The 144,179-nt window shown below is 35.1% G+C and overlaps 5 protein-coding genes and 2 pseudogenes across 7 annotated transcripts; 4 read left to right on the top strand and 3 right to left on the bottom strand.

Annotated features, from left to right (window-relative positions):
• Positions 1 to 12,722: 12,722 nt before the first annotated feature.
• LOC137815632 (auxin efflux carrier component 1 pseudogene) lies at positions 12,723 to 14,927 on the bottom strand (annotated as a pseudogene).
• A 24,737-nt stretch (positions 14,928 to 39,664) lies between these two features.
• Positions 39,665 to 41,840, top strand: LOC137813719 (12-oxophytodienoate reductase 2). The gene is made up of 5 exons (XM_068616125.1): positions 39,665 to 39,881; positions 39,972 to 40,112; positions 40,195 to 40,325; positions 40,851 to 41,021; positions 41,112 to 41,840. The coding sequence occupies exons 1-5, from the start codon at positions 39,805 to 39,807 to the stop codon at positions 41,693 to 41,695; spliced, it is 1,104 nt and encodes a 367-aa protein (XP_068472226.1). The 5' UTR covers positions 39,665 to 39,804; the 3' UTR covers positions 41,696 to 41,840.
• Positions 41,841 to 70,158: 28,318 nt separating this feature from the next.
• LOC137813718 (ankyrin) lies at positions 70,159 to 105,755 on the bottom strand. 2 transcript variants are annotated; one of them, XM_090301012.1, is made up of 4 exons: positions 105,696 to 105,755; positions 74,087 to 74,362; positions 72,296 to 72,433; positions 70,159 to 71,855 (listed from the first exon to the last, which is right to left on the bottom strand). In XM_090301012.1, the coding sequence occupies exons 2-4, from the start codon at positions 74,273 to 74,275 to the stop codon at positions 70,308 to 70,310; spliced, it is 1,875 nt and encodes a 624-aa protein (XP_090157138.1). In that variant the 5' UTR covers positions 74,276 to 74,362; positions 105,696 to 105,755; the 3' UTR covers positions 70,159 to 70,307. The 2 variants fall into 2 exon arrangements, with proteins under 2 accessions (XP_090157138.1, XP_068472225.1); XM_068616124.1 differs by lacking the exon at positions 105,696 to 105,755 and adding an exon at positions 78,642 to 79,169.
• LOC137813717 (uncharacterized) lies at positions 101,573 to 105,769 on the bottom strand (annotated as a pseudogene). The gene is made up of 4 exons (XR_016520286.1): positions 105,696 to 105,769; positions 102,570 to 105,199; positions 102,392 to 102,488; positions 101,573 to 102,312 (listed from the first exon to the last, which is right to left on the bottom strand). The product of XR_016520286.1 is annotated as an uncharacterized LOC137813717 (transcript).
• A 1,479-nt stretch (positions 105,770 to 107,248) lies between these two features.
• Positions 107,249 to 109,087, top strand: LOC137815328 (putative protein FAR1-RELATED SEQUENCE 10). Its single transcript, XM_068618474.2, has 3 exons — positions 107,249 to 107,450; positions 107,525 to 108,613; positions 108,917 to 109,087. Exons 1-3 carry the CDS (start codon positions 107,322 to 107,324, stop codon positions 109,085 to 109,087), a joined length of 1,389 nt encoding a protein of 462 aa, XP_068474575.2. The 5' UTR covers positions 107,249 to 107,321.
• A 5,478-nt stretch (positions 109,088 to 114,565) lies between these two features.
• LOC137815629 (putative protein FAR1-RELATED SEQUENCE 10) lies at positions 114,566 to 116,651 on the top strand. Its single transcript, XM_068618744.2, has 4 exons — positions 114,566 to 114,609; positions 114,974 to 115,067; positions 115,147 to 116,085; positions 116,538 to 116,651. Exons 1-4 carry the CDS (start codon positions 114,566 to 114,568, stop codon positions 116,649 to 116,651), a joined length of 1,191 nt encoding a protein of 396 aa, XP_068474845.2.
• A 4,419-nt stretch (positions 116,652 to 121,070) lies between these two features.
• Positions 121,071 to 137,384, top strand: TPLATE (ARM repeat superfamily protein). Its single transcript, XM_068616117.1, has 7 exons — positions 121,071 to 122,794; positions 124,497 to 125,093; positions 126,373 to 126,734; positions 127,167 to 127,470; positions 128,737 to 128,859; positions 132,307 to 132,762; positions 136,618 to 137,384. The coding sequence occupies exons 1-7, from the start codon at positions 121,667 to 121,669 to the stop codon at positions 137,122 to 137,124; spliced, it is 3,477 nt and encodes a 1,158-aa protein (XP_068472218.1). The 5' UTR covers positions 121,071 to 121,666; the 3' UTR covers positions 137,125 to 137,384.
• Positions 137,385 to 144,179: the final 6,795 nt, after the last annotated feature.

Below are 144,179 nucleotides of genomic sequence, written 5' to 3'. Positions count from 1 at the left end.
TGGCACAATTTGGCAGCAATTCACTAAGTATATTAATCTTGTAAAACTAAGAGCCAAGACACTCCTTAAATAGCATTGGAGGCCAGTTTACACAAGGTGAAATGAGAGGGAAATTCAAAGCTATGCACGAGTGAATTGGCGCCTAAAATTCAGCACATGGGAAGTAAGTTCTAAAATCTAGCATGTGTAAATAGATCTAGAACTTACGCTCCACCTTGGGCTAGCTTGGGTTGGTCCTAAGTTTAATTAAGAGTTTAGGAAACTCTAATTAAACTTAGGTTAGCATTTTAGGTACCAATTTGCATTTTTAACAAAATTACAAAAGAAGTATTCTATGCTACTTTTGACAAGAAATTAAAAGCTATTCTACACTAGGAACTATGGCATCTTTGAGGATGTATAGATAGGTCTCTCTGCCATCAGTGGCAGTGTTCCAATCCTCTTCAAGCTTCCTAGCCATGGCCCTAGTAATTGGCCCAATATGACATGGTGGTGGGCTCTCAGTTGTAGTGGTGCTTAGGCCTCTTCCATCAGGGATTCTTCTTGTCTTCGTGTCTCCTCTTTGGCTCTCGGTCTCGGGTGAACACTGAATGGGGGGGTACCTGCAGAAGGCACTCCGACGCTCAAGTCAGTAAAGCGGGTGATCAACACTCGGGTAGGTGCACAGTAATAAATGATGTACCTTTCTCCTTGGAATGTGTGCTTTTTATATTATTTTAATGGGCTTACCTTATTAGGCGTAATTAGTGGAATGGATCACACTTATGGATGTATTACCTAATCCTTAATGACAGATTAGCTTCACTGACCTTGGTTTGAGCGTTAATGGATTTATATGTCGATCGGTCGGGTCGTCCGTGGTCGTTTCCCTGGTCTCGGCTAGGTTTGCCTGGTACTGGTCAGGGATACCGAATCTCGGTCTCGCCCATACCAGTACACTTGCCCCCCAGGCTCGAGGACGGCTATGTCCGATGAGTCTTTGATAATGGGTGTCGATCGGTCTCCCTGGATGTGTGGGTGTCTCGTTTCCCGAGGTGTGATGTGACCTCGGGCGGCATGACGTGACTTGCATTAATGAGGGTTTTTTCGGAAAGGAAACGTTGTGGACCGTTGGATCCAGAAGATCTAACGGTTGAGATTAATCAGACGTTTCGAATTCTAAGGTCCCTGGGCCTTATAAATAGCGGTCTCAACAGTGCCGAGACGCTGCACTTTTCCTTTGTGAGTTGTCTGATAGCCGAGCATTCTCTTGCCCATAGCTCTGAGAACCGAGTGATATCTCGCCCTCTTCCTTAGACTCAATCTCGTCTTTTTCACAAGGTTAGTTATGTCGACCTTGTCTCGGCCTACATCCTCTTCTTCTGGTCACCCTTCCTCTCCTCTCGGTCGCTCATCTCTTCCCTTGGACATTCTTCTTCCTCTTCTTCTTCATCTTCTTCTTCCTCTTCTTCTTCATCTACCACCGACTCTTTGTCGGTCGGGGTGGCCGAGGCACCACCCTAGGTAGAGGTGGTTAGGGGGGACGATCTGGCCAATGCGATTGACTGATTAGACTCTCCCCCGACGGCCATTCGTCTTGTGGATCTTAGCTGGGTGGACCCTAAGGTGGTTGAGATCTCGTCCACCTATAAGACCGAGGTGTTGTTAGAGTTAAACAGTGTCTAAGTTCAAGAGGGGAGGGGTGAATTGAGCTTATCAAATTTTCGCAAAAGAAGCTTGTTTACAGTGTAACAGAGGTGAAAAGAACAGATTGATTTTGAATGAAACAGATTGTTTTTACAAATGACTTTAGCACAACTAGAACACGATCAACACGATTTAAATCAATCAGCAGTAATACCAGAGACAAATTGATTAACTTTCACAGTTTATAAAGTTGCAGTTTGTAGCACAGAATTAATGAATTTTACTTAACACAAGGCATCTAGGGTAATATACAAATGTCACAGTTCAGTCAAGAAAAACAGTTCACCCTTTTGCCATATTATAGATTCACACAGCAGCTTGATTTATGTTTAGAAGATTGATTAACAAGTTAGAACGACAGATTCATTCAGGTCCAGAATTAACAGATTTAGATTCAAAAGAACAGATTCCTTTCTTGACAGATTATGTGAGAACTCTGAATTAAGTGCAGGGATGAGAAGAGAAACAAAAGAGAATTTTTATACTGGTTCACTCATCAAGAGCTACGTCCAGTTCACCTTACTCCAAGGTGGAATTCACTAAAAACAGATACAATCAATTACACACACACAGCAGTTCTTGAACCCTTCAAGAACTTCAACAACCAAGGCTGAAAAACACTATTCCAGCATACCTTGCACTCCAAGAAACCCTATCTAGAGTGACTAACACTTATACCTATTACAAGAATGAATAAGGAAAAGATTACACCTGAAACTGTGTTGCAAGAACATAAACCAGTTGTTCTATTTGCTCCAAGACAGTACCATCACCTTCAACCAGCACAAGGTTCTTCAAGAACAAGCTCACATGTATTTCTCTTTTGAAAAACCTTTGCAAAACCTTTCAATTCTTTTTTTCACACACGAAATGTTGTATCTCTGTCAAACTGTGATTGTTCAGCATCCCTTCACGTGAGAAGGGCATTTTATTTTATAGAGAACAGTTTCTAACCACTTTTTAAAAAACAGTTACAGAGCAGTTTAAAAAACAACAGATTGATTCTAAAAACAACAGGTTAAATGTTAAAAAACTGCCAGCTCAGCTTAACTGAAATAACAGACTGGGCTTTACCTTTGGTGCCCTAACAGAATTTCGAAAAGCCTTTAACAGAGAAGAAATAAACCGATTGCTTCTCAATAAAACAGATTTATTTTTGTACTGAATCAAACCATTTAAGAAAACTTTAAAAAGCTTTTCCAAAACCATTTAACCACATCATGAGTTTGATCTTACTACCTTGATTTGGCATCTAGGATGGGTGAAGCCTAAAATACAGAATCATCTAAGACACATAGCAACCTCCAAAGCAACCTAGCTGAAGACTACATCAAACACACCAATGCAAGGTTGAGATGAGCTTCATCCATCTCCAACAGGTGTCTGTGACCAAATTTTTGGACAAGCACCCGATTCTAAAGGCGGGCGGGCATTCTCGCTACTTTAGCGTTTTGCCTTGTGAACACACCGAGAGTGTGTGCTTGGGGCGATCGGGTACCGATCCCCCCTTCTGTTACATGTATACTTGTCTTTCCTCGGACCTACATGTCTCCCTCCCATTTGACAAATTCACAATGGGCATCCTTTGGGCGCTCAACGTGGCTCCCACCCAGGTTCATCTAAACACCTGGGCGTCCCTCCAGGCCTTTCGCCTGTTGTGTGATGTAATGCGTCTTCATCCCACTCCTTCTTGTTTTCTTTCTTATTACACCTCTCACCCCGCCACAAAGGTTTCTTGGCACTCTTTGGTTGGTCGGTCGGGGAGCGTTTTATTTGACTCCTTTGCAGTCTCTTACAAGAGGTTCAAACAGAGGTTTGTTAAAGTTATCGTTCGGCCATAGGCGACGACCTTCTTTTTTGATGAGGTTAGTCGGTCTCGGTTCCCGTTGTACTGAACTGATAAGCCTTAGGATTTTAAGGCGTGGCCGAGGCCGATGGAGACTGGCGAAGAGGTTAAGATTCTCTCCCTCTTCAACGCACTCCCGAGGAAGCTTCCGTGCAAGAGGTTGATCGGTGCTTATGCCGAGATGACGCGATGGGCGACCATTAAGGGTATGGATCTTTACATTTTGTTTTGTCGGTCGGTATTTTGTTCTCGTCCTTTAACACTTGTGGTTTTTCTTTTTGATTTTGCAGAAGTCATGGTTCAAGAGAGACCGGCCGGTACTAGCGTGCTGGACAAGTATCGACAACGGGCGACTGAGAGGAAGGGGCATCGAAGCATCAACGTCCTTCCTTCCGCAAAGGGCTCGGATGCCCATGCTGATAAGGGCTCGGTCGGCCCTTCCCACAAGTCCAAGAAGAAGCCGAGGGATGGTGATAATGTTGCCACCACCACTCGATCCCCCGACTCCCTACCGACACCGTCGCCTCGTCGGGACACAGTGGAGGTGGACTCGCCTTCGCCCAGACGCACGAAGCGGGCGACCGACCCTCCCGAGGCCAACCGAGTGGCGGGGCCCTCCTTGTTACCTCTCACCCTCCTTGGGGTGACCTTTAGTTCGTGCGAAGAGTGCGCGTGGCTCTCCCCGAGGAGACTCGGGAGGTTATCTGAGGCGTCCCCTCCTCGAATTTGCTAAGGGGCGGCCTGGAGCTGATGTGCCGCTCGGTCATCTCGGTCCAGCTGGGGATCCAAGAGCGAGAACGCCACGCCGAGGAAATCTCTCGGCTGGAGCATGAAGTGGCCGAGAGCTTCGAGCGTCTGAAGCAGGCCCTGACTGTTAACACCGATTTCTTGGAGAAGATAGCTCGGGCGGCGGCCGAGAGGGAGTTAACTTAACAAGAGGTTGGGCGCCGGCTGGAGGGGCTGAAGGGCGAGATGGCTAGAGTGGTGGCCGAGAACACCAACTTGAAGAAGATGGTTGAGGAGAGAGATGAAAAACTCTCGTTCTCGGCCGATGAGTTGGCCACCCTTCAGGCCGCCAAGGATGAGGCCGAGGCCGAGCTTTATCGCAACTTCGAGCAGATCAAGGAGTTGCTCAAGCAAAGCTTCCTTCAGGTTGTGCGCCAAGCCCACATGCTTTGTGGGGGCTGCCGGCCTTTGGTGACTTCGACCTTGATCACGAGGTTTACCATGGTCGGTTAATGCCCAGTGCCGAGGTGAGCACTTTGGCGACCCAGGAGGTCGAGCCGGCCGAGGCTGAGGAGGGCGAATGCCTTGAAGGTAATCAAGAATAGGTTTGCCTTTGGTCGGGCTGTGACCTTTTCTTGTTTTTTTATATTTTTCTCTCTCCTCTGAGGTCGGGGTGTGGCCTCCCCTTTTGCAACATTTAATCTATCGCCCCCTTTCCTTTTCATTCGGTCTAATTGATTTTGAAGAAAAAATTTCCACAAGTTAAAAATGTCAGTCTTCATTTGTTTGGGCGGTCGGCCATTAATTCGAAGACGTATTCGAACAAGTATAAGTGGTTGTCGGCCATTGCTTAATCGAACAAATTGGATGGACGGTCAGCCATTAATTGTGATTGCGTTAATGAAACAAATTGGGCGGTCGGCCATTAATTGTGATTGCATTAATCGAACAAATTGAATGGTTGGCAATGGTCGACCGAGAGGAAGGGGCGTCGAAGCATCGACGTCCTTCCTTCCGCAAAGGGCTCTTAACTTTGTGGTCGTGGGTTCGTGCCCCACAGTGGGCGCCAATTGTTCCTGCTAGGGAGATGGGACCTAAAGAACTATTGAAGTCTTCGTCTTCCTCCTTCGGTCGGGCAGGTTGTTAGGTGCTTGGCTGGGATCCTTCTCGTCTTCGTGTCTCCTCTTTGGCTCTCGGTCTCGGTTGAACACCGAATGAGGGGATACCTGCAGAAGGCACTCCGATGCTCAAGTCAGTAAAGCGGGTGATCGACACTCGGGTAGGTGCACAATAATAAATGACGTACCTTTCTCCTTGGAATGTGTGCTATTTATATTATTTTAATGGGCTTACCTTATTGGGCCTAATTAGTGGAATGGATCACACTTATGGATGTATTACCTAATCCCTAATGACAAATTAGCTTCACTGACCTTGGTTTGAGAGTTAATGGATCTATGTGTCGGTCGGTCGTGTCGTCCGTGGTAGTTTCCCTCGTCTCGGCCAGGTTTGCTTGGTATCAGTCAGGTAAACCAAATCTCGGTCTCGCCCATACCAGTACGGGTACAAATATTGAAAACACCCAATAAATTAGATAACCATTTACCTCGACACATAAACTATTTTTCACACTTGTATCACCTGATCGAGGTAATTCTTCTTCCTATTCTATTTCTTCTTATTTTACATTCTTTTCTCCTTTCCTTGTCGTATTTCATTTTCCTTCCTTAGGAAATAAGGACCATAATAATGTTACCACACAACCTACTTTGTTTGTTTTATGTTTACATAACAATCAAATTCTTTTTCATTCTACTAATGTTTACTGTCTTTTTTAGGTGGATCCACAAACCAAGTGTGATGTGATTCCACTAGCCATATAGAGAAAGGTTCTTGACCTTCTTAGGAATCACCTTGAGTTGGACATTATAGAGGCACTTTTCTTAGAGTTGGATCATTGTTCTAAGACAAGAACTCACCAAAAACTAGTACCAAATCCCAAACTCATTTGGATGAACCAATTATAGTCAAATTGAACCGAATAAGGTGGAAGAAAAAGCAATTGCACCGAACATATTACTTATGGAATGAATTGAACCGAACAAATGAGCTAGAAAAACAAAGGAACAAGATGAATGGACTGAAATATAAAACTGTCGAACCAAAACTCATAAAAAACAGCAAGAACACCAAACCAAAACTCAAGAACACAAGCTAACAAAAACAATAGAAAGAGGAGGAAGGAAGGAGAAGAGAGTGCTCATGAAGATGGAAGGATGATGGATGATCTCGCCACTAGAAGTGCGGAATGCTCCTAGATAAGAGTGATGCCGCCACTTGAGGACTCCATTGATCCATCAAGATAAGACTAGAGAAGAAGGCTCCAAAAGCTCTCCAAAGTTCACTCAAAATTTGAGTAGAGTTTTCTTAGATTAATTTCGATCTGAAATTTACAAAGAGAGCACCTCTATTTATAGCCTAAGGTGCTGAAATATAAGCTACACAAATTCAAAAACTCCCTCCTAAAAAGCTTCTAGAATTTGCGCCTAAAACAAAGCATGAGGAAGGTGTGACCTCTTCCTTCACTTTGGCACCTCCTTTTCTACTCCTACACCTATCTACTAACACACCCCCCCTAAGACTCCTAACTAAAGACTAAAAGATGCTTTAACAATAGAGGTTTCTAATGTTTCCCTCTAAGCACCTTCAAACAATATTCTTTATTATTTAAAACTTGGCCTTGCCCTTCATAGGATGGACTTGGGCTTGGGCTTGGGCCTCTCTTTATTTTATGTCTTCTTTTAATTTTGAGAAGACTAGAAGGAAGAACTTCAAGTGTGATGGTGAATTGCCTCTTCCTTCATTAATAAAAACCTCTTTTACTTGACTCTCATCAAAGTGGATCTTGACTTCACTCATTACAAATAAAGGCGGCACTTTAACTGGATATGAGAACAAATCCTTTTGAAGGGGGGAGCCCGATGGAGGACCATCCAAGCCACCATACACAAGAATAAAAGACAGACAAATTTTCTGTATAAATACTAAAATAAACATGTATAAGAACTGTGTTTTATTTTCTTTTCAAGAATACTTTGTAGATGAAGCAAAGACACTCTAGAAACCATAATTTGTCATACAAGTAAGGGTACCTACAGCATCTCAAAAGGAGCGTAGACGGCCTTCTTAAGCCACAACAACTCACATTACTTGAGTCCACTTAACTAGACTTATGGTAGCTTAAGAAGCAAGCTGCCCTCATCTATAAATACCCTAAATCAAATTCATATATTCAGATTTGCATATATTGAATGAAGAGTTCAGAAATTGAAACCTCATTCTCTCCCAATCTCCCTTGCTAGTGAGCCTAATTGGCCTAGTGAACCTAGGGAATGTTGGCCAAACCTCTTTCCCTTCATTGCACCTTCAATTTGACCAAATCCTCTCACTTTCTCTCAACATCGGTGCACCTTCTTCAACTCATTTATGCAACTTTGGTACGCCTTCTTAAACTCATTTTTGCTTCTACTCCAATCATTCCATCAACCACAAGCTTAGACTACATCACGATTCCTTTGAAACTGAAGAGAAAAGAAAGAGAAAAATTGTTGCGACTAAAGAAAGCCCTCAAGCATCTCAAGAACATATAGAGATGGTCTTATCTCAGCTGATTAATAAATAGAAGAGAACTCATCCTTCTTGAAACCCAACAAAAACAAAGAATTCACTAGCTAAAGAAACTGAGTCTGGTAGCTCCAAGAAATCCAAAGTATCTATAAAGGTAACTTTTAAACCTATATATATCTTGTTTTCTTCACTTTCACCTTTAGCTTAACTAACCTCACCCATAACCTCTTCAAACGAACTACCTAACCAAAACCTTACACCAAAGCCACAATCCAAACTATCCTCGCCTATAAACCCAACATATAAACCTATCAAACAGATCATTGTAGTTAAAACACAAGCAACCATACCTAAAACCTCTAAACCAAGTACCATAAAAACTCAAACAAATACATTATGGTACCAAAATCCCAAAAGCACATTTATTCCACATCTCCACCTTTCACTTAGCCCATGCTCTTTATTAAATAGAATAAAGGTTACAAACTTGAAGAACCTAGAAAGTACCCCTTCAAACCAGCCACTCATCATCCCAGTGATTTCGAAATAATGGAATGCCTCACATGGCCCAATTATTAATTTGACCACATTAACCAACCCAAGCTTACAAGGACCTATCAGCAAACACAATTATTGAGTTAAATCATCCAATATGGAAAAGGACAGCATATCCCTCCTCTATAGTTGAACTACCTACATCCTTCAAACCACACCCAACCACCTTTAGGGAAATCATAGAATAGCTAGTAGATAATAACATATGGCTAATGGATCTATCCATCAGAACCCTGGAAATACGGAAAGACGAAGTCTCTCTTGATCCTTCTAAGGCTGAAATTGTTTCCAAATTTATGCCAAAACCCTTTATGAAATATCATATCTTTCATGTACCTCCATCTATAAAGGTGACTAAGAGGACAACGTTCAAGATTAAGCCTGATATTATCTGTCCACGACTACCAGCCTTGAACTTCCACAACCCCAAAAAGATAATTTCCCCTCCTCCAACAAGACCCAAGGAAGTTTCAAAAACAAGACCCATGGATTGGAGTGATGTGTGTAATAGACGTAGAGGGTTCCCAAGGCATCTGGACGAAAATGAGACTATTTGAGGAAACATCAACGAAGAAGAATCTGTGACTGACTCTTCTATTCATCAACTATCCTTCATAAGACCATGCCAAACTTACTCACCAGACGGTTTAACCACTATGTTTCTTCAAGAACCTGGGTTTGAGTTTTAGCAAAAGATCCAGGAAATACCCCAAAAAACATTAGGGCACTTCTATCTCTTTGAAACTTCTTTTGAAGAAGTAAAAGCTACTCTTGAGGTAAATGTTGAAGGTATAAGGACAGTGGAAAACAGTTTCCTTAAGGAGGGTCTACTAGAAGATTCTTCAAAATTACAAGAGTCTGAGAGAGACCACTATAAAAGTTCAAAGTATGGTAGATAAATCCATTGTTGATGTAACAGTTAAGACATCTCAATGATTGAAGGAGATAAAAGAAAAGCAAGAAGAATTTTTTGCAAAAAAACACAACTTCTCTATCATCCCAAACCAAAACAAACTTTGATAAAATAATGCAAAAGCTGAAAAACCAACCCCAACCACCACAAAGATAAACACAATTTAATGTATGTTCTCGCCCGTTGACCTCAGGTTGGCTGGATGGGCAAGCTCTTCTTCTAGTTTGTCTCCTCTTGGTGCACTGGAACAACATTCGGCTGAGACAGAGGGGCCTCTACCTGTTGATCACACTCCGACGATCAAGTCAGTGAGAGCATACATAATAAGTAATCAGTTTCAGTCTAAAGTACTCAAAAATAGCATACCTTTACCAGGGGTCCCAAGCCCCTTTTATAATTATCCCTTTAACAACTTTCACCAACGAGAATATCTTAACTGAAAGCAAATATAACAGAAAGATATTCACCTTCTCTCATGGTGTTAACAACATGAGAGAATCTCGTGCACCTTTATTCACAGGTGATCGCTACTTAATTAACAACTTTATTCATTTAACTAACGACTTTATACATATATTCTAACAGCTTTCACATATATTAACATATATATTTGACTAATAACTTTATATATATTAACATATATATTCAACTCAATACTTTCTCTCCTTTAATTATTTCTCACCGTGCTTACTATTAAAACTGGGTCGAGCTCATGACCCGCCTTTTGGGCCCAAAGCCAAGCCGACCATACCCAAATGCTTGGACCGAGGTCCCAAGCACTCTTGTCCAATACAATATATATATATATATATATATATGTTTGTTTAATTTTTTGAATGATTATTTTTACAACTGTTGTTATCTGTAGAGTATACACTTTCTTATATATGTTTAGTTAATTGCTCACAATATTCTCGTGAAAAATCAGTATAATAGAAAATTTATGATCTATGATAATTGGGGGAAATCTGAGCTTAATTGAAAAATTATTAGGTCTTGTGGTAAACCCTTTCAAAGGATAGACAAGATAAATTTTTAAAATCCAACATATATCATCCCACTCTAAAACAAAAAATTTATCATATCTTTAAACATAAGCCTCTTCGGGTAATCCTAAAATACCGTATGTCTCACTTGACAAGGTCAAAACCATGATACACGAAACCAATCATTCTGAGAGAAAGGTTATGAAAGAAAGCCTCAATCACATGGAAGAAAAACATAACCAATACATTGGAAGATTAACTACAATCATATAAGATAAAATTGGAAAAGCCTTCTCTGAAATGTTAACCAAGCTCAATGCCCTTTTTCCCTCAACCATGAATTACATATTTTAGAACTTGGGAAATTAATTTGTATTATGATTGTTACATGATAACTATCTCCACTGCATCATTCTCAAAAACATTACTCTCAATCTTATCATGTTTGTGTTGATAGAGAAATCGTAGTAAATAGGTGAAAACTCGAAATCTCGAACTCCCTAACCAAATCTCTTTTTGATTATACCAACAAATGGAGAGAAGAATATAAATAGAATATGTTTTTCATGTGTTAATAAATGTTTTTTATTGATTTTATTTATGTTTGCTTAAAAATCTCAAATACAAATGTGACCAATAAATAAAACAAGAAATTATTCACTTATAGTTTTTATTTCATCATCAAAAAATGGGAGATTGTAAAGTGTTAGGAGATCTATCACCCATTAGACTGAGAGTCTAAGAGTTTTATTGATAAAAAAAATTATAAGATGTGTTATATGTATAACCGTATTCATTCATCTACAACATAATACAAATGATACATCAGTTCATTCACGAAGACTATGGAGCTATGAAGTCAAAATGACAAACGAAATAAGTGTTAAAAGAACACTTCAAAAAGCTCACATTAGACGATGATCTTAAGGGATGAAAAATACAAGACCAAACAATGACAAGAAAGACTACAGTATCAATTGGAAGCGTCCAGATGAAGCTATCAGATAAACGAAGTGCTTATTGGAAAATAACCTTAGATTGAGAGCATAAGATGATCCACGTGATAAACAAAGTCTTCACCAACACATTGTGTAAAGTAAATTACTCATGATTAGCAAGACCTACAAAACGAGTAGCAAACCGCACTAAAAGACAAGTGCTAAAGGAATAAAGAATTCGGTCAAAGTTCTTATGAGAAAAGTAGACAAAGTCTACAAAAGAACTCAATGGAAAAAGATCATAGAGCTCAAAGATAAATGCATCAGATGATGTTGCTAAATGCACAACATTGCATGCAAGAAAGCATGAGGCTTAAACAAAACAAACGATGATAAAATGAACGTGACAAATGAAGATCATGTGTTGGACGAATAAGTGTCAAAAAAGTTTCCATACTAAATCCTTTCACTTTTACATATGTTATTTAATTGTTCTAAACGTGTTTTGATTGTGCTAATACTACAAAAAATCATGTATAAAGTGGCGATTATTAATAACCGCCACAAGTTGCCGTATAATACGACATTTTAGTAACTGCCACAATTATCCTTTAGAATGTCATTTTTAATTGTCACAATTATCCTCCAGAATAAAATTCTCGCGTTTGCTTTCCCTCCCTACACCATTCCTCTTTATTCTCAACTTTTTTTTGAAAACTTGTTGGAAACTGATTTTTTTTTAAAAAACGTGTTTTCACTCTTTGGAAACCAGCGTTGCCTCCCACTCTCTTCCCCCTCTCTCTGCTAACGTGACCTTCACGAAACCCTTACGCAACCTTCACGAAACCTTTACACGACCTTCATTAACCCTTTCTCTGACCTTCACGAAATCCTAACGCTCACTCTCGCACCCTTCTCTATCCGCCATTGTCGCCTCTGCGCAAGGTTGTTTCAGGTTTGTGCTCGTGAAACACTAACTTATGTCTTGGAAATCTATTGTTCGAAATTATTATAGGTTGAAATTGTTCGAAACCTAACTTCTGATTCTTGTTCATTGATTGTGCAACACACACTCCTTACAAAATTACAAGTTTGATGTGCTTTTGCTTTTTAGAGTGAACCGAGTTCTCAAGTTTACCTTAAATTCAAGGCCTACATGTTATTACCTACAGGTTCCCAGATTCTACTCATGTGATTTGTTTGTATACTGTTTTCTAATTTAATCATTTTGTAGTCACTGTTTCTCATTTTTTTTTCTATAGTAAGTATTTCTAGTGAAATTATAGGGACATTGCTATTAGATATATCTATTTATTGGGATTAGGTTATCTTATCACAAATTTTGCTGGACTCACTTTTACGCTTGCAAACAAATAAAAGAGTAATAATATTGTGTTTGGTTCCACATCCTAGCAGTTGTAACCTGCACATGCTAAACATGATTTCTAAACATGTATCAAGTCAAGACTTATAAATCCAGAATTAGCATTAGCATTAGAATTAGACTTAGCATTAGCAGCAACAACACTTTTGGACCCATTAGACCCAGAGAACATGCGAGGGTTTGGTTCAGGGTAGTGTCTAGTTCCACCGGCATGGTAATGAAACTTTGGCTTCCCATTATATTCATCATAGTTAGAAGGCCTTGGAGTTGGCCCTCTTTAAGTTGAAAGGCCATAAACATCCGAGGCTCCAAAGTTGGAGTTCCTGCACCAACAGCCATCATTGAGTAGAAGTTGTTGAACCAAGTGGTGTTCAATGTTTTGAAGAATCCAAATCCTTTGAAGGATGATGAAGCCTCTGCTTTGCTTGATGCTGCTGTGCTGGTTTAAGCTTTGTTCTTGGGTAGTTTAATGTTGTAATCAACCCTTAGATTAAATCTCAAAGCAATTAATATCTCAATTTTTATCAAAGCAAAATGTTTTTTAAACTAAGTTGAAACAACCGATTGTTTTGTCGAAACAACCGATTGTTTACACTTAGGTGTTTTGAGAAAGTTTGAAAACTATTTTTGAATGGTGATTTTGTTAAGTAACAAAACAACCGATTGATTCGAAGAAACAATCGATTGTTTGTTTTTAAACCATAACAGAAAAACTGTTTTCTTTGACTGAGCTTTAAATGCTTTAACTGAATACGCTCCAGTCATTAAATGCTTTGACCAATCTATTTTAAATGCAATTAAGAGTTTGTTAAGATTTGATAACAAACTATATTCTTAGATATATTCTGAACAACTGTTTTTATGTTTTAAGAATCTTGAAACAAAGTTTTGATTTAAGAGTTTTTCAAAGAGTTCTGAGATTGCAAAAGTGTTGAGAGATTGATCAAGGTGCTGAATAGGATTTTACTTGTACTGATTTCAGATATTCATCTGTAACAAGTGTAATCTTTGTAAACTGCTGAACAATTCGTGTGTGTGTTTTGCTGAGATTGGTTGTGTGTTCTTGAGGTGTTCAAGATCAGCAATCTTAGTGTTGGCAAAGGAGAGTGTGTTTCTTGAGGTGTTCAAGGTCATTCTCTTGGTTGTGGTGTAAGTGATCAAGTGGTGATTGCTTAGTGGATATCCTCAGGGTTTCTGAGAAGACTGGATGTAGCTCTAGTTTGGAGTGAACCAGTATAAACAACTGTGTACAATCTCTCTATCCCTAACTCTTTAATTTCAGTTTGTTTGTTGTTTGCTGGTATAAACAACCGATTGTTTCGAAGAAACAACCGATTGTTTTTTCTAGTATTACAGTTTTGCTGGCTGTTTTGGCTAACTGAATTGCTGAATCAATTGGTTTCTGAAATAAGTTCATTCTAGCTTTGAAAAGTTTGCGAAAACCCCTTTAAACAATTCACCCCCCCTCTAGTTTAAAGCCATCTTTTCTAACCGAAGTCTGTGAGGTTGAAACTAGACCCTCTTGGTGTTGAATTCATAGAAGACTGCAAAGAGTATATCTCTGCATTTGTGAGGTTAGAAGGGCGTGGAGTGGTAGAAGAAAGACCCTGAGGCCTTCTAGAGAAGATGTCTGATCTTGAGGCATTGGATTTCCTCACAGTGACATGGAGTTTCCCATCTTCTTTGATCTTAACTTCAGTCTCAAGTGGTTGTCTTCCATCCAATGACATCAGAGTCCACATGGATGGAGACAATGGAGCCAACAGTGTCAAGAAACTGCTCAGAGATTAGCATTCTAGCACTCCTGAACTCAAACATGAACAACATCAAGGTGTACCAAATGATGCACTAAAGGACCACAATTTTCACCATCAAACTCCTAGAGAACTCCCCATACATCCCTTTGAGCAAAGGGATGCCCATAACCAAAGTGTTGGGGAGGGTGGAGAGAGAGAACAAGGTTATGGTCCACTCCAAGCACCCCTTTTTAGTGAAGTTGCTCTAGTCTGCAAGAAGGACTAGTAGTATGATCTCTGAGGGTGTCAGTAGCTAGGAACCTAAGGTTCATCTTGTAAGGGTTGTTGGAGGCTATGAAGTGGAAGGAAAGAATAGGCACTCCAAAGAGTGCTACAAAATAGTTAATGCCTGAACATTGGTCAGGGGAGAAAATCTTCCACCACTTAACTGAGCCATAGGCTAGAATCATAGCCACATAGAGTGGCACCATTGCAAACATGACATGGTAGAATTCTACTAAGGTGATCATATTGTGGGTTGTGAAGTGTGAGAAGGGTAGCAGAAGTGAGGAAAGAGAATGGAGGAATATATAAGAAAGTTGGGGTGGGAGGTTTGGGAGAGGTAGAATTGTAGTTGGATCCTACTAGGTTCACTGCTGTGTCTAGAATGTTATACCTCTCACTTGTGTGTCAATCCTACTGCAACAATAAACATGGAAAGCATGCTCTCTTCCTAGTGCAACTGTGCTTGTGTTGTGTGACAAAACGTTATTTAAATTTTGTTCTTGATAGGATAGATTATGTTGCATAGTTTTTCTGCCTTTGTATAATTAATATGGGAAAACTGAAAGTCTAGCGCTTTGATATTTTGTTCCATTTTCAGTGTTTTAGTACTAAACTATTTTATTATTTCATTTGGTCTGAATGGTTAATTTATATGGAAAATCAATTTAATATAGTCAAATATTTTCTAAGATGGACCTACTCACCTAAAGTTTAAGTTGTTAGGCAACGACTCATGAATGACTCTGTTACATCTTTTGAATGCTCCCTGATGCAAGACCCCTTTAGGCTTAAAGCATGAAATTCAACTTTATTTAGTAGAATACGCCTCAAGTTATCAAATTCTACTTATGTTGTGTGGGATTGTGAAAAAATGTTTATTGTGAAAGTAGTTGTCTTGTCCCGTCTAGTAACAAAAAATTAAGGATTCATATGTAGTTCTTCAGCCTTACAGTAGTAAAGTTGGAAATTAATTTCATGAATTAAACTAGTGAGCCATTTTAGCGTACGCATAAGAAATTTCAAATTCAAACTCATTAAAAAACTAGTAACTACTTTTTAGGATTTGCCCTCTACCTTTGTGCATGAGATATATGATGTAACTGGATAAGGAAAACTATTTTATTGTTCAGGCAAAGTGATGAGGACCAAGGAGAGAGGGCACCTACTACTCAAGCCCAACCCATGACCTCAGCACCCACCATACCTCAAAGAATTACTAGAAGCAGAACACAGACTTTGGGTGCTGAGCATTAGTTGGTTTCCCCTTTTGTAATTCCCGTAGAGTAGGTTTATATAGCATAAATAGTTGGTGAAGTTATATGATTGGGCCTATGAGAAGTCCATTAGGGAAGGAAGGAAACCCTACCTTCTAGAATGTGCATAATGGTGCGGCATTGACTAAAGTCAATACCCTAAACCGCACCATTTTTGTCTTTCCCTTCCTTCCCCCACAACTTGTTCTCCAAGGCTCCTCATTTTATAAATAGGAGGCCTCCCTCTTTGTATTTACAAGTTGAATGAAATAGAGAAAAGTTACTCTGCACATTGTTTTTTTGTGAATGATTAGTGAGGCTTGTCCTCTTAGTCTTAGTCTTATCTTGTGAGTTTTAAGAGCTCTCAAGTGGCGACATCTTTCACTTATCTTGGAGTCATTTCACCATCCAAGTGGCATGCAACCATTCTCAATTCCATTTCTCATAAGCTTCCTTTTCCTTCATTTTTTCCTTCCATTATCATTTCATTCTATTCATAAACATGTTCTTATTTTGCTTCCTTATGTCTATTTGGTTTTTACATGTTGCTCTTCTTTTCCTTATGTAATTCCACACCATATCTTGTCATCATCTTCACCATATAATTGTATTTTCCTTTTTCCTTTGTGAAATTAACCTTCACATTTACTTAACCACTTGGTTAAGTTAATGTCCATGGAGATTTTCCTTAGGTTTTCACTCTTTAATTGTCTTAAAATCTCAATCATAAATCTAAAGTGTCACCTAAATGAACCATCCTAAAATCAACTCACATCATGTGGTTATCAGAGCTTAGGTTATTATGCTTAATTTGCTTGAGTTGATTTGGCACTTTACAATTTCTTTACATTCTAGCACCTTTAGTTCTTGGTTTTAAATTCAAGTACCTTTACTTTCTTGTCTTTAAATTCAAGTACCTTTAAATTCTTGTCATTATTTTCTTGTTTTTTATTTTCCAGCACCTTATTTCTTGAAGAATTTTTTTTTGGCCATTTTTAATATTCATACCATTTTTCGTTTTGAATATGTTTCTTGTTATGTCTTTTATTGATCTTGCCTTTTACTTTGAGTCTTATGTTCATTAGTGTTGTAGGAGTCCGTTGTTTTGATTCTACTTACTTGCTTTTAATTTTGAAGTTTGCAAAGTAATTAGAAACTTGTTTTTAGTAAGGGTAGATTTAAAGTTCCAAACACATGATTTCAAGTGTTCAATTATATTTAATCCAATCAAATTTTTTTTTGTGAAATTTGAAAGTTCTTCCATAAGTCACATTTAGTATAATAAAAAAAAACAGTGACACAAAAATAGCAAAGACAATTTAAAAGGCATCTTTAGTTATCACTTCTCAAAGACAAATCATTTTCCAAACTATGGATTCAACATGATTGGCAAATTTTTTTCAACCTTGTGGAATTTTTTATCCTTTTGCTTTAGCTTTTTTCTAAAAAGAAAAGTTTCATAGTTAAAAGTTTAGTAAGTATCTTAGAGTCTTTTTGTGTGCCTTTTTTTGCTTGTCATCTTTTTCAAAGTTTTGTCTTATTCTCTTGATTCAAATTTGGTTTAGTCTTTTCTTATTTAAGCTTTTCTTGTTTGTCTTTTCTTTCTTTTCTCAAGTTTTGTGGTGATTTTACTTTGAGAAAGTGTTGAGGCTTTGACCTTTTTCACTTGAGAGTTTTTCAACCACAAGAAAGACCTTCGCTAAGGGAGGAAATCTTGTTTGTTGAGTGCTTAAAGTGCTTTTTCTTCAATTGCCGCAAGCTTTAATTTCTTACTCACTTCTTTTCTTTAATTGTTTGTTACTTGTGTTTCTTGTTTTATTTTATGGCTCATATTTCAAGTGGAGAATCTTCTAAACCCCAAACTCCCCAAAGGCATTCCTTATGGGAGAATTGGCAGTGGCCAAAAGAACTATAGCCCAAAAGGATGAAGAGAAGAGGCAATTGGAAGACAAACTCCAAAGGCTAGAATTGGCCTATGATAGACCCCAAAGAGGAAGAAGATATCATCAAAGGCATGAATCAAGAAGTTATCAAAATTATGGTGGCCATGAAGAAGAGGACGAATGGAGAGTGCATCATTTTGAAGATAGGCGCCAAAATGTGGCAAAGCCTTTTTTACCATTTGTAAAATTGCCTAGTTTTAATGGGGAAGGTGATCCCAATGTTTATTTAGGATGAAAGGCTAAGGTAGAACAAATCTTTAATGTGCATGAGGTCCAAGATGACCAAAAGGTTAAGCTAGTCTCCTTAGAATTTTTGGATTATGCCATGCAATGGTGGCACAAAACTGTAAAGGACATTGGTTTAAACAAGAGGCTAGTCGTGGTCTCTTGGGAGGATTTGAAATTATGCATGCGCGCTAGATTTGTGCCTCCACACTATAGGAAAGAGCTCTTGTTTAAGCTCCAATAGCTTTAACAAGGAACACGAAGTGTGGATGCTTATTTTAAGGAACTTGAAACAACATTAACAAAGATTGACGTGCATGAAAGTGAGGAATAAAAAATGGCTAGATTTGTAAGTGGCCTAAGAAGGGATATCCAAGATGTGGTAGAACTCTATGAGTACTGCTCTTTAGAAAAGTTGGTTCACCTTGCCATCAAGGTAGAATCCCAAATTTCAAAGAAAACCTCTTTCAAAAATTCTCATAATGATGACTTTTACCACTCTTCTTAGAAAAAAAAAACAAAACTTCTTCAAATTTTACCTCCAATTTTGTTAAAGACTCCACTTACAAACCTAGGGATTCTAAACCCTCAACTTCAACTCCTAAATCGCCTACTAAAACCTCAAGTAGAAAATGCTTTAAATGTTTAGGTTTTGGTCACATTGTTTCAAATTGTCCTTCCAAACACAATATGATGGTGCATGAAGGGGTAGTTCTAAGTTACCATAGTTCACAAATATCTAGGTCTCCCAATCCCTCTTGATCCCCAAGTGAGGAAGAGAGTGAGAGTCCATGTGAAGGCGACTTATTAGTAGTGAGACAAATGTTATGACAAGTTTTAAAGCCCTTTGATGAAAGTCAAAGAGAAAATATTTTCCACACTAGATGTCTCATTAATGATAAGTTGTGTTCTTTAATAGTGGATGAGGGGAGTTGTGCGAATGTGGCAAACACAAGAGTAGTAGATAAACTTGGATTGTCTACTATCTCTCATGCCAAGCCCTATAAGCTTCAATGGTTAAGTGAAGAGGGGAAGATCATAGTCAATAAGCAAGTCCTCATAGCCTTTTCTATTGGCAAATATAAGGATGAGGTCTTATGTGATGTTGTACCTACGGAAACTACTCATATTCTTTTAGGTAGGCCATGACAATATGATAGAAAAACTCTTCATGATGACCTTACCAACAAAATCTCTTTCAACTTCCATGGGCATAAGGTCACACTAAAATCTCTCTCACCAAAGGAATTCCATGAGGACCAACTTAAAATGAAAGAAAAGAGAGAGGAAGAAAAAGATGAAAAGAATTCTAAGAGAAGCCTTCTCATTTTCCCACAAGAGGTCAAAAAGGTAATGTTTTCGCAAAAGAATATTTCCATAGCTTTCCTAGGGTCCTTGCAAGTGAGTTGGCGTTAGATAGTCCTTTTTGTTTGGAAAATTGGGTAAAGGAATTTGAAGATGTTTTTCAAGACCCCCCAAAAGGATTACCTCCTCTAAGGGGCATTGAGCACCAAATAGATTTCATACCCGGTGCTTCTTTACCAAATAGGCCTACATATAGGACCAATCCAACCGAGGCCAAGGAAATTCAACAACAAGTAGAGGAATTAATAGCTAAGGGGTGGGTGCAAGATAGCATGAGTCCTTGTGCTATGCTTGTGATTCTTGTCCCTAAAAAGGATGAGAGTTGGATGATGTGTACGGATTGTCGTGCCATAAACAACATAACCATCAAGTATAGGCATCACATTCCTAGATTGGATGACTTGTTGGATGAATTACGTGGGTCTCAAATATTACTAAAAATTGATCTTAAGAGTGGATATAACCAAATCCGGATTAAATCGAGGGATGAATGGAAAACCTCTTCTAAGACCAAGTTTGCTTTTATATGAGTGGTTAGTCATGCCTTTTGGCTTGACCAATGCTCCAAGTACCTTCATGCGACTCATGCACCATGTTTTAAGGCCTTTCATTGGCAAGTGTGTAGTGGTCTATTTTTATGACATTCTTATTTATAGCTTGTCTTTAGAGGATCATGAGAAGCATGTTAGGAAAGTGTTAGAAACCCTTAGGAAGGAGAGTTTGTATGCTAATTTTTCTAAATGTATGTTTGCATTAGACCATATAGACTACCTAGGGTTTGTTGTGAGTTCCAAAGGGGTGCATGTAGATAAAGAAAAGGTTGCAGCAATTCAACATTGGCCAACACCCACCAATGTTAGTGAGGTACGAAGTTTTCATGCACTTGCTAGTTTTTATAGGCGGTTTGTGAAAGACTTTAGTACCATTGTCGCACCTCTAAATGCAATAGTAAAGAAGAAGGGGTGGTAATGCGGGCTGGCCCGCCCCGCATAGGCCCGCCTCGCACTTAGCCCGCAAAAAGTTGGCCGAGTTGGCCCGCCCCGCATAGAATTTGCAGGCTGATTTTTCTAACCCGCCCCACATAAGGATTGGCCCGCGGGCTAGCCCACATAAGAAATATTTATTAAAAAAATAATTTTTTAAATAAAAATTTTGAATTTTTTTATTTAGATGCATTAGGTAAATGGTCTCATAATATTATTTTCATGAAACATGCATAATCAGATGTTATTAAAAATTTTGGAATGTAAAATATGAGGCTACATGAAGAAAATATGAGGGTGTAGAAAAAAAGTTATACATTTTAAAGTTATGCGGGTAATGCGGGCCAACCCGCCCCGCCCCGCCCCGCACTTGGCCCGTGCGAACTGCGGGTTATGCGGGGCGGGCCTAAGCAGGCCAGCGGGTTGAAATAAGCAACCCGCCCCGCGTTTTTTTCAGCGGGCCGCCGGCCGGCCTGCATGGCCTGCCCCACTTTGCCACCCCTATAAAGAAGGATGTGGTGTTTAAATGGGGACACGACCAAATTGAAGCTTTTGAAACTTTGAAAGAAAAATTAACTAAGGCCCCCATTTTAGCCCTTCCTAACTTTGCTAAGACATTTGAAATAGAATGTGATGCCTCAAACATAGGCATTGGGGTTGTCCTCCTTCAAGAGGGCCACCCCATAGCTTATTTTAGTCAAAAACTCAAGGGGAGTCAACTTAACTACTCAACTTATGATAAAGAACTTTATGCTCTTGTAAGAGCCTTGCAAAATTGGCAACACTACCTTTTTCCAAAGGAGTTTGTGATAGATAGTGATCATGAATCCTTTAAATATTTGAAAGGCCAAAGCAAGCTCAATAAGAGACATGCTAAGTGGGTGGAGTTCATTAAGTAATTTCCTTATGTGATCAAACATAAGCAAGGTAAAATAAATGTGGTTGCGGATGCTCTTTCAAAACGGTATACCTTGCTAAATGTTTTGGATGTTCAATACTTAGGTTTTGATCACATAAAGGAAACCTATAAAGATGACCTTGATTTCTCTCTCATCTATCAAGAGTGTTTAAAAGGAGGGCACAAAGACTTTTTCATCCATGATGGTTTTCTTTTCAAAGGAAAAAGACTTTGTGTTCCTCAAGGGTCTTTATGACAATCTCCTGTTAGAGAGGCACATGAGGGTGGTCTTATGGGACACTTTGGGGTAGTTAAGACTTTAGATACATTGCATGAACCTTTCTTTTGGCCTCACATGCGAAAATCCGTACATAGCTTTTGTGACAAATGCACAGCATGTAGGAAGGCTAAATCTAAAGTGCAACCCCATGGTTTATATACCCCTCTTCCCATCCCAACTATGTCTTGGGTAGACATCTCCATGGATTTTATCTTAGGTCTTCCCAAGACATCAAAGCGTATGGATTCTATCTTTATGGTAGTGGACCGCTTTTCTAAAATGGATCACTTTATTCCATGCCACAAAGTAGATGATGCTTGTTTTATTGCAAATCTTTTTTTAAGGAAGTAGTTCGTTTGCATGGGCTTCCTAGAAGTATTGTATCCAACAAAGATTCAAAGTTCTTAAGTCACTTTTAGAGGACTTTGTGGGGAAAACTCGGAACTAAACTCTTGTTTTCTGCTACTTGCCATCCCCAAACTGATGGTCAGGAAGAAGTGGTTAATCGAACTTTGGATCAAATGTTAAGGTGCCTTATTTCCGGGAACCCAAGGGTGTGGAAAAATTTACTACCTCATATCAAGTTTTCTTATAATAGAGTAGTAAATTCTACTACCTCTCACACCCCTTTTGAGGTTGTCTATGGGTTCAATCCCCTCACACCTCTTGACCTCATTCCTATTCTTGTACTTGATGAGGTGTTGTGCAAAGATGGTTTTGAAAAAACTTCTTTTATTAAAGACTTGCACCACCACATCAAGCTGCAAATTCAAAAGGAAGGTAGGCAAGTATGTTGAGCATGCCAATAAAGGGCGCAAGGCATTGATCTTTGAACCCAGGGATTGGGTTTGGCTCCACTTGAGGAAGGATAGACCTACTCATAGGAAGTCCAAACTTATGCCACGTGGTGATGGTCCTTTTCAGGTCATCAAGAAGATTAATAATGACAATGCCTATGAGTTGGATCTGCCTGATACGTACTTAGATAGTCATTCTTTTAATATCAATGATTTAACTCCTTTCTCTACAGCTCTTCCAAATTCGTGGACAAATTCCCTCCCACCCGGGGAGCATGATGAGGACCAAGAAGAGAGGGCACCTACTACTCAAGCACAACCCATGACCTCAACACCCACCATACCTCAGAGGATTACTAGAAGCAGAGCACAAACTTTGGGTGTTGAGGATCAGTTGGTTTCCCTTTTTGTAATTTCCGTATAGTAGGTTTATATAGCATAAAGAGGAGGTGAAGTTATAGGATTGGGCCTATGAGAAGTCCATTAGGGAAGGAAGGAAACCCTACCTTCTAGAATGTGCATAATGGTGCGGCATTGACTAAAGTCAATACCCTAAACCGCACCATTTTTGTCTTTCCCTTCCTACCCCCACAACTTGATCTCCAAGGCTTCTCATTCTATAAATAGGAGGTCTCCCTCTTTGTATTTACAAGTTGAATAAAATAGAGAAAAGTTACTCTGCAGATTTTTTTGTGTGAATGATTAGTGAGGCTTGTCCTCTTAGTCTTAGTCTTATCTTGTGAGTTTTAAGAGCTCTCAAGTGGCGGCATCTTTCACTTATCTTGGAGTCATTTCACCATCCAAGTGGTGTGCAACCATTCTCAATTCCATTTCTCATAAGCTTCTTTTTCCTTCATCTTTTCCTTCCATTATCATTCCATTCTATTCATAAACATGTTCTTATTTTGCTTCCTTATGTCTATTTGGTTTTTACATGTTGCTCTTGTTTTCCTTATGTAATTCCGCACCATATCTTGTCATCATCTTCACCATATAATTGTATTTTCTTTTTGCCTTTGTGAAATGAACTTTTACATCTACTTAACCACTTGGTTAAGTTAATGTCCAGAGGGGATTTTCCTTAGATTTTCACTCTTTAATTGTCTTAAAATCTCAATCATAAATCTAAAGTGTCACCTAAATGAACCATCCTAAAATCAACTCACATTAGTCATTCCAAGCATGCAACATTGTCAATTAAAAAGAGTAAATTGACTTTCTGCATTAATGAAAAAAAAAACTATATTAAACACCTACATTTTCAATTACATCTATTTAAAAACTATATATAATAGTAAAATATTAAACTAAGTTATTTCATTAAAATATAAATTAAATTATTAAATAAAAATTAATAAAAGTAGTTAAGTATAAATTTTGTAGAGTGTCAAATCCGATGAAGCAGAGCTATAAGTTGGTAGCTAATGTCAGCCTTGTCCCCCCGAACCCAAAACTATAAAGCAAATAACGCTACATATACTTTGTCGTTAGGCTTTGATTTATAGTTGTAAACAGTTACAAGCACAGAAGCACACTAATTTTGTAAATTTTGAAATTATTGTAGTTTTAAGTTCTAAGTTTGTTACGGTTGAGGACAAAATGAATGATAAATGGTGTGAAATCGATGCATAAAGTAGAAACGGAAAATCTAACAGGGAATGACCTAACTTTTATGTGGCTAGCTATAGAATTATTGGTCGCTTTCACAGGTGTTGTTCCCCTAATATGTGCACTTTGCATCAACAATTATTTTCAAGGCATTGCTCTATCTTTTCAAACATTCATCGCACTAACAATTTACTTCTATGATTTGACTATTTGTGGGTAGGATTCAATTTCATATTTTTTTAAAATACTTAAATACAGCTGAAGTTTTTTTTAGTTTAGAGGGTCTCTTTTGAATTGAATTTTTTTTAAAAGGATTTATCACGAAATTATTTTATAAAATAATTATTATCTTGAAATGATTCATATTTATTTATTTATTTTTATTGATGAAAAAAATTGTTAAAAAAATTATTTTTAAAGTTTTAAATATGTTTAGCTAATTTTCTAGTTAGTCCGTAACTATTTAACTAGTTTATAAACTTTTTCAGTAATGTGTTTTTGTATTGTGAAAAATGTCTTTTAAGATTTTGTTCGTCCTGTGTATTTTATTGATTATTTTTTCATAAGCTTTTATAATCGATATATTAGGAATATTTTTCTAAGAAATTTCTTAACGTTTTAGGATTTCATATTTGGTGATTATAGATAATAAATATTATTAAATATATATTAATTTAATATAATCAACTTATTATAAAGTTAAATTTAATTTATGGGATGTTGAATCGATTAACACGAATCAAATATTACTATTCATATTAGTCTAACTTGTACTTAATTAAATGTGTTAAGATGATAGTTAGGTGAAAGATATTTTTAGAAGATCAACAAAATATATTTTAGTAAATCATAAATTATGTATATAATAATAATTTAGAATATTAATATTTTTTATTTTTAAATATTATTTTTGTTTAAAATATGAATGATTTGAAGGAGCAATGTTACCAACAATGATAGCATGAGGTCACAAGTCCTTGGCACCACTTAAGAGGAGAGACTTCTCTGATCCCAATCACTCACTTTGTGTGGTGTTTGATCTTTCTACTTTAGAGTAAAATTAATCTTATTATTTCCAATAATTGCATATAATTTGCAAGGGCTTATTTAGATCGTTAAAAACATGTTCAAATAAGGAGTTTTTAATCATTTAATTCATTCTTTATTAGATGTAATATGTAATTCTTTAATATAAATCTTAATTAAGTGTGTAAACACTATTTAACTCGTCCAATCCAACTTTCCAAACAGGGCTCAATATTTGTCTATACAATTCATATTCCTCTAAACTAAATTATGATATGCCAGAATACCAAATCATACCAAGTGTTAAAGATCAAAAAATTTATCACAACATCATGTACAAATGGGTGCTTATTAGATCCTTTTGGAACATGTTTAAAGTTATTTCTTACATTGAGATCAAATTAATACGTATTTGTTTGAGTTGTAAGCATTTTAGCAGGATTAGGAAAAATAGAACAAATATAATGTCAGAGAAATAGTAAAACATAATTGATATGCAGAGAGTCTCCCTCCCCTATTTTTAATTTGTTTAATATAGAGTTATTCTTACAATATTACTATTTGTTTATATAAATCTTGATATCTTCCCTCTCCATGTTCTCCATATTGATTGGCCTTGTACGAGCATTTTAAGAAGAAATGACATCATTCAATACTTTAGGTAAAATGGTTCTGGGAATAATATGATCACGTCACATATGACATTCTTTAGGACTTGATAAGTCTAGGGGTTTAGAGGGTTCAAATGACATGTTCCTTTTTCTAAAATGCTTAATGAAAAGGGGTTTAGTACTTATTATATTTACTGTTATCATAATATATTATACAAGTATATGTTGTTCTTTTGATTATTTTTAATTTTATCCAGGAAAAAATTGATGAACTAATGTTGACAAATCCAAAAGGTGGTTCATATATATCTCCAAAAGATCCAATTGGTATCATATTTGGTAAGGAGCATACGAGTCGAGTTAGAGGGCTATCATATGGAGCTTGTCCCAACCTTGCTTTCAAAGGATCCACAACAAGGCTAAGTGGTATGAACTATGCTTCCTCTAGTTCAACTTCATCAAATGTGGAGGACAAGGTAACTCAAATGGAAACTGAGCTTGCAATTGTGAAAAATCAAATGAACACTTTCCTTGCATATATTGCTTTAAGGAAAGATGTTCTAGAATATTTTGCTGCAATGGCAGCTAATTTGGTTCATGCATCCATCAGTGAGGTATTAATATATTTATATATTTATTGGTGTCTTTTATTATATAATTATAAATATTCAAATTCATTAACTTCAAATTATTTATTTCAGGCATCAGATAATGGAAGTGGTGCTCCATCACCTAATCAAATAATAGGATCAAGTGCTGGAAGCAAAACTGATTAGGGATGTGTGTTTTAATTTTAAACTTGATTAGGGATGTATGAACTTTTGATCAATTATGTGTTTTAATTTTAAAGTTGATTAGGGATATATGAACTTTTTATGTGTTTTAATTTTTAGTTATGTATCAACTTTTGAACAATATCATGTGTGCTTTAATTTTCAAAGAAATGAATGGATGATTATAACTTTATACATTATTTTATTTTATTATGAAAATATATTATGTTTAGGTTAATTGTACAAACCAGATTATAAAAAAGTGGTGGTTAAATTTAATTTATTCAGAATTAAAATTACGTCAGTTAAAAATGTCACATTATACCTTATATAATAACGTCATAATCTTCTTCAATGAATTAAATTGCGACAGTTATAACTAACACTACTTACATATAAAAACCGCCACTTTAAACATAGTGTTAAAATGACGGGTGTTGCGGCGGATAGCGTAAAAGCATCACATTAAACTTTGTGGTGTCCAGTTTTATGGCTATTTGGGAACCCGCCACACGCGTATATTGTGGCGGTTATAAACGCTAGTTTGTACGAAAATAACCGCCACAATATACACGTTTTTTGTAGTGTAAGTTATACAAATCATATTTAATCAAAATGCAGTGCTTGAACCTTATAATGTTTTCTAATAAGTTTCAACGAATATATCTTATGACTATTTTGTCCAAGATAGTAAAAACATTATGAGAGTAATTGATATATCTTTGTAAAATATATTTTGTGAAAACACAACTATACTTGATTACGATTTAAATCTCTATTAGAAAACATTTTTCGAAATATACTATGATAATATTCAAGAGAAACTATGAAATATTTATTCCAAAACTTGAATGTATTGATTATATGTTTTGAATTAATTTCTAAAAATGGAATGTATTGATAACTCACTTGATATTTTAAGATGTTAAGAAATTTTTATTAAGTGATATATTTGCTCTCAGAATTTGAATATATTAAATGACTAGTAATGATACAACCTAACTCGACAAGCAGATGACCAAGGAAACAACAAACACTTCACAACTAGGTCAATCATCTCAGCATACAAGACCAGACCCCACCAGGCCTCAGAAAAGCATCAGTAGAAGAAGAACCAAACATGGACCAAAATATCAGTTATTCTTCCTTCTAGTCTTTTCACAAGACAAGTTTATGTAAAATAAATTGGGATCACTTTAGGGATGCCAAATAGAAGAAGAAACTAGATTAGGGTGTACTTAGTATAATATTGGGTTTGTGCCAAACCCACCAAAAAAACCTAGCTTCTAGAAATCATTTCCAAAAATGACCTTTAACCTAATTTCCAATAGATGTAAGCTAGCATGGGTGGCACTCCACTTTGACCTACCTCCGAGAAGGTTTCTCAAATGACACCCTTACCCTTATATCTTGCTCTCCAAGACACTCTCTCCTATAAATAGAGTGTCTTGCCTCATGTATTTCACACATTGAATTTTGAAAGTAAAGAAACTCTGTCATAGTGTCTAGTGAGTTGAGTCTCTTATTTTCTTGGGTCTTATCTTGAGTGCTCTTTACTTCAAGTGGCGGCTCTACACCACTCATCTTGGAGTACCCCATCCTCCAAGTGGCGTGATAGCCTTTCATCTTCATAAGCTTTCTTCATCTGTTCACCTTTTTCCTTCTTTTTCTTTGCGCCACTTTTCTCCATTCTCTGTGTCATTGTGTTTTCTCTTTGCCTTCTAGAAGTGAACTTTCACACTTACTTAACCACTTGGTTAACTTCGTGTCCCGTGGGAATCTTCTTTGGGTTTCTCACCATAACGGTTAATCCAAAAGTCATAAAAAAAGAGTAACCTATAAATATGTGAAATCTTAAAATCAACTCACATCATGCAATCACAAAGGTTTTCTAATATGTTTTTAGGAACCATGAAGATGCATAGGAGAACAAGGACAAGTTTCCTTATCAAGCGTCCCATGAGCAAAATGAAGCTATTGCAGAGCGAGATATGTGGAATTCAATTAGATACATTCAAATTTTTGCATATAACCAGAGAAAGAGAAATATAGAAAGAGATTAAGTTGAGGAAAGAAAAAGTGAGAACGAGCATTAAAGACGCAAGTCATAACTTTCCTTATTCAGGTTTTGATATGTTAAAGAGTCAATACAACATCCGAGAATAACATATTAAAGAAAATATTTGAAAAACAAGTACATGACTATTAGAAGTTCATAATTCACGCTATGAATAATGATTCAAGAAGCATAAGATAAATCATATCAATGTTCCAAGAAGAAAAAGAAATTTAGAATATATATGATGCAATAAACAAAGCAAATGTTTCCATACTTAGGTGCAAGATAAATACACTGAAAGCATTTGTGACAAAGATATGATTGAAGATTCAAGTCACAAGCTTTAAAGGGCTAATGTTCACATCATAAGTTCATAAAGAAAACAATTCAAAATTGTTTCTTATACTCAAAGATGTCAAGAATATAATCAAAGCAAGAGTTTCCATATTCAGTGTCTAAGGAGGTTGAAGATGATGAATAGTTCACGAAATTAAGGATACCCTCATATCACATCATTAATGACTCAACATTTACATTAGGACCGAAAGAAGAAACATTTCAAATACAATTGAAATCCAAAGATGCAATTGAATCAATCAAGAGCAAAGATTTCCTAATCCATCATCCAACGGCTATGTGAACAAAGGAATGAATGAAAACTTCAATGACAACTATTTTAACCAATATATAAATACATTAAAGATGAATAACACAACACAGAAGCATGCGAGCATATTAAGATCATTACAGTCTATCTAAGATTTAATGTATTAGTGTTCTGAGAGAATATTTCATATTTGTTATTAGAGCACTCAAAGTTTGGGGAGTGATCCTTATATTGTAAATGATGGAAGAGTACCTTCATTCTTGGAGGATTGTTGGTGGAATTTGCGGAAGCTTAATGGAGGTTCATGGTCAAGGCTCTCCTTGGAGGTGCAGGTAAGGTATGAAATGAGAGTGGTGAGGTCATCTCTCTTTGGTAGAATGGAAATTGAAGATCAATAGTCTAACCTTGAGAGTTTTTTGACAAGTAGTGATATTGGCTCAAATTTGGCAGCAATTCACTATTATATTAATCTTGTAAAATCATGAGCCAAGGCACTCCTTATATAGCAATGGAGGCCGGTTTACACCAAGGTAAAAAAAGAGGGAAATTCAAAGCTATTCTAAATGAAAATTGGCGCCTAGAATTCAGCACATGGGAGGCATGTTCTAGAATCTAGAATGTGCAATTGGTTCTAGAACTTGTGCTCCTAATTGGGCTAGCTTGGACCGGTCTAAGTTTAATTAAGATTTTAGAAAATTCTAATTAAACTTAGGTTGGTATTTTAGGTACCAATTGTCATTTTTAACAAAATTACAAAAGAAATATTTTATGCTAATTTTGACAAGAATTTTAAATGCTATTCTACGCTAGAGGCTATGGCGTCTTGAGCATGTATAGGTAGGTCTCTCTGCCATCAATGGCAGTATTCCAATCCTCTTGAAGCTTCTTAGCCATGGCCCTAGTGATTGGCCCAATTTGACATGTTGATGGGCTTTTGATTGAGGTGGTGCTTGGGCCTCTTCCATCAGTAAATCCTTAACTGTGTGAAGTTTTCTCTGTGAGCTTTCATTTTTTCTCTCTTACCGAGAGTGTTTTCCTCACTTGTTAAGAGGTCTTAGTCTCAGAGGGAGATTGAGACTTGTTACCTAGAGTGGTTTAAAATACTTGTGTACCTGAAGAGATGGAGGATACTAGTGTATCTAGATAGGTGTATAATACTTAAGGCTCTTAAGCGGGGAGCTTAAGGGGACTAGGCATAGCCCTAGCGTTTGGGGTGAACCAGTATAAATCCTTGTGTATACTTTTCTCTGTCCCTTATCTCTTATAATCTTCTTTGTGTTGATAAAAAGTCAAATTAAGTTCAAGCTCCATTCAACCCCTTCCCCTTTTGGAGCCAATTGTACCTACAAAATTAAGTTCATTGAAACTGCAAAATAATTGGCTAATATATTTACCAAACCTCTAGGTAGGGATTGATCCAACTTCTAAATGTATAGATTACTAAATTTTTATCATTTGATTGAAGTACATCAAAAGGGTTACTTTTCTTAGGAGAATTAATTATTTTGCATAATAATTTGTCTAATGTAAATACTTTTACCACGAAATGTTACCCTCGGTACATTAAATTTACCATTAAAATTTTCATACTACATTGATTCTCTACCTTACGTGTCTTCTTTTGATTGCATTGTTAAAAAGTTTGTTGTTTTGGGTGTTGACTATGTTACTTTCCTTTATTATCAAGAAAGGCTAGTCAAATCTGACTAGAAGAAAATTGACCTATGTAGTTTCCCAAAAACTGCAGTTAGTTACAAATTCAATGATGGTTACCTAATCAATTAATTACATTCTTCTTAAAAAAAACCAATCTCACTCATATTCTATTAGGCATTATTTCATAACTTTGTAAGAAATGTCTTATTCACGATCACCACAAAGGAAGAGATCTAAATCCAGTAGAGAGATTTCGCAAACTAGGTTTGGGCCTCTGGAAAACTGTTTCTAGGAGATAATGAGAAAATCGTTGTCTTCTTGCATTAGATGAGTAGTAAACTCATCAACATTCCAAAAACTGCTAAGTCTCAACTGGCTTAAGAAATAACAATTACAAGATGTCAAAAAGCTTCTGAAACACCGAAAGCTTCAATGATTTCTGGAACTCAATGCTAATATATTTCCAGATCTTGTTAAAGTTTTCTATACTAATCTCACTTTTGAAGTGGATACTTTAAAGTCTCAAGTTAAAGGAGTAGACATGGTCATAAAAACTAACGTCTGGCCTTCTATCACTAGGATAAAGTTTTCTGGTGCACAAGTTGGCAAAGGAAACACAAGCATTGTTGAAGACTTCAACAAAATTCAATTTTACAAAAGTTGTTTGAGGAATTCACACTCTCAAGTTAAAGGCTTTTACATTGGGGTCTCAAGTTGAATGAACGATTGATAGCATTCATTACTACAAGGATGCTCACACCACGGGGGAGTAATCATGTCATTCTCACTGAAGAAGACTTAGTTATGATATATTGCATCATGACAAAGGTCAAGGTAAATTGGATATATGTAATAAAAGACCACATATTTAAATCCAAACGACTATCAGACTATAGGTTTCCCTATGCCATTTTGATATCTAAGTTCCTTCAATATTTTGAAATTGATCATAAAGAATAACTTTTTGAAGCTATCAAACTAAGTCATGAGATGAACAATGGCACTTTGGTCAAAATGGGTTTTATTAAGGCTAGTGACAAGTGGGTAAGTTATGATGATGTTGGTAGTTCATTTGTTCCAAGTGTCATTGAATACAATGTTAATGGTATGCATGCACTGATTCCCTATATTCCTCTTATTGATCATGGTGAACCTTTGTCTTCATTTGAAAGGATGGTGTTGAATCGTCTAGACACCATATTGGGTGATCAAAGAGACCATTATAATTTCAACAAAAACTTGCAAAATTTCAATATGGAAAGGAGGACTAGGATTTGCATTTCATCTTTATGCATTTCATGTTTAACATTTTTATCTTTCTGTTGAACATTGTTATGTTTCTATTATGTATTTTAAATTTTTTATTTGATGTTTTTTTCTATTTCTCCCTAGTATTAGTTTCCATTTGAAGAAGCCAAAGGGGGAGAAATGTGTGTATTCTTATGGTGTATTGTTGCTATATTATTTTTTGGCCTCTGTGTTTTACTTGTACCTTTTGCAACGCATCTTCATCAAAATTAGATACACAATCATTTGGTGGTTTATCTTCATCAAATAAGGGGAGTTTGTAAGACTTTAAGACTGCACTGAGATATATCTGATGTATCCAAAGATCATTTCATGAAGATGAGGATTGTAGTTGTATATTCAGTTGATTTTGTTGTATTTTGTTTATTGCTCTCCTCCCAAAACTTTTTTATCCTAAAAGAAAAACTCCAAAATATGTTTTTCAAATTGTTTTGGAACTTGTTAAGAGGATTTTAATAAGTTAATTGACATATTAGTCTGTTAAAATGTTCTTAACTAAAGTCTTTATGAAATGAAGTCAATATTTTAATTGGTTGATTTATCGAATCAATTTATCAAAACCACTTAAGTACTTTTGAAGTTCAGGAAAATGTTTTTATCAGAAGTAACCTTTTGTCTAAAACTAACAATTTGTTTGATAGAAGAATGTTGATTTTTAAACCTTGACTTCAATTCACTATTTTCATTCTTAAGTAAAATCAACATATTATTTTAAATATTTAATCTAATAAATTTAACTGTTTCAATTCCAAATCAAAACTATTTTTAAAGTTTAAATATTGTTTTCAGAAAGGTTTCAAAGACAGAAAAATAGATAGCTTTTTTCATACTTCTGAGAAAAAGAAAAGTTTTTTAACTGAACTTTTGAATCATGAAGAAAATATTTTAGCCTCCTGCTGCATAAACTCATGTGTATTCATTCTTAATTCAAAAACTCTAAGTGTGGTGGTATACAAAAGTAGATAAGGTGTCTAACTTACGTAGTATGTCTTGTGTGTGTTTGAAAAAAGTTCTTGTAGGATTCAAGAGTTGTTTTCGTGACTGTCTAGATTTGTATTAATCTTTGTTTTAGTAAATTTTTAACTGGTGTGGTTGAGGACTAGATGTAGCTCTTGAGAAATAGTGAACCAATATAACAACTCGTGTGTGATTCTCTTTCTTTTTTTCTTTCTCTTTACATTTTTGCTTTCAAATTTCATGTAGTATTTCTTGATTATCAAAAGTTCAACTGATTTATTAATTGATCTGACAAAATTTAACTAATTAAATTTTCTAGTTTCTTCTGGTTAACTACATTTTAATTTTTTTTTTCAATATTCTAATTAGTTGATTTTATAAAAATATTACTCTAACTCATCTTTTGCAAAAATCTTTGAACATTTAATTTTCCCCACTTGATCTGGCCAACGTTTATAACCCATTATTCTACCTTTCATCTTTTTTTTTCTTTACAAATACAAAATGTTTATTTTCTTAATAATTATATTACTCCTAAAAGTAGATTGTCAAGTGGTTTGTAGAATGTAAAAACATTACGGTTCCTTTCAACAATGTTAGCATAAATCTAAACAAAAAGAACGTTAATTTATTTTAAATAAAATTAAAATTAAAATGATAACTTTAAAAATATGGGAAGTTCATTTACATTGTGTTTCGTTCTGGTGATTGACTATTTATGACGATCGAAAAGTTGGATGGCTCCGCGTTTGGATCCACTGATATGTAACGAAATGAGAGCGAGGAAAAGCGAGATGACTATTGTTTAGTGGCTCGCTCGAATGCAAAGAAAGGCAACGCAAGACATGTATGCATTCCAAAAATACGATTTTAACCTCCTTTTACTTATGTATGGTAGCAAAAACATACGACATCGATTATCCAAGACATATTGAAGCAACCATAATCGATTGTGACATTTTTTAATGGATAATCAATTATTCATTTCCCATAATTGATTATGGGTCATTTTTTAGAAGATAATTGATTATATGAATTTCATAATCGATGTTGTGTGTATTTTGTGCAAGCTAATCGATTATGCTTGCAAGAGAATCGATTATGAAAGATGTTTTGTGCTCTTAACCCTAGTTACAGTTGTTTAGTTGTTTAATTGAAGGAGAATGAGAAAGGGAGGGAGAGGGAGAAGGAGAAGAAGAAGGGGAAAGAGGAGAAAGAAGAATGAGAAAAAGGAGGAGAAGAGAAGTAGAAGTAAAATGTGATATTTTATACATAAAAGTATTTTATAATACTATTAATAAAAATAAACAATAAAAACTAAAAACAATAATAATTTATAATAGTATTAATTATAATAAGATAAAAAAAAGTAATAATACAAATAAAATTAAGATTTAACATTTAATTATTTATAGTAATAAAAATAATATAATTATCTTAAATAATAATTGTAACAAATAAAATATTAAAAATTATTTCATATTTTTATTTAAATACAAAATTAAGTAATTTAGGATTTGTATTTCTTTATGATTTTGAATAATTTAGAAATTTTATTTATTTCAAACAAAATTTAAAGACTAAATTAAATCATTTAGATTTGTATTTATTTCATATTTTGAATAATTTAACATTTTTTTATTTCAAAATTTTATTTAAATAGAACATTAAATAATTTAAAATTTTATTAAAATAGAACATTAAATAATTTAAAATTTATATTTATTTAAGATTTTGAATAATTTAGAATTTTTTTTTCAAATTTCTTATTTATATAGGTGATTAAATAATTTATGATTTATATTTATTTAAGATTTTGAATAATTTATGAATTTTTTCTTTTGTATTTTTATTTAAATTGATATCTAAATAATTGGAAATTTGCATTTATTTAGGATTTTCAATAATTTAATAATTTTATTTATTTCATATTTTTAAAAATATGACATTAAAATAATTTACGTTCATATTTAATTAAGATGTTAAATAATTTAGGAATTTTATTTATGTGAACTTTATATTTAAATAGGGTAATAAATAATTTAGAGTTTGTATTTATTTAGGATTTTGAATAATTTAAGAATTTTATTTATTTCAGATTTTTTTTATGCCCCCATTTGCTTCTGCGGATGAGGTTGGAGTGAAGATTGGCGAGCGAGTACCTTGTTTGTTTCCACTGTTTTGGAGGTGTGCCTGTGTGGATGGAGGAGCGGGTAGCTAGCAAATTGTCATTTTCACACAAATGCGCGAATTTGATATGATTATACGTAGGAGCATACGTTTTTACGTTGATACCCTTACCCTAACATGTGCATGCATCACAATTTTCTCAAATTAGGCACTGTGCAAGGAATCAAAGAATTTTGGAAAAGGTAAAATCGATTTTGCATGCAATGTGTGAGAACGAAAATCGATTTTGTCATACAGAAAAATCGATTTTGGGGATTTTGTATGGGGAGAAAAATCGATTCTTGTTTAGCTTTTAGTCATGAAAATCAATTTTTGAGACTTTGTACTCATGAGAGAATCGATTCTCATGCCTTTATAAAACACCCAAAATCGATTTTGTTTTCTTTGGTGCCATTGAGAATCGATTCTCCTTGTATTTGAACTACATAGAGAATTGATTCTCTTACTGTGTTTCTTTTTTTGTTGGTTTTTTTAATTTTTAAAAATTTATATTTATATTTTCTCTTGCTTTTCAGGTTATATCTTGAGTGGTTGGAGTTGTGTAGTTGAAACCTAAAAAAGTTATTTGATAGTACTTAAAACCTAAAAAAAAAATATATCATAACTCATTATTTAAATATTTTTAATAGAAAGGGTAAATTTGTAAACTTACATTTTACACCTTTAAAAAAATTTATAAATTCCCTTCTAACTATCACATTACTCACAAATCTCAATAAACCATCCTCACAAATCTCAATAAACTATCCTCACAAATCCACCCATCATCCCTCAATCCAAACAACCTCACACATCCTCTCTAATATTCACAAATTCACTCCTTCTCATCCTCACAAATCCCTTCCCCAATCCAAACAGATCCTTAAAGTATGAAATTAAATAATTTAGATTTATATTTATTTAATATTTTGAATAATTTAAGAATTTTTTTTATGTCATATTTTTAAAAAAATTTAGGACATTAAATATTTTAGGGTTTTTATTTTTTAAAGAATTTAAATAACTTGGAAATTTATTTAATATTTTTATTCAAATACAACATTAAATATTTTATAATTTGTTTTTTAAAGAATTTAAATAATTTAAAAATTTATTTCATATTTTTTTTAAATAGGACATTAAATAATTTAGAATCTAAAATTTTTATTTAAATCAATTCTTTTTAAAATAGGAAATTAAATAATTTATATTAGTATTTATTTAAGATTTTAAATAATTATAAAAAAATATTTATTTCATATATTTAATTAAATTAGACATTAAATAATTCAAGATTTGTATTTATTTATGATTTTGAATAATTTAAAAATTTTATTTATTTCAGATTTTTATTTAAATATTTTTATTTAAATAGAACATGAAATTATTTAGATTTATATTTATTTCAGATTTTGAATAATTTAGAAACTTTATTTATTTTAAAAATTTATTTAAATAAGACAATAAATAATTTAAGATTTATATTTATTTAAAAAAATTAATAATTTAAGAATTTTATATGTGTCAAAATTTATAAAATATTTTTACATAAATTTTAATTTGTTTATATATAAAAAAATTAATTATATTTCATTTTAATTTAATTTTATAATAAATTTGTAATGTTATATTACTTATTTGTAAAATTTATTTTATGAATCACATTATTCATAATTTTCTTAAGTTTTTTTCTTTTTGATTTCTAATTATCTATTCTATAATAAAAACAAAATCATTTTCCATTCACTTTTTACCTTAAATATACCGAAATTGAGTCGTTGACGTAAATAGTGTAAAGGTGAAGGATCCTGTTTAACCTAAAACTTATGCTAAAATAAAGTTGAAAGTATTAATAGGAAGTTGGTGTTTGAATTGATCTGTAAGATTTAATTGATGAGTGATGAATGTTGGTTAAGATGAGTAAAGTCCATATAGGCGACTCTCACCAAAATTCAAACTCAAGAAAAACGTCATCCATTACGCTTTTCATGCATCGATAATCAAAACTAATAATTATATCATTATTTTATATTCTTACTTACATTTTATTAACACTTTGTTTAGGTATTATTATTATTCACCTCAACATATCTGTATTTCTTTATATCCAGTTATTTTAACCACTACGAAAAATAGAAATAAATAATTCGACTATCTTATTTTATTTTCTTATTTTTGCTGATTTATGTTTAAAATTTGTGAGTGAAGGTTATGCCGTGGTGTTTCTTATTTTCTTTTGGAGAGAAACCAAAACCACATTAACATCCATGTTGTATTTGCCATAATTTATTTTATTTTATTTTTTTATAGATAATTAATGTTGTGTTATGTTTTTTTGAATTATAATTGATGTTGACCTAGTTTTTTATTTAATATCTATATTCATTACAACCATAATCAATTTTTCTGATAATTTGAAGCATTTTAGAAATTTTATATATTTAGAATTTAAATTTTATATATTTTAAAAATTTTATGTAAAAAGTATATTAAATAATTTGATATTTATATTTATTTATAACTTAGAATATTTTGAAAATTTATATAATTTCTTATTTTTATTCAAATAAGACATTAAATATTTAAGATTTTTATTTAATTAGCAAATCAAATACTTAAGATTTGTATTTATTTAAAATTTTAAATATTTTAAATTTTTATTGAAATAAAAAATCAAATAATTTAGATTTGTATTTATTTAAGATTTTGAATATTTTAAGAATTTTATATATTTCAAACTTTTATTTAAATAGGAAGTGTATTTATTTAGGATTTTGAATATTTAAAAAATTTATATATTTAAAATTTTATTTAAATAGGACATTAAATAATTTAAGATTTGTATTTATTTAAGAATTTTAAATATTTTAAAAAATTATATCTTTCATATTTTTATCTAAATAGAACATTAATTTGTATTTATTTAAAATTTTAAATATTTTAAAAATTTTACATATTTCAAATTTTTATTTAAATAAAATATTAAATAATTTAGGATTTTTATTTACTTATAATTTTAAATATTTTAAGAATTTTAGAACATTAAATAATTTAGGATTTGTATTTACTTATAATTTTAAATATTTTAAAAAATTTATATATTTCACATTTTTATTGAAATAGAACATTAAATATTTAGAATTTGTATTTTTTTAGGATTTTAAATATTTAAAAAAAAATTATATATTTCGTATTTTTATTTAAACAGAATTTTTTTTTCTGACAATTATAAATATGCTCTGACAATCTCACATTGTATATTTTTTCTGAAATTAATTCTTGTACAGTACTGAAAATAATATTTTAATTAAAATAATTATAATTTATAAATAAATTAATGAAATTAATTTTTCAACAATTTTTAATAGAAAAGTAAATTTTAATCTTATATTTTTTACAATAAAAAAATACAATTTCAATCACATTCAAATCACTTACAAACATTCATACATTTTTCATTCTATCTATCTTAATCCAAATAATCTTATTCTCTTAACGTTTTTCCTTCAAATCTACTCTTTTAAATTCGTTTTCTAGTTCAAACAAAATCTAAATTAGGAGATGTATGAATTTCAATTTTATATTTAAGAAAATAGTTTAGAGAATTAGCATCACTGAATTGTGAATGTTTTGGTTCCAACATTATTACATATAGTTACTAGCAAAAACAAATTATTGGGATTATTGTAATAGACCAACGAATTACACTAGTTGCTTAATTATAAAGCTAAATTATACTTTTAGTTTCTAAAACCTACTGATATCAATTTTAAATATTTTAAATTTATAAAAAATTTAATTTATCCAGTTTTGTTTTAACATATATTTTTAAATGAAAGGACCAAAATCTTTTTTTTTTTAATTTAGATAATAAAATCGTAATAAATTTGAAAAATCAAAATTTTGAAATAAGAATAGAAAGGAAGCTGCAAAAGTTGTCATTTTAAATAGGTAGATAGCAGATCTGAATTCAAGCTTCCACCATTGTAGAAAGGGCAATTGCTTCCTGCACCCACCCAATTCCAGCTGAAAAGACGAAACTTTCCTTAAAAAAAATTTCCAAAATATGTATTCTGGATTTTTTTTTTCCAGAACGAAATTTTATATTACGAATTTTTTTATCCGGAATGGGTTTTTCATTTTTGTTTCCAGATTTTCATTTCTGAAACACAATAATTTCTTTTTCAGATTTTTTTTTCCGAAATGTATTATTTTTCAATTCTAGTTTTTTTGTCCGAAATAGAATTTTAATTTTTTTTCAAGATTTTTATTTCCAAAACTCAATAATCACTCCGGATTTATTTTTCCAGAATATATTATTTTCAATTCTGGATTTTTATTTTCGAAATTAAGGGTATTTTTGGAAACTAAAAAAATATGTTGGGTGCGTGTAAAAAATGATTGGGTGTAGGAAGCATTTGCCTGTAGAAAGTATTAGAAGAGTAGGGTTGTGCAGCATTGACCAGAGCGAAGGTTGTTAGTGTAAATTGGCACGCGCATAATCTAACTACCACGTTTTGGTTCTCCATCTATAAATATTTAAATACTTGGTTCTTCCTTATTCGGCAATCAATAACCACACAATCTGCAATTTGCAATCATATATGGCTGCTGAACCTGATGCCCCTGCCATTCCTCTTCTTACGCCCTACAAAATGGGTAAATTCACTCTCTCCCATAGGTATTCTCACACGCATCATACTCCAAAACACTGCTTTTAAATTCAATGTTTCATGTATCTTGTAATTTAAAAATTGGGTTATTTTTTCAGAGTTGTTTTGGCACCGCTCACGAGACAGAGATCATACAATAATGTTCCTCAGCCTCATGCCATATTGTATTACTCTCAGAGAACTTCTCCGGGAGGACTTTTGATCAGTGAAGCTACTGGTGTCTCTGACACTGCTCAAGGGTAACTTTTTTTTAAGTTACCTTTTAATTCATCAATCAAAAACAATACACCTTTTAATGTCACTTTTGTTATCCATATCAAGATTGATACACACACCAGGTATATGGACAAAAGAGCAAGTTGAAGCATGGAAACCCATTGTCAATGCTGTCCATGCCAAAGGTGGTATCTTCTTTTGTCAGATTTGGCATGTTGGAAGGATCTCAACTACAGGTATTTTTCACATCTTCATTCTATGGAGAACTTCATGAACCTATTCCCTTCAGATTTTGTGCTTTTATTTTCTTCACCACCCTTTGTCAAATTCAACATGGGAATAAATTACTCTGTGAAATTCTGTTGCCAAATATGAAATGCCCAAATTTTATAAAGGTTATGCTAGAGAGGATAATAAAAAATTTAAAATACGAGTTTCAGTCACCTTGATTATAAATGAAAAAGTTGAATGATTACTATATAATACTTACAAACTTGTTGACTTGAAGTGTTTATATATAAATTTAGCTCATGATTTAATGATTGAGTTTGGGTGATGTCTAATATTTTTAGATTTGACTTGTAGTTTTACTTCTATCAAAAGATAAAATTATATTGCACTTGGGATGATATTATGGCATACTTTGCCATTTTTATCAACAAAATACTTCAGGAGGGAAACTAGTTACACTAGTATGATTTAGAGTGAGTGGACCATCGAAAACAATGTTGCATGTGCTCAATTTTGTTAATTTGTAACAGATTTTCAACCAAATGGGCAAGCTCCGATATCTTCAACCGACAAGCCACTGAAACAACAAATGGGAAGCAAAAGCGATGGGGAAACACAATTACCAAGGAGGCTAAGGACAGATGAAATTCCTCATATTGTCAATGATTTCAGACTCGCTGCAAGGAATGCGATTGAAGCTGGTAACATAACAAAGTTTCCCACGCATGTGCTGATGTTCAAATTTTAGATAATGTTTAAGTATCTAACAATGGTACAAATCTCATGTGTAGGCTTTGATGGGGTTGAGATCCACGGTGCTCATGGCTACCTACTTGAGCAATTCATGAAAGATACAGTGAATGATCGAAGTGATGAATATGGTGGATCCCTTGAGAACCGTTGTCGATTCGCTTTGGAAGTGGTTGAGAGTGTTGTAAAAGAGATAGGGGCAGAAAGAGTTGGGGTAAGGCTATCTCCTTTTACAGAACATGGAGAGTGTGAAGATTCAGACCCCAGAGCATTGGGTGTGTACATGGCTAGTGCCCTCAGTAAATATAATATTCTGTATTGCCATATGGTGGAGCCAAGAATGAAGACTGCTCTTGAAGTAGTTGAGTCCTCTCACAGCCTTGTCCCAATGAGAAAGGCCTTCAGTGGAACTTTTATTGCTGCAGGAGGTTACAGCAGAGAAGATGGCATCAATGCTGTGGCTGAAAATAGGACAGATCTTGTTGCTTATGGTCGGTTGTTCTTGGCTAATCCGGACTTGCCAAAAAGATTTGAGCTAGATGCCCCTCTCAACAAATACAACCGTAACAAATTCTACTCTCATGACCCGGTTATTGGTTACACTGATTATCCATTTCTTGAATGAACCAAAGACTTGTGATATCTTGATATCCCAGAGAACATGTTACAATTACTGAGAGTAAAATCTTTTACTGAAAGATAAACTCAAAAAGGATGGAGAAATTTGAAAAAGTTATTAATTAATGCATCTGATAATACAGTTGGGAAAAGTAACATTTCTTAAGGAAGCAAATAAACATCCACAAGGAAACCACCATATCATATCTTCTAAAGTTTGTTTTTCCTAAAAAAAAATTGGCTATTGAATGTTTCACATTTTTCTTTACCACATTCTCCCTGAATAACTTTCTATATTCTATCTTTTATAAATTTTCAGTTGAATGAAAAACTAAATAAATAACTATATATGAACAACTTGAGATATTCATATTTGATTTTATAGTAAGTGATAAAAATTAGTAAAAAATAAATAATTACGTTGCTGTAGGATGCGAGTTGGTAATTACAAGTTAAAATACGAAATATATTTTCTTCTGTCTGGAGTGTATAACATTCTATTATTAGTTTTTCATAAAAAAAATTCGATGGATTATGTTAAAAACATAACAATCATAATATATTTTAAACCAGAATTTGTTAAGCATCCTTCACTTGTATTATTAAGAAAAATGTTTTGTTTACCACTTTTTTTATTCAATCAAATACCTAACAATTCTTTTTAATGAAAGATTATAATAATACATGAAAATAAAAGTAAAAATGAAATCTTCACATAAAATAATAACATATTTGATTGTATAGTGGTTATGTAAAATAATTAATAAGTGTGTGAACTCCCTCCTAAAGCAAAAGGTAATATGAACTTTAATAATTAATATTAAATAATAAAATTATTATTATTAATAAATAATGTTTTGAGAGAAAAGAAAAAAATATATGACTTTTTTTTGTGAAACTATAATTTTTCCTTCATGCATGTGTGTGGAGATAAATGACTTGATTAAAATATTTAAAAATGGAAATTTCTAAATTATAGCAAATAAAAAAAATAGTTTTCAGTGAATGTTGAAACCACTATTTAGAAATTAATTTCGTAGAATATTAAGATTTATTTAAGGAGTTGAATTCCTTTAATAAATATCTGTCCAAACAGAATAATGTAGAGATTAATTTTTTTTTTATCTATATGTATGTATGCATATTATTTATAATTTTATTTTTATTATCGTATTATTAAATTGCTTTTTTTAAATAAAAGTTTTCATATTAGTCCTATTATGCAACTTGACATTTCAACTCTGTTTGATATCTCAAGTAACAACAATTATTAGGCATCACATGAAAAAAAAATTATTAAAAAAAGAAAAAAGAAAAAAAAAATACAAAAATATGGGAGGATTAGACAAAAACTTATATGTTAACAAAAACGATAATATGTAGACTATATCTATTCATAAAGAATTCTAAGAAAAGCTACGAAGCTCGGGCACTTACTTCTCTTAAATGGCGTGTCGGTGTCCGATACTCGTGTCGGACACCGACACTCGTATGACACCTGTAGGACACGTATCCGTGAAGTGTCCAATTCAAAAAATATTTATTAGATTTATGATAATTCTAGTACAGTTCTAACACAATTTTAAAAAGGAAAAATACATTAATTTTCTCAAAATTCAAATTTTATTGTATAAATTTTTATTATGATTATAAAACTAAGAAACAAATCATTGTGAATCAGTCATGAAAAACATCTTTCCGCTAAAAAAAATCTGGAATATACTTGTATACATAAATCTTTATTGTCAATTTATATAATTCATAATTATATAATATATAGATTTGTGTTCCCGTGTCCTACATTTTAGAGATTTTACGTATCTCCGTATCTGTGTCGTATCAGTGTCTGTGTCAGTATCTGTGCTACATAGAAGAAAAGACTAGATGGTAGCCTATTATACCAATGAAAAGATTCTCTATGAATAAATCCTAAATGAGTCAACTTATCAGCACTCGCATTTCCCATATTAATTAAGACAAGTATTCTGTCGATTACGAAGCATTCAAAAAACATTGGTCATAGCAGTAAATGTAACACAATTGCTTTTAATTTTTTTAATTTTTTATTATATATTTGAAACCATTTTTTTCAAACTAGTCAATCATATGTTTTGATAAATTAAAAATATTTCAATATACTTTTTAATTCAAAACATATTTTAAAAAATATTATTTATTAGTATTAAGTTAAATAGATTATTTTAATATCTTATTTATGATTAATTTGTGGTGAGTATGTAAGTTCATCAAATTGGATACCTTATAAATTATAAAAATTTGACTAAAGTTCTTGAATAATTATTTATTCATATTTTTTTTCTACAATTATGTTCAATCTTAAATAATCCTTTAAATTTGGGGTTATGTTTTTCTATCCACAAATAAAATATAAATAAATAAAAAATATTTTAGTAAAAAGAATCATAATTTTTGCATAATCCAAAAAACAAACACCAACCCAATCCATCAACTATATGTGCCCCAGACAACATTATTATACCACTGGTTCTACAAAGAGCCTGTGAAGGCATGCAAACGAACAAAAAATTGAGCCATTATTCTCAAACGAAAATAAATAAAAGCATCACTAGCTAATGACAATTGCTGTGAGAGAGCTTATATTCCAAAAATTAAGGTCTCCGGTATATAAACCTGACCATGTATTATGACCCAGATTTGCAGCACTAACCAGAGAACAAGCCTATCCAAAAATTTACTCTATTGTTTATTTCTTATATTGAAAATAACCTCTTTCCCGCACCTGCAACCAACAACCGTCCTCACCCCTCAGCCAGCTCAAGAGAGTTACCTCCTCATGAAAACCAGCATTCAAAGCACACAGGTACTAGCTAAGGGTGGGCATGGATTGGATTTTCCAAAATCCAATCTAGATCCAAATTCAAATAAGTGGATTGGATTTAAAATCCATATCCACTTTAACTAGATTAAATATATTTGGATTTTTTTAAAATCCATTTAAAGTGGATTGAATCCAGATTAAATCCACTTTGTTAATTATATTAAATCCACTTTGTCAATTACATTAAATCCATTTTGATATGGATAAAGACTAACTTGGCTCGAACTGGGCCTAAGCCGACTCAACTTGAACACAGACCAACTCGGCTCTACATCGGCCCTGACCCAGACGACTCGACATCGGTCCGGGTCCGGACGACTCGACATCGGCTTGAGCCCAGAAAACTCAACAGCGGCCCCGACCCGGACAACTCGACATCGGCCTGGGCCCGAACAACTATACATTGGCTCGGCTCGAACGACTCGACATCAGCTTAGGCCCGAACAACTCGACATCAGCCTCGACCGAACGACTCGACATCAGCCCGGGCCCGTTGACATCGGCTCGGGCCCATTCGGCTCGACATCAGCTTAAGCCCGCTCGGCTCGACATCGGCCCGGGCCCGATCGGCTCAAAATCGGCCCGAGCCTGGTCGGCTCGACAGTGGCCCATGCCCGCTCGCCTCGACATCGGCCCAGGCCCACACAACTCGACATTGGCTCAGGCCCGCTCGGCTCGACAACGGCCCGGGCCCACTCAACTCGACATTGGCCCGAGTCCGGTCGGCTCGACAAAGGCCCGGGCCTGATCAACTCGACAAAGGCCGGGGCCCAGTCGACTCGACATCGGCCCGAGACCGGTCGGCTCGACAACAGCGCGGGCCCGGTCGGCTCGACATCGGCCCGGGCCCGGTTGACTCGACATCGGCCTGGGCCCGCTCGACTCGACAACGGCCCAGGCCCGCTCGACTCGACATCGGCCTGGGCCCACTCGGCTCGACATCTGTCCGGGCCCAGTTTGCTTGACATTGGCCCGGGCCTGCTCGACTCGACAATGGCCCGGGCCCGCTCGACATCTGACCGAGCCCAGTTTGCTTGACATCGGCCCGGGCACGGTCGGCTCGACATCGGCCCGGACCCGGTCGCCTCGACATCGGCCCAGGCCCAGTCGTCTCGACATCGGCCCGAGCCCACTCGCCTAGAAATCGGTCCAGTCTCGCTCGTCGCCCGCTCGAGTCGACATCGACCCGGGCCCTCTCGACTCGACTTTGGCCCAGGCCCGGTCGACTTGACATCGACCCGGGCCCAGTTGACTCGACATCGGCCCGGGCCCGCCCGACTCGAAAATGGCCCGGGCCCGCTCGACTTTACATCTGCCCGGGGCCGCTCGACTTGACATCTGCCCGGGGCCACTCTCTTTTCTCTAAAAAACACTCTTCTTCTTTTTCTCTATTGTATTTCTTTTCTGTGGTGCATCTTACAATTGAGAAAGCATCCTATTTATAGGCTTAGGAAGCTCTTCTAGAAGAGAAAATAATAAAATCTCATTATGGCCTTAAAACCCCACTAACAATATAATAAAATTTCACTCACAACTTTTGGTCTTTCATCTATCAAAACTCTCGGTCTTTTATTTTCTAGTAACTTCTAATTTTAAAACCCAAAAACTACCATTTAAAGTTTATTTAACAAAACTCCCCATTAACTTAAATGTTTCTACCATCCATCGTGCCAATCATCTTCTTGTATTCGTCGAAAAGTACTTTTGGTAGCAGTTTTATGAAGATATCTGCAACTTGATCCTGACTTGCCACATGCACCAATTCCACACTTCCTTTCTTCACATGATCACGGATAAAGTGAAAACGAATGTCAATGTGTTTGCTTCTTCTGGGTTCTTTGCCAACTCAATTGTTGATTTGTTATCAACTTGAATCACGATTGCACCTAGTTGCTTTAGCTCCATCTTGCTCAACAAGATTCTAAGCCATATCACATGACATACACACCAAGATGCTGCCACATATTCAGCTTCACAAGTCGATAGCATCACGATCGGTTGTTTCTTTGAGAGCCAAGAAAATTTTGTGTTGCCCATAAAGAATTCATATCCCGATGTACTTTTCCGATCATCTATGTCTCTGCACCAATCATTGTCAGAGTAACCAACCAACTTGTAATCTTCTGCTTTTGAGTAGAACAATCTGAGTGATACAATACCTTGAATGTACCGTAAGACTCACTTCAACGCCTTCCAATGTGAGTAAACCGGTTCTTCCATGAATCGACTCATGATGCTGACACTTAATGAAAGATTTGGCCTCGTGCATGTGAGATAACGAAGGCTTCCTACCAAACTCCAGTATCTACTTGCATCGACACGTTTTCCTCCGTCGAACTTTGAGAGTTTTGCACCTGGTTCCATTGATATTGATATTGGGTTGCAATTTTCCATCTTGTACTTCTTCAAAATCTCTTTGTATATGTCTCCTATGATACAAAAATCAACGTCTCTTTTTGCCTAACCTCCAAACCAAGGAAAAACTTCATCAATCCCAAATCTGTCATCTCAATTCTCATGTCATTGTGCCCTTAAACTCTTCTATCATCTCATCATTGTTACCAATAAAAATGAGATCATCGACATAAAGAGAAACAAATATCATGTTACCTCCACTCTTCTTTGCGTAAAGAGCATGCTCATAAGGACATTGCTTGAACTCTTTCTCCTTGAAATATGTATCGATACGAGTATTCCATGTTCGCGGTGCTTGCTTCAACCCATAAAGTGCCTTCTTCAATTTTTGCACCTTCTTCTCTTCTCCAATTTCCTTGTACCCAGGTGGTTGTTCGATGTAGACTTCTTCATCAAGCACACCATTCAAGAATGCTGACTTGAAATCCATTTGAAATATCGGCCATTTAAATTGTGCCGCTTGGGAAATGAGCAATCAAATTGTCTCCATTCTTACAACGAGAGCAAACACCTCATCATAGTTGATTCCCTCCTTTTGTTTGCATCCCTTCGCAATGAGTCACACCTTGTACCTCTCTATCTCGCCTTGAGCATTCATCTTTTTCTTGAATACCCACTTCACACCAATGGGTTGACTTCCCTTTGGAAATTATGTTAATTCCCATGTGTTCTTGCGGTCAATCGCTTTAATCTCCTCATCCATGGCAGTTTGCCACTTCTTGTCTTGCACCGCCTCTTCAAAGCTGATAATTTCTGCATCTACCAAAAGACATACAAGGTGTACCTCATTTGTCGAATCATACAAATTTGGAAAACTTCGCATTTTAGGTTGTCAGGGTTCATCTTCATCACCGGTAGTTTCAGAATTTATACTTTTCGATGCAACGATGGATGATTCTCCAACTTCAATTATAACCTCTAAAGAATTGTTCCAATCTCACTTGCTTGCTTTATTTATTCGCACGTCACGACTCACCATCACCTTCTTGCTTATCGAGTCAAGTAACTTGTACCCTTTTGTCTTCTCATCATACCCAATAAAAATATACCTTTTGCTTTTGTCTTTGAGCTTCGTTCTTCATTGATCTGGTACATGTGCATAAGCCACATGATGACATTTTACGGCAAGTGCACCGCATTTGTCAAAAGTAATAATTGTTCCTAAGGACGGATATCGATCCCACAAGGAACAGTAAATTATCGAGTACAAAATTCGCTAAATATAACAATAGAACAATAAAAATAGTTTTGAAGTGATTGTGGTGACACTGATCAATAAGAAAACGAACAAAAAATTAGTTGCTTCAATTGGAAAAATAGGGATTAGGTTTCATCTCTCTCACTCTCATGTATTTTGATTAGCATGTTAATATTGAGTTCTTTGATTGAAATTGATGGCCGTAGAAAATTCATTTATATTGATCTCTCGCATATAAAATTCTTATGAATGTTTCCTAAATATCGATCTCTCGCATACTTATAAAAACAACTTAGAAATCACAATCAGACGTTAATGGCAATTAATATTCCAAGTCTATCTTTAACACTCAAATATGTTAAGTATTGATGTTTAGGTCTGAACCCTAAAAATACCTCTCGGTCAGATTTAAGATTCTCAATTTGTCACGGGAAAGTTAAAAGTAAAACAACAATACCAATAATCAATCAATAACTAAATATTAATATATAAGATATCACCTCAATACATAAGAGTTTGAGCAGATTACTCCCAATCCAAAAGGGTAGAACTAGCCACACATACTTCTGGCACCTTTCATTCTCCCAATCGGGTTACAATTCACTTTATGGTGTTTTCCTCTCAATCTGGCACCCTAGGGTTGAGCCTCTAGCCTTTTATTTATCCTACTTTTCTAGGGTTAGGTTGCTTCCTGTGTCGCGCTAATGGGCTAAATGATAAAACATAAAAAAGGCTCAATCTTTCTTTGCATCTTTTTCCATTCGAGACCTTCCAGCTTCCTCTTTTTAGCTCAAATTATTCTCCTTTATTTCAAATCTTCAATCCTCCCTAGAAATATGCAATTAACACCAAATTTGGGAATAAAATGCTCTTATTCAAATAAAACTCATAAAAATGTAAAAAGGTATAAATTCATAAATTAGGGATTATTTTATATGTAAATTAGCAATAAATCCTCATAAGTGCCTATATTTTAATATGAAATATTACTGAAATTAGACACTTATCACCACACTACCAAATACTTTGAGATGAGAAGTTGTCAGCTTTTGTCCGCTCCATGCCTCTTGTGGTGTTTGATCATCTAACTTCACATGTGGACATCAATTTTGCACATAAATGACGCATTGCACGGCTTCTGCCCAAAATTCCTTTGGCATCTTTTTGCTCTTAAGCATTGATCAAACCATGTTGAGAATGGTCTGGTTCTTCCTCTCGGCCACACCATTTTGTTGAGGAGTGTACGGTGCAATTAGAAATCGCCTTATGCCTTACTCCCCGCAATACTCCATGAAAGTCGTCGAAGTATACTCGACACCTCTATTGGATCGTACAACTTTGATTTTTCTATCAGTTTCCTTCTCGACCATCACTTTGAACATTTTGAACACCTCGAATGCCACAATTTTTTCTATCAAAAAACAAACTCAAGTTTTTCTTGAGAAATCATCGATAAAGGTAATGAAATACATTTTACTACTGAAGGATTCTGGAGTAATTGATCCACATAAGTCGGTATGAATCAATTCGAGAGGTTGCTTAGCCCAATATTCAGCCTTCTTTGGAAACGAGGTTCTCACATGAGCGTTGAGCACACATTCTTCTCAAAATTTTCCCTCGTAGTCCATGTTGGGTAGTCCGTGAACCATATTCTTCTTCGCTAACTCTTTTAGGCCACCATGATGTAGGTGACCAAAACAAGCATGCCACAGTGATGCCTTATCTTCTATGTCGACTTGCAAACATTTTTCTCGTATGCTTCTCAAATTCAGTTTATCTTTCCATCTCGATTCGAGCAACCAAATGCCTTTGCTTGTTCTTCAAGTGTAGTAGCCGATCTTTTAAAAATATCGAGTAACCTTTTTCTGTAAGTTGCCCCATACTCAAAATGTTGGTCTTGAGGTCTAGTACATAATAAACATCTTGGAGTGACACAATTAAGCCATCTTTTTGTAAGTAGCAAACCGTACCTCGGCCTTTAACCTCCACCTTTGATGCATCTCCAAATGATAAATGATCATCTTCAATCTTTTGCATCTCTTTGAATAGGTACTCGTGACCGCATATATGGTTGCTTGCCCCCGAGTCGAGGTACCACAGAGTGTCATTGTTAATGTTGACTTCATTTTGAGCCATCAAGAGAACACCTTCATTTCTTTCGTCTTCCAAGGCTAGGTTGGTTGTCTCTTCTATCTTTATATCGGCTTGACAATATTTTTCAAAATGCCCCACTTTACCACAATTATAACATTTTTTCGGAGTTGCAATCCTTCGCATAGTGACCATATTTGCAACATTTGTAGAACTTGATGTTGGAGTAATTTGATCGGCCGCCTCTTCCTCGACCACGTCCTCTTCCACGCCAATTTGGTTGGCTCGAATGTTCCTTCTCCTTATAGTACCTTTCATGACTGTTGCCTTTACCATCGCGACCATTTCCATGACTTCCACGAACATGCCCTCTACTTTGAGAATTTTGATAATAGAGTGCCTTTTCATCTTTGATTGATGCCTTGGTTTAAAGTGCTTGTTCGATTGTTTCCTCATTCTTCTTCTTTTTCTGTTGCTTGTGTGCCTCGAGAGGACCGGCGAGCTCGTCGACTATGAGCGTCTCTAGGTCCTTTGACTCTTCTATCGCGCACACAATTGATGGAAGAGGGCCAAGCACACCCTTCCATGAATGGCAAGAGACAAGTCAAGAACGTCTAGACCCCAAGGCAAGAGCGTCTAGACCATCCAAGACCAAGCTAGGAGCGTCCAAGACCAAGCTAGAAGCATCTAAGACCAAGCTAGGAGCGTCTAGGACCAAGCTAGGAGCGTCTAGGACAAGAAGACTTGGATCAAGCTATGAATGGAAAAGGGCCTATTAATATATATTCCGTGAAGGCCCATCATGTGTAGTTTAGCTTTAATTGGGGTGTAAATAGCATAGCCATGTGGACAAGTGTTTAAATTTTCTGCACATTAGAATTAAGGAAGCATTAACCTTGATTAGCTAAAGGTTTCTAGAAGCCTTTACTAATAAAGGACCATGTGCACCCATGTGCCATGTGCACCCATGTGCTTCACTTTTTCCATTTCATTTGGCTTACATTTGTGTAGCATTTAGGTCATCAAATCTGGTCCTCTTTAGCCTATAAAAAGAGGAGCCTACACCTTGTATTGGCAGGATTAATGAGAGTAAAGTTATGCTGCCAACATTGTGCCATGCTTTGCTTCTACCTAGTTTCTAGGCTCTAATCTTCATCTTCCTCACTTACCATAGGGCTGGCGGAATCTCCCTACTTCCATACATATCATGCACCTTCAAGATCACCATAGCTCCTAGGAGGATCTTGCACATTTACATCCATGGCTTCCGCACCATCTTTCACATGATTCTAAGAAGAGCTTCATGAATTTGCCATCATTTGGTATCATGAGTTTAGGTTCTTCAAAGATGAGTAACTTTTGGTCTTTTCATTTTTAGTTCTTCTTTATTTCATGTTGTTCATCTTATTTCTATAATTGTCTTGCTGTTTTTTACATTTTAATTTGTTTTGGTGTGCTATTTGGAAGATCCAACCGGTGCACATTGTTCAATTTGATCTTGAACAATCCTTGTGCAAATTGTGATAGGATTCCATACACCTTGAGTTGCTGTTTTTCTTTTAGGAATTTGAGTCTTTATTGCACTTTTATTTGGTTCATATTATGCTTTTGAGTCTTTAATTTCTGAATTCATATATGTTTTGTCAAGTCATGTTCATCCACAATGTCATCAATTCATAGTAGTCCTTTATTTGGCTTGATTGTTTCTTGATTTTGGGTATTTACATTTGCTTTGAATCTTCTGTTCTTTGATCTTTTGGTGCCTTTTAATTTTTAGTTTGAGTTCTTATTTGTTTTTAGATCTTACACAAATTCCTCTTCTTAATTCCATTGTGTTTAAATTTTGGTCTCTTGCTGTTTTTGTTTCCAGTTTTTCCAGAATCCCCTATTTTACATTCTCTGTGCTGGCTGTTTCGTTCCAGAAAATTATTTTCACTCATAGGAAATTTTTGATTCTCTGGATTATGCAAGTTTGAAGTGTTACAGAAAAGACAAAAAAAAGAATCAGCTCAAAAGAGTCAATAGAAAAAAAAATGATAAATATTTTAAAATCAGTGTGCAAATCTGGGCGCTACAGTTGGCGTAACTGAACACTTAAATTGAAAAATTTATTAAAACAAAATGGCTCATGCGTTTGGAGTGATTCCAACGCCAGATTTTAGTTAAGATCTTGAATATCTTGCATATCAATTTTCAGAGAAAAATTCTAAAAGGACAACTCAGCATAAATTGGGGAAAAACACGTTTCTGGCCCACAACAATTTTCCAGTGGTGCTGTTTTTTTATTTTGAAATCTATTCTAGTGCTATTCTTAGGTTTCATTTTGTGTGCCTACCTTTATTTGAGTACCTTTCTTTGCTTGTCTAATATTCTTGGACCTCTTTCTAGTTGTCACAATCTAACTCCATTTGTGTGGTACTGTTTTCTTCAATTAAATTGTTTCTTGCTTTTATTCTTTGGCCTCTAAATTTGGTGCTGGAATTTATTCTCTTTTGGTGCTTAATTGAGTGGAAATTTGACTTGGGTAAGGTCTAGTCTTCTTGATAGGTGCTGGAATTGGAGAATTAAGTCCTTAATTCTAAGGGGAACAAAAGCGAAGGCAGAAACAATTACTTCTCAAAACACCACAAACACTTGGAGGGCCCAACAAGAAAAGACAACCAAGGAAGTGCCAATAACAAAAAGAGGATCAACAAAGGGAGTTTTCTTAATTTCTTTGCAACTTAACTTGTGTTAATTACTTCTTTAATTACGTGATTAGACGGTGAGTGTGTCTTCAAGGGCTCCAAGTGTCCAAGAAGCCTCACCTAGGGCCGACTAGTGTAGAGTTTTTAATTAGCAATTGTTAATTGTTTTTTTAATTACATTACTTGCTTAATTAGTTACGCTTTGCATGTGTGGTTGTCTTGTTTAAGCTTTGCTAATTCGTCTAGCTTTGTTAATTAGTTAGCTTGCATTGTTTTCTTGCATTTGATTTCTCAACTTAATTGTGTTCTAAGTGGTTTACTAAGAGAAAGCTTTGTGTGAAGACATTGGGGGATAGTTTTTGGCTAAGGCAAAGGCTTGGTATTTAAGTAGTCCTTTGTGACTCACCTCCCTTACCTGGAAAACTACCTTCTTTGACTTTCCTAAGTTTTATCAAGGTAAAATACTTGTATACACAAAGCTTTAGCCATGTCTTCTTCTTCTCATTCTACAAAGTCTATTGGAAGTGAATTAAAATCTTTAAAAATTCTTTTGAAAGAAGTTTCACAAACTGTGCAATCAATTGCATATAGACAATTGGAGAGTGAGACTAAACTTAATGTTTTGACTAAAGCAAAGGATGAGAAGTCTCACATTCTAAAAAAATTACCTTCTCATGCATATATCTCTAAAGATCATGATTCTTTTGGGGAGGGAAGTATTAGAGTAAATGATTATTATCAAGCACCCCCTAGAAGACATAGAAGAGATATTAAAGAACAAGAAAACCCAAGAGAGGTTAGGGTAGACCAACCCCATGTCCATGGAAAAGAAAATATAGAAGCTTGCCTAGATTGGGAAATAAGGGTAGAAAAATTGTTTGCTTCCCATAAAGAAAGAAAGGAAAGAAAAATACAAAAGAATAGAGGGGAAGTCAAAAGGGAAGCTAAAGAAAAAGAAGAAAAAGAAAAGCATGAGAAGACCCTTGAAGAACAAAAGGCGTGGGAGAAGAGTGTTCCTTCCCACAAGGTCATTCAACAAGACCAAAGATTTAAAAATACCTTTGAAAATATGTGTCTTGTTGAACAACCTCAAAGCCTTACCTTTTGTAAAGGAACACTTGCAAGCCTAAGTGAAAAAGAAGAGTCTTTAAAAGAAGCTTGCATAGATAAAAATGAAATAGATTATTTCTCATATGTGCTAGGATATCACCAAGTGAATGTCAAGTTTTTTATAAGCATCTACAAAAACAAATTTTTATGTGAAGTAGGGCCTAAAGAAACTTGTCATGTCTTATTGAGACAACCATTGCAAAGTGTACAAATCCTTATAAACAATGGTTGTCACAACGAGACTATCCTTACACATAAGAGAAAAAGTCTTCATGAAGGAGAACTCATGGGACAAATTAGAGTTGATAAAACTCTAGAGCTTTTAAAAGGAAAACTTTTGTCCCCCATGAGAAAAGAAGTTCAAAGACATTACCTTAGGTACAATTCTTGTTTTCAAACTACACCCAAGGCAATGTCTCATGAACTCTATACTCCTTCACCTTTTGCAAATGATCCTTGGGAAGATACAAATTTCATTTTAAAACTCCCTAGGACAACAAAAGGTTTTGATTCAATCTTCATGGTTATGGATAAACTCTTCTCTAGAGAAGTGATACATCGTCATGGTTTATCCTCAAGCATAGTGTTGAATAGAGCTCCAAATTTCGCAAACCATGATTTGAGGATTTCCTTTGGAAAACTTGCAACTAAGTTGCACACTTTAAATTCTTATCATCCTCAAACGCATGGTCAAAATACATTTGAAAATCTAGCTCTTTCTACTATGCCTAGAATAATCATGATGTGCACACACAACTCTAGAGATGAGCAAACATACCATCAAGTAGTTCACAAAACTACTTATATTTCTACTTTTAAAGTTATGTGTGTGCTAAATCATCTTTCTCCTTTTAAGTTGTTACCATCTCCTATAGGATTTATGCCTAAAGAGAAGGTAACCACAAATGAACATTTTAAAATACATAAGATGATTAGAGACCACACACAACCATTTAAAGAGAAACTTTGTCCAAGGTTGCCAAAACCAAAAGACAAACAAAAATGGCAACCTAGTAAAATTAATTTGCAAACTAACACCTATCCCTTATTTGATTATTTCTATAGGTGGACGTTTGATCTAGGAGGACAAGCTTTGGCGAAGCAAGAGGCTACTATCCGAGATCAAGCCTGAAGATCTGAGGATAGATCTTCTCAAAGAAGGAGGAGATGATGGACACCATCCAGCCACAACCATTCCCCTTGGAAGAAAAAGCATTGGATTTGAGGGCAAATCCTTTTCAAGAGGGAGGGGATGATGGAAGAGGGCCAAGCACACCCTTCCATGAATGGCAAGAGACAAGTCAAAAACGTCTAGACCCCAAGGCAAGAGCGTCTAGACCATCCAAGACCAAGCTAGGAGCGTCCAAGACCAAGCTAGAAGCATCTAAGACCAAGCTAGGAGCGTCTAGGACCAAGCTAGGAGCGTTTAGGACAAGAAGACTTGGATCAAGCTATGAATGGAAAAGGGCCTATTAATATATATTCCGTGAAGGCCCATCATGTGTAGTTTAGCTTTAATTGGGGTGTAAATAGCATAGCCATGAGGACAAGTGTTTAAATTTTCTGCACATTAGAATTAAGGAAACATTAACCTTGATTAGCTAAAGGTTTCTAGAAGCCTTTACTAATAAAGGACCATGTGCACCCATGTGCCATGTGCACCCATGTGCTTCACTTTTTCCATTTCATTTGGCTTACATTTGTGTAGCATTTAGGTCATCAAATCTGGTCCTCTTTAGCCTATAAAAAGAGGAGCCTACACCTTGTATTGGCAAGATTAATGAGAGTAAAGTTATGCTGCCAACATTGTGCCATGCTTTGCTTCTACCTAGTTTCTAGGCTCTAATCTTCATCTTCCTCACTTACCATAGGGCTGGCGGAATCTCCCTACTTCCATACATATCATGCACCTTCAAGATCACCATAGCTCCTAGGAGGATCTTGCACATTTACATCCATGGCTTCCGCACCATCTTTCACATGATTCTAAGAAGAGCTTCATGAATTTGCCATCAACAATAGTCTCAAAATTGTCAGTTAATGTTCTCAAAATCTTCTCCACAACTCGTGCATCAGTCAATGTTTCACCGTTTCGGTTGAGTTGATTCACCACAGTCTGTACACTTTTTGACTCCATCATCTTCATGCTCTCCAACTCGCCATAAAGAGTTTGTAGACGCACTTGCTTAACTCAGTCGACTCCTTTGAACACCTTTTTTAAGATGGCTCACGCTTCTTTTGAATTAGTTGCACTGACAATCTTCTCAAAGCCCGACTCATCAACGTCTTGGAACAACGTGCATAGTGTCGTCTTATCCTTTGATCGCATCTTTTTCAACGCCTTGGTTTGAGCCACCGTATAACCCGTGATATCTGTTGGTTCTTCAAAACCTTCTTCGACCACCTCACATGCATCATGAGAACCAAGAAGGGCTTTCATTTGAATGCTCTAGTTATCATATTTGGTTTCCTTTGTTAATCATGGTAGCGGCATTTGACCCGTCACATTAGCCATTGGCTTTTGATATCGAATTGTAAAAAAAACTAAAGGTCAAAGTTAACACACACTCTATTTTCTCTAAAAAAACACTCTTATTCTCTTTCTCTATTGTATTTATTTTTTGTGCATCTTACAATTGAGAGAGCATCCTATTTATAGGCTTTAGGAAACTCTTCTAGAAGAGAAAATAATAAAATCTCATTATGACCTTAAAACCCCACTAACAACATAATAAAATCTCACTCACAACTTTTGGTCTTTCATCTATCAAAACTCTCATTCTTTTATTTTCTAGTAACTTCTAATTTTAAAACCCATAAACTACCATTTAAAGTTTATTCAACATAAGGGGCATAAGAAATCAAACAGAAAATAAGGCATAACACATTGGTGCTGTAATTAACATAAACTAAACTTGTTGCTATTTGATTGTTTTAAGGCAATGTGGGCATAATAAAGAATCCGAAATAGAGAATAAAACAAAAGACATATTATATTTGATATGATTCCAATAACATGATAGAGATATGATATGAGCATATTATGGATTCAACCAGAATTGGAATATGATTAGGCACTTTTTAAGAATTGGATCAATGTTCTTAACATTCAAGAACTCACCAAAACACAAGTAACCAAGCCAAACTCACGTAGAAACCCATTTTGAACAACAAACCCATGGATAGAAACTCAAGAACACAACATATAGCATTTATACCCATGGAGGACGTGACCAAAACAGCAAGAACAACCAATTTGCACCGATTAAAATTGAATATAAGTGCAGCAAATGAAAGAGGACATCATAAGAAAGAGATTGCACCGATTGAAAGTGAAAACAAACAAGTAGAACAAAAATGGGTAATTTGGAATCAAGGGAAAATGAACTTATGTGGATGAAGCTCTTGGAATGTGCACGCCACTTGAAGGATGGTTGGCTTCAAGATGAGTGTTGTTGTCGCCACTTGAGAGTCCAAGAATTCACTCAAGATAAGACTAGAAGAGAAGAAGACACAAGTCTCTCTCAATCACTCACCAATTTGGTAGAGGTTCTTTACTCTTAAAAATCAATCTTATTATTTCAAAGACCTAAGCACCCCTTTTATAATAGAGAGGGCTGGTCACAAAGTACAAGAGAATCTTACAAGAGAAGCTCTTGAAAGGTCACCTTCTAACTCCTTCTATTCTAGCACCTAAAGGAGTGTGAAGAGACAACTTTCTAGATTTTTCCTAAAACTAGCGCCTAAAGTGCTATACAATGGAGGTGTCTTTAAGGTTTCCCTCTTTAGCACATCCTAAAGCTATTCTATATTATTTACAAATTTATACAAAAGAAACTATAAAGAGAGATATTAATTGGAGCCCATTCTTGAATGCTTGTAGTCTTCTTTTTGGCTTTAGGTTTGGTCTTCTCTTTATTTAATTCTTCTTTAATTTTTTAGAAGACTAGAAGGAAGAACCTTAAATGCTTGGGTGGATGGCCTCTTCCTTCATTAGTGAAATCCTCTCTTACTTGATCTCCATCAATATTCCAGCCACAACCAAGATTTTAAATGTGTCATATCGTTCCTCCTCATCAACCTTACCATTTCTAAACATCATTGCATTCCTATACTCCAGATTAATATGCTAACCACATTTCCAGACCTGATTTTCTTTGTGTTAAAGTGTAACAGCTGAAACTCCACATCATCCTTGAAAGCTTGTAACGCTTCAGATCATGTCATTCCAAGCAAACTCGAACCTTATGGAGCAACAAGAGATATTCCTAAAAGTGCTAATGTGAAGTTACCTTGCAATGATACTCTTATTTTCTAATTCATTACGAATATCACACTTAGTTGTAATAACTTTACAAGTTTTAATTTTCACTCAACAACACTTAGAAAAAAAATTCCATCTAACTCTTAAAACTCTAAAATATCCAGGTTATGGAAATGGATTGCAAAACTAAAAGTCACGAAATCGATAATAATTTTTATGGAAAGCGGGAGAAGCTTATGATTATTCTCATAACATATGCCATGAGGATAAGCAAAAAAATAATTGTATTAGATAATAAAATATATTATTAGATAATTTAATTTTATCTTTAATAAGGTTGTAATAACTATTTGTTGTAAAAAAAACTAACACCTCGATTGAACTGTTAAAATTATTAATTATAACTGGTGTATGTTTTTTTTATAATTTTGTAAATATTTGGTGGATTTATATTTTTAAGTTATATTCTTAAAATTGTTAAATGTGATTTATATATGTTTTATTTCTAATTCTAAAAAGTAAGTTGGTTATTTACATTGTTTTTAATAGATAATTTCGTGGTAGCATATAGAAAAAATAATATTTTGGTAAGTTAGTAAGGTGGCAAATTGTTTATGCACCTCCATAGTTTCTTCCAACACTTCAATACTTTCAAAATTATCGAAATTGTCCATTCTGAATTTGTATTCCGAATACTAAATTTTGTATTCCAAATTGTAGAATTTGGAATACAAAATTTGCATTCAGAATTATACAATTTGGAATGCAAATTTGAATTTGGATTTTCTTCATCTTTAAGTAATGTTTAGTCTTCAAGCCCATTTCTTGGGCCTCTTGGGATCTTCAAAGTTAGAGATTTGTCAGAGATTCACTCCAAGCTAAGTCCAACACTGACATTTCTTAACCATAAAGCAAATTAGTCTTCAAGGCCCTTCTGGCGAAATTGGACTTTTTTTCATGGTTCAGGATGCTCTACGCTTAACACTTCAGAAATGGCTAAACCATTTCTTCTTTGGCTTTCAATTGTTTTGGCTTCAATTCACTTAGCATATGTGGAAGTCCTCAGCGTTTTGAGTGTCTTTCATGAGGCTTGTTCTCCGTACTCAATCCAATGAGTCATTCTTTATGCGCTGGGCGGATTAACTCTTTTTTCTTCATCCTTGTTTGTTTGTTTTTCTATTTTACCATTTCTACAAGATTTTTATGCAAATTGCTTCTTTTCTTCTCTGTCTTTAGGTGCAGCTAGAGTTAGAGAGCTTTCGACATGCTTTATACTAGTTTTTACATATTTTCCACACTAGTTATATGCCTATTAATCTATGAATTTTGCTACTATTTGAAACTTATCAATGACTCTTCCTTCTTTTGGAACATGCTTCTCATGCCTTCTTCACTTTTGTTTGATTTTAATGCTCATGTCAACCAAAAATTATGAGACACAAATTGGGCTTCATAGGTTTCTTCCTTACATTTTTTCTTCCTAATGATAATATTGTTGAAATAAAAATGGCTACTTTAATTCAAAAGGGGGTGAATTGAACCTTGAAAGATTTTCGCAAAACCTTTATTTCTTGATGTAACAGTGTAAATTGAATTGGTTGTTCAACAAAAACAACAAATTCAAGTCAACAACAGAGAAGATGTTAAAAGTTAAAAATCGATTATTTCTGAAAAATAAATAATTTTAGTTATGTTCAAAAATATCACAAAGAAAATTCACTTTAAGTTCAACAACTACAAAAAAAAAAGCAATTGTTTCATATTTGTGCAAAATTATATCATCTTGTTTAAGAATTTAAACAAATTATTATAGAAAACATGTGGTTTCAGTATTGGCAGAAAGCAGTAGACAAAAGTACAACATACTCTTTTTTTTAAAACAATTTATACAAATTTTATCAATAAGTGATAAAGAAAATGTTAACTAGTCTTTTTCAAAAAATTAATTGGTTCAAAATACAAAAACAATATATATGTAACAAATTAAACTTCACAAAGATAAAAAAAAAAAGTCACAAGTATTTTTATACTAGTTCACACTTTTCAAGAGTTACTGCTTCACACCAAAGTGGTTTTTTCTAAAACAAGTGATCCTTTACGAAGAACACACAAGAAAGCAGTTCTTGAACCCTACAAGATTCGATTATACCCATGTAACACCCTGTTACAGTTTACAGCATCCAATAAACGCTATCTTGCACAATAATACAATGTAAATAATTAAAAACAAGTATAAAGAAACAAAAACACCTGATACAAAAAACAAAAAACACAACCATGTTCTAGTTTTCCAAAAACAAAATGATGATCCAAAACCTCTAAGAAAATCTGAAAATATCTTTGAAAAAGTTGTAAAAATTGTTCTAAACACACTTCAAAAACTTTTTTCTTGGATCCATCATCTTATTGAGAAAAAGATATATCACATATACAAGACAAACTAAAATAAAGACTACCTAAACTTCATTAAACTTCATCAAACACAACTTGGACCCTTGATCTCCAACAAATTCCCCCTATTTGATGAATACAAGCAACCCAACAAACTTAAACAATCTTCATATCTTGATCTTTTGTCATGCACAATGGAAGCAATGATTAATATAGCCAAACAACAGGGAAACCTTTTCATCCTGGAGACAATTTCTCATGCAGCAACATATCGATACCTATGCGTCTTATTGTGCTTTTTCCTTTTTCCCTTGGTTTTCATGAAACAGAAATAGGACAGAGAAATAAACAAAATTTCTAGTTGAATAAGTATATCAGTCCATTAAGATAGCAATAAATAGATAAATAAAAAAGTAAAAGCAGGAATAATAGTCCTACAAGAGTAACAAATAATGTTCAAGGTGCACAACACCATACAACTCAAAAAAGAATTAGAGTTTAAAATTTGTTAAGCATATAGAGAAATTAACAAACTAAAATAAGGATAAAATAAATTATGAATCATGATGATAAAGCTCTGCAAGTTGCTCCTGGACTATCTCAATCTGATTATCAAGGTGTTGAAACCTTGATTCGGTCATCTCAAAATACTCCCTCTGTTGGCAGAAATGGAATTCATCTTATACACCATAAGTCTTTCAAAGCAGGATAGAGGTTCACCATGTTCAATATGTGGCACATAGAAACCAATGCGTTAATTTCTGACCCTTAAACATTCTCACCATCATTGCTTGACCCTCGAACATAAGTAGCTTCTCCATTCTTGGTGATCCACACATTGTTAACCTTTTGAAACCCCATTTTTGTCAAGGTAGGACAGTCCACCTCACTTCCAACCTTAATGGTTTCAGTTAACTCATCCTACAAATCAACTTCAAAATGCTCTATAAATTTTGAAACCTCAACAACAAAAGGAAACCTATAGTCAACAAGTCTTTTGGACTTAATTATATGTTCCTTCATCACAAAATATCCAATTTACCTTAATCTTATTGACCAAATAGTACATCAGTATGAGATCCTCCTCAATCAGCATAACATGATTGCTCCCCCTAGGAGTCAGCTGTCATGCCACAACATAGGCTAGGAACCTTTTTGTCACCTTGAGATGTCCCACATGAAAACAACCAATAGAAATATTTTGATCCTTCAAGCAAGAGCGGTAGAACAACATCTTGTTGAACTCATTGATCTCCATAGTGTTTCCTTTTCCAACCTTCACCCTATTATACTTGAGATCAATCACAAATTTCCAAACAACTGGTGTGATCGGCATATTCACACCTTTGACACTGGTCTGCAAATTCTTTCCATCAAAAGAGAGGTTAGTGTAAAACACTTTAAAAATATCAAGATAAATATCGTATGTCAACTGCATAAATGGTTGTAGTTTCTTATGCTTAAGAAGACTCATTGCTTCATTAAGTTTTTGTTCTTTCAGCCATGAGAACAGCAACACTTTGGGAATGTTGATTTGCTTTCTGCTCATCTCATGGAGAAAGAGTGTCATTGCTTCAAAATTTCCAACAAACCAAGTCTCTAGATGACCTGATCGTGAACTAGAGGATCATCTTCTTGACCTCTTTTTCTTTTGAGGAGAGGTTTTTTATTTTTATTATATACAAGCTTGAAAAAGAAATGACAAAGAACTATGTTATGAAGGATGTGAGCATATATGTTGTGCAATTAGGTGATTTAAAGAAGAAAGAGCATTTATTGTAGAAGACATCATTTAATCATTTTTAATTGCAACGTTCCAACTAGTTTCATGGGAAAATGAGATTTTAACTAGTGTAGTTAAATTAAGTGATTTCCTTGAAATTGAAACAAATTAAAAAGATGAAAAAAAGATTTAGTCAACATCAAATCCCAAAAACTTGTAGTGAGTCAAAAACATAAGCTTGCTTCTTGCAAGTAAACTAAAGTCAAGAAGGTGAAAAGTGCCACTAGTACTTTTCCTAATAAAGTGAGTCTTCCCTCTCACAAAAGCTTCCAAATATATCTTATAAGTACAACAGTTCATAAAATGTATTTTATACCATAGACCTAATACTGAAGATTCACTCATTAGATAAACTAATTTATAAGAAGTCTCTAACTACACATATTTATTAAGAAAAACAAATACAAGGCTAAAAAGAAGCATAGATTCACTCATTAAATAAACTAATGTATAAAAAGTCTCATACTACAAATATTTTATAAAAAAAACAAATACAAGGCTTAAAAAAGCACAAAACTAAATTCAAATTATTAGAAATTAAAAAGTCTGAAATTTCAAAATATGTTGTTGATATGAACTCATCAAGTTTTTTTTATTTTTATTTTTATAAAAAACTTTCATGTTAGGCATCATCATGCTACTTGACATCTCAGTTAGGCTGACACCTTAACTAACAACAATCATTTGCCATCACACAAAAAAATTATTATTAAAAATAAATACAAAAATATGGGGGACTAGACCAAAACTCATATGTTAACAAAAATGATACATAGGTAGACTATACCTATTAATAAAGAATTCTAAGAACAGACTAGATGGAAGCCTATTATACCAATGAAAGGATTTTCTATGAATAAATCCTAAATTAGCCAACTTATCAGCACACACATTCCTTTCACGAAAAATATGAGTAACCCTAAACCTGATTTTTCCATAGTAATTAAGACAAGTATTCCATCGATTACGAAGCATCCAAGGAACATTTGTCCTAGCAGAAAATGCAACTCAAACCAAGGCAAAGTCACATTCTAGCCAGACATTAGTAAGTCCCAACTTTTGAGCTTCCTCCAAAGCATATATAACTCCATAAAATTCAGCAACCAATGCAGTCTGAACGTCAAGAAACGCAAAGAAAGCTCCAATAAACTCCCCCATACTCCCACGGAAAATACCTCCACAAGTGGCAAAACCTGGATAACCCCTAGCAGCCCCATTAGTGTTAATTTTAACCCAATCTGGTGAAGGAAACTTCCATCTAATAGGAAGAGGACGAAGAACTTTACCAATACGAGTATTAATACCAAAATACTTAATCACAATGAAATCCATCATATCATTCTTCATTGAAACTTTAGACGACTTTCCCACCAGACAAGTTAAATCTTTAATAACTGAAATAACCTTAGAAACCTCAATCTTATCCTGAAAACAAACATAATTCCCCATACGTCATAGCATCAAAATAGAAAAAGTTATCACAACAAACTTAATCAATTTAACCAAAGGACTACCATCACTCTTAATAAAAGAAGAAGATCATCCTTATTAGAGAAATGAGAAGTAGGAAAAATCTGTCGAACCCAACTCCAAATATACAAAGCATTAGGGCATTCAAAAAATAAATGATGAATAGATTCCTCATATTTTTCACAAAGTGTACACATAGAACAAATATGGAGACCTTTATTTTGAATATGCTGATTTGTACGAAACTGCCCATGAAAAAATTTCCAAAGGACAAGAGTTTTGGAAGGTGGGATATCTGAAGACCAAATAAATTTACCCCAACCACAGGGAACTCCTAGTTCCAAGAAAAAAGTCCTAGCCGATTTAAGAGTGAACCGACCAGACACATCTAGAACTTAGTTAGGAACATTCTGATCTGCCCTAACCAGTATATGAATAAAAAGATGAGGCATCTGCTGTAAAGACAACGGAATATTCCAATCACGACTTGTCAAAAACTGAGAAACTGTATCCGGAATGCTAATACCATCAGATAAACTTGCAATATGTGCTAAAGGAGTAGTAGAACACCATTTATCATTCCAGAAATTAATAAAAGAACCTGTACAAACAGTCCAAGAAGTATAATCAATTATAGTAGAATAAAACTGCTTAATTCCAGGCCAAAAATATGAGGATCTATAAGCCATTTTAAACTCGTATTTTGATTTAAGAACCCTGGCTTTCAAGAGAAAAGACCAAGACATGTTGCTATAAGCAAAGTTCCAAGCAAGCTTAAGAAGATATGCATTATTTTCATGGTGAGGGTTAATAATCTTCAAACCTCCATTCTCAAGGGGAGAACAAATCGTAGCCCAATTAACAGTAGTTATGCCTTTCTTCAGAATATCTCCAGTCCATATAAAATTTTGACACCACTGCTCAACTTGCTTAAGAAGAGAAATAGGCCATTTATACAAATTAAAGCTATATGCTAGAATTCCCTTAATCACCGTATTGACCAACTGAATCTGACCCATCATGCTAAGAGATTTACATTTCCAAGATGCTAGCTTTAATTTGACTTTATCCCCCAAGGGTTGCAGAAAACGACTCTTTGGAGCACCAACAAAGATAGGCACTCCTAAATAATTGAAAGGCAAACAATCATGGCTACGAGAAAGAATACGTTGAATTTTGGTGACAAATCTTGCAGAAATATCCATGGTGAAAAAACTACTCTTAGAATTGTTACATATTGACCCGAGAAATCACCATATGTTTTAAGAAAAGTACTCAGATTTCTAAGAGACTTATTATCCGTCCTACAGAAAACAAAAATGTCATCAACATACAAAACATGGGAGGGAGTGAGAAAACCTTGCGGACCAGCCATATGTAAAATCTTCTTATCATTCACAAGCTTAGAAAGACCTCTACTGAGATCTTCCTCTACAAGATAGAAAAGTAGAGGAGACAAAGGATCACTTTGTCTAACCCCTCTACTACAAGGAAAAAAACCCACCAGACTGCCATTTATTCTGATTGCATAGCAGACCGGACAATAGTACTAATCCAACCGACAAACGAGGGGTGAAAACCAAAGCGTGTCAAAACTAATAATAAAAACTTCCTACTCAGAGTATCAAAGGCTTTATGAATATCAACTTTGTATGCCACATTACCTCCTCAAACCATTTTAGAGAGCATGTTAATAGCCTCTGAAGCAATACCAATACAATCCTGAATTTGTCTCCCCTGCACAAACCCATACTGATTAGGAGAAGTTATTCTGGCAACCATAAGCGCAAGTCGATCTTCCAAAATCTTGGAAATAATCTTAAACTTAAAATTAGCAATGGCTATTGGCCTATAATCTTTGATGGATTTAGCACCCTGGAACTTAGGAATAAGAGATACCATATTACTATTCATTCCAGGGAGAACCCAGCTTTGCTTAAAAAACTGTTGAACAGCATTGCAAACATTTGTCCCAATAATCTCCCAACAAGAATGATAGAAAATACCACTAAAACCATCAAGACTAGGAGCACTATTACCATTAAGGTTAAAAACAACATTCTTGATTTCCAAAAAATCAGGACATTTCATCAACATCATATTCTCCTCAGAGGAAACCAGATTAGGAACATAAGTACCAATAAAATCTTCCATATTACCTGTATCCTGAGCATGAGAAATAGACTCAGCATAAAGAGTTTTATAAAAGTCCAAAATATGTTCCTCAATGATTTTAGGATCCTCAATAACCACATTATCCCACCAGAATTATTTTGCCTTTTAACCACAGCATGGAAAAAAGAAGTATTTCTATCCCCATCTTTAAAGCAAAGCATCTTAGCTCTTTCTTTCCAAAACAAATATTGACAATGAAGAGCATGATCAAGCTCCTCATTAGTTATCTTTTCTTGACAAAGAAGCCCATCAATATCAGACATACTAGCAGTCTCTAAATTTTGTTGAATACCAAGGAGGAGGCCCTGCTTAAGAATAATTGCATTGTGAACATTACCAAAAGAGTTTTTATTCCAATCACGAAGCTCAATTTTCAACATTTTTAACTTATGTTGCAAAATAAACATAGGACACCCAACAACCTTATTATTCCAAGATTCATGAATAAGCTTCAGACATGAACTGTCCTGAAGCCACATAGAAAAGAAACGAAAATTGCTAACCTTCTTCAAAGAATTATTGACAAAACTAGCAAGAATAGGGGAATGATCAGAACAATTCCTAACAAGAACCTGATAAGAACATGAATCCCATTCATCCATACATACTTCATTACATAAAGCCCTATCCAGTCTTCTATGAATTTTATGCAACCCTCTTCTTCCATTACACCAAGTATAACCAGATCCAGTAAAAGGCCTACAAGCAAGATCATTAGTATTAATCCAATCAAGGAAATCATTACAAGAAACCTGATTAGGAGCCACCCCCCTTTATATTCATCCGTCGATAGCACAACATTAAAATCTCCCAAAATACACCAAGTCCCTATGAAGGAACCAAGATCCCTCCACAAAAACCGTCTAGTCAAGTATGTGTTAGCACCATAAACTTCTATAAAGCTAAAACATTTATCATGCAGATGGAAAGATACATAAATAAACTGGTCATTTACCAAGAAATTTTAGGCTAGATTAGGGACCGACAAACACCAAAGCTTTGCAGACTTATTAACAATAGGAGACGTAGCCACCAAATGCATATTAACATATTTGAAAAGGACTTCAAAAGCATCAGTGTACGACACCATTGGTTCAGCAAGAAAAACCATAAAGGGTTTATGTAGTTTAAGTAAAGTAAGCAACATCTCCACAGTTTTGTGGTTTTCCAATCCTCTAACATTCCAGAAAAAAAGAAGAGACTTTCATTGCGACGTTATGGTGAGAACTATCTTAGCAGTTTTTCTAGCTTTACCAGTCCCCTTAGGTGGTCTCCCGAGTTTTCTTTTAGTACGAACTATCTCCTCCCCAGTATCACTGGCATCCTCCTCCATCTCATTAGGATCAATCCAAAATTTTGATCCAATATGATTTTCAACAGTGATATGGTCATAATTAAATTCAACAATGGCAGTAGACGTACTAATATAAGGATCACCTCCCACATCTGTAGTTTCCAAACCCTCGAGAGAGGAAAATTGATTTTGTAGGACTAATGAAGGGGATGGTACAATCATAATTGCAGACATGTGATGACCATTCATATGAGTAGTGAATGGTGTTGTAGAAACTACAGGTGAAGTAGTTCTCTGAAGAGATGGATCCCCCACAGGAGGTGAAACCTCCACATGAAGATCCCCAATAGGAGCATGAGACTCTGAGCCCTTTCCTTGCATAACAACAGGTAGCATTCCTTGTTCTGGAAAATCCAAAGTATGAGTGGATAACCCTTTCCTGGATTTATGATCTGAAGCATCCTCAAGAGGAGGCATATCAGCAAAATCATCCTCCAGTCCTCGTGGTTTGTCAAAAGCAAGGTGACCCAAGGGTGACCCTGCATTAGCCTCAACAGGAACAACAAAGTTTGAATTATCTGTGGGGCCTTCCACGAGGTTCGGTTGCGGATCTTTCTTCCGATATTCTTGACGTTGTTTAGGAACCACAATCTTCCCCTTATCCGGTTCATCAGAAACTATCTTCTGAGAAGATTTTTTTTGAAGCTTAGGAACACGACCTTGATCATGTATGACCCCACACTGAGCAAGCTCATGCCCTATCATCTTACAATGAGAGAAAAAATGAGGTAACCATTCATATTCCACACCCACCACAAAACTGTAGTTGAACGTTCAACCAAGAGGTGATCGGGAATAGGGGACAACATATCAATATCCATCAACACTCTAGCAAACATACCCCTCTTTTTTCTCATAGTATTCTCATCCAAAGACAAAAGAGTATCAAGACCTTTGATGATTGAAAAAATCGCCCTTGATCTCTAATACTCCAAAGGCAACCTATATAGTCGAACCCAGGCCTGAGTTTTGGTACTTTTCATAGTAGCTGAAACAAAGTCTTTTGTCCAGGCAAACAGTCTCAAGAAACCCGGAGATAACTTCAAGGAACCCATCTTGAGGGCCCATCGCATGTCTTCTAAGGAAGCGAACTCAAACTCATAGAAACCCTTCCCGTGAGGAATTGCTTTCCACGGTCCAAGAGCCTTCCACCGGCTGTAATTTTTTTAGTTAAATCAAGTGTGTAAGGGGTTTATCTCCCTTAGAAAGAATAACTCGACCATTAAGATGGGTCTTGCAATCCTCAAGTCCAGCCAAAATATGCCTCAACTATTCGGACCACAATCATGTCTCCCTTAATACAAGGAGTGGGTAATTCGGACAAAGGAATATCACATGTAATTCCCAAAGCCTGAGCAAAAGTTTTCCTTTGGCCAGGCTTATCATATACCGTCTTCGCAAGAGATATTTCACAATCCTTCAAACAAGTCAATGGGATAAGGAAACCCTTAGAACCCTCCGTCATTCCAAAAGTCACTACTCACCACACCACCCGTGTACAACTGTACCACCACAACACCAAATCTTGAGTATACCACAAATTTTGATAAAAGTCTTGACTTTACCACAAATTTTAATAAAAATCTTGACTTTACCACAAACTTTTATAAAAATCTTGACTTTACCAAAAATTAGAAGTGGCTACATGAAAAAGGTGGGATACTTTTTGTGTACAATAGAAGTTCCAAGAAGAAACACCTTTATAAAGAAAAATATTTAAGAAAAGAAACCTTGTATGCAAACGTAGACAGTCATCGCGCTACCACCAGCGTCTTGGCAGACTATCGCACCGCCGCCGACCAGCATCCACAACCCCTACACCACCACCAAGTTGGAGAATGAACAGTTACTCACACAAACCCTAGCCACACCAAATCTCTTCAAAAGAGAGAGAACAAAGCAAAAATCTTCAAAGGTTCAAATTGAGACCCCAATAATGTTATTATTTTCAAAAGGCATGAGTTTTTCTTGGGTGAACCTTTGAACATATGAAGTTTTAGTTATAAAGTGAATCAAAACTAAGTACGTGTTTAGATTTAATAAAAACACTTAAAAGAAAAAAAAAAGATATAATAACTTTTTTTCTATAAATTAAAATGCTTATAAATATTTTCTATAAATATCTAATTTGGTTAGTAAATGATGATCTACTTATTGTAAATATGAACTTGTTCCTTGAAAAATTATCTACTTACATATAATTGTTGTATGGATATTTCATCCATAAAAAAATTATGTTCAATATAAAAAGTCTTATATGCAAGTAGATGATTTTTTTTAATCATCCATTTATATAAAGTTTTAATAAGGGACTCGTAAAACAATCCACTTATCTTTCCTAGACCAATTTTATTATTTACTCAAACTGGTTTTATAAAAAAAAAAAAAAAAAAACGTGTTAGTTTTTCTAAAAGTTTTCATTTTCTGGTGTTCTTCTCTGTAAATCTTTATCAAAAAACAAAACCAAAAGTGGAATAAGACATTTTGCTATCAATGTGAGAGTAACCATATATTGATAATCTTATTTAATCATATAACTAAATGGTAAAATCATTTAACTGATGAATTATTCATTTATATTATTATATTATTCATTTATTTATTATACTATTATAATTGTTAAGAGTGAGTATTATTTGGTTTTTGTGAAAATGAAGTGCTTGCCATGGAACTAGACGCAACTGGGCTTCCTTTAAAAAAAGAGGATGTACAAGCGTTGAGATCAAAATCTTTACAATAAAAAGCAGCTAAAGTGGTCATGAAGTACTACTCCAAAACACCTCTACATCCTACCATATGGACACTAAATACTCTCCTCTACTTACACTGATTTCTGCTTGTGAAGATTAGCCTCTTTGGTTACAAGTTTAATACCCCTCACCCAAAGCTCAGCGCCTTCTAACCCTCCATCACATACAAAATGCACTTCCCTGTTCTTGTCAGTAAGGATCCTAAACATTCCAGCTTCATCTGCATCACCTTTCTTGTACCTATTTCTACGTAATGTTGAGCTTCCTCCTAACTCTGCCTCACAGCAAATCACATTTCTCCGGCTTGATTTTCCCCAACACAGCACACCACCAGATCCCAACATCCGCATTTGTTTCCCATGGGGAGAACCCTTCCCACTTTTGGTATGCTTCAGAACACAGGAACCACCTAATACCAATTTACGAGCAAGTTCATCGAGTATAACATCCTCTGCATCGTTTTTACCTCCTGCGAATTTCCTTGCTATAGAAAGTGCAGTTTCCCCTCGAGCATTTTTAGCATTACAATGAGCACCACATGAGATTAGAAGCTCGCAAATGGACGCATGGCCTTCCCTTGCTGATAGCATGAGTGGACTAAAGTGCTCCCCATCGGGGGCATTGACATCATAACCTTTGCTGGTGAGCAATATGACGGCATCCAAGTCACCGCGACGAGCTGCGCGATGTAATGCGTAGAATCCAGAAGCATTGATATTGCCCTTTTCAAGCTCATATTCAAGCATGACCTTTTCGATTAGATCACAATTCTGATTCATTTCAGATAGGGCTATTGCTGTTTCACCAGATTTATTGCACAATTTCACATCAGATCCAGCATATACCAGCAATCGAAAAGAATCTACGTCCCCCTTTGAAGCAGCGTGCATAACTGCAGAGAAACCACTATCATCTTGATAGTCAAGATCAAATTCTCCAGATTCAACTACAATTTTCAATGCTTCAGTATCTCCAGCTTGAGCTACAAATATTAAAGGTGAGAAAGTGGAAGTATTGCTCGATTTAGGTATCTTGCTGCTTTTGATTGTATCCAACACTGCTTGTTGAAAACCAAGTGACCACTTGTTTGACTCGGCGATTGAACTTGCAGATTGACCAGCAATATTCACCAAGCCAAAATCAGCACCAGCCCTTGTTAGTACTTTGAGACACTCATCTTGCTTATATTTTGCACAGATCATCAAAGCTGTGTCACCAGAGTCTGTTCTGGAGCTCAAATCACAACCAAAATCAATAAGACATTGAATAGCTGTGGGTAAGCCTAGACGGGACGCCATGTGTATAGGAAGGAACTGAGTCTTGCTGGTTGTTTTAACAGGGGATTCGACATCTGCACCACATTCTAAGAGCACCTTAACAGCCTCAACATTGCCACAGAGTATGGCATGGTGTAGAAGGGTTCTTCCACAATGAGGTTCGGAGGAAACATGCTGCAGGAGCTTCCGTAGTATAGAACCACTTCTTTCAAAATACTCAACTGCACACCAGGTGATTCCATAAGGTTCTCCTAGGCCAGCACCCACACGAAGCTCCTCACCAGAGGAAGTGTCCCATGACCATGCTCCAAGTCTCACTTTGAGGTCTATCCTAGCACCATTCTGTATTGTAAGAATCCTAGTGAGGCTCATTTCATTAACAATAAAATCTTGAAAGTGAAAAGAAAAGTCCAATTATGTCACGATCACCAGGATAAACCAATCAAATACTAAAAAGTTTAACCATAACAACCTTATTTACTTTGAAAGAGGCTGCTACCTTTGCACGAGTTATGAACATAATCTACAGTGTTAACAAATGAGGTATGTCGTGCCATAAAGTCACATGGCTTCTTAATTCATATACATTCATGGAAATTATTTTGGATAAAATGTAAGTTAATAGAAAGTAACAGACAATAGTTCTTCACAAAAGGCAAATCTCAGAAACAAGGGAATATTGATTGCAACAAGAAGTAGGACTTAGCATATATATGAATATTCTCACGCACCAAACCAAATTGTAGCAATAACCAAAGTTTTTAAAGGGGCAATATGATTACCTGCAGTAGCAAATCAACTACAGGGACCTGTCTATGAATTACAGCTGCAACGAGCGCTGTACAATCCACATTTGTGTGCAGAGAAGGCTTAAGTGACTGTAAAAGTACCCGGTCTGTTGCACTCACATCCACACCACACTGCCATTGGAAAAGAAAAGAAAAATCCCAAGTTTAGCATATTCATAAACTACAAGTAAAAAATACAAGTAAAAAATTGAGTATAAACATAAGTCTAATAAGACTCCCTTGAGACTAGCAGCTAAGTGCTAAGATGACACTTGATCCGGAATATTCAGTGGGAATCAAGTAAGATGAACTCCAGGAAGAAAATTCATACTAGAAGTTTCGTCTTTCCAAAGGAAAAGACAAGTGAAAAATGTTTAACGAAGTTTTAAGAAAAACTAACAAACATGACATGAAAATTTTCTTAATGTAGAGAGAGCAGGAGAGAGAAACATTATCAGATTGTAGCAAATAACATCCAAATTATGTACTAGTTCCATGGACTACCGGATACAGGTTTCATATTTTCAAAAAAATTAGTGTACAGGTAAACATAATATTTTTATAAACATATAAATATATATTTACATATATACTTCTATACTCTCTTTTGTAACCACTTTCTCTGTCTACACAAAATTCACCTCTAACTTTAATTAATTTTTTCTTTTAAACTCAATTAACTACTCATGATAAAAAGATTACTCGCAATAATATTATTAAAAATAAAAATAAAAAATTTATTGTTATAATATTTTTATGTACACATTTTTTATTAATATAAATTTTAATAATACTTTATTTAATAATTATTATAATACTTTTTTCATTATCATAAGAAAACAAGTTGGACACATGGAGAGCACAATATAAATATGATTAAGTGTTCTAAATGATAAAAGCATAAAGAAACATAATTTAAATTTAAATTACATTCTTTAACATAATAAAAGAATATCTCATGATAAAAAAAAAGTAGAATATATATATATATATTAACAAAAAGTATTATACATATTTTTTAACAAAAAGTATTATATATATTTTTTAACAAAAAGTATTATAAGACCTAAACATAACTATAATGTGAGGCTCTACGACTTAAACATGAATATGATCTCACACTTTTAACAATTTCAATCTCCATTTCTTTTTGTTAGTTAAGATAAAAAATAATAACTTCAATTCAACTCAATCTCATTCATCTTTTATAACATCCCAAATATTTTGTACTCTCTTCATCACTTAATGGGAGGACAATTATTTGTGCGTATAAGAACTAAATCTTGAACTTTTTAAGATTAAGGCTACTCTCTGAATAGAAAGAATAAATGAACATGTATTCTAATTTTCACAAATTGGTCAAGTTTTTCTCTACCACTTTCAAACTTTTATTTATAGATTTGGGTGTCCAACCCGTTTCCAAAGAAGTACTCATGCATATGTACTCAATTAAGTATTAGATTCCTTTTGTAAAATATTTTTGTTATGTATCCCAAGTACCCGGTGAGTCTAGGATACTGATACATACTCGATACAGATATGGAATGACTTGGGAGTACCATGCTTAAGAGTTTACCAGCAATCATACTTGACAACTAATGTCCTTGATAAAAGTCAAGGACCTTTCAGTTTAAGAGAACCTCATGGCTGGGGCTACAAATGTAGCTCCACATGTCCTATCTCAATGCTTTGTATAGTACCTGATCAAATTATTGCAAATGCTATATAGGACTAAGCTATATCTATATTCTCTAAAACTATGTTGCAGCAGAGTATAGCGCGCACCTTTATGAGCGTCTCAACCACGTCTACAAAACCCCTGCAGCTTGCGGTCACAAGAGCATGTATAGCAACCTGAGGGCGGATCAAATCAGAGCTCATAAGCAATTCTACACACCCTGCGTGGCCATGGAAACTTGCCTCTATAAGAGCTTCTTCACATGCTGGTTGCGATGCCCCTGCTTTAAGTATCATCTCAAGAATTTTACAGTGACCTTCCCTCACCGCTGCAGTAGTTGCAAAGCCTCTGAAGAGTTTCTGATTTACATCAGCTCCCACACTCTGTCATTGAAGAAAAACAAATCAACCTTTTCGTGTATGTTTGATTATATAATTGTTTAAATTTCAAAAAATTATAAAAATGAATTATTTCTTTGATAATATAATCCTCGACAACTCTACAAATATTTCTTTCAACACTTCTATTCAATGGGTAGGAAAATAATATCAGGAATTTCAAACACAACTCCAACAGTATTGTCATGTGCAATTTAGAATTAATGACTCAGTAAGATGGAAAGATGTCACTAGATCCAAAATGGAATTTTATGCACCCAAAAAGATTTGTAAGAATACAGTTTGTATTCAACCTTTAGCAAACTAGTAGAAAATGCTTAATCTTGTAAACGTCGAAAGCCGCAACCCCTCTCTAATGAGAGAAACTTGTAGTCTATTGATCATAAAGACATTTTTCTTTTGTTTTAAGCCAAGAATACTCGTGTTAAAGCAAGAGTAGCTTGTTGTTGAAATATACTCGGGATTTTTAGCTAGGAGTGGCTAAGTGTCAAAGAATACTTTACGAGTTAACCAGGAGTGGCTACGTTCTGAAATAATACTTGTATGGGGTTAGCCAAGAGTGGCTATGATCTGAAAGAATACTCATTTGTACTTCACGGTAGTAGTCTGCCTAGTGGAACTTGACTACTTGGTCAAGAACTAGACATAGTCCGCGGTATCACACAAACTAGTATAAAAATATTGAGTAATCTTTCCTCCTCTAATTTGTTACATTGCATGTTATTTTTTATGTGTTAATTAAAGGAGAGCATCTGCGAAAAAGAATTTCAAAAACTCACTAACAGATCGTCTATCATATAAACCATCATCTGACTACCTTGTATCAGACAATACTTTATGCAAAAGTTTTAAATATATTTTGAAACACAATTCAACCTTCCCTTCTTGTGTTTCTCCTGTATTCCACACTCAATTATGTGGGTTTCTAGGTCTTACGGGCTACTGTGAATAGTTTGTTCGTCATTATGCATCCACGGTTGCTCCCTTAACGCAACTTTTGCAAAAAGATGTGTTTCATTGAACTTTTGAAGCTTTCGTTGCCTTAAAAGTAGCCATTACTCAAGCTTCAGTCCTTGCCTCCCAGATTTTACGAAACCTTTTATTATAGAAATATACAGTTTGGGGTTGGGGATTAGAGCGATCCTCAGCCAATTTGGTCATGCGATTGCTTTTTTCTCTCAAAAATTATCTACACATGCAAGCTCAATCTACATAAGCTCGTGAGCTTTATGCTATCGTAGAGGTTGTGGCTAAGTTTTGCCATTACTTGTTGGGTCACTCATTTATCATTCAATCAAATCAGCAAAGCCTTAAGCACCTTACTGACCAAGTTGTGCAAACCCCAAACCAACAAGCATAGTTTCCAAAACTAATAGATTATCGTTGCACCATTGAATATCATTTAGGTACGACTAATCATGTAGCGAATTCCCTTTCTCGCTCTTGTTATCTGGCCTTCTCAATGCCTCGGTCTTCATTTGTAGATGTCATTATTTCCCAAGTGAAAGATATATTAAATCTTTTGTTCAGAGTTGTTCCATTTGTCAGCATGCTAAAACGTTTCAACTGCTTAGTTCTTTGCTTATTCCTACTGCCATTTGAGAAGATGTTGCAATGGACTTCCTTATCGTTCTTCCCCTTGCACATCGCTTCTCTGATATTATGGCGGTTGTTGAGCGCCTTTCTAAGTTTGCTCATTTTACTCCATTGAAGGCTAATTATAGAAGTATGATAGTTTTGAAGCTTTTGTGCATACGATGGTCAAGTTGCAAGGTATTCCTAAAGTGACCGTGATCGTGTTTTTACTAGCTCTTTTTGGCAGCACTTGTTCTCAGGGCACTTCTTTGCAGATGTATTCAACTTATCACCCCTAAAGTGATGGTGAATCTGAGGTGCTTGATAGATGTCTTGAGATGTATCTTCAATGTTTTGTTCAAGACTCTCCAAAGCTTTGGGTTCAGTTCTTACACATGACTCCCTTCAAAATTGTGTATGTTCATGATCCACCCTCTATTATTTCATATTCATGACCTACCGACACTCCTTTGGATGTAGCAGAACATCTTCTTCGTCATGATTCCATCCTAGCTTAACTAAGCATCCACCTTTCTCAGGCCAAGCACACATGAAGCACCTTACATATTGCAATTGCACAAAAGTGGATTGCGTCAATGATTAGGTTTTTGTTAAGTTACAACAATATTATCAGCACTTTGTTCATCTTAAGAAGAATGGGAACTTGGGATGTGTTATTTTGGTCCTTTTCGCATTGTTCAGCACATTGGCATTGTTGCTTATAAGCTTTTGTTACCTAATGATGCATGCATTCATCCTATGTTCCATGTTTCACTCTTAAAGAGGTGTATTGGTTCTCTTTGCCTCAGTATGTTCCCTTTCCATGTTGGATTCTAACAACCATTCAATGATCACTCCTCTTTCCATCTTGGATGAAAGTAAGGTGGAACTTTGTGACTCTTTGGAAGTTCAAGTCCTTATACAATGGACTGGTTCTGATCAACATACTTAGGAATCTTTTTTTAGGAGGTCTATCCTGCATTTGACCTTGGGGACAAGGTCACTCTTGATGGGGAAGGTAATGTCATGCAATTCAGAATTAGTGACTCGGTAAGATGGAAAAATGTCATTAGATCCGAATGATAAGGAAAATGAGGTAAAGAATGCAGCCTATTTTGCTAAGGAAGAGTAATCATATCAAAAGGAAATCGTTAATGTAGACAGCATCTTCCACTCCTTGTCCCTCTTCTCTTTCTAAGAACTTCTCTTTCCCTTTGTTAGACTTCTTTGTTCCGTCAAGTCAGAATATTGATTGTATTGCTACTGCACTTGTCTTAATACAATCCTCGTCTGCCGTTAAATTTTGTAAGTTCATTACAAGTGTCTTCTATACACTTTTTGTAGTAACTGACTAATCCTATTTTGAATTATTAGCTCAAAAGATTAAATCTACACAGAAACATAAACGAAGAACAAAAGATAATGCGACACAGCTTGTCAACTCAGAGTGGAAAAGAAGATAAATGTGAACAAAATCAATCAAATGAAAAAAAAGGGAAGGCAACAAAAAATATTTTCTATTTGTGGGCTTCAAGAAGGAGGGAAGTATCATACGTAAATTGCAATTTCACACAAGGGTGCAAGACAAGTTTTCTACCCAAAAAAATTTGAAAATAAATATGTCCTCGTCTAACACTCTCAATTTGCTATGTCGTCATAATTAGATGGAAAATATTTTATAAAAAAAAAAGTTATATCGTCATAATTAGATGGAAAATATTTTATAAAAAAAGTAGGGGATCGTCAATATTTTGTAACAGTAAATTTTTCTTAACCACGGAAAAATGATTGACCGAGTGAGATATTTTTCTCCGGATGAAATTGAAACGTGTTACTTCATCTCAAGCTTAAAATGTTTCGAAAGCCTCCTTTGGATCGCTATATTCATATTTGCATTGTCGTTTCAGAAACCCCAAAACTCTTAATCGTTTTGAAACTCAGGTATTTCCCTGTCTCTCTCTAGATTTAGAAAGAATGAAAAGGGGAAAATGATAGAAATAGATGTGTATACAGCGACAACGACGGAGAAAAGTGAAGTGGGGACCAACCACGAAATTTCGTCAACATAAGGGCGAAAGGGTTTCAAAATTCAAAATCAACGTCACTTTATTAATACTACTTTTTCTTCTCCCCCGAGATGAAATTCATTATCGTTTTAAAAAACCAAAAGATGAACAGCGTCAGGACCAGTTACCTATTTTTCGAAAAAAGTAGTTAGTAATTAGAATAACATAGGGAAAGATGTTTGGTTTTTTATTTTTGAACTCGAAAATCAATTTTGTGTAAGTTGAAACAATAAGACATCCCCAATAACAACGTCACTCTCAGTAATCAATCTCTAAGTTAAAATTAACGGTTGAATGAAAACAGCCGTTCGCAGCTTCTGTACTCAAATTAAACAGTTCAAAACCAACGAGACTGAATCTTTTTGTCCTAAACATTTAGGACAACGAGCGATTATTCGAAACATTGAAGAAAATGACAACAGTTCAAAATTAACGAATCTGCACGTTTTTTCTTCAAAAATTAGGAGTGTCTAAAGCTTTAAAAAATCGAAGAACAGAATAATAATAGAAGCACTCGGAATCAGACAAGAGCAGAAAAAGAAAATCGATAAAACAGTTGAAACAGAAAGACAGATGAGAAAACAGGATCTCAGAGCGCGCGGAATGAGCGTAATGTTCATTACCAGTAACTTCCTGACGAGGTCGGTCTTGGCAGCGTGGACAGCGAGGAAGAGCGGCGTGACGTCCGAGACGAATTCCTGGAAGTCGAGGCGGACTTGGCTGGGGGATTCCGGGAGGAGGAGGAGGTTGGTGACGGAGGTCTTCAACGTGACGGCGCCGGCGAAGTTGACGTCGACGGAGGGATCGGCGATGTAGTGAAAGGCGAGGGGGAGATCGCCAGAGTGCGAGGCATGGAGGAGACGCTGCGACACTTCGGCCTCGTAGTCCAGTGGGAACACCTGCTTGGCGGAGAATACCGTCATTACACGGCGGCGAAGTTGGAGGTTCCGAGTTTCAACTTGGGTAGTTAAGGTGAAAAAGAGGAGTGTGCGTTACGCCTGAAATTCTCTCTCTCTCTCTCTCTCTCAAACCGCGAGACTCGAGTGAAGTAAGTTGAAAGTAACGAGCGCTAAGAGGGAACTCAGAAACCAGGGATACACGTCTAAAGTAAAAGCAACTAGGCAGCATACTCTCTTCTTTGAAGAGGAATTACAATGATATATATTGTCAAATAATTGGTTTGATTATCAATATTATTTCCTTCTAGGAAAGATATTATATTGTCTCTTTAAGTAGTAAATATGTATTTTAATAACTTGGTTAATTTGTAATCATTTTCTTTATGCTATCTTTACACTTATTTTTAACGTAATTTAAATTTTTTATTATTTTATTTTATACTAAAATATTTAATCTTTCTTTAGTGTCACAAGATTGAGAGTCGATATACTCACTCAATGTATCGCACATCTTGGCGTATCACAATCCTAACAATAAATAAAAATAAAAATAATAATAATAATAATATTAAATACTTAGATTGAGAGGGAAAGATAATCACTGAAGTAGAGATTGCACATAGATGTTGGAATTGGAATAATCTTGTGAATCTTTTTTATTATTATTATTTATAAATGCAATGTTTTATTCAAGATTCATGTTCCTATTTTAGCCAAATCAAGTCGATTCCTCGCGTAAGGTTATTTAAGGTTGTCCATTTTTTCCCTTTTCTCATCCTACCCCTCTTACTTGTTTTCCAAGGCTCCTTCACCTATAAATTGGAGGCCTACCCATTGTATTTTAGATGTTGAATTTGAAGAGAAAAGTTACTCTGCACAAATTGTGTGAGGTGTTAGTGAGGCTTATGTCCTCTTAGCATTTAGGTCTCATCTTGAGTGTTTGAGAGCTCTCTAGTGGCGACCATAAATACTTATCTTGGAGGAAAACCACACTCCAAGTGGCGTGATTCACCTCTTTTCTATTTAGGCGTGGCAAAGCGGGCCAGCCCGCCCCGCGCTTGGCCCGCAAAAATGCGGGTCGGGTTGGCCCGCCCTGCAAAATTATTGCGGGCTAGAATTCTCAATCTGCCCCGCATAAGAGCTGGCCCGCGGGTTTGCGTGCCAGCCCGCATTCTTTTTTTTTAAAATAAAATAAAATAAAATATATTTTTTTTTATATTTTGTTCTTAAAAAATTGTCAAATTAAATCTATATATTTGTTACTATCAAACCTAAATTCTTTTTCTTCCTTTTCAAACATAGTCAAACATCAAAACATTAAACATTTAAGATAAATATCAAATATCACTATTCTTCCACTTCCAAAACATTAAAAATACCTAATTCCAAAACATTAAACATAAACATAAACATTAATTCAAAAACATTAAACATAAACATTATCGACGCGATTGTGTAGTGTTTCTTTCTTTGAAATTTTGTGAAAACTTAATTGCGTTGTCTTGCCACTGCTAAGTGTCAATTTTTTTTTTCTTGCGGGTTAGCGAGTCAGCCCGCCCCGCCCCGCTGTTGGCCCGCGCGGGTTGCGGGCTAATGCGGGGCGAGCTAATGCGGGTTAGCGGGTTGAAAAGGTCAGTCCGCCCCACGTTTTTTACCAGCGGACCGACCCGCATGGCCCGCCCCACTTTGCCATCCCTACTTCTATCACATAAGCTTTTCATTTCCTTCATCTCTTCCATTCTTTACATTATTCCATTAATCTTTGTGTTCTTATGTTCTTGTTTTCATCCTTAGTCAATTTGGTTTTCATTATGTTCTTGTTTTTCCTCCCATGCTCTTTTACATTTCACCCTTCATCATCAATCACCATATTCTTGTATTTTTCCTTTGCCCTTTAGAAGTGAACATTCACACTTACTTAACCACTTGGTTAAGTTCGTGTCCAGTGGGGATCTTCTTTAGGTTCTCACCTCATAATTGCTAAAAAATTCTCAATCTAAGTAAAGTGTCACATCTAAAATGAAGCAATCTAAAATCAACTCAGATCAAAGTCTTAGTAAGTTTTTGTGACTCTTCAAACGTGTTTTTTTTTGTCTTGTTTAAAGTTTTGTCTTCATATTGATTAAACTTGGTTTAGATTTCTTTCTTTAACCTTTACTTTATTGTCTTCAAAATTTTATTAAGTTTTGTGGAGTCTTCTTTTTTTAGTGAGTGTTAAAAGTTTTGACCTATTTCACTTGAAGTTTTCTTGCAAGTGTGAACTCTTGGAAATTTGGAACCTTTCTTTTGAGTGAACTTAACTCTTTTTCATCCTTTTCTCAAACAAGCCAAGTGATACACGTGAGAGAGTGACTTAATTGTGTTTTGAAACTAATTGTTTGATTTTGTTTATGCACAATTATGGCTAATTTGTCATCGGGAGAATCTTCCAAACCACCTTCTCCTCAAAGACTACACCTTACGGAGGAGCTTAAAGAGATCAAGAGGGGCTTGGTTCAAAAGAAGAGGACATAGGGCAATTGATGGAAAGGATGCAAAGGCTTGAAGACACACAAGAAAGGCAAAACTAGGAAAAGAGGTGGGAGCCTAGAAGAGCTACAAGGTACAACATGCACTATGGAAGTCAAGATGAGGAAGAAGAAGAATGGAGAGTGCAGAACTATGAAGCTAGCGCCATCATCATCACGAACCAAAGACGTCCATTCCTAGTGTTAAATTACCTAGTTTTAATGGGGATAGTGAGCCAAATTTGTACCTAGGATGGGAAGCTAAAGTAGATCTAATTTTTAATGTATATAGGACAAAGAGTTAAGTTAGCTTCCCTATTGTTTGAGGATTATGCCATGCAATGGTGGCATCAACTTGTAATGGATATTGGGTAAACTAGAAGTCAGTCGTAGTATCTTAGAACGATTTAAAGTTATGTATGCCCGCGCGGTTTGTTCCTCCTCATTACAGGAAGGAAGTTTTGTTAAAGCTTCAATGGCTTCATCAAGGATCTAATAGTGTGGACGAGTATTTTAAAGATTTAGAAACCACTTTGACTAAAATTAACATGCTTAAAAATGAATAGTCAAAGATTACTAGGTTTGTAAGTGGTTTAAGGCAAGAAATACAAGACATTGTAGAATTATATGAGTATACTTCATTTGAAAAGTTGGTTCACCTAGCCATCAAGGTGGAATCACAAGTTTTAAAGAAAACTTCTTTAAAAAATACCCATAATGATGGCTTCTATAAATCTTCTTGGAAGGAAAAAATCAAAAATTCAAACTAAAACTTTTCCTTCCAATTTTTCAAAGGGAACCACCTCACAAAATAGAGTTTCTAAAGATAAACCTTCTACTTCTAAATCACTCACCAAAATCTCAAGTAGAAAGTGTTTTAAATGTCTAGGTTTTGGGCACATAGCTATCAATTGTCCTATAAAAAGAAATATGATGGTAAAAGAGGGGTTATACTGAGTGATCATAGTTTCTAAAGATAAACCTTCTACTTCTAAATCACTCACCAAAATCTCAAGTAGAAAGTGTTTTAAATGTCTAGGTTTTGGGCACATAGCTATCAATTGTCCTATAAAAAGAAATATAATGGTAAAAGAGGGGTTATACTGAGTGATCATAGTTCTCAATCCTCTAGGTCTAGCTCTCATACCTCTTCAAAATACCCAAGTGAGGAATAATACGACTTACCATGTGAAGGTGATTTGTTAGTGGCAAGGCGCATGCTAGGGCAACTTCGAAAACCTTTTGATGAAAGTCAAAAGGAAAATATTTTTCACACCCATTGCCTTATCAATGACAATTTATGTTCCTTGATTGTTGATGGGGGTAGTTATACAAATGTGGCAAGTATAAGAGTGGTGGAGAAACTTTGATTACCCACCATCTCTCATACAATGCCCTACAAATTACAATGGCTTAGTGAAGAGGGAGAATTGATTGTTAATAAACAAGTCCTCATAGTGATGTGAGTTGATTTTTAGATGTTTTCATTTATGGTGACACTTTTACTTAAGATTGAGATTTTTAACAATTAATGGTGAGGACCTAAGGAAGATTTCCATTAGACACGAAATTAACCAAGTGGTTAAGTAAGTATGAAGGTGCATTTCACATAGGCAAAAATGAAAAACAAGATATGTTGAGAATGAGATGCAATTGCGGAATTGAAAAAAATGGCACAAGGTAACATCAATGGTGGTCATGGCCTCCCAAATGATGCATCATACTCATGATTATGAGTGAAACCCAAGAGCAACAAAGAAGAGAAACAAAGAGACAAAAACATAAATGAAATGGAGAAATGGAATGAGAAAGCTTATGATGGTGGGTGAGAAATGTCACGCCACTTGGAGGGTGATGTGCTCCAAGATGAGTGTGTTGGCCGCCACTTGAGAACTTCCCAAATCACTTAAGATAAGACCTCAAACCTAAGAGAACATAAGCCTCACTAAGAGCTCACACAATTTGTGCAGAGTTTCTTTACTTCATTCAAATTCAACTTGTAAAATACAATGGGTAGGCCTCTTATTTATAGATGAAGGAGCCTTGGAAAACAAGCAAGAGGGGTAGGATGGGAAAAGGGAAAAAATGGGCAGCCTTAGAGTTTGACTAAGTCAAACTCACACCCTAGGCTTGTCCTTCTAGAAAATAGGTCAAAATTCCTTCCTAAAGGACTAGGAACAAGCTAAAATGTTAACTACACCCTCTATTATGCTAAAGGCACCTTATTCTAGCCCATCTTTGCTATTTGGACCCCTAAAGAGAGTCAAAATTATTTACAACATATTTGTATCTTATAAGAAGACCAAAAGGAAATATAGTTGGTGTGATGGTTTATGCTCAGCTCCTTTGGTGAGGTCCATGTGATCCTTGGTAGGGTTATGAATTGTTTGTTGAGATGATTCTTCATCATGTGCTTTGTCTTTTGCTTCCTTGGTCATCTTCATAGCTACTTGGGTTGTATCACATAACCTTCTCCATTGGAAAATATCAAGATGAGGTGTTATGTGATGTGATTTTATTGAACATCAAATTGATTTTATTCTTGTAGCTTCTTTACCAAATAGACTTGCATATAGAACCAATTCAAATGAGACCAAGGAGATTCCAAAACAAGTCGAGGGTTTATTAGAAAAGGGTTAGGTCCAAGACAACATGAGTCCTTGTGCTATACCTGTCATTCTTATCTCTAAAAAGGATGTGAATTAGAGAATGTGTACAGATTGTCACGCCATAAACAAAATCACCATTAAGTACAAACATCTCATCCCTAGATTAGATGACTTGTTAGATGAGTTGCATGGGTTTAAAGTATTTACAAAAATTGATCTTAAAAGCAGGTATAATCAAATTAGAACTAAACCTGAAGATGAATGGAAAACCGCTTTCAAGACCAAGTTTGGATTGTATGAGTGGTTAGTCATGCCCTTTGGCTTAAACAATGCTTTGAGTACCTTTATACGACTTATGAATCATGTATTAAGACCTTTTTATGGGCAAGTTTGTAGTAGTCTACTTTGATGATATCCTCATATACAACTTGAACATAAAAGACCATAAAGTGCAAGTAAGGAAAGTACTAGAAACCCTTAGAAAATATTTGTTGTATGTTAATCCTGAAAAATGTGTCTTTTCCATAGACCATGTTGAATTCTTAGGGTTTGTAGTAAGCTCTAAATGAGTACTTGTAGATGAACAAAAGGTAGCCGTAATTAGGAATTAGCCCACACCCACAAATATTAGTGAAGTAAAAAGTTTTCATGGGTTAGCTAGTTTCTATAGAAGATTTGTGAGATAAAGTGTGATGCCTCTAATATAGGCATTAGGGTTGTCCTCCTTCAAAAGGACCACCCTATAGCTTATTTTAGTGAGAAATTAAAAGGAAGACACCTCAACTACTCTACTTATGACAAAGAGCTTTATGCTCTTGTTAGGGCTTTGCAAAACTAGCAACACTATCTATTTCTCGAAGAGTTTGTGATACACAATGATCATGAATCTCTAAAATATTTAAAAAGCCAAAGCAAACTTAATAAGAAACCACTGAGGAACACCATTAAGCAATCAAACCTAGATCACTTACAACACAACCAAGAAAGTGACATTGATCCCCTCGAGACACACACTTCTCTTGGCCAACACACCAACACTAAGAATGTTAATCTTTATCCCCTCAAGAACACACAACACTTCTCAGCAAACACACAAAGATTCTTGTTCAACAAATACAAGGATTACACTTGCTACAAAAGCAAATCTGAAATCAATACAAGCAGAAATCCTATCTCACACACTTTGATCAATCTCAATCTCTAAGCAATCTCAACTCTTTGAAAAACTCAAAAACTTGTGTTAATTGTTATTTCTCAAATATGTTTTTTTGAATATATTCAAAGATTTTGTTTGTTATCAAATCTTAACAAACTTATTTATTGCATTTAAAAGATTGATCAAAGCATTAAAGACAAGAGCGTAATTAGTTAAAACATTTAAAGCTCAGTCAAAAACAAAAACCATTTTTCTGTTATGGTACCGAAACAAACAATCGGTTGTTTCCTCGAATCAATCGGTTGTTTTGGTTTTAACAGCTCAACCATTTGAAAAACAGTTTTCAATCTTTTCTAAAAACACCTAAGTATAAAACAATCGGTTGTTTCTGTTCAACCAAGTGGTGTTCAATGTTTTGAAGAATCCAAATCCTTTGAAGGATGATGAAGCCTCTGCTTTGCTTGTTGATCTTGTGCTGGTTTTAGCCTTGTTCTGGGGTAGTTCAATGTTGTAATCAACACTTAGATTAAATCTCAAAGCAATTAGCATCTCAATTTTAACAAAGCAAAATGTTTTTAAAACTAAGTTGAAACAACCGATTGTTTTGTCGAAACAACCGATTGTTTACACTTAGGTGTTTTGTGAAAGTTTGAAAACTATTTTTGAATGGTGAATTTTGTTAAGTAACAAAACAACCGATTGATTCGAGGAAACAATCGATTGTTTGTTTTGAAACCATAACAGAAAAACTGTTTTCTTTGACTGAGCTTTAAATGCTAAACTGAATACGCTCCAGTCATTAAATGCTTTGACCAATCTATTTTAAATGCAATTAAGAGTTTGTTAAGATTTGATAACAAACTATATTCTTAGATATATTCTGAAAAACTGTTTTTGATATATTAAGAATCTTGAAACAAAGTTTTTCATCTAAGAGTTTTTCAAAGAGTTCTGAGATTGCAAAAGAGTTGAGAGATTGATCAAGGTGCTGAATAGGGATTCTACTTGTATTGATTTCAGATTTCCATCTGTAACAAGTGTAATCTTTGTAAACTGCTGAACAATTCGTTTGTGTGTGTTGCTGAGATTGGCTGTGTGTTCTTGAGGTGTTCAAGATCAGCAATCTTAGTGTTGGCCAAGGAGAGTGTGTTTCTTGAGTTGTTCAAGGTCATTCTCTTGGTTGTGGTGTAAGTGATCAAGGTGTGATTTCTTAGTGGATATCCTTAGGGTTTCTGAGAAGACTGGATGTAGCTCTAGTTTGGAGTGAACCAGTATAAACAACTGTGTACAATCTTTCTATCCCTAACTCTTTAATTTCAGTTTGTTTGTTGTTTGCTGGTATAAACAACCAATTGTTTCGAAGAAACAACCGATTGTTTTTTTTTGGTATTACAGTTTTGCTTGCTGTTTTGGCTAACTGAATTGTTGAATCAATTGGTTTCTGAAATAAGTTCATTCTAGCTTTGAAAAGTTTGAGAAAACCTCTTTAAACAATTCACCCCGCCTCTAGTTTAAAGCCATCTTTTCTAATAGTTTCGACAAAACAATCGGTTGTTTTTCACTTAGTTTGAAAAACACTTTTCTTTTAAAAATATTGAGAATGCCTATGCTTTGGATTCGATCAAGGGTGAATTACAAAACTCAATCTACCCCAGATCATATCTAAGACAGCTTAGCAACAGCAAGCACAACCCTTCAACATCCTTCAAAGGGTTTTGGATTCTTCAAAGCTTGAACACCACTTGGTTCAACAATCTCCCCTTATTTGATGAAGACAAATCCCTGGTGCTTGTGTTTGACTTGATTGAATCTGAAGCAGTACCTGCAAAAATAACATATCTACCATCTAATGCTTCTTACAACAGCAGGTTAGTTTTTCACATATTTAAAACATAAAACCTGAGAAACAATCAGTTGTTTTCTCGAAACAATCGGTTGTTTCTATCAGTAGCAGCAAAAACCAGTTTTATATCAGAGATTAAACAGATTCAGATTAGGATACACATGACCAAATAATTCTCCCCCTATTTGTCTTCACAAATAGACTTTAACATGTAATTAAAACAAATTTAAGAGAGATTATTAAGATCAAGGATACCTAACTCATTTCTTAGAAAGAAGAACATTTCCTTTGGTAGTGGTTTAGTGAAGATGTTCGCTAACTGTAGTTTGGTCTCCACAAACTTCACTTCACAGTTCCCATTGTTTACATGATCCCTAATGAAATGATGTCTTATCTCAGTATGTTTGGTCCTTGAGTGCTGAATTTGATTTTTTGTAAGATTGATGGCACTTGTGTTATCACACATGAAAGGGACTTTGCTGATCTTTAATCCAAAGTCTGCAAGTTGTTGTTTGAGCCATAGAATTTGTGCACAGCAGCTTCCAGCAGCTATATACTCAGCCTCAGCAGTAGAGAGAGCAACACATGCTTGCTTTTTGTTATGCCATGAGATTAGGCTTGAGCCAAGAAGGTGGCAAGTGCCACTTGTGCTCTTCCTATCTAGCTTGCAACCTGCAAAGACAGAATCTGAATAACCAATTAAATGAATTGGAGAGTGAGAAAGATACCATAACCCAACAGTTGATGTTCCTTTTAGATATTTCAGAATTCTTTTTGCAGCTTTGAAGTGTGACTCTTAAGGATTTGCTTGATATCTAGCACAAAGGCACACGACAAACATGATGTCCGACCTACTAGCTATTAGATATAGCAACGAGCCAATCAATCCTCTGTATTTGGTTTGATCTACACTCTTTCCAACAGAATCAACATCCATATAGCAGCTTGATGGAATTGGAGTGCTTGCTTCTTTACAGCTTTCCATTTCAAATTTCTTGAGAATCTCCTTGCAATACTTTGATTGACATAGAAAGATCCCATCCTTTGTTTTCTTAACCTGCAATCCAAGAAAGAAAGACAATTTTCCCATCATAGACATTTCAAACTCACCTTTCATTGCATCCACAAATTCTTCACACAACCTATCTTGTGTAACACCAAAGATGATGTCATCAACATAGATTTGTACAAGAATTATTTCTGAATTTGACTTTTTGATGAAGAGAGTCTTGTCTATCATTCCCCTTTCATAACCATGTGATAGCAGAAAGTTGCTAAGCCTCTCATACCACTGCCTTGGAGCTTGCTTCAGTCCATACAAAGCTTTCTTCAACTTGAAGACATGGTTGGATGCTTATGATCTTCAAAACCCGGTGGTTGATCCACATACACTTCCTAATTGATGTAGCCATTCAAGAAGGAACTCTTGACATCCATTTGGAAGAGTTTGAAACCACTCATACAAGCAAAAGCCAGTTGCAGCCTCACAGCCTCCAACCTAGCAACACGGGCAAAGGTTTCACCATAATCTATGCCCTCCTCTTGATTGTAGCCTTTGGCAACTAGCCTTGCTTTGTTCCTTGTGATCACACCATCTTCATCTAACTTGTTTCTGAATACCCACTTCGAACCTATAATGTTCATCTCATATGTTCTAAGGACAAGAAACCATACCTCATTCCTTGCAAACTGATTCAGCTCTTCATGCATAGCTTCAACCCACTTCTCATCCTTGAGAGCGTCATCAATTGACTTTGGTTCAATTTGTGAGACGAAAGTTGTGTGCCTGCAGAAGTTTGAGATGGAGCTTCGTGTGGAGACACCTTCCTTTATCTGCCCTAGGATGTTTACCACTAACAGATCTCTAGGAATCCTCCACTCTTTAGGCAACTCACTCTGTTGCAGAATTTCAATCGGTTGTTTCTGCGAATCAACCGATTGTTTTTCTGCACAGATTTCCAGTTTCTCCAAACTGATGCTCTATTCATCCTCTTCAGCTCTGGTCTTCGGGATTTGGATGTTTCTGTGATCTAACTCATCAAAGACAACGTGAACTGATTCTTCTACAGTCATCAACCTCTTATTGTAGATTCTATATGCATGACTTGTGAGAGAATACCCTATGAAGATGCCAAGATCCACTTTCTCATCAAACTTCCCCAAGTTTTCCTTTCCATTATTGAGAACGAAACAATTGCAGCCAAAAACTCTGAGATGGTTGATGTTAGGATTGTTGAAGATGGTTGCTGCCCCTTCAAGATTGTGTTTGATGAAGACTTATATGTAGTGTTTGATGAAGACTTTTATGTACTTTTCATGTATTTTTGCTTTGCTTTAAGTGTGTCTTAGTTAGTGCTTAGAGGTTGTCTAAGAGTGGGCTTTTTGCTGGGTAACTCACCTCATAACCACTGGCCATGTGATAAGAACAAGCATAAGTTTTCTTAAACTGTTTTTCACATGTTTTACACAAAAACACGTTTACTGCATAAAAATAAATCTGTTCTTTTCTAAATAAACAGATTCTTTTTTTCACTGATGCCTTGGCTAAAGTCTTGTAAAAATTAGATTTTGTGCATCAGGTATTTTGACTAAGTCTTCTTCTTTTCAAAACGACTGAGTTTCAAATAGTTAAACTTTCTCTGTTTTCGTTTTGAAAAATAAATCTGTTCATCTGTAAATGAATAGATTCTTTTTGTCTCTGGTGCCATGTCAAGCTTAAACGATTTTCAGTTTTATCTCAGCACCAGAATGGTTGACTAAGTCTCCTCACTTAACAAATTCTCTAACTGCTTTTGAAAATAAATCTGTTCATTTTATTTTCAATATGTTCATTTTATAACAGCTTTAACTGTTTTTCGAAAATCTGTTATAAGTTGGTTTTCTATAAAATGCAAACTTGTTTTCTGAGTTTAACAACAATTCAACCGATTCATACATTTGCAAAAACAAGTTTTGACAGCAGAGAATTAAGTGTTTACAAAGGATTAGCATTTGTTCTTCAAAGATTTCAAAAATCACAAAGTGCTTGTTCTTGGTTTGGTTCCAAAAGCTTGGTGTGAGGTGCAGCTACTGTTCTAGCAATCTTGCCTACTGGTTTAAGGCAGATCTGTGTATCCTCAATCAGGTGTAGTCGTTTCACATCTCTATCTTGTAATAGTTTGGTTGAACACTCTTCTTGATAGGTGTTCTTGAAGAGTGGGTGTGTGTGTATGCTGAAATAAGTTTTTTTCAGCAAGAGTATCTAAGTTCTTGTAGGTTTCAAGAACAGTGGGAATTGTACTTGGTTGTACTGTGTGTTAGTGATTTCCACCTGTTGTTGGTGAAGACTGGATGTAGCTCAGTTGAGTGAACCAGTATAATTGCTTGTGTTCATTCTCTCCCTCTCTCTGCAATTTCGTTTCTGCATAATTGATAAACCAGCAAAAAAATAAATCTGTTCAATTGAAAATAAATCTGTTCTTTCTGGGCATTGTGCATACTGTTCTTGATTTCTGAAAAAGGTGTTTGAATCTGATAAGAACATATATAATCTGCTAAAAACCATTGGAACAGATTGACTGTGATAGGCTGCTCAAGAAACTGTAAATGCTATTAATTGAACCTTAAACAAATTGCTTAAAGTTGAAGCTTGCTGTTCTGTGATTCATTGTTCTTAATTTCTGGAAAATTGCTTGACATCAAGAAGAACACTCATAGTCTGTTAAAAGCCACTGGAACAGCTTGTTTGCAAAGGTCACTCAATTAATTAGCATGTTATCAATTGAACCTTAATCACTTGCTTGAAATTGAAGCTTGTTGTTTTGTGTTTCACTGTTTTTCAAATCTGATATTTGTGTGTGTGCTGCTGGAAATTCTCACTGCATAATCTTGTGATTAACCTTGCTGAATTAAAAGCTTTTCAAACAAAAACAGTGCTGAAATAAATCTGTTCATTTTCGCATAAATCGATTTATTTTCTGTAAAACTGTGTTAAACACAGTTTCTGCGAGAAAGTTTTAAAAGGTCAATTCACCCCCCCTCTTGAACTTTGGCACTATTAAACCCAACAATGATTTCTTCTATTGAAGAGTTCATATGGAGTTTTCTTCAAAATGGGCCTAATAAGCACTCTATTCATCGCATAACATAAGGTGCTCACTGCATCCGCCCAAAAGTACTTAGGAAGAGATGATTCACTAAGCATTGTCCTTGCTAGCTCTTCAAGAGACTTGTTCTTCCTCTCTACCACATCATTCTGCTGTGGAGTTCTTAGAGCAGAGAAGTTGTGCAGAATCCCCATCTTCTCACAGAACTTGCTGAACTTCTCATTTTGGAATTCTCCTCCATGATCACTTCTAATAGAGCCTATGTTGCAGTTCTTTGTATTTTGTAACCTTCTTGCTAGCTTCTTGAATGCAGAAAAGGCATCACTCTTTGATTCCAATAAGAGAGTCCAAGTGAACCTAGAAAAGTCATCAACAATAACAAGAGCATAATAATTTCCACCAAGACTCATAGTTCTTGAGGGTCCAAAGAGATCCATGTGAAGAAGTTCAAGGGGTTTTAAAGAAGAAACAACATTTTTTATTTTAAAAGAACTTTTCACTTGTTTCCCTTTTTGGCACGCTTCACAAATGTGATCCCTCTCAAACTTGAGCTTTAGTAGCCCAATCACGAGATCTCTTGAAATTAGCTTGTTCAAGTGATTCATGTGAATATGAGCAATTCTTCTATGCCAAAGCCAAGATTCATCTTGCTTGGATAGAAGACATCCAATTGAACATGGTGAAGAGATATCTAGAAGATACACATTATTTACTCTCTTACCTACCAACATTACCTCTTTTGTGTTGGGTAGACAGATTTCACATGTGTTTGACTTGAACATCACTTGATATCCCTTGTCACATAGTTGGCTAATGCTCAGCAGATTGTGCTTTAGACCTTCTACATAGAGCACATCATGGATGACCAAGATGTCTTTATCTCCTATGGATCCTCTCCCAAGAATCCTTCCTTTATTGTTGTCCCCATAGGTGACATGCCCTTCTTGCTTAAAGGAGATGCTCAGGAACTTTGATTTGTCCCCTGTCATGTGCTTGGAGCATCCAATGTCCAAGTACCATTGTTGCTTTCTCTCCTCCAAGATTTCCTACAAAAGATATTTTCAAGTACAAAGATTTGGTCCCCTTATGAATGTGGGTCCATTTTGTTTACATTCATCAATTGAATCTTTATTGCACTTAGGAATCCACTTCATAAAGCCTCTAAGAACAACATATTTTCTGATTTTACAGAACCTTACAGAATGACCTCTTTTCATGCAGTAGAAGCAAGTAACAATCGGTTGTTTCGATGGTCCAATCGGTTGTTTTTCTAGCATTTTTGAAAAAGATTTTGAAAATCTATCTTGTTTGTTTTGTGGATTAAAACTCAATCCAGCTTTTCCAAAAACACAGTTTTGAGATGCTAAGACACTCTCAAAGTTGGATTGACCTTTAGAAAGCTTATCCACTGTTTTAACAAGATAGTGAACCTTATTTTCAAGATTTTCGCAATTTTCACAAACAAGAGTATTAGACTTGCAAGAGGAGTTTCTGTAAATGATTTCAAGGTTTTCAAAATCTGTTTTTGAATTTTCTAATTCCTCTTCCAGTGATCTTACTCTGTTTTCAAGCCAGCTATTATTTTCTTTTAACCGATTGTTCAAGAGGGCGAATCGGTTGGCTTCTTCATGCGTTTCTTGAAAGGCTTGAAGTAATTGACCACAATTTTCAGAGTTTGAGGAATTAGATGAACTTACACTACTTGAGTCATCCTCCTTTCTGGCCATGAAGCAGAGGTTGAGGCTTTTCTTGTTTGCTTTCTTTTCCTTCTTGCTTGACTTTTTTACTTTGCCTCCTTTGATTCATTGTTTCCGTGAGCAACCTTGAGTGTGTCCCACATCTCTTTGGCAGTTTTGCATTTTGATATCCTGAAAAACTCATTAGTATCTAGTGCATAAGCTATTATGTTTTGAGCAGTACAATCAAGCTTGGCCATTTTACATTCATCATTGGTCCATTGAGATAAAGGTTTTGCAATGAAAGAACCATTCTTTTTAAACTTTGGAATGTACGGACCATTCTCAATTGAATCCCAAATTCCTTGATCAATAGATTCCACAAAGATTTTCATTTTGGCTTCCCAATATTTGTAATTCAATCCACAGAATAAAGGTGGTTTGTAGATTGAAGCACCTTCCTCAAAAGATTGTTTTCCAGCCATAGAATTTTATTTTTTTGGATCAACTTGAATAACTTTCAAGAACCAAGCTCTTGATGCCAATTGTTAGAATATATGGCTTTAAACTAGAAGGGGGTGAATTGTTTAAAGAGGGTTTTCGAAAACTTTTAAGTCAAGAATGAAATTTCTTCGAGAATCAACTGATAAAGAAATTCAGTTTGCCAAATCACAAAGCAAAAAAGTAACTGCACCAGAAAAACAATCGGTTGTTTCGCAGAAACATTCGGTTGTTTATACTAGTTTGCAGATATTAAAACTGAATTTAAAGAGTTTAAGGATAGAGAGAATGCACACAGATGTTTATACTGGTTCACTCTAAACCCAGAGCTACATCTAGTCTTCTCAGAAACCACTGAGGAACACCACTAAGCAATCAAACCTAGATTACTTACAACACAACCAAGAAAGTGACCTTGATCCCCTCAAGACACACACTTCTCTTGGCCAACACACCAACACTAAGAATGTTGATCTTGATCCCCTCAAGAACACACAACACTTCTCAGCAAACACACAAAGATTCTTGTTCAACAAATACAAGGATTACACTTGTTACAGAAGCAAATCTGAAATCAATACAAGCAGAAATCCTATCTCACACACTTTGATCAATCTCAATCTCTAAGCAATCTCAACTCTTTGAAAAACTCAAAAACTTGTGTTAATTGTTATTTCTCAAATCTATTTTTTCTGAATATATTCAAAGATTTTGTTTGTTATCAAATCTTAACAAACTTATTTATTGCATTTAAAAGATTGGTCAAAGCATTAAAGACAGAAGCGTAATTAGTTAAAACATTTAAAGCTCAGTAAAAAACAAAAACCATTTTTCTGTTATGGTACCAAAACAAACAATCGGTTGTTTCCTCGAATCAATTGGTTGTTTTGGTTTTAACAGCTCAACCATTTGGAAAACAGTTTTCAATCTTTTCTAAAAACACCTAAGTATAAAACAATCGGTTGTTTCGACAAAACAATCGGTTTTTTTTCACTTAGTTTGAAAAACACTTTTCTTTTAAAAAGATTGAGAATGCCTATGCTTTGGATTCGATCAAGGGTGAATTACAAAACTCAATATACCCCAGATCCTATCTAAGACAACTCAGCAACAGCAAGCACAACCCTTCAACATCCTTCAAAGGGTTTTGGATTCTTCAAAGCTTGAATACCACTTGGTTCAACAATATAGTATTTGACAGATACTTTCTTGAGTCACTTTTGGAATACGTTTGGGGCAAACTTGGCACTAAGCTGATGTTTTCTACTACTTGTCATCCCCAAACAGACGAACAGACATAAGTGGTCAATAGAACTTTGTCATAGATGTTGAGATGCCTTATATCCAGGAATCTGAGGGTGGGGGAAGACTTACTTCCTCGTATTGAGATTGCTTATAACAGAGTAGTTAATTCTACTTTTTCTCACACCCCTTTTAAGGTTGTGTATGGGTTCAATCCCCTTACACCTCTTGACCTACTTCCTATTCTTGTGCTTGAACAAATGTTGTATAAAGATGGTTTTGAAAAAACAACATTTATTAAAAAATTGCACCAACATGTCAAGCGACAAATAGAAAGGAAGGTAGGCAAGTATGTTCAACATGCAAATAAGGGGTGTAAAGAAATTATATTTGAACCTGAGGATTGTTAGAATTGAAGACCTTCAACAAGAGGGGGTGAATTGTTTTTAAACGTTTTTCGCAAAAATTGAAGGTATGAAGAAAGTCAAAGAAGAATCACAGCCAAAGGAATGAGAGAACACAAGTTATAAAACAATTTTAGTTGAATACCATAAATTCAACCGGTTGTTTCTGCGATTCAACCGGTTGTTTTTATCAGCAGTGAATTAAAACAACTAAAACAGATATAAAAGAGTTTAGGGAGAGAAAGAATCACACAAACAATTTTATATTGGTTCACTCTTACACCAAGAGCTACATCCAGTTCCCAGAAACCTCTGGGTATCCACTAAGTAATAAAAAACCATATTACAAACACACAACCACCAAAGAAGTGATCTTGATCCCCTTAAGAACACACACTTCCTTTGGCACACCACAAATTAGAACACCCTCTGACTCTTTGAACACCAGTACTTACAGAATTACAAATGAAGAAAGAAATAGGATTGATCACACCTGGTACAAATCAAATCAAGGTACACAACAAGTCTTACTTCACTCTTAAAAAAAATTCAAAGCCTTAAGCAATCTTGGAGAAAACTTGATTTCACAAACTGATCTTGTAAGTGTTAATGATAGGAGCGTAAAATAGAACATTTATACTCCAATAAGCAGTTGAAAACATTTATTGTAAAAGCCAAATCTGTTCCAAATCATTTAAAGCAGATTTAACTAACTTAACAAAATTATGTTAAGAAAATTAAAAAAAACAATCGATTGTTTTGTCGAAATAACCGATTGAATTGGTTTGACAGCAAAGTCAGCCAAATTCAAACCAGTTGAAACCAGTTTCAAAAATCCTAAGTATGAAACAACCAATTGAAACTATAAAACAATTGGTTGGTTTTCTGCTTCTTTATAAAACAATCTTTTCAAAAGGATTTGAATTAAACCAACTTTGGATTTTAACTAATAGTGAATTAACAAATTCAAACTACCCCATAACTCACACAACTAAGCTATAATCAACCTTCAAGTAATCCATGGAGATTTGGAGTCATCAAAGCTCTTGTTCAACAAGGAATGGGTATGGTTTGACTTAAGAAAGGATCATTTTCCTACTCAAAGTCAATCTAAACTCCTTCCTCGTGGTGATGGTCCCTTCCAGATCGTTAAAAGGACCAACGATAATGCTTATGAGTTAAATCTGTCTAATACATATTCAGGGAATAATTCTTTTAATAAAAGCGATCTAACTCCTTTCTCTACAGGTGTTTCAAATTCGTGGACGAATTCTCTCCAACCTGAGGAGCATGATGAAACCTTGACTGATAGAGCATCTATTAAGACAACCCAACCTTTTAGAAGGATGACCAGGAGTATGACACAGGACTCAAGGCTAGGCCAAAATCATTTCATAGCCAGTGACTCAGCCTATTATGCCTCAGAGGATTACCAGAAGTAGAGCACAAATTATTGAACCTAAGCACCAACTATTTTCCCAACTTTGTATTTCGGTAGAATAGGATTTAACTAACATAAATTAAAGCCCACATTTAAACCTAGCTTCTAGAAAGAGCTCCCCATGTGTGTTTCCCAAGTCACTTTCCCCATGTGCTCTCCTACGTCCACACAACACCTTAGGCTATAAATAGAGTGTTTTGCTCTTTTGTAAAACACATTAGATTTTAAGTAAAGAAACTCTGTTCAAGTGATTTTTTGAGTGAATATTTCCTCTGAGTTTTATCATGGCAAAGAATGTTGCAAGTGACGATTCCCTTCCTCACTCATCTTGGAGTTCTCCTCCCCCAAGTGGCGTGATTCCTCCCATCTTTCCATCTCCATGGATGTTTCAACCGCATAAGAACCCTTTTTTCTTATCTCTTTCAATTCTTTTCCATTTTTCCGTCAATTTTCTCTCAATTCTTATGTTTAATTCCATGTTCCATTATTCCTTATGTGTGTCTTTTCTTTTTACTATTTGAAGAGAACCTTCACACTTAACCACTTGGTTATGTTCATGTCCAGTGGAAATCCTTACTAAGTTATCACCTTATCTTGCTAATAAAAAATCCTAATCCAAGTGAAATCTATAAAAACATGTGTAATTGCAAATCAACTCACATCATCTACCCAATAAGGAAGTTCAAAAAATAAACTCTTCTTTTGCTCCGCGCCTCCAATTCCAGCCCCGCCCTGCCTTGTTGCTCCTTGTCCAGCCGTCCAAGACTCGCCAACACGTTAAGCGGCTTCTCTGCCTCCGCGCGCCAACCCTTCACCACCGCACGTCGGCAACACCTTCCGCACCGCTAGCACCTCCACCACATGTTGTCACCACGGACTTGGCTCCAAAGGGTTAGTATTTTTAGGGTTTAGAGTTTTAAATTTTTAAATAAACATTTGAATGTATGTGTTGATTAGTTAATAGTTTAAGGAGTGCTAAGATTGAGGAGAAGAATGATAGATTTAGGTTTTAGGGTTCCATATATAACACTTTAGAATGACATTAAACTTTTTCATATAGTTATAGAACTTTTTGTACACTTTCATATTTAAATTATGATATTACGTGCATTATTCTTTTGGGAATTTGATATGTTCTGGATATTCTGGGAATTTGATATTTTATGCAGGATTAAAGACATTATATAATAAGAAATGCACTTATAACGACGGTTGGAACCGTCTTCAAAAGCCCTCTATAGGTACTTATAACGACGATTCCATACTAGAATCGTCGTTATAAGTGTATTTTTTATTTTATTTTTTTAATTTTGCACGTTAATGTGAGTTTATAACGATAATTTTAGAACCGTCGTTATAAATAGTTGATTTATAACGACATCCACAAGAACGATGGTTCGTGAACCGTCTTTATGTGACATTTTTAACCGTTATTAATGAGTTATTTTATACTAGTGGAAGTATGTTCAAACCAAGATGATTAATACATCATTTCAAGAGACTAATATCATATATAACAATAATCTATACTTATAAGTATTGTACTATTAATATTAAAGTTAATAAAGAACAACTATTTAAACAAAATGTTACAGGGAATGTACATGTTTTCTATATAATGCAAAACTAATCATCACGTATTGTCACCATCTAAAGAAAAAGAAGCAGCAGAATAAGAATAAGAATTCTGAAAAAGAAAGATAGAGTAAAACTAGCAAAATTGTGTCTTTAATATAATAATAGTTTAAACTGAAATAGGTTAAAATTTAGTTTGTGATACAAATAGATTCAGATTCAGTTCGCTAGACAATATCACTTTTAAATATAATTGATTTAATTTATAAAAATGGGAAATAATATTATTTTTATAACATATATATGTATTAAATTACTATATCTAAAAATTACTTAAATTTTAAAATTATTCTTAATTTTTATTTCGCTAAGTTGGACCATGATATGAGTTAATTTGATAATTGCACACATTTTTAGAGATTTCACTTGGATTAAGAATTAGATTAACATTTATGGTGATAACTTCGTGAGGATTGTCACTGGACAGAAACTTAACCAAATGGTTAAGTGTGAAAGTTCTCTTCAAAGAGCAAAGAAAAAAAAACTCACACAAAAGAAAATATGCAAGCGGGAAAATAAGAACTCAAAATAGAGTATAATTGGCAAAAATGGAAGACGTGAAACTAGAGAAGAAGAAATGAAAACTTAGATGGTTGGAGTAGTTTATGGAGGTGGAGGAATGGAGGAGGTCGCACCACTTTGAGAAGAGGACTTATAAGATAAGTGATAAATAGAGTTGTCACTTGAGGCATCTTGCCAAAATAAGACTCAAAATTTTAGACACTCAGAAAATCACTCACACAGAGTTTCTTTACTAAAAATATGTTGTTAATTACAAGAAGCGAGACCACCTTATTATAGCATGAGGTGCCACAAGCTTAGTGTGTGGAAGGAAATTCAAAATTCAAATTAAATATGTTTAGGCTCCTAATTTTGTGCCACTACAACTGAGGGTCATGCTTTTCACATTTAAGCATGTGCTTAATGTGTGACCACATGTGCTCCTCTAGCTAGGGTTAAGCCCGAGCTAGGTTATTTTTTTTGGCCATTATGAGCCCAATTTATTGCATTTAATCATTTCTTATAAAAGACTAAAAGAAAGAACAATTTTGGTCCATGTTAAAGTGTTCTTCTCTTGAGGATCCTCTGAGGAATAATGGGATGTGTCTGGCCAAGCCCTGAGTCCCGTGTCATGTTCCTGGTCATCCTCCTAGAATGTTGGACTGACTTAGTAGGTCCTTTATCAATCAGGTTTCATCATATCAAAATGATTGATTAATTGGATATAAGATAAATTGAACTAGATTTTACAACTTTCATTTAATTTACACATTCATAGAGTCACCATAGTTTAAATGTGAGTTAAATGTGAGCTTGCATGATAGTGTAAAAGTGATTCTTTAAAATCTAGAGAAATAAGTGGTATCCACATGTGTTGGGTTTTTAAATAACGAGACATCTATGACAATATTTGGTATAATATTAATGTTCTTTGTATCCACACATTAATATTAAAATACTAATATTAAACCATAGGTTATCTGCATTCTTATACAATGAGACAAATATAAATTTACCATGCAGTGCAACTTTTTCAATAACAAATAAGGAAAAACATTTATTTACAATTACAAAGAGAAAGGTGAATGGCGTAATAAACTTGAAAATCATAAATAATAATTTGAAGTGACCATAGTTTGCTTCCTTGACATGGAGAGAGAAGAAGAGAGGAGAATAGAAAATATGATAAAAGAGACAAAGAAGGAGCTAAAGAAGCCAAAGCACAATAATAGGATGAAAGAGTTGTTCATGATGAGACAAGAGAATTTCCTAATCTAAAAGATTTAACCAAGAAAGAACTTAAGGGGTTGTTGGCTTTGATTGACATGAGTATGAAGACAATTAGGGAACTAAAATAAGAAAAAAATAAGAAAAGTAGGAAAAATGAAATAAATTAAAAAGGAAAATAAAATATCTAGACCTATAATATTAAAAAATTGAATCAGTTTTTCCACCTAAGAAAAGAAAAGGATAAAATAAATTGAATATGAATGGTCTGTCATTGAGATGATAAATAAACTTGTAGATATATAAATATTGTTTGAATTGATATTTACATATATCCAATTTAGATTTGTTATAAAGATAGGAATAAGTACATATGTATCTATCTCATCCTATTTTAAATTGGTAACATTCATAGTTTATATGCTATTCGTGGTATTTCAGGTGGTGAAGATGAAACTCTGAATGGAGAGGATCTGAAGCGATGCTAATACATCCTTGAGAGAGGGTACAACTCAATGCCTATAAATCTTCCAAGAACACTTTTTCACAAGGCCATGAAGGCAAGGAAAGAGCTTGGAGAGATTTTAGCTCAAATAATCTCATCATCATGGAGGAATGGAGGAAGATGAGGCAAGAAGACAATGCAAGCTTTCTACTATAAGAAAATCATTAAATAAAACTAATTTTAGAGATCAAAATAATTAATTACTATTTGACTAAATTAGAAATCATTTTAAAAAATAAAAAAATTATTAGTATCTAAAGTAGTTTCTATTATTAATAAAAATTTATAAAATGGTTTTTAAATTGATATCTAATGGTTTTAGCCACTTAATACTTTATATTCTAAATTAGTCTTTATTAGTCTTTTAAAGATTACTTTAAAATATGAAATATTAGTAGCTAACACTTAGGAGCTAATTTAGATACCAATTTATAAATTATTTTAATTAATAATAAAAATCACTTTAGATATGACACTACAAGAAAAAATGGTTTTAACGAGGGTTTATTTTTACATTATCCAAGGTTAAAACCTCCATTAAGTCATTTACCCAGGGTTGTAGTTTCCCCCGCTAAACCATCTTTGGGGAATGTGTTCCCCAGGATTTTCTTAAACCTGAGGAAAAGCCTTTCAAAACTCTTGTTAAATATCATGGGTTTAAGAACCTTCGAAAATACTATGGGTTTCAAAACCTCCGTAAAATACCATAGGTTTCAAAACCTCCGTAAAATATCACAGGTTTTAGAACCTCCGTAAAATACCATGGGTTTCAAAACCTCCATAAAATACCATGGGTTTCAAAACCTCCATAAAATACCATGGGTTTCAAAACCCCCGTAAAATACCATAGGTTTCAAAACCTCCATAAAATGTTTTAGAACCTCCTTAAAAAATACCATAGGTTTCAAAATTATGAAATTTGTTTTCTTTTTTATTCATTTACCATTTAGGCATTCATGTGTTTTTTAAACCACAATTATTTACATCTATTGTATTTATTTATCTATGTTTATTAAAGTATTTTTTTTTCAATAAATAAAAGAAATAAATGGGACCAAGCTTTATCTTCAACAATATCTTAAGATGAAGATTAAGCAGAGATAAATTAGTGTTTAGCAAGCACTAAGTAAATGACTTTTCTATGTAAATTAGTACAATAGATAGTTATAATTGTTATAACATTTACAACTTTTAATTATAATTGAAAAAAAATAATTATAACTAAAAATTAAAAATATTATATCAAAATATATTTATCATCTAATAATTCCCATAATAATTCCGATCATTCCTGAGTTGGAGAACAAAATGGTATTAATTGAGGTCTTGAGTGAATTAAACTAATAATTTATATAACTTAATTATCAAATTTAGAGAGTCAGTACGTATTCCTTAATATATTATTAAAGAAGTAAGATTGATATCTGTAGACACAAAGCAACCATGAAGGGTTAATTTAGACAAAGTTCACAGAGAAACAAATCAATAGCATGAATGGGATGATAGGTTCAAAGATATCCACAGCAAGATAAGTTAATCGCGTTCATTCAAAGGCTCTATTTTTTTATCTCTTATTTTTAAACAATATTTGAATTAGAGACAGAAATTGGGTATAGAAGCAATTTAAAAGCCACCAAAGAATGAAAGAAGTTGGACATGTAAGAGTTTATAGCATGGTCGGTGGGAAGTGGCGAGATTAATCTGACAGTTTCTGAGTTTTGGTGACGCTCACATTCATTAGGTAGTCTTTTACAAAGGAAGAAATTCAGAATCTATACCTATATATGCTCCTTTCACAAATAGGACACAAAGCTACTAAGTATTACCTTGCCTACTGCTCCTAGAACTATTGTTGCATCTGAACACCCATAGACAGTAGCATATCTCAAAGGTGCTAAGATGTATATCCCACTGTTTTGTGTTTTAAGTCCTTCATCTCTCTCCAATGTACGAAACTTGAAACCATTTACATTGTAAGCATTGTAACGTTTTGCACAATCAATTGGCCACATAGCTAAGAACTTTAAATCATCTGAGTGAGGTCCATTCAACTCATTTCTTATCTAAAAAAGAGGAAAATATGATCAAGACAATTCTATATATTCAATATAATCAAACCTCAAAAATATAAATTATACATACACAACGAGAAAACCATTCTGCAAATTCTCTATGAACCCTCTTATCTATCACAGAGGATGACCGTGTACGACTTCTTAATTGTCTTCGTATAATGTCTCTAAATTAAATAAATAATAATTACAGGGTTAGTGTTCAATTGCAGATGAATCATAATAAGTTATAAAGTCAAAGTACTTACTGAAGGAAAGGGTCAACTTGGGCACAATTAGTCAATATATGACGATGTGCTTGTAACTTTTCCTTTGCTGATAAAGAGAAGTAAGTAAAAGACCCAATTGGTTTTCCAACAGGTGGAAACAAAGTGCTTGCACTAGATGACATAGTGTATGGTTCATCATTAACACACCTTATTCGATTAAATACAGTCTCAATTTCATTTAAATATCTTGAACAAAAGGTTAAAGACTCTTCAGCCATGTAGCCTTCAGCTATTGAGCCTTCTGGTTGTGCCTTGTTACGCACATAAGATTTCAATTTTCCTAAATATCTCTCAATGGGATACATCCATCTATACTGGACAGGTCCTCCAAGCTTGGCATCTTCCACTAAATGCACAATCAAATGAACCATGACTGTAAAAAATGCAGGAGGAAATAATATCTCCATGTGACATAATGTGAGAACAACTCTATTTTGCAGTTGGTTAAGTTCATCTACTTTTAAAACTTTACTGCATAAGTTTCTAAAAAATGAACACAAATCAATCAAAACATAGCACACTTCCTTAGGGAGTGTCTTTCTCATTGCTAAAGGTAGAAGTTGCTCCATCAAAACATGTGAATCATGACTTTTCAATCCTCAAAGCTTACATTTTTTACATCAACACATCTACTAATGTTACTTGAGTAGCCATCTGGAACAATGATGTTCTTTAGTGTTGTCAGAAATGTATGCTTATTTTCTTTTGTCAATGTATATATAGCAGGAAGATATTTATTATTTTCATCATGCCAAAGATCAGGTCTAACACCCCAATCTTTTAAGTCTTTTCGTGCCTTTAGGTTATCTTTTGATTTTTTACCTTGATTCAATAATGTATACACCACATTATCACATACATTTTTTTTCAATGTGCATAACATCTAGATTATGGTGCAATAAATTGTTTACCCAATAAGGAAGTTCAAAAAATATACTTTTTTTTCCGCCATTGTAGAGGGCCATCAATAGCTTGGTGATCTCTGCGTTGTCTTTTCCCCAGTTCCTCAACTTCTGGTTCTTTCCCAAATATGATATTAACATTCTCAACTTGTCTTAAGACATTTGTTCCTGATATTGTCAAAGGAGAATTTCTATTTTCCACACTTCCATCAAAATGAATGCGGGCTAATCTAAATTTGTGTCTTGCATTTAACCAACGTCGATGATTCATGAAACAAAATTTACCCTAAATCTTCTTAGGAGTAGTGTCAAAATTACACCTAGGGCAAGCCAACCCAGTATGTGTATTCCACCCAGATAAGGTTCCAAGACCAGGAAAATCAGTAATGGTCCACAATATAGCTGCATGCATATTAAACATTTCATTGCTATATGAATCAAAAGTTTTAAGTCCATTGTTCCATAGCTCTTTTAATTCTTCAATTAATGGCCTTAAATATACATCAATATCATTTCCTGGTGCTCTTTTACCGAGAATGATCATGGAAAGAATGAATGAACTTTGCTTCATACACATCCAAGGAGGAAGATTGTAGGGTATGAGTACAATAAGCCAAGTACTATGACTTGTACTCAAATCACCAAATGGATTGAATCCATCAGCAGCCAAACCAAGTCTGACATTTCGGGCATCTGAAGCAAATTGAGGATTCATTAGATCAAAGTTCTTCCATGCTTCTGAATCCCTCGGATGCCTTAGTATGCCGTCATTTGTACTTCCTGAAGCATGCCATTGCATATGCTTAGCTATTTTAGAAGACATAAACATTCGTTGTAAGCGTGGCTTCAATGGAAAATATCTTAAAACTTTAGCAGGAACTTTCTTTTGCTTTTTCATAGTACCATCAATAGTCTTGTTCTTCTTTCTTCTTTTCCATCTAGATTCATTACATTTCTTACAAACTTCTTTGTCTTTGTCTTCTCCATAATACAGCATGCAATCATTTGGGCAAGCATCAATTTTGGTGTAATGAAGGCCAAGCTTATTGATGATTTTCTTAGCTTCATAGAAGGAACATGGAATTTTAGCATAATCAAGGTATCTACTAACAACTCCAATATCATTGACATTGCCTTGTCAGTCATTCTACATAGACATTTGATGTGGTACAATTTGAGCAAGAAAGAAAGTTTAGAATACTTGCCACATCCTTCATACAAACTTTGTTGCCCATCATGCATAAATTTCAGATACTCAGCAATTTCATCAGGCATCATTTCGCTTGATCTAGGACGCATATCCTCATCATCCTCCACGTTATCATCATAGAAAAAATTTCTGAATGCGTCATTAACCATGACACATATGGGATCATTACCAGAAACTTTATGCTCATTTGATTGGAAAACTGAAGGTGTTTCAGTCCTATTTTGTACAAAACTTGTCTCGCCATGTAGAAGCCAGAATGTATAACCTTTTGGAAAAGGATGAAGAATCAAGTGCTCATGTGTTGTTTCTCGAGTTTGCCATTTTTTAAGATTACATTTCGGACATGGGCAAATTATCTTACCCTCAACGCTCTTATTAGCAAATGCAAAGTCCAAAAATTTATTCAATCCGTCCATGTACTGACATGTATTTCGAGGCATGTTAATCCAAGACTTATCCATATCTAAATGGAATTGTTTGATAAAAATAAAGAAAACCTAGCATGAAAGTTTAAAAAAAAAAACATGTGTCAGCAAGAGCATTAGAATGCGTAAAAGAATAGAAGTGAAATAAGTGTATAAAGAAGTTGTACAAAGTGTATGAAGAAGATATGAAAGTGATAAAAAAATATATTTTATTTCTATTTGAACTCAATTAATTATTAATTAGTATTCGAATCTCGATACTCTCAATTAAGACATGATCAAGATTGATCTAAAAAAGATTAACATGGAATATTACATGTGTGGACATTCAATTATGAAAAGCATACATCACAGGTGCAGTTAAGGGTAAGCAATGTTACAAATGAAAAGCACAATTTAGTGTGTACAAACAAAGCATATGTGAAGTTAACACCTAATGGTGTAGTTGAATTGACACAAGTGGCTCCAAAAAACATGAAAAATATAGAAAACTGCAGCATGCACTTGTCTGTGTGGATCACAAAATGATATATATATTGATGAATGTAGTGATTAAGGTTAAACTCACGTTTTTGTTTGCGGAGTTGAAAGCCTCCCTGTGGCTGATATTTGGATTACTAGCCTTAATCCTTTAGATTTCCTCCCTGCAAAATCAGACACTTGAAAAGACTTGTTATTTGTTTTTACTCAATGGAATCATCTTTAGTCTATTTTCGTGTTTCTTTCTTAAATTATTTTAAAATTATAAGAGATTATTTTTACTGGACTACGTACTCCATATATTTTAATAATTCTTTTATGTCTTAGTCATTTCTTATCATGCAATATTTGAAACTTATTTCTCTAAAACTAAAAAAAGACAAGGAAAAAAACAGGTTAGAATATAAATTATTCAACAATTAAATTGATTGAATATAAACTTGAATCATTGTCTAGAGGCTATAAATAGCACAGATAAATAACAAGAAGAGATAAATAATTGTTGTAGAACAGATAAATAATTGTTGTAGAAAATAAGCAAGCCTATAAAACTATAAGATGCATTGTTTGTGCTCAAGTTCTATTTGTTGCGTTTCATTTCCCAATGTTATGTTTCAATATGTTTTCTGTCTCCAAATTAGATCTTTTACTTATGATGAAAAGGCAATTATAGAGTTGAACACCCAATCACACTTTCCCAAGTGCCCACGACAAAAAACGAATATTCATCAATCCAGTAATTAGAGCAATTCATTTTCCAACTTCCAAATCTACCTACCTATTTTTATTAACATACATATTTAACTATAATCCAACTGAAGATTCTATTCAGTTATATATACTATTTCTAGTTTATGCGATAAAGTTTCTATCACTTTAATACAATATTAAAAATTAGATTTTAAGAATAATTCAATTAATTTATCAACTTATGAAATGTTATTATACCTAATCCAATCAATACGGATCTTTAATATCATCAGATGCTGCTACTAAAATAATAAATTAATGGCTTGTTCTTCCTGCACCCCCACGTTTTTCTTCCTGCACCCCCACAATTTTCAATATTCCAACATTAACCTTGAGCAAAAATTTGAAAAGGGCAACGTTCAGCACTTCCACAGTCACTGCTCATCTTCATCCTTGGGTTTCAAGTATTGTGGAGGTTCTTCATAATTGTTGGAAGCAAGGCGGAGGAGTACACAACGTTGTCGAACTGTTGTCTGGGTTATAGAGGTAAGAGTAAAGGTTTTTTTTAAGAAACACGGTGGTTATGGAAATTTCGGGATTACCAGATATCGGAATCCGGTAATACCTTCTGGATTCATGAATCCGGAATAAATGAAATAATGTGTTCCGGATGAGGGGGTGTTCCGGAAGTAAAATGCAATAATATGTTGTTCTCCGGATTTGTGAATCCGGAAGCTAAAATTTCATTACGGATGGGTTGATCCGGTACAGTATTTTGTGTTATGGATTCATGAATCCGGAATGCTTTACTTGCATTATGGAGTTATGAATCCGGAATTGTATTTTGTGTTATGATGCATTCTGGATTCATGAATCCGGAATGGTTTTTTTGTGTTATGGATTCCTGAATCCGGAATAGTCTTTTTGAGTTATGGATTGTTGGATCCGGAATGATTTTTTTCACTTATGGATTCATGGATCCGGAATGCAATAACTTTGTTTTATTTTTTTTATTCGTAGAAGCATGGATAGTAGTGAAGAATTTGAACAACAATTATATGATGGTGTGAATGTGTGGGATGATGATGATATTGAGAAGTCATTATCTAAATCGAAGGGATATGAATGTACAGATGCGTTTATTACAGATGAGGTAAAGTTAAGTTTGTAAAGTATTTTTAAGTTGTTTGTTAATTAGTAAATAATTTGTTATGATAACTTTTGTAGGTATTTCGTACTCGGGATGAGCTCCTAAAGTGGGTTAGAAAAGTTGCGTTTGACTTTGGTTTTTGTATTGTGATATTGAGATCGGATACTTCAACTGGCCAACGAGGAAGAAAAACATTTGTGTTATTAGGTTGTGAGAGAGGAGGTCAATACAGACGATATAAGAAGGATTTACAGGTTACTGAGAGTGGAACTAGGAAATGTGGTTGTCCTTTCAGATTACGAGGGTATCCAGTAAAGAGTGGTGAAGGGTGGATATTGAAATTAATTTGTGGGTCTCATAATCATGAGTTGGCAAATACATTGGTTGGTCATCCATATGCTGGTAGGTTCACATGTAGTGAGAAGTCAATGCTTATGGACATGACAGACGGTTCGGTGAAGCCTAGAAATATTTTGCTGACAATGAAAGAGCATAATGAGAAAAATATGAGCACAATAAAGCAAGTTTATAATGCACGATATATGTACAAAAAATCAGTACGAGGTGATAGAACTGAAATGCAACAATTGATGATGTTACTTGAGCGTGATATGTATGTCCATTGGTCTAGGTTTGAAGAAGGGACGAATGTTGTGCAAGATTTATTTTGGACACACCCTGATTCAGTGAAGCTATTGAATGCCTTTAACATTGTATTGATGATGGACAGTACCTATAAAACTAATAGGTATAGGATGCCCTTGTTTGAAGTTGTTGGTGTAACCTCAACGGGAGTGACCTTCAGTGCTGCATTTATGTTACTCGCATCAGAACGTCATCATAACTTTGTATGGGCCCTTGAGAAGCTGAAAGGTTTGTTTTTGAGATTTGATTCATACCCGAAGGTTGTGGTTAGTGATAGAGATATTGCTCTAATGAATGCAATAAATGTTGTGTTTCCCGAAGCTGCTAATTTGTTATGTCGTTTTCTCATTGATAAAAATGTTAAAGCTAAATGTAAAATGATTGTTCATCCAAAAGAGGCATGGGATCAAGTGATGGAATCTTGGGGAGCAATTGTTGATTGTGAAAATGTAGAGTCCTATGAACATCGTGTTGAGGCATTTAATGTTGTTTGTTCACCATGGCCTATATTTACTGAATATGTGATTAGTACTTGGTTAAATCCACATAAATAAAAGTTTGTTAAGGCTTGGACGGATAAAGTCATGCACTTAGGCAACACGACAAGTAACAGGGTTGAGTCTGCACATTGGAGTTTAAAGAGGATCCTTGAGACGTCAATGGGGGACTTATGCTTTTGTTGGGAATCCATTAATAAGATGATCATCTTGCAACATAATGCAATTAAATCTTCATTTGAAAAGAGTTTGCATGTAGTGAGTCATGTCTTCAATGTAACAAGATATAAGAAATTGCTTGGCTTCGTATCGAAATATGCTTTGCAGTATATTGCAGAAGAGAGTGATCGAGTTCAATATGTTGGTTTAGATAAATCTCGTTGTGGGTGCACCATTAGATCTACTCATGGCCTTCCTTGTGCTTGTGAACTAGCATCAAGGCTGTCTGTGTCCCTTCCCATGCAGGTGAATCCTCGGTTAGATGACCATCATCTATAATCAACCATCATCCTCGGTTGGGTGACTAGGGATACACTGTATATATCCAAGCTCGGTTGAATCAACACGAAGTGAATCAACAAGCAAATCGGTTGCCGTAGCTGTATCCAAGCTCGGATACGTGTAGAATTGCCCCATAATTGGGAGGTGCAACAAATTCGACACATCATCCAATGTGATGGTCAACTCACCTACAGGCAAATGAAATGAATTTGTCTCTGGGTGCCACCTTTCTACAAAGGCACACAACAGTCCTTTGTCTATCGTGTCATAGCTTGCCCCAATAAGTGCAGCTAAACCTGACAACTCCACTGCAGGTAGTATCCGAGGATGAGGAGCACCCATCTTACTCATTTTTCGGCCATGAGACACCAATTTTAACTCTCCTCGATCCTAATTTAACCAACCAAAATCATATACAGTTTAATGAACGAAAGTCATATCAAATTAACAATGAACAAGTATCATATTACAACATATTTACTTACCACACCATTCCATAATTGCATGGCCACATGGTCTTCATAACCTGTCAACAGTGTCCCATCCCGTGGACCTCCAGGATAACCTTCACCTTCTATTTCAGGTGCGCCTTCATCCTCCACCTCCATTTGGGGTTCAGCTTCTTCAAGTTCGACATCAACATTTTCTGCATCTTCATGTTCAACATGTTCTTCATCTTCATTAACATGTCTTCTTCTTCTTCTAACAGAAGCTGTGGGACGTAGACGATCACCTTGTGAACCTCCTCCCCTAGTCTTCACCATTTCTGTTCAATTACACCATTCAAGTTAGATTCAACTTATATTCATAAACCTGCAGAAATTTGCATGTGGAACACTACCGGATTAACTAAAGTTTGGATTTTAAAACATAGTGCAGAATTGTGTTAGTCATTGTTCAAAAAAATCTTCTTTGAGCTAAGGAGATGAAAACCATTAGTGTAAGATTAACTATGCATCCTAAAACTGATCAGACCTTATAAATCAGCGTTACCAATTTACATTTTATTTTAATTTTACAAAGACAAAACAAAATATATATCCAAAAAATTGTAAGCAATCGTGTCATGTGGGTCCAGATCTAATTAATAAAAGTTTAACGATTTTCGGTACTGAAAATATAGAATATCAACATATACTATAGATATAATGTGTAAGTGAAGTGGGTGAAAACCCAGAATAGAAATACAAGAACAGTATCTCGAAGTGGTGGTGGAAACAAAAATCCATCAAAAGAGAAATCCCAATGAAAGAACACAAAAGAAATAAAACAAATTAAATAGTAATAATAAAAATCACAGCCTAAACCTGAATTTACAACTACTGCTCTGAATTCTAATAGTATAATATCCCAACTGTGATGGCAATGGCCACAATCAGAATCAGCAATATGCTTATCAACCAACAGAAAAACCTGCAGCAGCAGCTTCTTCTTTTCTTTGGTGTGACTCTACTTAAACTTCACCTAAATCCGAAACACTACCGGATTCCTAAATCCGGAACACTACCGGATTCCTAAATCCGGAATACTACCGGATCCGGGAAACTAACGGATCCACAAATCCGGTAAACTACCAGATCCCCAAATTCGAAAACTTACCGGATTCTGTGATTTGGAATGTGAAATAACATTTACGGAAACAACAATCCATGAAAAAAACGGATACCAAAGTCCGGAACACATGAATGTACCTTTATGAATGTGAGATGGATGAGATTTGGAAGAAGAAGCTATTGCAAGAGATTGCCACTGAAGAAGACCTCTGCTGTTGAAGAAGCCGGCCAGCCACCACGCACAAATGAGCATCATTTTAAGTTTTTAGGGTTTTATAACATCAAGGGTAATGTTGTAATTTCAAAAATTTTAAAGGGCAATTTTATCTTTGCACAAGACTGTGGGGGTGCAGGAAGAAAAATGTGGGGTGCAGGAAGAAACACCCTAAATTAATTCTGTCTAAACCTTTTCATTTATTGAGTAGTGTTTGGTGGGCATTTAAGAATTCTATATCTAAATATAAACTCTTATAAACAATGTATTATTGACCAAAAAAGTTGGTAGATATTGTAGCAAATAACATAGTTATAAAAAACAGTAGTAGATTATTACACTTAACACTAGATTACAGGAGAAAAAAAAGTGTATTAAAATGAAGTGGTACGAAGAAGGTGTGGTAAGGCAAAAGCACAATGAAGTTCCAAGTGGAAATCTAATGTAAGGGCACGTACAAAAAAGAGAAGGGTGTTCTTAGTTTGGGTATTACATTTGCATTCCACATGGGATGTGGATCCACAGCTATTGCACTTCCTAAAAGATTACCATTATGATACCTTTTCATACTTTTTTTTTTAATTCCTTCAAATAAAATCCAAAACAGATTGTGGCGTGGAGAAAGAAAGAGACTTCCATTTCTAACAGTTGTAACTTTCACCATTTTTTTTTTCTAGTTTCAGAGAGAATGAGTTGAAACCATAATGCCCTGCCTACCAAGCTATTAAGGGTAAAGGAGTATTAATAAGTCCAAAACGTGATTGCCAGAATGAAAACAGAATAAAAGGTAGCACCAGATTTTTAGAGTTTTAGTTTATAGATTTCTTAAACAAAACAATTTAACGAACTCCAGTTTACTTTAAAAATGTTGAATCAAATTTGACATCTTATAATGTCTAAATATAGCAATCCAGATTTCTTATGTAAATATAGTATAGTAGTAGATTCTATTCATTAACAATGCTCAATTCAAAATAAGAAAAAATTAACAATGTTCCAACAGTGATCTAAAGATTATATAGGAGGTCCCAGAAGCATTGAGAGGTCTAATTCAAAGTGCAACATTCCTAATGATTATCATAATCATTAGATGAAATTGATGGCGTTGACATGCATATACATTTTTTATTTTAATGATCAAAACATAACTTCTATTACCCCACAGATAATTTTTGCATACCTTCCTCTGTTTGGACATTGGTTGATCAACCAAGAGTTGCTGAAGTGCACCAAGATCACTGGCACTACAATGTAGTAAGTGCAAAAAAGTAACCCATAAAACAAAATAAATGCAAAGTAAATGTACTGCAATGCAGTAACTGCAAAGTACAAAATAAAATATCGGACAACATAACTAACTACAGGCATTGGAAAATGAGGGCAAGTTTTTCATGAATAAAATACACGATGAATGTAACTATCTCAATATATATAGAATGGGATGCAAGAGAAGAAACATATCAATAGTTTGCATAGTTGCCTTTTCTTTTCTTGAGGCTAGACCATTTCAACTACATTAAAGTTTGGTGAGCCAAAATGAGACACCAGGTTAGAGTTTAAGGTCAGTGAGTATTTTGGTTTTCCTAATCATCCTTCTAAAGTTTATTAACATTAACCAATTCTAAATCAAATTGTAAATTATCAAACCAGAAATTGTTATTTTCCATAAGTTTATTAACACTAACTTCGCCTCAAATTATATATACATGATTTCTGAATGAATAATGATGTGCATGGACATTAAACTGAATTAGATAAAACTTAGAAGTGAAGCGGAGACGCTTCACGTTCGCGGGCGGCACGGAGGTCAGCGATGGCTGCTGACCGGAGGGAGGGATCAAAGGAGAATGCGTTGAGGAAGAGGTCGCAAGAGCGGCATTGACGACGGAGGTTGCGATATTTCCGGCGAGGAGAAGCTCCGGCTATGACTTGGCATCAGCGACAAGGAGAGAGAACGAGAATGTGAAAAGACAAAGATGGAGATGAGATAAAATGAGAAGGTTGAGAGTTTCTCCCTTGTAGAGAATCGATTCCGTGGTGGAGCAAAGGCGGAGCTTCTCTGGAGCAGCAGATGGAGAATGGGTTTTGTGGCTTTTTTGATGGAAGTGTGGCTTAGCAGATGTCGTGAGTATGTGGTGGAAAACTAAGTGTATAAGGAAGATAAAAAAAATTAATTATATTTATTTAGGGAGGTTTTAGAAAACCTTAGGTATTTTACTGAGGTTTGTACGAAAAACCTTAGTAATTTAACAATTAAAAAATATTTATTTATTAAATTTATATGTGGATTATATTCATATTTTCATAAATAATTTTTGTTAAAATAATTTTTTAGTGATAAAAATACTAGTTTTTCTTATAGTAAAATTTTAAGGAAAATATCTATATAAAATAAATAAATAATTAATTAATTTTAATAAAATAAATATTTAAGAATAAATTTTTGGAACTTAACGAAGGTTAAAAAACCTCCGCTATTTTGCAGAGGTTATAAACCTTTAAAAATTAACTAAAGTTAAGAAAACCTCCGTTATTTTGCGGAATTTTTAAAATAAACCTTTGTAAATATTAACTAAGATTAAAAAAATCTCCCTTATTTTGTGAAAATTTTAAAATAAACTTTAGAAATTAACGAAGGTTAAAAAACCTCTGTTATCTTTGTGGAGGTTTTAAAATAAACCTTTGTAAATTAACGAAGGTTAAAAAAACTTTCGTTAATTTGCAAAGGTTTTAAAATAAACCTTTGAAAATTAACGAAGGTTAAAAAAATCTCCGTTATTTTGTTGAAGTTTTAGAATAAACCTTTGAAAATTAACGAAGGTTAAAAAAACTTCTGTTATTTTGTTGAGGTTTTAGAATAAACCTTTGGAATTTAACTAAGGTTAAAAAACCTCCATTATTTTGTTGAGGTTTTAGAAAAAAACCTCCATTAGTTAAATCAATTCCTAAGGTTATATTAACCTCCGCTAAATAACCTCCATTAAAACCTTTTTTTCTTGTAGTGTGAATAATTTTTAGTCTCTAAATTATCTCTAATTTAGTCAATATAATGATTAATTATTTTTTGTCATTAAATTTAGTTACTATTTAATGATTTTTTGTAGTGTTCATAGTACTAAATTATTTATTTTACAATTTTGATACAGTTACTTTTACAATTTTGTAATTTCATCTTTAGAATTTATCCTGAACTTATATCCCTCAATTTTAATAGAAAACGTTCATCTATAAGTTAACATCCTATATTTTTTTTTGTAAAAACCGTGATGTTAAGCTCAATAAGGATGAAATTGAAAAAAAATAAAGATATTACAATTGTATTCAAATATATTTTTTTCATAAAAAATCAACAATCATGATTGTGTACAATAATAATACCAAAATCGATAACAAAGGAAAAACATTGCAACTGAAACATGTAAAAAGAACTATAACTATTAGCATGATACATTAATGGCTTTTGCTTCCTGCACCCCCACGTTTTTCTTCCTGCACCCCACAATTCTAAATATTCCTAATGTACCCTTGACCTATAATTTGAAAAGGGCACTCTCCCGGACTTGCATTGTAGCAGTTCATCTTCATCACTGAAATATCAACTACTGTTGGGAGTCTTTGCAATTATTCAGAGCAAGGTGGAGCAATACAGAACGTTGCCGAAGTATTGTTTGGGTGTTAGAGGTAAGACTACAGTTTTTTTTAAAAGGCATGGCGGTTATGGGGATTTCGAGGTTACCGGATATCGGGATCTGGTAATATATTCCAGATTTAAGAATCCGAAATTAATTACATTGTGTTTTCTGGATGAGGGGGTGTTCCAGAAGTAAAATTATCATAGATTGTTGTTTTCCGGATTGCTGAATCTGGAAGCCTGAATTGTATTACGGATTGGTGCATCCGGAAGCTTAAATTGCATTATGGATTTCTGAATCCGGAATTGTGTTTTTTGTGTTATGGATTCCTGAATCTGGAATGGTTTTTTTTTTGTTATGGATTCCTGAATCCGGAATGGTTTTTTTGAATTATGGATTGGTGGATCTAGAATGATTTTTTTGACTTATGGATTCATGGATCCGAAAAGCAATGATTTAGTTTTTTTTGTTTTGTTTGTAGAAGCATGGATAGTAGTCAAGAAACTGAACAAGAATTATATGATGGGGTTGATGTGTGGGATGATGATGAATGTATAAATGCGTTTACTACAGATGAGGTAAGGTTAAGTTTGTAAAGTATGTTTAAGTTGTTTGTTAATTAGTAAATGAAATAATTTGTTATGATAACTTTTGTAGATATTTCGTACTCGGGATGAGCTCCTAAAGTGGGTTAGAAAAGTTGCATTTCCCTTTGGTTTTGTTATTGTGATATTGAGATTGGATACTTCAACTGGCCAACGAGGAAGGAAGACATTTGTATTATTAGGTTGTGAGAGAGGTGGTAAATACAGACGATATAAGAAGGATTTAAAGGTTACTGGGAGTGGAACTAGGAAATGTGGTTGTCCTTTCAGATTACGAGGGTATCCAATAAAGAGTGGTCAAGGATGGATATTGAAATTAATTTGTGGGTCTCATAATCATGAGTTGGCAAATACATTGGTTGGTCATCCATATGCTGGTAGGTTCACATGTAGTGAGAAGTCAATGCTTATGGACATGACAAAGAGTTCGGTGAAGCCTAGAAATATTTTGCTAACAATTAAAGAGCATAATGAGAAAAATGTCAGCACAATAAAACAAGTTTATAATGCACGATATATGTACAAAAGATCAGTACGAGGTGATAAAACTGAAATGCAACAATTGATGATGTTATTTGAGCAAGATATGTATATCTATTGGTCTAGGTTTGAAGAAGGGACGAATGTTGTGCAAGATTTATTTTGGACACACCCTGATTCAGTGAAGTTATTGAATGCCTTTAACATTGTATTGATGATGGACAGTACGTATAAAACTAATAGGTATAGGATGCCCTTGTTTGAAGTTGTTGGTGTAACCTCAACAGGATTGACCTTCAGTGTTGCATTTATGTTACTCGCATCAGAACGTCATCATAACTTTGGATGGGCCCTCGAGAAGCTAAAAGGTTTGTTTTTTAGAGTTGATTCATACCCAAAGGTTGTGGTTAGTGATAGAGATATTGCTTTAATGAATGCAATACATGTTGTGTTTCCCGAAGCTGCTAATTTGTTATGCGTTTTCACATTGATAAAAATGTTAAAGCAAAATGTAAAATGATTGTTTATCCAAAAGAGGCATGGGATCAAGTGTTGGAATCTTGGGGAGCAATTGTTGATTGTGAAAATGGAGAGTCCTATGAACATCGTGTGGAGGCCTTTAATGTTGTTTGTTCACCATGACCTATATTTACTGAATATGTGATTAGTACTTGGTTAAATCCACATAAAGAGAAGTTTGTTAAGGCTTGGACGGATAAAGTCATGCACTTAGGCAACACGACAAGTAACAGGGTTGAGGCTGCACATTGGAGTTTAAAGAGGATCCTTGAGACGTCAATGGGGGACTTATGCTTTTGTTGGGATTCCATTAATAAGATCATCATCTTGCAACATAATGCAATTAAATATTCATTTGAAAAGAGTTTGCATGTAGTGAGTCATGTCTTCAATGTAAAATGATATAAGAAATTGGTTGGCTTCATTTCAAAATATGCCTTGTAGTATATTGCAGAAGAGAATGATCGAGTTGAATATGTTGGTTTAGATAAATCTCGTTGTGGGTGCACCATTAGATCTACTCATGGCCTTCCTTGTGCTTGTGATGCTCAGAGATAGTATCATTCTCGTCCTGACGTCGTCCATCAGGGGTAATCACCGGAGGTCGATTATCCTCAGCCATCTACATGATATATGGGTGTGATATACCCCGAAACCACTCCAAATATGAAGGAACACAGGTTCCAACATCAGCTGCTAATACGGGACCCTGTACGAGGTTAGCATTAAAATCTAACCATCGATGGTCAATCTCAGATGTGGAGGGATCACCATTGGCTGGGTGACAAGGGATATACTGTATATATCCATACTGTCTAAGTACACGTTCAGACAAATGCATCTGCCTACAAGCCCTCAATCGAATGTACCCTTAAAATAAAGAAATTCACTCAAAAGGATGCACCGCTCTATGCTCTTCATAGGGCATCCATTGAACAACACTTATACAAAGACTATCTAATTGCATCTGAACAGATGCAAGTGTGGACAACCTACTCCCGAACACATATTTCATACACCGCGGCTCATCCTCAACATAGTCATCCCGAACTTGTCGATGCCCAATACTCGGAAAGTGCTCATATATCCACGATGCCAATAACATGACATACCCAGCTAACTGTCTAGTATTTGCATAGGAACCATCTCCCAACTGCTCATACATGTGGGTCAAAGCAGCTGCTGCCCATGAGTATCCTCCGGTGTGCCTTAAATCTACAAATAATCCCAAGTAGGATACACTAATCGATGTAGCACTCTTATCTGCAAAGATGGTGCAACCTACTAGGTGTAACAAATATGCCCGTGCAGCCACACTCCATTGTCTCATGCTACATGCGTCCTCATACATCTCCCTCAACCAGCTTAGACGCACATGTCCACCCCGACAATGGCGAGCCTTAGCAGCTGCTACTCCCCGTTCTACACGAAGTGAATCAACAAGCAAATCGGTCGCCGCAACTGCATCCAAGCTCAGGTACGTGTAAAACTGTCCGATAATTGGGAGGTGCAACAAATTCGACACATCATCCAATGTGATGGTCAACTCACCTAAAGGAAGATGAAAAGAATTTGTCTCTGGGTGCCACCTTTCTACAAAGGCACACAACAATCCTTTATCTATTGTGTCATAACTTGCCCCAACAAGTCCAACTAAACCTGACAACTCCACTGCAGGTAGTATCCGAGGATGAGGAACACCCATCGTATTCATTTTTCGGCCATGAGGCACCAATTTTAACTCTCCTCGATCCTAATTTAACCAACCAAAATCATATCAAATATACAATTTAATGAACTAAAATCATATCAAATTAACAATGAACAAGTATCATAATACAACATATTTACTTACCACACCATTCCATAATTGCATGGCCACATAGTCTTCATAACTTGTCAATAATGTCCCATCTCGTGGACCTCCAGGATAACCTTCACCTTCTACTTCAGGTGCGTCTTCGTCCTTGATGAGCATATATTTATTCACACACAATAGCCTTAATCATAGATTATTGAGCTATAATAATAAATAAATCCATTGTTTTAATTAATATTCATATAATTGGGTTTATTTGGGCCTTAACTATTATCTTTGGTAATTTTGTGTTTTTAGGGTAAATTATTTGAAGCATCTACCTTTGTGAATGGGCCAAACATGCAAAGTCCAAGTTGCTTCTTTGAATCAAAACAGAAAACAAATTCTGAGGAAAAGAAAGAGAAAATAAAAACTACAAGATTCCAAAAACAGAATTGGAAGCAAATCTTCTGCAAAATAAAAAGAATTATGGAAAGTGGAAACTGTTTACAAAATCTAAACTGCAATATTTTCCCAAGATCCTTGGAGCAGAAAAGCCTATAAAAGGACACAAGCAACAAGGAGAAAAGAGAAGCTTCATAGAGTTTTCTTAGTTTATTTTCTTCTTAGTAATTCTTTTGTTTTGCCTTCGCATGGAAGGCTAAACCTTTTTGGTTGATTCTTTTGTAATTCTTCATTGAGTTATGAGGTTTTGTTCAATAAAAGTTTGATTTTTCAATTCTTTATAGCATTTGTTTTTATTGTCTAATCTTCTGGAAAACTAGTTTTTGTGAGAGGTTGTACTTGAGCGCATGATTGAGAGTCTTCCTTATCTTAAACTTTGGTTTCTTAGTTAGTTCGCATGGTTGTAATTAATTTCTTGGGCGCATGATTCAAGAGAGAGGAGGTAAGCATTCACATGGATTATACGCATGGAACAAAGTGAGTATTGATTAAACTAGTAGACGCATGTTTTACTGGTGAGTTTCAGTTGAATTAGATTGGCGCATGTTCAATCTGGTTTAACTCTGTTGGAGGATTGAGAAAAGATTAATCTTTAGAGAACCTGTGAAGAATTCAATGGTGGAAGAACTTGGGATCAACCGCTTTTTATTTGCTATTTTAATCTCTTTTATATTTTCTGCACAACTATCTCAAACCCCCTTTTTATCTTTATTGTTATTGCTAACTTTTATTGCTTGTAGATAGATTTTAAACCCTAATCAACTGATTTTACTATTGGATTCGTTGGAAGACAACTTGGGGACATTTATCCACAATTATACTATCATCTCTCTAGTGTTAGATAAGTCTACGCTAGAATCATATTAATTTGACAGCAAAACGACAACTATCAGTCCTCCACCTCCATTTGGGGTTCAGCTTCTTCAAGTTCAACATGTTCTTCATCTCCATTAGCATGTCTTCTTCTTTTTCTAACAGAGGTTGTGGGACGTAGACGATCACCTTGTGAACCTCCTCCCCTAGTCTTCACCATTTCTATTCAATTACACCATTCCAGTTAAACCAAATTACAAACTAATGAATAAGATGTTGAACCAATACAAACACAAAACAACAAATATAAAATTCTATTGAAACCAAAAGAGATAAAAAAAAGCATTGTATCATTTCTACTAAACAAACATTGTTATCTAAGATCATAAAAACAGAGGTCCGGATCTTCCTTTTATTATATGTGACTTTGTCTGATCCTTGTTAATGTAACACGAGTTAAATATTTTCAGGAGATTGATTACACCAAGGAAGCTGTTAATGTTGAACTATTTGCGAGTAACTTTAAGCAATTGGATTATGTGAAAGTCTCTGCAATATACTGGGATTTACTGTATCATAGATAAAACATTGCAGTTATACATCTTTCCCATTTTACTTATGATGTATTTCTTATTCATCTATGTAATTTAACTATTTTTCAAATGCAGATTTTGACAATGGAGTATGTTCCGGGGATTAAAATAAATAAAATACAAGCTTTAGATGAACTTGGTGTTTGGGTGGGTCCAGTTAAGATCTCCCATGTTGGATTCCAAGTACACACTTTGCATGCTATATACTTAACTTTTGGTTTAATCATATCATATTGCATAAAATAAGAGAACAAGTAAGAACTTGCACAGTAGAAGGGTGGCAAAGAAGCTTTGCATAAAATATTGTTACATTCCCTTTTCAGCTCAAATAGAAATTGATTTGATCTTTGGCTGTTTTTGGTACTGCACTTAGCATTGGAAAACATTATGATAATTGTGAAGTTTGAAAAAGATTTATAAACAATGAGTTCTAATAATTTGTTTTGCCAGTTAACATCAAATGTTCATATTATTTCAACTAATTTATATGGATTTGATGAGCAGGGGATTCAAAAATTCAGAACTTTCCCGGATCCAAAATTTCGAAACTTTCCCAGATCCAAAAATTCGGAACTTTTCCAGAACTATAAATTCGGGATTTTACTGCAGGCATAAACTCGGGATTCTATGATCTGGAATGCAAGAAAACCTTACAGAAACAAAAATCCATAAAAAAACCAAATGTGCAGATCTGAAAGCAAAGAAATTAACTTACCTTGATTAAAAGCACTCTATATCAGCAACAGAAAATGTTTGAGATTGTAAGGATAGCGATTTGTAGGTGCGATTGCTGCTAGAAAATGAAACCCACGGTTGTGCACTGAGAGAATAGTTGCCTGCGACTTTTAGGGTTTTTTTAGGTGAAGGGTATTTTTGGAATTTTAAAAACTATTAAGGACGATTTAGTCTTTGCATAAGAGTGTGGGGGTGCAGGAAGAAAAACGTGGGGGTGCAGGAAACAATTGTCTACATTAATTAAGCACTAGTCGCGTAATCAAAACAAGACAAGAAGAGTAATAAAATTTACTAGTGGCTATGCAATTTTTTTGAAAGGTCACACAAGTCCATGGACACACTAAAATCAATCAACTCATGCATGCATTGTAAAGATGAATATATCAATATATAAACAATAAACAGTCTTCCAACATGGTTGTCCATATTTCATTACAAAAAATAGGAAAAAACAATAGTAACGACAATGAGTGTAACTTGTACTCACCAACCACTTCGTTCATCTTGTTCACGTCACCTTTGCTTAAAATCAACCCCACATTAAAAGAGTGAAATGAGAAATCAACCGGAGATAATGTTCCTTGAGCAGAGACCCACCCAAAAAACACACGATGATTTCTATTTCAAAATGAAAACATACTATTGTTCTGTAGATAAAATAAACAAGAAGATGAAAAGAAATTTTGAGAAACTAAATAGGAGAAAATGAATCAAGAAGATGAAAATAAATAGGAGAAAATGAAAACAAGTAGAGAAAAATAGGGCTCGGAGATGAAGCTTCAATTGAAAGATGAAAATTTTCTAATACTTGAGATGCACTCAATATGTGAATTAAATTGCATAAAATTATAAAATATTCAGAAAAAAAGGTAATTATGTCTTTCATATGTTTTTTAAATGAGTTTATTTATGAAAACAAAAATTAATTTGTGAATTCAAAATAAAAATGTATTACTTAGTATGGAGTGCTCCGGCAATGCCATTGCTGATTCTCTGAATACAACAAACTACCACCTCCACTGATACTATTTCGCCCGAATCTCCAAAATCTCTGAAGCAACACCAGAGAGAATCATGATATCATTAAACCCCATCCAAATCCCTTACCCCTAAAAGCCAAACTCCTCATCATCTTCATTTTTCAGATCACCACTCTCTCAAGGCTGAAAATGGACATTCTCTTCGCCCAGATCCAGGCTGATCTCCGCTCCAACGATGCCCTCCGACAGTCCGGCGCCCTCCTCCAGGCCCTCCAGCAGTCCGCCGCCGGCCGCGACATCGCCGTCATCGCAAAAACCGCCGTGGAGGAGATCGTCGCCGCTCCGGCCTCCGCCGTCTGCAAGAAGCTCGCCTTTGACCTCATCCGCTCCACGCGCTTAACTCCGGACCTCTGGGAAACCGTCTGCAGTGGCATCCGCAATGACCTCCACTTCCCGGACCCCGACGTTGCCGCCGCCGCCGTCTCGATCCTCGCTGCCATCCCCTTCTACCGCCTCGCCAAACTCATCTCTGACTGCAACAAGGAGATTTCGGAGTGCTTCGACTCCCCCAGCGACAACCTCCGCTTCTCAGTCACCGAAACCCTCGGCTGCGTCCTCGCGCGCGATGATCTTGTCACACTCTGCGAGAACAATGTCAACCTCCTCGACCGCGTCTCCGCCTGGTGGGCCCGCGTCGCCGCCAACATGCTCGACCGCGCCGATACCGTCGCCAAGGTCGCGTTCGAATCGGTCGGAAGACTCTTCCAGGAGTTCAGCTCTAAGCGCATGAGCAAGCTCGCCGGGGACAAACTCGTCGACAGTGAGAACTCCCTCGCGATCCGCTCCAACTGGGTTTCCTCAATGGTGGACTTCGTGTGGCGCAAGCGCCGCGCCCTCATGGCGCGCTCTCTCATCCTCCCCGTCGAGAACTTCCGGGCCACTGTGTTCCCCGTCGTATACTCTGTCAAGGCCGTCGCCTCCGGCAGCGTCGAGGTCATTCGTAAGCTCTCCAAGGCTTTCTCTGCTGCTAATGGGAGTGATGAGGTTGATTCCCACGCGGAGAAGCTTGTGGGGGTGTCGGATGTGGTGACTCACTTGGCGCCCTTCCTTGTTTCCTCGTTGGAACCGGCTTTGATCTATGAGGTTGGGATCAACATGCTGTACCTGGCGGATGTGCCTGGTGGGAAACCTGAATGGGCTTCACAATCCATCATTGCCATTTTAACATTGTGGGATCGGCAGGAATTTGCTTCCGCTAGAGAGAGCATTGTCAGGGCTGTTGTCACCAATTTGCATCTCCTTGATCTTCACATGCAGGTGGGGGTGTCATTGCTGTTCTTTATTCACATCCATAAACTGATCATTAGGTTAAGAAAAATGCTTGGAACAAATTCTTTTGAACACACTATCTCATGATTTTGTAGTTTTAAGTAAGTTTTAACCAGTAATAGACTGTTTTAGGAAGAGTGTTTTCTAGAGCAAGAGACTGTCTTAAAATAGAGTGTTTTATGGAGTAAGTGCCTGTCTTAAGAAGAGTGTTTTATAGTGTGTGTCCTTAACACGCTTCTTAAGTTAATTGTCACTCTAGTGCTTTTCCTAGTGTTTTAAATGGTAGTGTGTTAGTCTATAAATTATGACTAGCTTTGAAATTTCACTTTGGGATAAACTTCTTGGGATAAACTTCTATGTAAGTACTAAGATTTAGGGAAGTTAGAGAGGGCTTTATAAAAGTTATTATTCTTCTGCTTATCCTTGGTGGTCTAATGCTTGTCCTAATGTTTTTATTTTAATGTTGTTTTTTAGTCTAATGCATTCTGCACAAAAAAATGAAATAACGCAAAGAACAAAATAATAGTTTTTAACATGTACAAAGTTTTAGTTTAAGAAGAAACTTATTTTATTTTTCTTATTTTCTTCTCTTAAAAGAACTTTTGGAGAAGTTTATTGAATTTAGCAATATAGAGTAAAACAAATAAAAATTCTTCCATAAGTTAAAATAAATTTATATATGTTAGGTTTTGGAGAAATCATATGTGAGTTTTTCTGTTGAATTGAAGTTTGATTGTTCATTTTGCTTATCCTTGGTATTCTAATGCTTAACATAATGTTTTAAGCAGTAGTTTGTTAACCTTTTGCTGATAAAAAAAAAGTTTGTTAAACTTTTGAATTATGAAAAAATCAAAATTTCACCAGCCTAAGCCATAGTTCACCACAATTTTGTTGAATTGAAGTTTGATTGTTCATTTTGCTTATCCTTGGTATTCTAATGCTTATCCTAATGTTTTAAGTAGTAGTTTATTAACCTTTTGCTGATAAAAAAAAAGTTGGTTAAACTTTTGAATTATGAAAAACATCAATATTTCACCAGCCTAAGCCATAGTTCACCACAATTCTGTTGAATTGAAGTTTGATCGTTCATTTTGCTTATCCTTGGTATTCTAATGCTTAACCTAATGTTTTAAGTAGTAGTTTGTTAGCCTTTTGAATTATGAAAAACATCAAAATTTCACCAGCCTAAGCCATACTTCACCACAATATTGTGGTTAAAACAAATAAAAATTCCTCCATAAGTTAAAATAAATTTATATATGTTAGTTTTTGGAGAAATCAGATGTGAGTTTTTCTGTTGAAGTTTGATTGTTCATTTTGCTTATCCTTGGAATTCTACTGCTTAACCTAATGTTTTAAGTAGTAGTTTGTTAGCCTTTTGAATTATGGAAAACATCAAAATTTCACCAGTCTAATCCATAGTTCACCACAATATTGTGATTAATTGTATTTGATTCGTATCTTGTGTGATACTGGATTGTATGAATGTATTAGTGCTGCCTTCAAATTTCTGACTTTTGATTGGTTGTTGTGCAATCTAGCAGTTAAATTGTATGTATGTGAACTGTATCTTATGTGGTATGTGATACTAGATTGTATTAGTTTAGCATTGGATATTTGGCTGGACAAAGTTGCTTGCTGTCGGCATTCGGCATATCAGTGCTTATTATGTATAAATGTCTGCTTGCAGGTATCACTTTTCAAGAGGCTACTTTTGATGGTGAAAAACCTTAGAGCTGAATCAGATCGAATGTATGCTCTAGCATGTATATGTAGAACAGCTCTTTGTGTGCATCTATTTGCCAAGGAAAGTGTACGGAGAGGGCAGAAACCTCTTCCTGGAACTGATATAGCTTCTCTTTTTGAGGATGCCAGAGTGAATGATGATCTTAACAGCATTACAAGTAAAAGTATATTTAGGGAGGAGTTAGTTGCATCGCTGGTGGAAAGTTGCTTTCAGCTGTCTCTGCCATTGCCTGAGCAAAAAAATACGGGCATGGAGAGTAGGGTCATTGGAGCTTTGGCATATGGAACGGGTTATGGTGCATTAAACTGGAGTGAACCTGCTTTGGAAGTGGTGGAAGTTTGTCGACCTTGTGTTAAATGGGATTGTGATGGTCGTACCTATGCCATTGACTGCTACTTGAAGCTGCTTGTTCGGCTATGTTACATCTATGATACCCGGGGTGGTGTTAAACGAGTCAAAGATGGAGCTTCTCAGGACCAAATTTTGAATGAAACTAGATTGCAAAACTTGCAACGTGAGCTTGTGAAGGACTTACGGGAGGTACTCAATCTTACATACATGAAATCAGCAACACTAAAATTTCTTGTTCTGACAATTGCATGTATGTGGCTGGTAGCATATAAAGAGAAGCTTATTTTATCAATGAACCATTGGTTAAGGATGAATTTCATAGGAAAACCTTCAAGTTTATCCCACATGTAATCTATGCCCATGCTTTCCATTGCTACTGTTTTCCCTTGATTATGGCATTCATCATAATGCTGTTAAATTCATTAATGAAATTTGATAGTTGATGAGTTCGGATTTTTCACTGTCTTCTGACAGTTACTCACCTCCATGGTGGAAGTGAATATTTTTTACCTTAGGTTGCAGTGCGTTGCACCTGTAGCAGTAGTGTGGTTGAGAGGGTTGCAGTTTGGGTTGTGTAGTGTGAATTGCAAGCCCTATGCAATTCATCTACTGTAGATTAGAAACAGTTAAAATGTCCAAAATACCTTCACTTAATTGACCTTTCTAAGGTTATTTTGGGTATTATGTGTCTTTTTAATTTGATTTTTTTATATTACATGGCAGTGAACAAAATGAACCAGCAACACTTTTTTTCCTTCCATAGTTACCACTGTTACTTTTGCTCCCAAGTTGCTTTAGGCTTTATTATTATTATTTTAATTTAATTCTGTTTGCATTCAAGTAATTATTTTTTTAAAATTTTTGTTTTTTAAGTTTGTATTTTCTTGACCTTGTACTCTATATTTGTTCAAGTACCACAAGTTTTTATACTATACATGACGATTGGTGTATGAATTGATTTTTTCTCTCTCTGTTTTTCAACTTATATACTTATATATTAATTGTTTAATATGTATAAAAAATATTAGTAGCAATCATCCAGCCATCCTATATCCCACTTTTGGGGTCAGCCACTTTGCTCTGATATCTGGGAATGACAGCAGTGGTTTGAAGATATTTTAAAAGTTTTCTAGGACATTTTACTTGAGGCAGAATTTTTCTATTTTGCAATAGTGTGTTATATAAAAGGAATGATGTGTATTAGATGGTGAAATTTAAAGTAAGACTGGTGCACTTTTTGAAATCATGAAATATTTATTTCTAAACCCTTGTACATTTGTTCTTTACACCCTCATGTTTTTATGCTGTCATTGTTATAAATCAATTCTTGTATGATTTAGTTTCCTCGAACACTTTAATGTTGTTTAACTTGGATAAACATAAATCACGGATAAATATAAATCACAAGTGCATGGAATTTTCTCACACACACTTGAATGCTGCATGTTAATCTTCTTGAATGTAACAGGTCAATACACCCAGAATATTGGCTCGCCTTATTTGGGCTATTGCAGAGCACATAGATATAGAAGGATTGGATCCGCTCCTAGCAGACGACCCTGATGATCCTCTTAATGTCATCATATCAAATATTCACAAGGTTCTATTCAATGTTGATGCAACTGCAGAAACAACAAACAGAGTTCAAGATGTACAGGCAGTTCTTATATCTGCTCAACGGCTGGGATCACGCCACCCTAGGGCTGGACAGTTACTTACCAAAGAGCTTGAAGAGTTTAGAAACAATCCATTGGCTGATTCGGTCAGCAAGCACCAATGTCGTTTGATATTGCAAAGAATCAAATATGCTACAAATCATCAGGACAGTAGGTGTGAATATTGTGCAAATTTATTCATAACTGCTGGCAATGCATTTTTAATTTACTTTTCCATGTTGTCATTCTTGTTCATATGTTTCCTTAATTCTTCTTTTCTTAAGTTATCCCTTTAACTAGAACTCTAGTTTGCTATGATTGTAAACAAACTATTGCTTGAAGGTGGAGAGATTCAGTGAGGGGTACAGGGGAATTTTGTAAAACAGAGAGGCAAGATTTGATTTATACATTGGGGGATCCTGTCTTTGTAACTAAAGTCTAAACTTTGAGATTCTTTTGCGAGTGTCTATTACTTGCCAATTTCCTCTGTTCAGAATGTATTGGTGCTTAATGGCCATTTTTAATGCTAACCAAGATTTTTATCAAATCATTAATTGAATTCATCATGTGATGTGTGATTATTTCTCTTTATTATTATTACCTTCAGGTGGGCCGGGGTTACAGAAGCCAGAGGGGATTACCCATTTAGCCACCACAAATTAACTGTTCTGTTTTATGAAGCATCTGCTGCCCAGGATAGAAAGTTGGAAGGATTGGTTCACAAGGCTATTCTAGAGTTATGGAGACCTGACCCAAGTGAACTAACTCTTCTGCTCACAAAAGGAGTGGAATCTACTTTACTGAAGGTTCCTCCTACTGCAATTACTTTGACTGGAAGCAGTGATCCCTGTTACGTTGAAGGTTATCATTTAGCTGATTCAAGTGATGGGAGGATCACTCTGCATTTGAAGGTCAAAAAGCTTACTGAACTTATTGCTTTCTCACTCAGTTATTTAGATTTTGCAAGCAAATTTTGAAACATTTAAGTTGGGCATAGGCATATACCATGCTGTATGATTTGTCTAGATTGGAAAAGGAAAAAAGGAAGAGAAAAATGAATGGAAAGTAAGGGTGTTTGGAGTGAAAGAAAGAGTGTAAAGTGCAGGAACATATGGAAGTTTTTACATGATTTAATTAATGTAATAGAATAAATGTTTTTGTATATTAATATATATATATATATATATATATAAATTAATTTATAAAATAAAAATTTGAAAATATTTTCATAGAAAAAATAATTTTTAAAATGTAAATTGTTAAAATAAATTTTAAATTAAAACAAAAATTATTACAAAAGTTTTAAAAAATAAAAATATACTTAAATAATAAAATATCAAAATTTAAATTAATTATCTTATTATATTTATGAATATTACTATTTATAAAACATTGATAATAATTTATTATATATTAAAAAATAATTGATTATATGTTAAAAACATAATCAATTATTATATACATATATAATTGATTATGCTTTTGTTCTTAATTGATTTTCATTGCAGTTTCCATGGAAATCTCTTCTATTTTTAGCAAAGAAAGTCTGAAATGTATAATGGTTTTCGTTTTTTGTGTTTATAATATTTTGTATTCTTGTTTTTCTAACTTTCTCTAGTTTTCATCTTTCCATGCTTTTCCGTGCATGGAAACATATATGCCTGTAGTGGTCAGAATTTATCCCTTCGTAAAATGAGTTAAAGGTTGTCAAAATTTATTACTTTATGCGAAGAATAGTAGATTAGTTTTTATTTAAAAGTGTGGTGACCATAATATTTATTGCTTGAATGAAGACCCCCACAATGTGGCATATTGATTTCTTCATTGGAAGGTGGCACCTTTAATTTCATGTACTATCTTTCTACAATTTACAACTATGTAATTTTGCAAATACTAATAATCCAATGTCATGATGCTCTACTATTGTATTTTGGCATGCGGTAACTTCCTATTTCATGGTTCCTTAAATAAATAACATTAATCATTAACCCCTTAGACTTTGATCTACTAGCTATTAATGGAAATATTAAAGTTCATTAGCATTGGTTAGTATTGTCATATTTAAAGGTTTAAAACTCACAGATAAAATACATTATTTGCTTTTGACGCTGTTTCTTTTCCGAGAAGCTATGACATTGGTCCTTATTTCAGTCTCATTATAAAAAAAAATGTTTCAGGTCTTAAACTTAACTGAGCTTGAATTGAATCGGGTGGACGTACGTGTGGGATTATCAGGTGCATTATATTATATGAATGGTTCTTCTCAAGCAGTGCGGCAATTACGTGGTCTTGTTTCACAGGTTTCATCTCCTCTAAAGTGCATATTCCATTCCAATTTCAAGTTGTTATTTTGCATTTGCATCTTCTTAGCTATTCTAAGTAGGATCATGTATTCTTAGGCAAAGGAGTTGTTAGAATAGTTTATATTATCTTAGCAAAAGCTGTTTTGTGTTGTATCTATGTGAAACCTAGTATCCTAGTGGTTTCTTTCTTACTCTTTCTTTGAGCTTATGTTGTAAGCCACTTATGATTGTAAACATATAAATCTGAATCAGTACATAACTCTTTCTCTCAAATATCTCTTTTAAGTTAGTGTTAGAGAGGATTGATCCTGCTTTTCCTATCTTGTCCGGTGAGAAAGTGTTTCATTGCTGTTTTTCTCTGGCAACCACTAGATTTGAAGCACCTCTCCAAGTGGCACTCAGCTTAACTGGTTACAGAGGCTACTTCTTCCTCACGCTTTGTCATGTGTTGCTCATCTACATGGCTCAGTTAGGTGCATGTAGCCCACGCACCACCTCCATTAGTTTCATTGGTTTCTTTTGTCATTGTTCCAATCCTCACCTTACCTTTCTGATACTCCTCACATATAGTTTTCTTGAACCCTAGGTAGCTTCTCTATTTTATAAGTTTTTTGTTCAGGTCCATGCCCAATCTTTCCTGGGTCTCCAACAATTACTTAAGAAAACCTGAATGGTAATAATTGTATTTTCTTCGTTTGCTTTTGTTAAACATTGTTTACTTGACCAATGTTTTCACAATCAATTGGAAATAAAAAGGCCACTGAAATATCATCAAGTGTTGAACAATGGAAGAAGCTAGACTTCCAACATAGTGCTCTGCTGTTGCAATCTGTGGAACCTAATATATCGAGGACCCTCAGGACATTCTAAATGCGTAAATCCTTTTGGAAGAAGGCTTGAGTCTATGTCTAATACTACACCCTTTTTAACTATTGAACCTTTTAATTCCATGGAACAGTCCTCTTTGTGTGAGTCTATGTCTAATACTGATATTCACCCTAAAGGTCCAAATTTGATATTGTTCAACATAGAATTCACCCTTCACTTCTTCTTTCTCATTCAGAACTGATGCAATCCGGTTCTTGAGTTTTGGAGGATTTGATGGAAGGCAGCGGAAGACTTGAGGAGTTATGGATGAAGCACCGAAAATGGGTTTGGCAAGGGTAGTAGAAGCGAGATACAAGTAGTGTATCGGAGAGCTGATATTATGAATCGTAAATCGTTTCGTATCGTGAATTGTAAGATTCATAAACATTAAAAAATTTAATATATACTTAAATATATAAGATATGTATACATGCAAGATACAATAAATTATATATATGTATATATACCACACAATTTCACCAAAACAACCTCTATGGTGCATACATGTTATTAAACAAATTATGTCTATCTTTTTTTATTTACTCATTTTTTAAAATCCACACTGATTCACACAATACTGAATCGTTTCGTTTCGGGATTCAGCGATTCTTTGTGCGAATCGCATGATACAACTAAGATTCAGGGACGAAAAAGATTCTTCACACGATTCGTATCGTGGAAGGGTGAAACCGTATCGTTTCGTAAGATACGTATCGTGAATCGTAAGATACTAACTACTATGGCAAGGAGTGGAAAGGGACAGATTTTCTAGGTGCAAGGGCCAAGGACGAGGTTAGGCCAACTTCCTTGAGTTTCTACAATGCAAGAGAGCATCTTAGAAAAGAGAGACTTGGAGTGAAATGTGTTGAAAATTCAGAAACACAATTCAATATATCATTAAAGTCTAAGAATTACAAAAGGGAGCCTTCTTATTTATAGGCTCAAGAGCTCCTGACCTATGCCTCTTAAATGCCTTCACCTTAGTTAAGTGAAACTTAACTATGGAGAAGGTTAGGCACTAAAACCGTGTGGCTACTCTAAGGATGCTTCTAGAAACCTTTGTTTGTGTTAACAAATGAAGGTTTCTAGATTGCCTTTGAATTATTTTTATCCTATTCTAAAAGTTTGTCTCAGAAATACAAATCCAGAAAATACTATTCTACTATTTACATTTTATACAAAACTAAGGCAGATATTTTCTTCTGTATTCTTTGAAGGTTGATCCTCTGCTCTTAGTTGAGAAAAAATGGTGGCTTTGAAGAGGATGATCCTCCATCAGAACTAACAAGTGTTAAGCAAGCTCTTAACATGCTAATTGGTTAGCTGCAATGCAGCAGGAGTATGATGCTCTCATGCTGCAAAATACATGGGATTTAGTTACATTACCATCTCATTTCCAAAGAGATATAAAAGGTCTTATTATAGCAAGACTTGATTTTTTTTCTTAAGCAGTGGGAGTTGTGAGTCAATATACAAAACCCGACATTGATCACTAGAATGCTGTGATTCACATTCTCAAATGTGTAAAAGGGAACCCATGATACAGATTGTTGACTGAGAACAAGGGAAGTAGTCAAGTCTTAGGATATTGTGATGCAGATTGGGCTGGTTGTCCCATTCAGAGGAGATCTACCACAGGATACTTTGTATTCCTTGGAAGAAACCTTGTATCTTGGAAAGGTGAGAAATAAAGTGTTGTGGCTCAATCTAGTGCAGAAACTGAATATCGATTTATAGCCCTAGCTACATGTGAACTTGTGTGGATTAAAAAACTCCTTCAAGAGTTGAAAATTTTGTGAAAATGAGCAGATGAAGTTGTATTGTGACAACCACCAGGCAGCTCTTCATATTACCTCCAATCCGGTGTTTTATGAGAGAACTAAACATCGAGATTGATTGTCATTTTGTTACAGAGAAGTTGCTCTCCAAGGATCTTATTACTGAGTTTGTTAACTCTAATGAACAACTCATAGACATTATAACTAAATCTCTAAGAAGAGGACCTAGGGTTCAATTTATATGTTCCAAGCTTGGTGCATATGATATATATGCTCCATTTTGAGGGGAGTGTTGAAATGTAATGTTATGTTTTATTATTTTTCTTCTGTGTACCTAGTTTTAGGGTTAGGGTTTTAGGCAAGTGCCTTGCCCCTTCTTTGTATTAAATACATCAATAAAAGTCCAGCAGTGTAGGTTGAATACACTGTGTTTTCATTCCTCTGATTTGTTCAAGTACAGGGATACTTACACTAACGATTATAGAAGAATAAATCTTAAGAGAACATCTAAGATACTCCAATATATTCAAAGTAATATCTTTATATATTTCTAGTATTTCTGACAGTGTCTTTTGTTATATCTTCTTCTGTTTGCAACCCTTTAAGTACTATTATTTGATAATATGAAGATTGGAACTTTGGACATTTATGATAATTGTGCTAGCTTGTATTATATTTTATGTTAATTATTTACCTTTTACAGTACTTTTATGCTCTGTTACTTCACACAGCATCTCTTTACAATTCTTGTGTTTAAAATAGTTCTCACATTCGTGTCATAATTTTTTTCCACTCTCAGGATCCAGTGTTGTGTAGTGTGACAGTTGGTGTTTCGCACTTTGAAAGATGTGCCCTTTGGGTTCAAGTATTGTATTACCCATTCTATGGTAGTGGCGCTGTTGGAGACTACGAAGGTGACTATGCAGAGGAGGATCCTCAAATCATGAGACAGAGGAGAAGCCTAAGGCCTGAATTAGGTGAACCTGTGATTTTGAGATGTCAGCCATATAAAATTCCATTGACTGAGCTTCTTTTGCCGCACCAAATATCACCTGTTGAGTTTTTCCGACTGTGGCCGAGTATGCCTGCTATTGTCGAATATACTGGTACATATACATATGAAGGAAGTGGTTTTAAGGCTACTGCTGCCCAGCAGTATGGTGCATCTCCTTTCTTAAGTGGACTGAAATCCCTGTCTTCTAAGCCATTCCACAAAGTTTGTTCACATATTATCCGCACAGTAGCAGGGTTTGAGGTGTGTATTTGTTCTCTTATTTTTTTGTTTGAAATAGTTTAAGGATGTGTTGTGTTCCATTTCTGGAATTGCCTCATCTTCCGAAAATATAGTCCTATTCAATCTCGTCCCTTGCATGCTTTTACTTGACTGTTTTTACTTTGACCGAAGCAGTAAATATGTTAAACACAATTCAATATCTGCTAACAACACTCACTCTCAACAAAGAAAGGTTGAAGAGGAACAAATAAATTCAACCTTCTGTGTATCACAACAACAAAAAACAAGGGTGTTATATTACCCCCAAATAACATTTTTTTTTCTCTCCTTTACATAACAGATTCCCTTTTTTAACTATAACAATTGTCCCTCCGATCTACATTGGACTTGACCTCAACGACCACTTCTAACAACTCCAATCAAAGTCTGGAAATTGAAGCTGCATTTGATGTAGCTCTCTCCATACAGCTTCCTCTGGATTAGTTCCTTCCATTGAATTAGAACCTCAGTCATAGCTCTATTGTTTTTCTTTTTAATTCTTCTGTTTAACACTGCCAGAAGTTGTGGCACAATTTTTCCTTCTTCATTCATTAAAGGTAGTTGAGCAGAGACTGGCTTGTCACCATGGTATTTCTTCAATTCAATATGAATCTAATCTGCATGCAACCTTTTCAATTCTCTTTATCACTTTACAAGGGCCATAATACCATGCAGCTAGTTTGTGAAAAGAGGTATTAGCCGACTTATTCTGCCTGTAAGGTTGGGGCTTTAAATACACAAGATCTCCACATTTATACTCTTTATCCACTCTCTTTCGTTCTGCATACCACTTCATTCTTGTTTGAGATTTGATTAAATTTGCCTGTAGCAGTTGAGATATTTCTGCCCTGGTTCTCACTGTAATTTACTGCTTCCACCATTGAATTTGCAGTCAGTTTATGGTTTGGGGTGAAGGCAGGTATCCATATAGAGCTTCAAAGGGGGTTAACTTAGTGGCTGTGTGAAACTTGGTATTATACCATAATTCTGCCAAGGACAAATAATTAGCCCATTTGTTAGTCATTTCCCCTGCAACACATCTGAGATACGCTTCTGCAGACTTGTTCAAGGCCTCAGTTTAGCCATCTGTTTGAGGATGAAAAGCAGTGGATCTTGGCAGCTTTACCCGTGCTTTTGCATAAGTTCCAACCATAATTCACTCATGAATATAGAGTCCCTATCTGAAATGATCTCCTATGGCCAACCATGCAACTTGACGACATTATCCATAAGATTTGTGTGCCTTCTGCAGTGAGACAAAGGCAAAAAATGAGCATACTTAGTTAATCTATCAATTATCACAAAAATAACAGTCATAAATTTAGATTTAGGTAGACCAACTATAAAATCTATAGATATAGATTTCCATGCTCTATCAGGACTTGGTAAAGGTTGTAAATTTCCATCAGGTAAGTGAAGTAAGGGTTTATTCTGTTGGCGTATGAGGAATTGCTGTACCCACTGTTTTACCTCCATTCCTTTCCAGTGAAATTGTTCTTTGATATTCCTGTAAGTTAGCTCATAACCTGAATGACCCCCAATGCCTGAATTATGAAAGTGTTGTAGGATTTTAGTCTTCAAACCTGCATCATTACCCACCACTAGCTTTCCATTCCTTCTGGGAACATCTCCATTAAACGTATAGTGCTTGCAAGGCTGTTGTGTCATTTGTATTTTATCCACTAACTTCTGTAACTTATAATCCACCTTCGAAGAATCTTTTGCCTCTTCAAAATTAACTGAGATGTGAAAATTAAGAGTGTTGCTAAAGTAATTTCTGCTATCCTCAATTTTGTATTAGTATAGTTGTAGGTTGTTCCAAGAGATGCTTTAGAGCTTTTCGATCTGTTTTTGATAACTAAATGCTGATCTAAAGTAGTGTTGCCACTTTTTTACTGCAAATAGAATTGCGAAAAACCACTTTTTTAATTCTGATGTACGTTAGTCTGGAAGCAAACAGCAGCCTGTATAGCAAGTAGCATTGGTTGGCCTTGGGCTGTCTTCAAATTTCCTAAAACTTGGATATTGTCATTGTGATGCTGATCCCCCTGTAATGTAACTGTGTCTCCCTGATGCTGAAAAGTCATAGTCAACTGAGCACAAATCCTAGAAATTTCTCCTAGTGTTTAAACAAGCATGCAAGAATTACTCCTAAATGGCTACTTAGCAAAACGAGAAAATCAGTCTTGAACACATGGTTGTTGAATTTCCATGTCACTTGCGGACACTTTCTTGTAATCCTTAGCTGTTTATCATAAGCTCCTATAACCGGAAAATCTATGATGAAAGTTGTTTTTAATCCTAACTGTTTCATCCATTTTTCACTGATGAAATTGTGTACTTCCTGTATCCATAAAAAAAGGAACCTCTTGTTTCTTGATTAATCCTATCAAATGTAAAGTGTTTCCTCCCACTGCACCTTGTAAAACATGTACAGAAATGTGAACCTGGGAATCACTGACTAATTCTGGACCTTGTTTAACCAATTCATTGTCTTGTTCTTTTTCTGAATTGGAATTGGCACCTTCATCACTTCCCTCCCGTGAAAAGAAAATGGCATTTAATTTTCCCCAAACCTTACACTTAAATATGATTCTTATCCCATTTTCCCCACAGAATCTTCATCCTTTAGAAATTCGTTCACTAACCTCTTTTGTTGAAATTAAACCTGCTGATGTAAATTTGGAATCAGCAATAGAAGCTGGCTTCTGTGATCCAGCTGTGGGATTTTGCTGCAGTGTAGTTATAGGTAGAGTTTTGCCATTTTGACTTGCACTAGACCATGAACTTGAATATCGGAATTGCACCTCAGAGTTGGCACTTGGTTCCCATTGAGTTTCTTTGTGATATGTTGAAGGACCTCCTCTTGTAAATGTGCCAATCTCACAACTTCTTCAATTATTGTTGGTCTACACATGAACAAATTTCTCTAACTTAACACTCAAGCCGGAGAAAAAAACTTAAATCTATCTCATCAGAAATTGTCACCCAAGCCAAAAGGTTACCAAAATTCTCCAAATATTCAATTAAAGAATAACCAAATTGTTGGTCTTGCTAGTTCAGCAACTGGGTCCTCAAATGCTGCATCACCAAATTGATTCCCATCATCTTGCAAGATTTGAATTCATGTTTTCCGATTAAAATGGAGGGTTCAAATATAATGGCGTTGCCATTAGAATGCCTTGCCATCCATGGAAAGAAGTAAACGTCCTCTTTGATTTTTTGGTGTACCTTCAAGTTCAAAGAACTCTTATGCTTTTGCATGCCATTCCCGGAAATTGCTACCATCCAAAGAGGGAAATTGCAGTTGGGTTTATCAAGAATCAGTGAAGAATTTTTCCGGCATGTATTTGGGTGCTTCAATTGTTAACGTGATCTGCCGGCCAGCCTTCAAAGTCCCAATGGAAGAAACTAACCCTTCGAATGAGTGCTGTGGAGCTTCTGGAGTTTTTGTGTTAATTCTTGAGAATCCACCATCGTCTTCTGCATTGTGTCCATACGAGTCTCTAATTATTTTCTGGTCACCATCGTTGTAGTCTTAACTGATACCAAATTGTTAAACACAATGCAATATCTGCTAACAATACTCACTCTCAGCAAAGAAAGGTTCAAAATGAACAAATGAATTCGAACTTCTGTGTATCACAACAGCAAAAAACAACGGTGTTACAACATAACAGTTTTTTTTTTCTTTACATAACAGAGTCCCTATTTTAACTATAACAAAATACGAACCTAAAGAAAGATAAACTTGGTCAATGTAAAATAGGATATAAAAGCAAGGGCGTTAATAGGCACTAAATCTTTTCGATTTTTCCTCTACCCTTTGTGGAATAGATGTGCTATGCTGCTAAAACTTGGCATGGTGGCTTCTTGGGCATGATGATTTTTGGTGCAAGTGAAGTGAGTAGAAATGTGGACTTGGGTGATGAGACAACAACCATGATGTGCAAATTTGTGGTTCGAGCATCCGATTCATCTATTACTAAGGAGATCGGATCAGATCTTCAGGGTTGGTTGGATGACTTGACCGATGGTGGTGTGGAGTATATGCCTGAAGATGAAGTGAAAGTAGCTGCTGCTGAGAGGCTTCGCATATCAATGGAAAGGATAGCCTTGTTAAAGGCAGCCCAACCACGACCCAAGACTCCAAAATCTGAAGACGAAGATGAGGAGGAAGATATAAAAAATGAAGAAAAGAAAGATGGTGAAGATGAAAAAAGGAAGGGACCTTCAACTCTATCGAAACTAACTGCTGAGGAGGCTGAACATCAAGCACTTCAAGCAGCAGTACTCCAGGAGTGGCATATGATCTGCAAGGATAGAACTACTGAAGTTAATTAACTCTTTTGGTGTTTTGTTTTGTATTGTATTTTTTGCCCTTGCTTTCCGAGAAATGTATGAGTATATTATTCTTTGTAATATTTTCTTATTTTACGGTATACAAATTAGGTAGATGCCAAGATTTTCATAGTGTATTCTTTGTATTCCCATTCCCATATTTTCAGGAAAAGTGCTTTTGTACATGTACGGCGCGGCTATTGATTTGCTATTTTATAGTTGATCATTTGATGAAATTGGAAATGTGAGTAATTTTTCTTTAATGATTGAAGTGTACTTACACCGTACACCTGAATCTTTTGTTGTATTCAGATTCTTTTGTTTTGTTCTAATTTCTGTGTCATAGTGACTAATGTATATATATGTACGTGGTACGCGCTAAAAATTGACGCATGCATTTTCACGAGAACAATAAGCCTTTGATTGAATTTGGGAGAATGAGAAAGTGAAAAAAAGGGAAATAGTGAGTAGTAAAGATGTGAAAATTATGACTAAGTAGGAAGAGAGAAACATTTTTTTGTAAGTAATTTGTAGCTCTCGTTTGGGTTTCGAATTGTAGTTTCATTTTCCATTTTCATGCTATTCTTTTCAATTGCAGCTCTCAGATTGATTGTTCACTTTCTATTGCTTCACTATTTGTACCCTTGTATTCTCCATCCCTGATAACTAGTTGATATGTTTGATTCTCCTAGTTGATCTGTTCGATTTTGTCACACTTCTTCAATTTACTGATTTCCCTTTTTCCCTTTCTTTAATTCAATGCAAAGACAATTACTTAGAAACAATATTTTTTGTTATTAGAAGGGCCAAAACAGGTTTTAAGTGTTTTTGGTGTCACTTTGATTTTCGCTCTGGACTTTTGCGCACTGATGCTATGAATTTCTAACTTTAATTTCCTCTATTTGAGAAAAGGTGGACCAAACTTGCATTATGTTTTGTTGTGATTGTTATAAAAACAATAGAAAATATAATTAGTACCATTTTGTAGAGTTCTTGATTCTTGAATTTCTGATTGCAACTTCAAAAGATTGAAACATTTGGTCGAAAAAATCGACAAGTGCTTCGAAGGTTAGCTAATAGGTAGAGTTTTTATCATAGGATTTGACCAAGCTTGCACAAATGATGTCACAGTGTCTTATTGTTTAATTATTTTTATCTATTTTTTAATTATATTGATTATTATATTTTATATGTTTTTAAAACTTGTTCCAATCATACTATTAATTGAAGAGAATTATGAAGTATGATTTGTTATTGCTCTTGAAATTAATGTTTTTTTAAATGATATGATAATTTTTGCAAAAGATATGTTTCTTTAAGAAAATCATGAAAATGTTGCAATTAATCCTGAATTTATAATGATAGTGTTTATTTTCTAAAGTTGCAACTATGGATATTTGACAATTGATCTAATGTGTTTTTATCTTCTGTTTGGTGATTTGGTCAGATTTATCATATTGACTTATGATAATCAATGTATAAGCTTTTGGTGTATTTTTCTTTTTAGGTGTTCTAAACTTGCTATTACATCATTTGCAAGTCTCATAAATCATAAAAATCTAGTGTCTTGTAGTTTTGTTCAATTTCGTTGGATTCTATAGGTTTTTGTCTCGTTTCTAGATTTCAGTATAGGTGTTATTGATTATAAGTATTATTGTGACCAAAATAAGTATCCAAATCGTGTGAAATTTTATATTTGAGTTTTTCAATATGTTATTGATCTTAGTGTTAAAAAGGAATGTGCCAATTCAAAATAGGAAAAAAATGATAAATTTATAAAAGAGGACGTGGTTGTTTCTTCTTGCAAAATGTTTTGTGCCCATCATTTTCGAAGAAGACTGTTTTAATCCTTTTAAAAATGACTTTCGAATTGTTTTTTCAGAATATTTTTGGAACATATTTTTTGAAACATATTTTATTAATTATGGATTTACTAATTTGAAAAAAAAAATGTTTTGAAAAGATATTTTGGAATGATTTTTTGTCTTCGGATTTCTTATTCTCGAATGAATTTTTGTCTTTTGGATTTCTTATTCTGGAAATTCCCTTTGCTTACAGAACCCTTATTCTAGAATTCCCAAAAAATTGTGAAAGAGTAATTTTGATATTTTAAAGAATGTAGGGGTGCAGGAAGAGACTTTCCGAGGATGTTCAGTGTTGAAATAAAGGTTGAGTAAGAACATTTTGCTCTGTGTTTTTGAATTGTTAAAAATATTTCTCTGATAGTTTGGGCTGAAATTTTGTGAAAATAACACTTGATATGTTAGGTATGTGCAGTTAAAAGTTCATAACAACATTCTATCTAGAATCTTTTACATAATTTTGGGATGCTTCTCTGCCAAATGTTAATCTAGTTTTATTTTTGCTTTTATAATATACTATAGTGTTTTGTTAGGTTCCTTTTGTTGTGTCATCTTTTTTTTTGTGTTTTAATTTTTATTGTTATTTTTTGGATTTCATTTCAGTCTTGTCAAAATATAAATTTGAATTTTGAGTATAGCCTATTCAAATTAGCTTTTTTTTATTGTTTTTCTTAAAGTTCTTGGAGAAAGGCATCATACTTTGAAGAAGTTGAACCAACTTTTCAACTGCTATTTTTGGGGCTTTCTTGTGACTATTAGAGTGTTATCAATGGATAAAAGGAGGGCAAATAGGAGTTGAATAGATTGGAGGCAAAGCACGCCAAAACTCATACAAAGAGATTCAAGAAAAAGTGATAGATTTGAGTTGCCTTTACCATGGAATATTTGAAGTCTATATTTCTTGCATTTAATTTTCTAGCCTTGTAAAGTGTTAGCAAAAATGCTTTTTTTGGGCAATTCCATTGAACAATTTCTTAGTAATTTTATTTTAGTCTTGAAATGTGTCAATTGGCTCTAAGTGTCAATCACACTTCTATTAGAAACACCTAGTTTACATCACTTGCATTTACTTTGCTTTGCTATTTCAATTGTTTCCTTATTTATTTATTATTTCTTTATATGTCTATGTGATATTGGGAGAGTTTCCTTTCTTGTTAGTATATTCTAAGCATTTCTTTGGTTTAATAGGTTTATAGATCTTCATCCACACCCTAAACCCTAAATCCTAAACCCTAAACTTGTAATTTTTGAAAATTGTTTTAGAAGTTACTTGAAGAGTCTTTTGTGAAGATTATCTAAGGAACATTTTAGTAAGGAAGGACTTGGTACTTAAGCAGTCCTTGTGAATCACCTATCTTTATTGGGAGTCTACTTAAAGTTAGTCTTTCTTTAGAACCTTTAGCTAAAAACCACCCAAAATTTATTAGTTTTGTAAAATTATTTGTTTTCTTTTCTTTCCTGAAAATATTAAAACATCTTTGCGAAATTCATTTTCTTTACTCTTGTTATAATTTAAAACTCTTTGTGAAAATATTTTTTGTTCTCGCCGGTTGTCATCTATTGGATTGAATGGGCGAGATCCACTTCTGACATGTTTCCAACGGGTGCTTTGAGATATTGCTCCACTGGGTCAAAGGGGGGCTTTACCTGTTGATCACACTTTGACGATCAAGTCAGTGAGAGTATTCAAACTATAAAATTGCTTTAGTCTAAAGTATTCATAGAAGCGTACCTTTACTCGGGGTCTCAAGCCCTTTTTATAGACATTCCCTCAACAATTTTCATCCATGAGAATATAATCTCAACAACAATATCATTCAACAATAACAATAATCTGCTTTTTTTTTTATCAGCAAAGAATGGAATTAAATTTAAAAGGGATACAAAGGGGTATCCCAACCCTTTTACACGAAACACTCCTTTGAGGGGAGAACGACCTGTTTGCTATAAAACGCTACCAAAAACTAGCATTAAAAACATCCTACTTCTATAACACTAAACACACTAAAACAAACAAAGCAACAATGCCATCGAGCATCCCCACAAACCACAGGACCTCCTTCACCCTCACACTCTATAAAGCCTTACACAACTAAATGAACCTGAAAGCTGCATAATAAGGAGTTTTGTAGCATTTTGATCAGTCACCTCCAGCCATTCCCCTGTTTCTGCTTTTCCGCTATTGGTAATTCATGACTTGGCAACACACAAATGTGCCCAGGAACGAATTCTCGGGATTGGCAGTCATCTTGGTTTCGAAACAGTATATAGACTCCTGCACCACCATTGATGCCAGCACTTCAAGGGTTTCATAGCTGTTTTAGTCTTCTTCTCTCACTCACTTCAACCAAGCTTGAGCTTATAAAATATCTCTTTCCCTTTTGATTTTCCGTCCAAAACGGCTCCCAGCATGGCCTGTGGGCTTCAAGAACTCCCTTGTTCAACTTCCGTCAGAACTGCTTGGTGAAGTGACAAGCTCAAGGATGTCTTGTTAAGCCGTGCGGATGTGCTTCCTTCATAACAAAAAATCCTAGCATTGAAAAAAGAGCCTGTGCGTTGTGTATTAAGCAACTTCCAAGTACAATGTAATTCCTTCAGAGATTGCCTTTCCAACTATGCCTTAGAGTTTTTGGGTATAGTCCACCACAAGTTGCGAGATATAGCACTGCTTTTGGCATGTTTCTTCCAAACAAGCTCCGAAAAATATGGATCCCCACTGAAGGCTGCAGAAATCAGCATTTTGAGCAGTCACTACCAGCCATTCCCTTGTTTCAACTATTCCACTGTTGGTATTACAGGACTCGGTATCACACAAATGTGTCCGAAAGCGAATTCCCGGGATTGGCGGCACACTAGCATCAACCACTGGAAACCCTGCACAACTTCAGAAAAAAAACGTTAGCTCCGGCCTTCTGGTAGCTGTTGCACAAAAAATTTTCTAGGTCTAACACGCCCATACATCAAACATGACAGCCCCAAACACACTATATGTGCCTTGGCAGCAGCACCACCAACAAAGAAACAAAGGTCCACCCCTTTGCCAGGGTTTTCAACCCCCCAAAAAAGATAGAAACTGGTTTACAATAATTCCACTTTAGACAAAGCCTGTCCCAATAAAAACTTACGTACACCAAACATATAGGTGCAAAGAAAAAGAAAAGCCTACGAGAGGTCGTTGTGATGTGAAAGGTGCTTTGCTTTTCCAGGCCCATGACAAAGAGATAAACATTTAACACAAAGAACCGCGTCCTCTCTGTTGCATGATACAGTCTTCCCCACTAAAAAATCGAACTTGGACCTTACTTGTAGATGATTAAGCCTGTCGAGAGGGTTTGCCCACATCACACTCCTACCACACCCCTACCGATCCCGCAAGACATACTCTACCAAGGCAACAAGGTCACAGCAGATAAGGTCTATCTAGAGGTAAAAAAAGCACCAGGATTCCTTTGCTTCTACAGAAACGCCACAGGGCCTGACTCAGGGGGGAACCATGTCTGCTTTCATGGATAAACTCCCGAAACACGTTTACTCTCACAGATAGAAAAAATATCACCTTATACCTGCTAATAAACAACCTCACTACCTTATTATACCATACCTGTTCTAGCTCGAACTCCAACCAATCAGCGAACCAAGAGAAGGCACTGGTTCGGATACAAAAGCCAGTCAGAGAAAGCATACGAAAACTCTGATGTTTTGTGCTTTAACCATAACCATGACTGTAGCTGAGCGTTCTGGAAAATCTCATCAGAGTCAGTCACCCCTTGTCTGAAGACCACTATGTTCCTATGCTCCCAAATACAGCTAACGATAGCCGCCCAAAAACATAACCAAACCTGATTCTGTTTACTAGAAAGATGTATTAGATGAAAATTCATAAAGTGGTTCTTGAGATCCTTATTTTGGACACCTAGAGTACCAATCCACCTATAACACCGGGACCATACTTGTTGTGCAAAACCGCATTCTAAAAAAAGGTGTTGAGAGGATTCCTCCGACAGATTGCAAAGAGCACAACGGGTTGAGGTCACAGGCACACCTCTTCTCAACAAATTAACTCTATTAGGAATTCAATCAATGAGGTTTCTCCAAGCTGTAGTCAGAACTCTGGGCATGGCTTTAGCTTGCCATAGGAGACTAAACACACTTTCCCTTACGGCTGAGCATTGGTGATTAACCAACATAGAATATGCTGACTTTACCGAGAACGTACCCTTCTGGTCCCTTTTTCATATAAGTTGGTCAAAGGAATCCTTACACAAAGCACTCATACTTAGTCTGGATAACATGTCTGCCTCCATATCCATCTCTCATTGAAACCTGTCCCTCCTCTAGTTCAGATTCCACCGCCAACAAGTCTCTTCCCATACTCCTACCTCCCCCACCCTTTTACCTTGGTCAAGTGACAAGGAAAATAGTCTAGGATACGCCGATCTAAGACAATCATTCCCAAGCCATAGATCCTCCCACAATCTCACTATGGCTTTGTTTCCTACTTTCCACCCAATGGCCTTTTGGAACCAACCGTCTTCCACACCTTCACCGCAAATTTTAGTGAGATCCTTCCACCACCATGATTGGTATTTCGACCTAAGCTGTATATTTTCTGCTACAGTGCCGTATTTAAATGAGATAATCTCTTCCATTTGCCTCCTTCACTACTCATGAGCCTCCATCTCCATTTTGCCAGGAGAGCCACATTAAAGTTCTTCATTTTCTTCACCCCCAAACCTCCTAACTCTAGAGGCTTACACACATTATCCCAGCTAACCCAAGATATCGACTTGCTCTGTTTTCCCCAAGCCCATAAGAACTTCCTCTGAGTACTACTGATTTTATTGTACACTGCTACGGGGGCTTTGAAAATCGAGAGGTAAAACAAAGGAATGGCAGTGAACACCGATTTCAACAAACAGATTCGTCTTGCCATTGATAGAAATCTCCCTTTCCAAGAGCTAAGTTTGGCTTCGACCTTTTTAACTACCGGATCCTAGAACTGTATCTTCCTCAAATTACCACCCACCTCAACCCCCAGATATTGGAAAGGAAGCTTCATCGTTTTGCAATTCAGAGTTTTAGCATACGTGCTCAAAGCAAAGCCATCCACCTTAATACCGGACAATTTAGACTTGTGGAAATTGACTTTCAAGCCCGATACAATCTCGTAGCAATGAAGGATAGCCTTAATTGCAA

The sequence above is a fragment of the Phaseolus vulgaris genome, chromosome 1 (assembly GCF_051622355.1).
Source record: "Phaseolus vulgaris cultivar YP4 chromosome 1, ASM5162235v1, whole genome shotgun sequence".
NCBI classification, from domain to species: domain Eukaryota; kingdom Viridiplantae; phylum Streptophyta; class Magnoliopsida; order Fabales; family Fabaceae; genus Phaseolus; species Phaseolus vulgaris.
This window is presented reverse-complemented; position numbering and strand designations above follow the sequence as displayed.

Excerpts from the sequence above, each read along its gene's own strand:
- LOC137815629 (XM_068618744.2), top strand. The coding sequence starts at position 114,566 with ATGGCGGTTATGGGGATTTCGAGGTTACCGGATATCGGGATCTG. Across the intron at positions 114,610-114,973 it reads TTACCGGATATCGGGATCTG|CATGGATAGTAGTCAAGAAA; the intron begins GTAATATATTCC and ends TGTTTGTAGAAG. Across the intron at positions 115,068-115,146 it reads ATGCGTTTACTACAGATGAG|ATATTTCGTACTCGGGATGA; the intron begins GTAAGGTTAAGT and ends TAACTTTTGTAG.
- TPLATE (XM_068616117.1), top strand. The coding sequence starts at position 121,667 with ATGGACATTCTCTTCGCCCAGATCCAGGCTGATCTCCGCTCCAACGAT. Across the intron at positions 122,795-124,496 it reads TCCTTGATCTTCACATGCAG|GTATCACTTTTCAAGAGGCT; the intron begins GTGGGGGTGTCA and ends GTCTGCTTGCAG. Across the intron at positions 128,860-132,306 it reads TACGTGGTCTTGTTTCACAG|GATCCAGTGTTGTGTAGTGT; the intron begins GTTTCATCTCCT and ends TTCCACTCTCAG.
- LOC137815328 (XM_068618474.2), top strand. The coding sequence starts at position 107,322 with ATGGATAGTAGTGAAGAATTTGAACAACAATTATATGATGGTGTGAAT. Across the intron at positions 107,451-107,524 it reads ATGCGTTTATTACAGATGAG|GTATTTCGTACTCGGGATGA; the intron begins GTAAAGTTAAGT and ends TAACTTTTGTAG. Across the intron at positions 108,614-108,916 it reads GGCCTATATTTACTGAATAT|TATATTGCAGAAGAGAGTGA; the intron begins GTGATTAGTACT and ends TATGCTTTGCAG.
- LOC137813718 (XM_068616124.1), bottom strand. The coding sequence starts at position 78,941 with ATGACGGTATTCTCCGCCAAGCAGGTGTTCCCACTGGACTACGAGGCC. Across the intron at positions 74,363-78,641 it reads ACCTCGTCAGGAAGTTACTG|AGTGTGGGAGCTGATGTAAA; the intron begins GTAATGAACATT and ends CTTCAATGACAG. Across the intron at positions 72,434-74,086 it reads TGGTTGAGACGCTCATAAAG|TGTGGTGTGGATGTGAGTGC; the intron begins GTGCGCGCTATA and ends TTCCAATGGCAG.
- LOC137813719 (XM_068616125.1), top strand. The coding sequence starts at position 39,805 with ATGGCTGCTGAACCTGATGCCCCTGCCATTCCTCTTCTTACGCCCTAC. Across the intron at positions 40,113-40,194 it reads GTCTCTGACACTGCTCAAGG|ATTGATACACACACCAGGTA; the intron begins GTAACTTTTTTT and ends ATCCATATCAAG. Across the intron at positions 40,326-40,850 it reads TGGAAGGATCTCAACTACAG|ATTTTCAACCAAATGGGCAA; the intron begins GTATTTTTCACA and ends AATTTGTAACAG.